Source organism: Carcharodon carcharias, chromosome 11, assembly GCF_017639515.1.
Source record: "Carcharodon carcharias isolate sCarCar2 chromosome 11, sCarCar2.pri, whole genome shotgun sequence".
Taxonomy (NCBI): domain Eukaryota; kingdom Metazoa; phylum Chordata; class Chondrichthyes; order Lamniformes; family Lamnidae; genus Carcharodon; species Carcharodon carcharias.
In genome coordinates this window covers 7031586-7175764 of record NC_054477.1, presented here as the reverse complement: position 1 = coordinate 7175764, position 144179 = coordinate 7031586, and the positions used below count along the sequence as shown (strand labels likewise).

Here is a 144179-nt window from a genome sequence, read left to right as displayed (position 1 = left end):
CCTCTGACAGTGCAGCACTCCCTCAGTACTGACCCTCTGACAATGCAGCACTCCCTCAGTACTGACCCTCTGACAGTGCAGAACTCCCTCAGTCCTGTTCATCTGACAGTGCAGCACTCTCTCACTACTGACCCTTCAACAGTGCAGCAATCCCTCAGAACTGACCCTTTGACAGTGCAGCACTCCCTCAATACTGACCCTCTGACAGTGCAGCACTCCCTCAGTGCTGATCCTCTGACAGTGCAGCACTCCCTCAGTACTCACCCTCTGACAGTGCAGCACTCCCTCAGTGCTGACCCTCTGACAGTGCAGCACTCCCTCAGTACTGACCCTCTGACAGTGCAGCACTCCCTCGGTACTGACCCTCCGACAGTATAGGACTCCCTCAGTACTGACCCTCCGACAGTGCAGCACCCCCTCATTACTGACCCTCTGACAGTGCAGCACTCCCTCAGTACTGACCCTCTGACATTGCAGCAATCCCTCAGTACTGACCCTCTGACATTGCAGCACTCCCTCAGTAGTAACCCTCTGACAGTGCTGCACTCCCTCAGTACTGACCCTCTGACAGTGCAGCACTCCCTCAGTACTGACCCTCTGACAGTGCAGCACTCCGTCAGTACTGACCCTCTAACAGTGCAGCACACCCTCAATACTGACCCTCTGACAATGCAGCACTCCCTCTGTCCTGTTCATCTGACAGCGCAGCATCCCCTCACTACTGACCCTCAGACAGTGCAGCAGTCCCTCAATACTAACCCTCTGACAATGCAGCACTCCCTCTGTCCTGTTCATCTGACAGCGCAGCACCCCCTCACTACTGACCCTCAGACAGAGCAGCACCCCCTCACTACTGACCCTCAGACAGTGCAGCAGTCCCTCAGTATTGTCCCTCTGACAGTGCAGCACTCGTTCAGTACTGAACCTGGGACCCAGCAGCACTCCCTCACTACGGACCCTCAGACAGTGCAGTACTCCCTCAGTACTGACGCTCTGACAGTGCAGCACTCGTTCAGTACTGACCCTCTGACAGTGCAGCACTCGTTCAGTACTGACCCTGTGACAGTGCAGCACTCCCTCAGTACTGACCCTCTGACAGTGCAGCAATCGTTCAGTACTGACCCTGTGACAGTGCAACACGCCCTTAGTACTGACCCTCTGACAGTGCAGCTCTCCCTCAGTACTGACCCTCTGACAGTGCAGCACTCCCTCATTACTGACTCTCTGACAGCGCAGCACTCCCTCAATACTAACCCTCTGACAATGCAGCACTCCCTCTGTCCTGTTCATCTGACAGTGCAGGACTCCCACATTTCTGACCCTCTGACAGTGCAGCACTCGTTCAGTACTGAACCTCGGACCCAGCAGCACTCCCTCAGTCCTGACCCTCTGACAGTGCAGCACTCCCTCATTACTGACTCTCTGACATTGCAATGTTGTGGGAGCTACACTCATCCAGGCAAGTGGAGAGTATTGTATCACACTCCTGACTTGTGCCTTGTGGATGGTGAACAGGCTTTGCGAAGTCAGGAGGTGAGTTACTCGTTGCATGATTCCTTGCCTCTGACCTGCTCTTGTGGCCACAGTATTTCTGATGGAAGGAAGGTCATTGATGAAGCAGCTGAAGATGGTTGGGCCGAGGACACTACCCTGAGGAACTCCTGCAGTGATGTCCTGGAGCTGAGATGACTGAACTCCAACAACCACAACCATCTTCCTTTGTGCTCGGTATTGACTCCAACCAGCAGAGAGTTTTCCCCCTGATTCCCATTGACTTATTTTTACAGAACATTTCCCCAGCAGGCCCTATACACAGGCAGCGCCCCCTCCCCCATACAAATCAGATCTCTTCCCCCACCCCTCAACTCCCACACTCACCCTCCCCTCCAGCCACTCACACAGAAACTCCCTCCTCCTCTCTTTCTCACGCTGGTGGTTGAGCACTTAGTTCACCATTATTTAAACCCGACTCCCTGCTGCTCAGCTCTTTTCTCTCCCACATCAGCACCTTATTTATCCTGCTCTTTCCACTGCTCTCCCCTGCCGTGCTATCAATTGTGCACTGAGACTTTGAGCCTTGAATGATGACGCAGGCCGTGTTTGAACCTCCAACCCCGAGAGTCTCAGTGATCGGAGCCTCTCGCAGTGCCCGATCTCACACTGTACTCTCATCATAACACTGCCGGTGATTCTCCCTCTGCCTCTGCGTCCACCCATTTCCTCTATCAGGGACCGGAACACTCTCGCCATTCTGCTCACCCACAAATGGAAACCGGGTGCATTCTAGCAATCTATACAAACATTTTCCATTTACTCCATTGTTCTCTTCTCACAGGAGGAGACCATTCGGCCCCTCAAGCATGTTCCTCCATTCAGTTCGGTCCTGGCTGCTCTGTATCTGGACACATTGGTTCTATAAACTCTCAACAACACTTACCCACCAAAAATCTATCAATCAATCAGGAAATTTCCAATTGAGCCCCAGTTTCTACAGTTGGGAGAGAGAGTTCCAGATTTCCACTCCCCTCTGGGTGGGGAAAGGCTTCCTGACATCACCCCTGAACGGCCTGGCTCAAATTTTAAGGTTCTGCCCCCTTGTCTTGGCTTCCCCCGACTAGAGGAAATAGTTTCTCTCTATCAACCCTATCAACTCCTTTAATCACCTTAAACACCTCGATTAGGTCATCCTTAATCTTCGAGATTTGAGAGAATATAAGTCAATTAGTTCAACCAAGGCATCAGCTGGGCAGAGTGTTGATAGAGCTCAGCAGCAGTGAAGGCCACCATAGCTGAAGCGGATTCGATCCATGTGGATCATCTGCAACAGGTGACAATGTGTAGAATCATTCCAGCTTTGCACTAAGTGTGGTAGCAGGCGGGTAAAATGATGGTTTACCCATTGGCCGCAATGGTGGGTTTTCACACTGTATCATCTCAAACTCACTGTATTAATTATGCATTCCTGGGAAACAGGCCATTTCCATTGTGGGCGGGCTCTGATTCGCCTGCCACACTGTCACCTCACCGCTTCATCACTCCAGGCACCACATTTAAAGTGCAGCCGCGCTCAGGGCTTCCAGCCCAAGGCTGCAATATTGAAGACATGGCCCCAAAAGGCAAGAAGATTGCAGCCCTCAAGCACCTTTCGGACACTGTGGAGGCTCCACTGAGATGTCCTGTATCCCCCACTCTGACCCCAGGAGGGGCAGTTACATTACCCCTCTGGCTTGCTAGGTGGTGGCAGTGGTGATCAGTGCCAATGCTGCACAGAAGAGGTTGGCCATCCGATGCAGATAGAGGATGGATGATCTCATCTGAGCTGTCAGAGTAAGGCAACCATCTCATCACCCTAAACTCACCCACTCACAAGCCCATCACACATTCACTGGCATCTCACTCACTGCCAGCTCAAGGGGCATCACCACTTACTCTCTCACACACACACACCCTCACATCTCCATCTGGCCTCATCTCCTCTGGAGACTGCCTCCTCAGCCCTCACCCTCTTGTACAGATCAACATGTGTCCCCCACACCCACCCTGGGATACCCTCCTTCCCCAGTACAGCCCTCACCCTGCAGCCTCTTCCCTTGCCTGAGACCACTTCTCCCCCTTCCCCAGACAAGCCCTAGTCCTGCAGCTGTACAAAGCCACCCCCACCTTACAGCTGGTCTGGTAGGTAGAGACCTGCCCGTGAGCCCCTCTAAAAGTGATGTGGTTCTGTCTGTGAATCCTGGCGCTGATGATCGCGAGTGCTGTCCGAAGCAAGGTGGGCAAACAGACCTCGAAGTCTCGAGCCAGTGCAGCTCACCAGGTGTACGTCGCTTCTGTGCTGTTGTGAAACATGTTGGTGTGTTTTCCCGGTAACATAGGCAGGTGATTTAGCGTGAGGGGACAATTCCGACGGAATTGATAATGATATACTGGTTTATTACAATGAGGTTCCTGGTGTCCAATGGTGGGAGACACAGCCCCCCATTAATGGGCTGAGGGGACGAACGCAAACTGGTTTCACGTCGTGGTGAAACTGATCGGTCCATATTGTCTGCTCAGGCCACCGAACATGCCCAATGCTGGCGGACACAGAAAACTCTGACCAATGGGTCTGATCCCAAAGTTCTGCAATCTCAAACTGCCCTTCTCCCAGTACAGTGTCCAGCTACACCTTAAACCAGTTCAGTTGTCCGGGCTTTAGCTGCCCAGTATTGTTGTTACTGTCAGCCTGATGTCTCACTCGGGGCTGTTAGTGAACTGCAGTTAGTTCCTGAGATGAATCTCATTACTGTCCATGGTTTTGGATCTCTATGTACTGCTGCTGTTAGTCCTGGTTGGTTATCAACAACAGTGCTGATTCACAATAACACCATTGGGTAGGCACTGAATGATGCCAATCCTATTCACTTGTTCAATTCCTCGAGCAGGAAATTGATACTTTACATGAAAGTGAAGTCTTCAAATTAGAAATGAGAGCAGAGGGTGTATAATTAGTGGAATGTGAAAGTCTGTTTACAATGAACTCATTACTGAGATGAACAGAGAGAGAGAATTAAATTCAGACGTCATATCAAAACTTTCACATCAGACATCTCTCTGCTGCCTCCCACACAGCGGGACACACTCGTGAGTCAGTCTGAAGCTTTTTCGGAATCAGTGCGAACACAGTCATTAATCAGTGTAAACACAGTCAGGAGTCAGAGTGAACACAGTCAGAAGTCAATGTGAACACAGTCAGGAGTCCGTGTGAACACAGTCATTAATCAGTGTGAACACAGTCAGGAGTCAGTGTGAACACAGTCATTAATCAGTGTGAATACAGTCAGGTGTCAGTGTGAACACAGTCAGGTGTCAGTGTGAACATAGTCAGGTGTCAGTGTGAACATAGTCATGAGTCAGTGTGAACACAGTCATTAATCAGTGTGAACACAGTCAGGAATCAGTGTAAACACAGTCGGGATTCAGTGTGAATACAATCAGGTGGCAGTGTGAACACAATCAGGTGTCAGTGTGAACACAGTCGTTAATCAGTGTGAGCACAGTCAGGTGCCAGTGTGAACACAATCAGGTGTCAGTGTGAACACAGGCGTTAATCAGTGTGAGCACAGTCATGAGTCAGTGTGAACACAGTCAGGATTCAGTGTGAACAGTCAGGTGTCAGTGTGAACACAGTTGTTAATCAGTGTGAACAGTCAGGAGTCAATGTGAACACAGTCATTAATCAATGTGAACAGAGTCAGGTGTCAGTGTGAACATAGTCGTTAATCAGTGTGAACACAGTCAGGTGTCAATGTGAACACAGTCATAAGTCAGTGTGAACACAGCTGTGAATCAGTGTGAACAGCATCAGGATTGAATGTGAACACAGTTGGGTGTCAGCATGAACACAGTCGTGAAACAGTGTGAACATAGTCGGGAGTCAATGTGAACACAGTCATTAATCAATGTGAACAGAGTCAGGTGTCAGTGTGAACACAGTCATTAATCAGTGTGAACACAGTCAGATGTTAGGGTGAACACAGTCATGAAACAGTGTGAACATAGTCGGGAGTCAATGTGAACATCTGCGTGAAAAGGTTGTTATGACGCGGCAGGTGATATGTGCCAGTGCACCAAATCCACAAGGGAAACTTGGCCAGGCCATTATAATGGTTTTGTAATTTGTATATATTACGAGAAGATTTGAGCACTGAATTCAGAAGTAATGAGTCCTTAACACCTTCAGAGATTTTAAAAAATAATTAAAACACTTATTAACAAAACAAAAGATTTCAAGCACATACATAAGATTACAATTACTCAATACTATGACAAATCACAAAATTCCTAATTAAACTGACTTCCAGCTACACACCTCCTTTAAGGCAACAGTCCCAAAATAGATTTAAATTAAATAGACAAGCCAGCAAGTTTACCATAGCACCCACTTGACAGTGGAATTCCAAAGGCTTTTTAAGACAACTTTAGTTACTGGACACAGCAGACTTCTGCAAAAGTGGCTGGATGCTTCCTATAAATCTGCCACATGGTGTACCTTTCAAGACTTTACATGGCCATCCTCCCACCCATACCCTCCCACCGCCCCCCACCACCACCCACCCCCCCCACCCCCCCACCAACCCACATAGTCTTCCACCTTTCTTTATGTATGTTTTTCTCTCTCCATAATCTGTAAATTCCATTGTTCCATATATCTTTGGAAATTTACTTTTCCCATAATATAAAAATCTTTCATGTTGCCAATATGGTCAGTACCTTTGGGAAAAACAAACATCCTGCTCTGCTTGCATATCTTGTTAGTTGTAAACATCCTATCAGCCCTTTGAAACCCAAACAACCTCTTCACTTATCTAAAAATGCAAATTTCCTTCACACCTTACATGCTGCGCTCATCCATATTTGCTCATTAGTATTTCTAATGCCTTTTACACCAAACTTCTTTTGATAATTTCGTCCTTGCAGTCAATCTGGCCCCAATTCTATTAAATCGCACAGACTGAACCACCAACACCCACTTTACAATAGACCACAATAATGTTATGAAAAATATGATAGTTTCATGACAAAGTGTGAACACAGTTGTGAGTCGATGTGAACACAGTCGGGAGAGAATGTGAACGCAGGTGTGAAACAGTGTGAACACAGTCGTGAGTCAGTGTGAACAAAACTGTAAAAGAGTGTGAACACAGGTGTGAAACAGTGTGAACACAGTCGTGAGTCAGTGTGAATGCAGCTATGCAGCTGGAATTAAGTGTGAATGCAACTGGGATTCAATGTGAACTCAGATGTGAAAAATTGTGAACACAATCACGAGTCAGTGTGAACACAGCCATTAATCAGTGTGAACACAGTCGGGATTCAGTGTGTACACAGTCATTAGTCAGTGTGAACACAGTCATTAATTAGTGTGAACCCAGTCATTAATCAGTGTGAACACAGTCGGTTTCAGTGTGCACACAGTCATTAGTCAGTGTGAACACAGTTGGGATTCAGTGTGTAAACAGTGATTAATCAGGGTGAACATAGTCAAGATTCAGTGTGAATGCAGCCAGGATTCAGGCTGAACACAGTCAATAATCAGTGTGAACACAGTTGGGATTCAAAGTGTACATAGTCATTAGTCAGTGTAAACACAGTCACGGGTCAGTGTGAGCACAGTCATTAATTAGTGTGAACACAGTCGGGATTCAGTGTGTACACAGTCATTAGTCAGTGTGAACACAGTCAGGATTCAGTGCATACACAGTCATTAGTCAGTGTGAACACAGTCGGGATTCAATGTGTACACAATCATTAATCAGTGTGAACACAGTCATGAGTCAGTGTGTACATAGTCATTAAAAACAAAAAAACTGCGGATGCTGGAAATCCAAAACAAAAACAGAATTACCTGGAAAAACTCAGCAGGTCTGGCAGCATCGGCGGAGAAGAAAAGAGTTGACGTTTCGAGTCCTCATGACCCTTCGACAGAACTTGAGTTCGAGTCCAGGAAAGAGCTGAAATATAAGCTGGTTTAAGGTGTGTGTGTGGGGGGCGGAGAGATAGAGAGACAGAGAGGTGGAGGGGGTTGGTGTGGTTGTAGCAACAAACAAGCAGTGATAGAAGCAGAATATCAAAAGATGTCAACAACAATAGTACAATAGAACACATAGGTGTTAAAGATAAAGTTGGTGATATTATCTAAACGAATGTGCTAATTAAGAATGGATGGTAGGGCACTCAAGGTATAGCTCTAGTGGGTTTTTTTTTATTTTATATAATGGAAATAGGTGGGAAAAGGAAAATCTTTATAATTTATTGGGAAAAAAAAAGAGAAGGGGGAAACAGAAAGGGGGTGGGGATGGGGGAGGGGACTCACGACCTAAAGTTGTTGAATTCAATATTCAGTCCGGAAGGCTGTAAAGTCCCTAGTCGGAAGATGAGGTGTTGTTCCTCCAGTTTGCGTTGGGCTTCACTGGAACAATGCAGCAAGCCAAGGACAGACATGTGGGCAAGAGAGCAGGGTGGAGTGTTAAAATGGCAAGCGACAGGGAGGTTTGGGTCATTCTTGCGGACAGACCGCAGGTGTTCTGCAAAGCGGTCGCCCAGTTTACGTTTGGTCTCTCCAATGTAGAGGAGACCACATTGGGAGCAACGAATGCAGTAGACTAAGTTGGGGGAAATGCAAGTGAAATGCTGCTTCACTTGAAAGGAGTGTTTGGGTCCTTGGACGGTGAGGAGAGAGGAAGTGAAGGGGCAGGTGTTGCATCTTTTGCGTGGGCAAGGGGTTGTGCCATAGGAGGGGGTTGAGGAGTAGGGGGTGATGGAGGAGTGGACCAGGGTGTCCCGGAGGGAGCGATCCCTACGGAATGCCGATAAGGGGGGTGAAGGGAAGATGTGTTTGGTAGTGGCATCATGCTGGAGTTGGCGGAAATGGCGGAGGATGATCCTTTGAATGCGGAGGCTCGTGGGGTGATAAGTGAGGACAAGGGGGACCCTATCATGTTTCTGGGAGGGAGGAGAAGGAGTGAGGGCGGATGCGCGGGAGATGGGCCGGACACGGTTGAGGGCCCTGTCAACGACCGTGGGTGGAAAACCTCGGTTAAGGAAGAAGGAGGACATGTCAGAGGAACTGTTTTTGAATGTAGCATCATCGGAACAGATGCGACGGAGGCGAAGGAACTGAGAGAATGGGATGGAGTCCTTACAGGAAGTGGGGTGTGAGGAGCTGTAGTCGAGATAGCTGTGGGTGTCGGTGGGTTTGTAATGGATATTGGTGGACAGTCTATCACCAGAGATTGAGACAGAGAGGTCAAGGAAGGGAAGGGAAGTGTCAGAGATGGACCACGTGAAAATGATGGAGGGGTGGAGATTGGAAGCAAAATTAATAAATTTTTCCAAGTCCTGACGAGAGCATGAAGCAGCACCGAAATAATCATCGATGTACCGGAGAAAGAGTTGTGGAAGGGGGCCGGAGTAGGACTGCAACAAGGAATGTTCCACATACCCCATAAAGAGACAGGCATAGCTGGGGCCCATGCGGGTACCCATAGCCACACCTTTTATTTGGAGGAAGTGAGAGGAGTTGAAGGAGAAATTGTTCAGCGTGAGAACAAGTTCAGCCAGACGGAGGAGAGTAGTGGTGGATGGGGATTGTTCGGGCCTCTGTTCGAGGAAGAAGCTAAGGGCCCTCAGACCATCCTGGTGGGGGATGGAGGTGTAGAGGGATTGGACGTCCATGGTGAAGAGGAAGCGGTAGGGGCCAGGGAACTGGAAATTGTTGATGTGACGTAAGGTGTCAGAGGAATCACGGATGTAGGTGGGAAGGGACTGGACAAGGGGAGAGAGAAGGGAGTCAAGATAACGAGAAATGAGTTCTGTGGGGCAGGAGCAAGCTGAGACGATCGGTCTACCGGGGCAGTTCTGTTTGTGGATTTTGGGTAGGAGATAGAAGCGGGCCGTCCGAGGTTGGGCAACTATCAGGTTGGAAGCTGTGGGAGGGAGATCCCCAGAGGAGATGAGGTCAGTGACAGTCCTGGAAACAATGGCTTGATGTTCAGTGGTGGGGTCATGGTCCAGGGAGAGGTAGGAGGAAGTGTCTGCGAGTTGACGCTCAGCCTCCGCGTGGTAGAGGTCAGTGCGCCAGACAACAACAGCACCACCCTTGTCAGCGGGTTTGATGACAATGTCAGGGTTGGACCTGAGAGAATGGAGTGCAGTAAGTTCAGAGAGAGACAGGTTAGAATGGGTGAGAGGAGCAGAGAAATTGAGACGACTAATGTCGCGCCGACAGTTCTCAATGAAAAGATCGAGAGAAGGTAAGAATCCAGAGGGAGGGGTCCAGGTGGAGGGAGAATATTGAAGATGGGTAAAAGGATCCGTTGAACTGGGAGAGGACTCCTGCCCAAAGAAGTGAGCCCGGAGACGAAGACGGCGGAAGAAGAGTTCAGTATCATGCCGAGCCCGAAATTCATTGAGGTGAGGGCGTAAGGGTATGAAACTAAGTCCTTTGCTGAGCACTGAACGTTCAGCATCGGAGAGGGGAAGGTCAGGGGGTATAGTGAATACACGGCTGGGGCTGGGATTGGAAGATGGGGTGGGGACGGAGGGACAGGCAGGGGTGGAGGGTCCTAGATGGGTGCTGGTGTCGATGAGTTGTTGTAGCTTGCGTTCCTTAGCACTTGAGAGAAAGAGAAAAAGTTTCTTGTTGAGGCGTCGGATGAGCCGAAGGATAAAATGAAACTGGGGGCACGCGCAGCTTTGAAAAAGGGTACGGCGGTGCTGCTGGAGGGAGAGGTCGAGTGTGTTCATATGGCGGCGCATGGCACTGAGAGTGGATTTCAGAATGTGACGGGAACAGCAGTCCGAGAAACGTTTTATGTCCCGGAGATACCTGTAATCCTGGGTGGGTTCGAAACATGAGGGGTGGAATTTCAGTTGAAATCCATGTGGGGTAAGTCGGAGACGGAGACAGTCACTGAGAAAGGAGATATGGCTGTGAAAGCGGGTTTTAGTAAACACCTTGTCAAACACTAGGAGAGAAATGGAAAGCAATGAAGGTGAACAAGGCAACAGAGAAATCCGGAAATCTTGTCGCAGAGAGGAACAGAACTTCTTCAAGGAGGTAGGCATTTCTTGAAGAGCAGTGGCAGTCAATTAAACACAGAGATAAAAACAAAAAAACTGCGGATGCTGGAAATCCAAAACAAAAACAGAATTACCTGGAAAAACTCAGCAGGTCTGGCAGCATCGGCGGAGAAGAAAAGAGTTGACGTTTCGAGTCCTCATGACCCTTCGACAGAACTTGAGTTCGAGTCCAGGAAAGAGCTGAAATATAAGCTGGTTTAAGGTGTGTGTGTGGGGGGCGGAGAGATAGAGAGACAGAGAGGTGGAGGGGGTTGGTGTGGTTGTAGCAACAAACAAGCAGTGATAGAAGCAGAATATCAAAAGATGTCAACAACAATAGTACAATAGAACACATAGGTGTTAAAGATAAAGTTGGTGATATTATCTAAACGAATGTGCTAATTAAGAATGGATGGTAGGGCACTCAAGGTATAGCTCTAGTGGGTTTTTTTTTTATTTTATAAAATGGAAATAGGTGGGAAAAGGAAAATCTTTATAATTTATTGGGAAAAAAAAAAAAAGAGAAGGGGGAAACAGAAAGGGGGTGGGGATGGGGGAGGGGACTCACGACCTAAAGTTGTTGAATTCAATATTCAGTCCGGAAGGCTGTAAAGTCCCTAGTCGGAAGATGAGGTGTTGTTCCTCCAGTTTGCGTTGGGCTTCACTGGAACAATGCAGCAAGCCAAGGACAGACATGTGGGCAAGAGAGCAGGGTGGAGTGTTAAAATGGCAAGCGACAGGGAGGTTTGGGTCATTCTTGCGGACAGACCGCAGGTGTTCTGCATAGCGGTCGCCCAGTTTACGTTTGGTCTCTCCAATGTAGAGGAGACCACATTGGGAGCAACGAATGCAGTAGACTAAGTTGGGGGAAATGCAAGTGAAATGCTGCTTCACTTGAAAGGAGTGTTTGGGTCCTTGGACGGTGAGGAGAGAGGAAGTGAAGGGGCAGGTGTTGCATCTTTTGCGTGGGCAAGGGGTTGTGCCATAGGAGGGGGTTGAGGAGTAGGGGGTGATGGAGGAGTGGACCAGGGTGTCCCGGAGGGAGCGATCCCTACGGAATGCCGATAAGGGGGGTGAAGGGAAGATGTGTTTGGTAGTGGCATCATGCTGGAGTTGGCGGAAATGGCGGAGGATGATCCTTTGAATGCGGAGGCTCGTGGGGTGATAAGTGAGGACAAGGGGGACCCTATCATGTTTCTGGGAGGGAGGAGAAGGAGTGAGGGCGGATGCGCGGGAGATGGGCCGGACACGGTTGAGGGCCCTGTCAACGACCGTGGGTGGAAAACCTCGGTTAAGGAAGAAGGAGGACATGTCAGAGGAACTGTTTTTGAATGTAGCATCATCGGAACAGATGCGACGGAGGCGAAGGAACTGAGAGAATGGGATGGAGTCCTTACAGGAAGTGGGGTGTGAGGAGCTGTAGTCGAGATAGCTGTGGGTGTCGGTGGGTTTGTAATGGATATTGGTGGACAGTCTATCACCAGAGATTGAGACAGAGAGGTCAAGGAAGGGAAGGGAAGTGTCAGAGATGGACCACGTGAAAATGATGGAGGGGTGGAGATTGGAAGCAAAATTAATAAATTTTTCCAAGTCCTGACGAGAGCATGAAGCAGCACCGAAATAATCATCGATGTACCGGAGAAAGAGTTGTGGAAGGGGGCCGGAGTAGGACTGCAACAAGGAATGTTCCACATACCCCATAAAGAGACAGGCATAGCTGGGGCCCATGCGGGTACCCATAGCCACACCTTTTATTTGGAGGAAGTGAGAGGAGTTGAAGGAGAAATTGTTCAGCGTGAGAACAAGTTCAGCCAGACGGAGGAGAGTAGTGGTGGATGGGGATTGTTCGGGCCTCTGTTCGAGGAAGAAGCTAAGGGCCCTCAGACCATCCTGGTGGGGGATGGAGGTGTAGAGGGATTGGACGTCCATGGTGAAGAGGAAGCGGTAGGGGCCAGGGAACTGGAAATTGTTGATGTGACGTAAGGTGTCAGAGGAATCACGGATGTAGGTGGGAAGGGACTGGACAAGGGGAGAGAGAAGGGAGTCAAGATAACGAGAAATGAGTTCTGTGGGGCAGGAGCAAGCTGAGACGATCGGTCTACCGGGGCAGTTCTGTTTGTGGATTTTGGGTAGGAGATAGAAGCGGGCCGTCCGAGGTTGGGCAACTATCAGGTTGGAAGCTGTGGGAGGGAGATCCCCAGAGGAGATGAGGTCAGTGACAGTCCTGGAAACAATGGCTTGATGTTCAGTGGTGGGGTCATGGTCCAGGGAGAGGTAGGAGGAAGTGTCTGCGAGTTGACGCTCAGCCTCCGCGTGGTAGAGGTCAGTGCGCCAGACAACAACAGCACCACCCTTGTCAGCGGGTTTGATGACAATGTCAGGGTTGGACCTGAGAGAATGGAGTGCAGTAAGTTCAGAGAGAGACAGGTTAGAATGGGTGAGAGGAGCAGAGAAATTGAGACGACTAATGTCGCGCCGACAGTTCTCAATGAAAAGATCGAGAGAAGGTAAGAATCCAGAGGGAGGGGTCCAGGTGGAGGGAGAATATTGAAGATGGGTAAAAGGATCCGTTGAACTGGGAGAGGACTCCTGCCCAAAGAAGTGAGCCCGGAGACGAAGACGGCGGAAGAAGAGTTCAGTATCATGCCGAGCCCGAAATTCATTGAGGTGAGGGCGTAAGGGTATGAAACTAAGTCCTTTGCTGAGCACTGAACGTTCAGCATCGGAGAGGGGAAGGTCAGGGGGTATAGTGAATACACGGCTGGGGCTGGGATTGGAAGATGGGGTGGGGACGGAGGGACAGGCAGGGGTGGAGGGTCCTAGATGGGTGCTGGTGTCGATGAGTTGTTGTAGCTTGCGTTCCTTAGCACTTGAGAGAAAGAGAAAAAGTTTCTTGTTGAGGCGTCGGATGAGCCGAAGGATAAAATGAAACTGGGGGCACGCGCAGCTTTGAAAAAGGGTACGGCGGTGCTGCTGGAGGGAGAGGTCGAGTGTGTTCATATGGCGGCGCATGGCACTGAGAGTGGATTTCAGAATGTGACGGGAACAGCAGTCCGAGAAACGTTTTATGTCCCGGAGATACCTGTAATCCTGGGTGGGTTCGAAACATGAGGGGTGGAATTTCAGTTGAAATCCATGTGGGGTAAGTCGGAGACGGAGACAGTCACTGAGAAAGGAGATATGGCTGTGAAAGCGGGTTTTAGTAAACACCTTGTCAAACACTAGGAGAGAAATGGAAAGCAATGAAGGTGAACAAGGCAACAGAGAAATCCGGAAATCTTGTCGCAGAGAGGAACAGAACTTCTTCAAGGAGGTAGGCATTTCTTGAAGAGCAGTGGCAGTCAATTAAACACAGAGATAAAAACAAAAAAACTGCGGATGCTGGAAATCCAAAACAAAAACAGAATTACCTGGAAAAACTCAGCAGGTCTGGCAGCATCGGCGGAGAAGAAAAGAGTTGACGTTTCGAGTCCTCATGACCCTTCGACAGAACTTGAGTTCGAGTCCAGGAAAGAGCTGAAATATAAGCTGGTTTAAGGTGTGTGTGTGGGGGGCGGAGAGATAGAGAGACAGAGAGGTGGAGGGGGTTGGTGTGGTTGTAGCAACAAACAAGCAGTGATAGAAGCAGAATATCAAAAGATGTCAACAACAATAGTACAATAGAACACATAGGTGTTAAAGATAAAGTTGGTGATATTATCTAAACGAATGTGCTAATTAAGAATGGATGGTAGGGCACTCAAGGTATAGCTCTAGTGGGTTTTTTTTTTTTATTTTATATAATGGAAATAGGTGGGAAAAGGAAAATCTTTATAATTTATTGGGAAAAAAAAAAAAGAGAAGGGGGAAACAGAAAGGGGGTGGGGATGGGGGAGGGGACTCACGACCTAAAGTTGTTGAATTCAATATTCAGTCCGGAAGGCTGTAAAGTCCCTAGTCGGAAGATGAGGTGTTGTTCCTCCAGTTTGCGTTGGGCTTCACTGGAACAATGCAGCAAGCCAAGGACAGACATGTGGGCAAGAGAGCAGGGTGGAGTGTTAAAATGGCAAGCGACAGGGAGGTTTGGGTCATTCTTGCGGACAGACCGCAGGTGTTCTGCAAAGCGGTCGCCCAGTTTACGTTTGGTCTCTCCAATGTAGAGGAGACCACATTGGGAGCAACGAATGCAGTAGACTAAGTTGGGGGAAATGCAAGTGAAATGCTGCTTCACTTGAAAGGAGTGTTTGGGTCCTTGGACGGTGAGGAGAGAGGAAGTGAAGGGGCAGGTGTTGCATCTTTTGCGTGGGCAAGGGGTTGTGCCATAGGAGGGGGTTGAGGAGTAGGGGGTGATGGAGGAGTGGACCAGGGTGTCCCGGAGGGAGCGATCCCTACGGAATGCCGATAAGGGGGGTGAAGGGAAGATGTGTTTGGTAGTGGCATCATGCTGGAGTTGGCGGAAATGGCGGAGGATGATCCTTTGAATGCGGAGGCTCGTGGGGTGATAAGTGAGGACAAGGGGGACCCTATCATGTTTCTGGGAGGGAGGAGAAGGAGTGAGGGCGGATGCGCGGGAGATGGGCCGGACACGGTTGAGGGCCCTGTCAACGACCGTGGGTGGAAAACCTCGGTTAAGGAAGAAGGAGGACATGTCAGAGGAACTGTTTTTGAATGTAGCATCATCGGAACAGATGCGACGGAGGCGAAGGAACTGAGAGAATGGGATGGAGTCCTTACAGGAAGTGGGGTGTGAGGAGCTGTAGTCGAGATAGCTGTGGGTGTCGGTGGGTTTGTAATGGATATTGGTGGACAGTCTATCACCAGAGATTGAGACAGAGAGGTCAAGGAAGGGAAGGGAAGTGTCAGAGATGGACCACGTGAAAATGATGGAGGGGTGGAGATTGGAAGCAAAATTAATAAATTTTTCCAAGTCCTGACGAGAGCATGAAGCAGCACCGAAATAATCATCGATGTACCGGAGAAAGAGTTGTGGAAGGGGGCCGGAGTAGGACTGCAACAAGGAATGTTCCACATACCCCATAAAGAGACAGGCATAGCTGGGGCCCATGCGGGTACCCATAGCCACACCTTTTATTTGGAGGAAGTGAGAGGAGTTGAAGGAGAAATTGTTCAGCGTGAGAACAAGTTCAGCCAGACGGAGGAGAGTAGTGGTGGATGGGGATTGTTCGGGCCTCTGTTCGAGGAAGAAGCTAAGGGCCCTCAGACCATCCTGGTGGGGGATGGAGGTGTAGAGGGATTGGACGTCCATGGTGAAGAGGAAGCGGTAGGGGCCAGGGAACTGGAAATTGTTGATGTGACGTAAGGTGTCAGAGGAATCACGGATGTAGGTGGGAAGGGACTGGACAAGGGGAGAGAGAAGGGAGTCAAGATAACGAGAAATGAGTTCTGTGGGGCAGGAGCAAGCTGAGACGATCGGTCTACCGGGGCAGTTCTGTTTGTGGATTTTGGGTAGGAGATAGAAGCGGGCCGTCCGAGGTTGGGCAACTATCAGGTTGGAAGCTGTGGGAGGGAGATCCCCAGAGGAGATGAGGTCAGTGACAGTCCTGGAAACAATGGCTTGATGTTCAGTGGTGGGGTCATGGTCCAGGGAGAGGTAGGAGGAAGTGTCTGCGAGTTGACGCTCAGCCTCCGCGTGGTAGAGGTCAGTGCGCCAGACAACAACAGCACCACCCTTGTCAGCGGGTTTGATGACAATGTCAGGGTTGGACCTGAGAGAATGGAGTGCAGTAAGTTCAGAGAGAGACAGGTTAGAATGGGTGAGAGGAGCAGAGAAATTGAGACGACTAATGTCGCGCCGACAGTTCTCAATGAAAAGATCGAGAGAAGGTAAGAATCCAGAGGGAGGGGTCCAGGTGGAGGGAGAATATTGAAGATGGGTAAAAGGATCCGTTGAACTGGGAGAGGACTCCTGCCCAAAGAAGTGAGCCCGGAGACGAAGACGGCGGAAGAAGAGTTCAGTATCATGCCGAGCCCGAAATTCATTGAGGTGAGGGCGTAAGGGTATGAAACTAAGTCCTTTGCTGAGCACTGAACGTTCAGCATCGGAGAGGGGAAGGTCAGGGGGTATAGTGAATACACGGCTGGGGCTGGGATTGGAAGATGGGGTGGGGACGGAGGGACAGGCAGGGGTGGAGGGTCCTAGATGGGTGCTGGTGTCGATGAGTTGTTGTAGCTTGCGTTCCTTAGCACTTGAGAGAAAGAGAAAAAGTTTCTTGTTGAGGCGTCGGATGAGCCGAAGGATAAAATGAAACTGGGGGCACGCGCAGCTTTGAAAAAGGGTACGGCGGTGCTGCTGGAGGGAGAGGTCGAGTGTGTTCATATGGCGGCGCATGGCACTGAGAGTGGATTTCAGAATGTGACGGGAACAGCAGTCCGAGAAACGTTTTATGTCCCGGAGATACCTGTAATCCTGGGTGGGTTCGAAACATGAGGGGTGGAATTTCAGTTGAAATCCATGTGGGGTAAGTCGGAGACGGAGACAGTCACTGAGAAAGGAGATATGGCTGTGAAAGCGGGTTTTAGTAAACACCTTGTCAAACACTAGGAGAGAAATGGAAAGCAATGAAGGTGAACAAGGCAACAGAGAAATCCGGAAATCTTGTCGCAGAGAGGAACAGAACTTCTTCAAGGAGGTAGGCATTTCTTGAAGAGCAGTGGCAGTCAATTAAACACAGAGATAAAAACAAAAAAACTGCGGATGCTGGAAATCCAAAACAAAAACAGAATTACCTGGAAAAACTCAGCAGGTCTGGCAGCATCGGCGGAGAAGAAAAGAGTTGACGTTTCGAGTCCTCATGACCCTTCGACAGAACTTGAGTTCGAGTCCAGGAAAGAGCTGAAATATAAGCTGGTTTAAGGTGTGTGTGTGGGGGGCGGAGAGATAGAGAGACAGAGAGGTGGAGGGGGTTGGTGTGGTTGTAGCAACAAACAAGCAGTGATAGAAGCAGAATATCAAAAGATGTCAACAACAATAGTACAATAGAACACATAGGTGTTAAAGATAAAGTTGGTGATATTATCTAAACGAATGTGCTAATTAAGAATGGATGGTAGGGCACTCAAGGTATAGCTCTAGTGGGTTTTTTTTTTTTATTTTATATAATGGAAATAGGTGGGAAAAGGAAAATCTTTATAATTTATTGGGAAAAAAAAAAAAAGAGAAGGGGGAAACAGAAAGGGGGTGGGGATGGGGGAGGGGACTCACGACCTAAAGTTGTTGAATTCAATATTCAGTCCGGAAGGCTGTAAAGTCCCTAGTCGGAAGATGAGGTGTTGTTCCTCCAGTTTGCGTTGGGCTTCACTGGAACAATGCAGCAAGCCAAGGACAGACATGTGGGCAAGAGAGCAGGGTGGAGTGTTAAAATGGCAAGCGACAGGGAGGTTTGGGTCATTCTTGCGGACAGACCGCAGGTGTTCTGCAAAGCGGTCGCCCAGTTTACGTTTGGTCTCTCCAATGTAGAGGAGACCACATTGGGAGCAACGAATGCAGTAGACTAAGTTGGGGGAAATGCAAGTGAAATGCTGCTTCACTTGAAAGGAGTGTTTGGGTCCTTGGACGGTGAGGAGAGAGGAAGTGAAGGGGCAGGTGTTGCATCTTTTGCGTGGGCAAGGGGTTGTGCCATAGGAGGGGGTTGAGGAGTAGGGGGTGATGGAGGAGTGGACCAGGGTGTCCCGGAGGGAGCGATCCCTACGGAATGCCGATAAGGGGGGTGAAGGGAAGATGTGTTTGGTAGTGGCATCATGCTGGAGTTGGCGGAAATGGCGGAGGATGATCCTTTGAATGCGGAGGCTCGTGGGGTGATAAGTGAGGACAAGGGGGACCCTATCATGTTTCTGGGAGGGAGGAGAAGGAGTGAGGGCGGATGCGCGGGAGATGGGCCGGACACGGTTGAGGGCCCTGTCAACGACCGTGGGTGGAAAACCTCGGTTAAGGAAGAAGGAGGACATGTCAGAGGAACTGTTTTTGAATGTAGCATCATCGGAACAGATGCGACGGAGGCGAAGGAACTGAGAGAATGGGATGGAGTCCTTACAGGAAGTGGGGTGTGAGGAGCTGTAGTCGAGATAGCTGTGGGTGTCGGTGGGTTTGTAATGGATATTGGTGGACAGTCTATCACCAGAGATTGAGACAGAGAGGTCAAGGAAGGGAAGGGAAGTGTCAGAGATGGACCACGTGAAAATGATGGAGGGGTGGAGATTGGAAGCAAAATTAATAAATTTTTCCAAGTCCTGACGAGAGCATGAAGCAGCACCGAAATAATCATCGATGTACCGGAGAAAGAGTTGTGGAAGGGGGCCGGAGTAGGACTGCAACAAGGAATGTTCCACATACCCCATAAAGAGACAGGCATAGCTGGGGCCCATGCGGGTACCCATAGCCACACCTTTTATTTGGAGGAAGTGAGAGGAGTTGAAGGAGAAATTGTTCAGCGTGAGAACAAGTTCAGCCAGACGGAGGAGAGTAGTGGTGGATGGGGATTGTTCGGGCCTCTGTTCGAGGAAGAAGCTAAGGGCCCTCAGACCATCCTGGTGGGGGATGGAGGTGTAGAGGGATTGGACGTCCATGGTGAAGAGGAAGCGGTAGGGGCCAGGGAACTGGAAATTGTTGATGTGACGTAAGGTGTCAGAGGAATCACGGATGTAGGTGGGAAGGGACTGGACAAGGGGAGAGAGAAGGGAGTCAAGATAACGAGAAATGAGTTCTGTGGGGCAGGAGCAAGCTGAGACGATCGGTCTACCGGGGCAGTTCTGTTTGTGGATTTTGGGTAGGAGATAGAAGCGGGCCGTCCGAGGTTGGGCAACTATCAGGTTGGAAGCTGTGGGAGGGAGATCCCCAGAGGAGATGAGGTCAGTGACAGTCCTGGAAACAATGGCTTGATGTTCAGTGGTGGGGTCATGGTCCAGGGAGAGGTAGGAGGAAGTGTCTGCGAGTTGACGCTCAGCCTCCGCGTGGTAGAGGTCAGTGCGCCAGACAACAACAGCACCACCCTTGTCAGCGGGTTTGATGACAATGTCAGGGTTGGACCTGAGAGAATGGAGTGCAGTAAGTTCAGAGAGAGACAGGTTAGAATGGGTGAGAGGAGCAGAGAAATTGAGACGACTAATGTCGCGCCGACAGTTCTCAATGAAAAGATCGAGAGAAGGTAAGAATCCAGAGGGAGGGGTCCAGGTGGAGGGAGAATATTGAAGATGGGTAAAAGGATCCGTTGAACTGGGAGAGGACTCCTGCCCAAAGAAGTGAGCCCGGAGACGAAGACGGCGGAAGAAGAGTTCAGTATCATGCCGAGCCCGAAATTCATTGAGGTGAGGGCGTAGGGGTATGAAACTAAGTCCTTTGCTGAGCACTGAACGTTCAGCATCGGAGAGGGGAAGGTCAGGGGGTATAGTGAATACACGGCTGGGGCTGGGATTGGAAGATGGGGTGGGGACGGAGGGACAGGCAGGGGTGGAGGGTCCTAGATGGGTGTTGGTGTCGATGAGTTGTTGGAGCTTGCGTTCCTTAGCACTTGAGAGAAAGAGAAAAAGTTTCTTGTTGAGGCGTCGGATGAGCCGAAGGATAAAATGAAACTGGGGGCACGCGCAGCTTTGAAAAAGGGTACGGCGGTGCTGCTGGAGGGAGAGGTCGAGTGTGTTCATATGGCGGCGCATGGCACTGAGAGTGGATTTCAGAATGTGACGGGAACAGCAGTCCGAGAAACGTTTTATGTCCCGGAGATACCTGTAATCCTGGGTGGGTTCAAAACATGAGGGGTGGAATTTCAGTTGAAATCCATGTGGGGTAAGTCGGAGACGGAGACAGTCACTGAGAAAGGAGATATGGCTGTGAAAGCGGGTTTTAGTAAACACCTTGTCAAACACTAGGAGAGAAATGGAAAGCAATGAAGGTGAACAAGGCAACAGAGAAATCCGGAAATCTTGTCGCAGAGAGGAACAGAACTTCTTCAAGGAGGTAGGCATTTCTTGAAGAGCAGTGGCAGTCAATTAAACACAGAGATAAAAACAAAAAAACTGCGGATGCTGGAAATCCAAAACAAAAACAGAATTACCTGGAAAAACTCAGCAGGTCTGGCAGCATCGGCGGAGAAGAAAAGAGTTTGACGTTTCGAGTCCTCATGACCCTTCGACAGAACTTGAGTTCGAGTCCAGGAAAGAGCTGAAATATAAGCTGGTTTAAGGTGTGTGTGTGGGGGGCGGAGAGATAGAGAGACAGAGAGGTGGAGGGGGTTGGTGTGGTTGTAGCAACAAACAAGCAGTGATAGAAGCAGAATATCAAAAGATGTCAACAACAATAGTACAATAGAACACATAGGTGTTAAAGATAAAGTTGGTGATATTATCTAAACGAATGTGCTAATTAAGAATGGATGGTAGGGCACTCAAGGTATAGCTCTAGTGGGTTTTTTTTTTTTTATTTTATATAATGGAAATAGGTGGGAAAAGGAAAATCTTTATAATTTATTGGGAAAAAAAAAAAAGAGAAGGGGGAAACAGAAAGGGGGTGGGGATGGGGGAGGGGACTCACGACCTAAAGTTGTTGAATTCAATATTCAGTCCGGAAGGCTGTAAAGTCCCTAGTCGGAAGATGAGGTGTTGTTCCTCCAGTTTGCGTTGGGCTTCACTGGAACAATGCAGCAAGCCAAGGACAGACATGTGGGCAAGAGAGCAGGGTGGAGTGTTAAAATGGCAAGCGACAGGGAGGTTTGGGTCATTCTTGCGGACAGACCGCAGGTGTTCTGCAAAGCGGTCGCCCAGTTTACGTTTGGTCTCTCCAATGTAGAGGAGACCACATTGGGAGCAACGAATGCAGTAGACTAAGTTGGGGGAAATGCAAGTGAAATGCTGCTTCACTTGAAAGGAGTGTTTGGGTCCTTGGACGGTGAGGAGAGAGGAAGTGAAGGGGCAGGTGTTGCATCTTTTGCGTGGGCAAGGGGTTGTGCCATAGGAGGGGGTTGAGGAGTAGGGGGTGATGGAGGAGTGGACCAGGGTGTCCCGGAGGGAGCGATCCCTACGGAATGCCGATAAGGGGGGTGAAGGGAAGATGTGTTTGGTAGTGGCATCATGCTGGAGTTGGCGGAAATGGCGGAGGATGATCCTTTGAATGCGGAGGCTCGTGGGGTGATAAGTGAGGACAAGGGGGACCCTATCATGTTTCTGGGAGGGAGGAGAAGGAGTGAGGGCGGATGCGCGGGAGATGGGCCGGACACGGTTGAGGGCCCTGTCAACGACCGTGGGTGGAAAACCTCGGTTAAGGAAGAAGGAGGACATGTCAGAGGAACTGTTTTTGAATGTAGCATCATCGGAACAGATGCGACGGAGGCGAAGGAACTGAGAGAATGGGATGGAGTCCTTACAGGAAGTGTTTGACAAGGTGTTTACTAAAACCCGCTTTCACAGCCATATCTCCTTTCTCAGTGACTGTCTCCGTCTCCGACTTACCCCACATGGATTTCAACTGAAATTCCACCCCTCATGTTTCGAACCCACCCAGGATTACAGGTATCTCCGGGACATAAAACGTTTCTCGGACTGCTGTTCCCGTCACATTCTGAAATCCACTCTCAGTGCCATGCGCCGCCATATGAACACACTCGACCTCTCCCTCCAGCAGCACCGCCGTACCCTTTTTCAAAGCTGCGCGTGCCCCCAGTTTCATTTTATCCTTCGGCTCATCCGACGCCTCAACAAGAAACTTTTTCTCTTTCTCTCAAGTGCTAAGGAACGCAAGCTACAACAACTCATCGACACCAACACCCATCTAGGACCCCCCACCCCTGCCTGTCCCTCCGTCCCCACCCCATCTTCCAATCCCAACCCCAGCCGTGTATTCACTATACCCCCTGACCTTCCCCTCTCCGATGCTGAACGTTCAGTGCTCAGCAAAGGACTTAGTTTCATACCCTTACGCCCTCACCTCAATGAATTTCGGGCTCGGCATGATACTGAACTCTTCTTCCGCCGTCTTCGTCTCCGGGCTCACTTCTTTGGGCAGGAGTCCTCTCCCAGTTCAACGGATCCTTTTACCCATCTTCAATATTCTCCCTCCACCTGGACCCCTCCCTCTGGATTCTTACCTTCTCTCGATCTTTTCATTGAGAACTGTCGGCGCGACATTAGTCGTCTCAATTTCTCTGCTCCTCTCACCCATTCTAACCTGTCTCTCTCTGAACTTACTGCACTCCATTCTCTCAGGTCCAACCCTGACATTGTCATCAAACCCGCTGACAAGGGTGGTGCTGTTGTTGTCTGGCGCACTGACCTCTACCACGCGGAGGCTGAGCGTCAACTCGCAGACACTTCCTCCTACCTCTCCCTGGACCATGACCCCACCACTGAACATCAAGCCGTTGTTTCCAGGACTGTCACTGACCTCATCTCCTCTGGGGATCTCCCTCCCACAGCTTCCAACCTGATAGTTGCCCAACCTCGGACGGCCCGCTTCTATCTCCTACCCAAAATCCACAAACAGAACTGCCCCGGTAGACCGATCGTCTCAGCTTGCTCCTGCCCCACAGAACTCATTTCTCGTTATCTTGACTCCCTTCTCTCTCCCCTTGTCCAGTCCCTTCCCACCTACATCCGTGATTCCTCTGACACCTTACGTCACATCAACAATTTCCAGTTCCCTGGCCCCTACCGCTTCCTCTTCACCATGGACGTCCAATCCCTCTACACCTCCATCCCCCACCAGGATGGTCTGAGGGCCCTTAGCTTCTTCCTCGAACAGAGGCCCGAACAATCCCCATCCACCACTACTCTCCTCCGTCTGGCTGAACTTGTTCTCACGCTGAACAATTTCTCCTTCAACTCCTCTCACTTCCTCCAAATAAAAGGTGTGGCTATGGGTACCCGCATGGGCCCCAGCTATGCCTGTCTCTTTATGGGGTATGTGGAACATTCCTTGTTGCAGTCCTACTCCGGCCCCCTTCCACAACTCTTTCTCCGGTACATCGATGATTATTTCGGTGCTGCTTCATGCTCTCGTCAGGACTTGGAAAAATTTATTAATTTTGCTTCCAATCTCCACCCCTCCATCATTTTCACGTGGTCCATCTCTGACACTTCCCTTCCCTTCCTTGACCTCTCTGTCTCAATCTCTGGTGATAGACTGTCCACCAATATCCATTACAAACCCACCGACACCCACAGCTATCTCGACTACAGCTCCTCACACCCCACTTCCTGTAAGGACTCCATCCCATTCTCTCAGTTCCTTCGCCTCCGTCGCATCTGTTCCGATGATGCTACATTCAAAAACAGTTCCTCTGACATGTCCTCCTTCTTCCTTAACCGAGGTTTTCCACCCACGGTCGTTGACAGGGCCCTCAACCGTGTCCGGCCCATCTCCCGCGCATCCGCCCTCACTCCTTCTCCTCCCTCCCAGAAACATGATAGGGTCCCCCTTGTCCTCACTTATCACCCCACGAGCCTCCGCATTCAAAGGATCATCCTCCGCCATTTCCGCCAACTCCAGCATGATGCCACTACCAAACACATCTTCCCTTCACCCCCCTTATCGGCATTCCGTAGGGATCGCTCCCTCCGGGACACCCTGGTCCACTCCTCCATCACCCCCTACTCCTCAACCCCCTCCTATGGCACAACCCCTTGCCCACGCAAAAGATGCAACACCTGCCCCTTCACTTCCTCTCTCCTCACCGTCCAAGGACCCAAACACTCCTTTCAAGTGAAGCAGCATTTCACTTGCATTTCCCCCAACTTAGTCTACTGCATTCGTTGCTCCCAATGTGGTCTCCTCTACATTGGAGAGACCAAACGTAAACTGGGCGACCGCTTTGCAGAACACCTGCGGTCTGTCCGCAAGAATGACCCAAACCTCCCTGTCGCTTGCCATTTTAACACTCCACCCTGCTCTCTTGCCCACATGTCTGTCCTTGGCTTGCTGCATTGTTCCAGTGAAGCCCAACGCAAACTGGAGGAACAACACCTCATCTTCCGACTAGGGACTTTACAGCCTTCCGGACTGAATATTGAATTCAACAACTTTAGGTCGTGAGTCCCCTCCCCCATCCCCACCCCCTTTCTGTTTCCCCCTTCTCTTTTTTTTTTCCCAATAAATTATAAAGATTTTCCTTTTCCCACCTATTTCCATTATATAAAATAAAAAAAAAAAACCCACTAGAGCTATACCTTGAGTGCCCTACCATCCATTCTTAATTAGCACATTCGTTTAGATAATATCACCAACTTTATCTTTAACACCTATGTGTTCTATTGTACTATTGTTGTTGACATCTTTTGATATTCTGCTTCTATCACTGCTTGTTTGTTGCTACAACCACACCAACCCCCTCCACCTCTCTGTCTCTCTATCTCTCCGCCCCCCACACACACACCTTAAACCAGCTTATATTTCAGCTCTTTCCTGGACTCGAACTCAAGTTCTGTCGAAGGGTCATGAGGACTCGAAACGTCAACTCTTTTCTTCTCCGCCGATGCTGCCAGACCTGCTGAGTTTTTCCAGGTAATTCTGTTTTTGTTTTGTACATAGTCATTACTCAGTGTGAACACAGTCGGTATTCAGTGTGCATACAGTCATTAGTCAGTGTGAACTTAGTCAGGATTCAGTGTGAACACAGTCATTAGTCAGTGTGAACACAGTCAATAGTCAGTGTGAACACAGTTGGGATTTAGCGTGTACACAGTGATTAATCAGTGTGAACATAGTCAGGATTCAGGGAGAACACAGTCATTAATCAGTGTGAACATAGTCAGGATTCAGTGTGAACACAGTCATTAATCAGTGTGAACATAGTCAGGATTCAGAGTGAACACAGTCATTAGTCAGTGTGAACACAATCGGTATTCAGCATGTACACAGTCATTAATCAGTGTGAACACAGTCGCGAGTTAGTGTGTACAGAGTCATTAGTCAGTGTGAACAAAGTCGGGATTCAGTGTGAATGCAGCCAGGATTCAGTGCAAACACAGTCATTAATCAGTGTGAACACAGTCAGGATTCAGTGTGTACACAGTCATTAATCAGTGTAAACACAGTCACGAGTCAGTGTGTACAGAGTCATTAGTCAGTGTGAACACTGTTGCGCTTCAGTTTGTACACAGTCATTAGTCAGTGTGAACAAAGTCGGGATTCAGTGTGAATGCAGCCAGGATTCAGGATGAACACAGTCATTAATCAGCGTGAACAGAGTTGGGATTCAGAGTGTACACCGTCATTAATCAGTGTGAACACAGACTTTAATCAGTGTGAACATAGTCAGGATTCAGGGTGAACACAGTCATTAATCAATGTAAACACAGTCAGGATTCAGTGTGTACACAGTCATTAATCAGGGTGAACACAGTCAGTATTCAGCATGTACACAGTCATTAATCAGTGTGAACACAGTCGCAAGTCAGTGTGTACACAGTCATTACTCAGTGTGAACACAGTCGGTATTCAGTGTGCACACAGTCATTAGTCAGTGTGAACTTAGTCAGGATTCAGTGTGAGCACAGTCATTAGTCAGTGTGAACACAGTTGGGATTTAGCGTGTACACAGTGATTAATTAGTGTGAACATCATCAAGGTTCAGTGTGAATGCAGCCAGGATTCAGTCTGTACACAGTCATTAGTCAATGTGAACACAGTCGTTAATCAGTGTGAACATAGTCAGGATTCAGTGTGAACACAGTCATTAATCGGTGTGAACACAGTCACGAGTCAGTGTCTACACAGTCATTAATCAGGGTGAACACAGTCTATAATCTGTGTGAACACAATCACGGGTCAGTGTGAACACAGTCATTAATCAGTGTAAACTTAGTCAGAATTCAGCATGTACACAGTCATTAATCAGTGTGAACATAGTCATGAGTCAGTGTGTACACAGTCATTAATCAGTGTGAACACAGTCAGGGTCAGTGTGAACACAGTCATTAATCAGTATAAACACAGTCAGGATTCAGTGTGAACATAGTCATTAATCGGTGTGAACACAATCACGAGTCAGTGTGTACACAGTCATTAGTCAATGTGAACACAATCATTAATCAGTGTAAACTTAGTCAGAATTCAGCATGTACACAGTCATTAATCAGTGTGAACACAATCACGGGTCAGTGTGAACACTGTCATTAATCAGTATAAACACAGTCAGGATTCAGTGTGAACACAGTCATTAATCGGTGTGAACACAATCACGAGTCAGTGTGTACACAGTCATTAGTCAATGTGAACACAGTCATTAATCAGTGTGAACACAGTCATTAGTCAATGTGAACACGGTCATTAGTCAGTGTGAACACAGTCAGAATTCAGCATGTACACAGTCATTAATCAGTGTGAACACAGTCATGAGTCAGTGTGTACACAGTCATTAATCGGTGTGAACAGTTGCAAGTCAGTGTGAACACAGTCAGGATTCAGTGTGAACAGTCAGGTGTCAGTGTGAACACAGTTGTTAATCAGTGTGAACAGTCAGGAGTCAATGTGAACACAATCATTAATCAATGTGAACAGAGTCAGGTGTCAGTGTGAACATAGTCGTTAATCAGTGTGAACACAGTCAGGTGTCAATGTGAACACAGTCATAAGTCAGTGTGAACACAGCTGTGAATCAGTGTGAACAGCATCAGGATTGAATGTGAACACAGTTGGGTGTCAGCATGAACACAGTCGTGAAACAGTGTGAACATAGTCGGGAGTCAATGTGAACACAGTCATTAATCAATGTGAACAGAGTCAGGTGTCAGTGTGAACACAGTCATTAATCAGTGTGAACACAGTCAGATGTTAGGGTGAACACAGTCATGAAACAGTGTGAACATAGTCGGGAGTCAATGTGAACATCTGCGTGAAAAGGTTGTTATGACGCGGCAGGTGATATGTGCCAGTGCACCAAATCCACAAGGGAAACTTGGCCAGGCCATTATAATGGTTTTGTAATTTGTATATATTACGAGAAGATTTGAGCACTGAATTCAGAAGTAATGAGTCCTTAACACCTTCAGAGATTTTAAAAAATAATTAAAACACTTATTAACAAAACAAAAGATTTCAAGCACATACATAAGATTACAATTACTCAATACTATGACAAATCACAAAATTCCTAATTAAACTGACTTCCAGCTACACACCTCCTTTAAGGCAACAGTCCCAAAATAGATTTAAATTAAATAGACAAGCCAGCAAGTTTACCATAGCACCCACTTGACAGTGGAATTCCAAAGGCTTTTTAAGACAACTTTAGTTACTGGACACAGCAGACTTCTGCAAAAGTGGCTGGATGCTTCCTATAAATCTGCCACATGGTGTACCTTTCAAGACTTTACATGGCCATCCTCCCACCCATACCCTCCCACCGCCCCCCACCACCACCCACCCCCCCACCCCCCCACCAACCCACATAGTCTTCCACCTTTCTTTATGTATGTTTTTCTCTCTCCATAATCTGTAAATTCCATTGTTCCATATATCTTTGGAAATTTACTTTTCCCATAATATAAAAATCTTTCATGTTGCCAATATGGTCAGTACCTTTGGGAAAAACAAACATCCTGCTCTGCTTGCATATCTTGTTAGTTGTAAACATCCTATCAGCCCTTTGAAACCCAAACAACCTCTTCACTTATCTAAAAATGCAAATTTCCTTCACACCTTACATGCTGCGCTCATCCATATTTGCTCATTAGTATTTCTAATGCCTTTTACACCAAACTTCTTTTGATAATTTCGTCCTTGCAGTCAATCTGGCCCCAATTCTATTAAATCGCACAGACTGAACCACCAACACCCACTTTACAATAGACCACAATAATGTTATGAAAAATATGATAGTTTCATGACAAAGTGTGAACACAGTTGTGAGTCGATGTGAACACAGTCGGGAGAGAATGTGAACGCAGGTGTGAAACAGTGTGAACACAGTCGTGAGTCAGTGTGAACAAAACTGTAAAAGAGTGTGAACACAGGTGTGAAACAGTGTGAACACAGTCGTGAGTCAGTGTGAATGCAGCTATGCAGCTGGAATTAAGTGTGAATGCAACTGGGATTCAATGTGAACTCAGATGTGAAAAATTGTGAACACAATCACGAGTCAGTGTGAACACAGCCATTAATCAGTGTGAACACAGTCGGGATTCAGTGTGTACACAGTCATTAGTCAGTGTGAACACAGTCATTAATTAGTGTGAACCCAGTCATTAATCAGTGTGAACACAGTCGGTTTCAGTGTGCACACAGTCATTAGTCAGTGTGAACACAGTTGGGATTCAGTGTGTAAACAGTGATTAATCAGGGTGAACATAGTCAAGATTCAGTGTGAATGCAGCCAGGATTCAGGCTGAACACAGTCAATAATCAGTGTGAACACAGTTGGGATTCAAAGTGTACATAGTCATTAGTCAGTGTAAACACAGTCACGGGTCAGTGTGAGCACAGTCATTAATTAGTGTGAACACAGTCGGGATTCAGTGTGTACACAGTCATTAGTCAGTGTGAACACAGTCAGGATTCAGTGCATACACAGTCATTAGTCAGTGTGAACACAGTCGGGATTCAATGTGTACACAATCATTAATCAGTGTGAACACAGTCATGAGTCAGTGTGTACATAGTCATTACTCAGTGTGAACACAGTCGGTATTCAGTGTGCATACAGTCATTAGTCAGTGTGAACTTAGTCAGGATTCAGTGTGAACACAGTCATTAGTCAGTGTGAACACAGTCAATAGTCAGTGTGAACACAGTTGGGATTTAGCGTGTACACAGTGATTAATCAGTGTGAACATAGTCAGGATTCAGGGAGAACACAGTCATTAATCAGTGTGAACATAGTCAGGATTCAGTGTGAACACAGTCATTAATCAGTGTGAACATAGTCAGGATTCAGAGTGAACACAGTCATTAATCAGTGTGAAGACAATCAGAATTCAGCGTGTACACAGTCATTAATCAGTGAGAAGTCAGTCATGAGTCAGTGTGTACACAGTCATTAGTCAGTGTGAACACAATCGGTATTCAGCATGTACACAGTCATTAATCAGTGTGAACACAGTCGCGAGTTAGTGTGTACAGAGTCATTAGTCAGTGTGAACAAAGTCGGGATTCAGTGTGAATGCAGCCAGGATTCAGTGCAAACACAGTCATTAATCAGTGTGAACACAGTCAGGATTCAGTGTGTACACAGTCATTAATCAGTGTAAACACAGTCACGAGTCAGTGTGTACAGAGTCATTAGTCAGTGTGAACACTGTTGCGCTTCAGTTTGTACACAGTCATTAGTCAGTGTGAACAAAGTCGGGATTCAGTGTGAATGCAGCCAGGATTCAGGATGAACACAGTCATTAATCAGCGTGAACAGAGTTGGGATTCAGAGTGTACACCGTCATTAATCAGTGTGAACACAGACTTTAATCAGTGTGAACATAGTCAGGATTCAGGGTGAACACAGTCATTAATCAATGTAAACACAGTCAGGATTCAGTGTGTACACAGTCATTAATCAGGGTGAACACAGTCAGTATTCAGCATGTACACAGTCATTAATCAGTGTGAACACAGTCGCAAGTCAGTGTGTACACAGTCATTACTCAGTGTGAACACAGTCGGTATTCAGTGTGCACACAGTCATTAGTCAGTGTGAACTTAGTCAGGATTCAGTGTGAGCACAGTCATTAGTCAGTGTGAACACAGTTGGGATTTAGCGTGTACACAGTGATTAATTAGTGTGAACATCATCAAGGTTCAGTGTGAATGCAGCCAGGATTCAGTCTGTACACAGTCATTAGTCAATGTGAACACAGTCGTTAATCAGTGTGAACATAGTCAGGATTCAGTGTGAACACAGTCATTAATCGGTGTGAACACAGTCACGAGTCAGTGTCTACACAGTCATTAATCAGGGTGAACACAGTCTATAATCTGTGTGAACACAATCACGGGTCAGTGTGAACACAGTCATTAATCAGTGTAAACTTAGTCAGAATTCAGCATGTACACAGTCATTAATCAGTGTGAACATAGTCATGAGTCAGTGTGTACACAGTCATTAATCAGTGTGAACACAGTCAGGGTCAGTGTGAACACAGTCATTAATCAGTATAAACACAGTCAGGATTCAGTGTGAACATAGTCATTAATCGGTGTGAACACAATCACGAGTCAGTGTGTACACAGTCATTAGTCAATGTGAACACAATCATTAATCAGTGTAAACTTAGTCAGAATTCAGCATGTACACAGTCATTAATCAGTGTGAACACAATCACGGGTCAGTGTGAACACTGTCATTAATCAGTATAAACACAGTCAGGATTCAGTGTGAACACAGTCATTAATCGGTGTGAACACAATCACGAGTCAGTGTGTACACAGTCATTAGTCAATGTGAACACAGTCATTAATCAGTGTGAACACAGTCATTAGTCAATGTGAACACGGTCATTAGTCAGTGTGAACACAGTCAGAATTCAGCATGTACACAGTCATTAATCAGTGTGAACACAGTCATGAGTCAGTGTGTACACAGTCATTAATCGGTGTGAACAGTTGCAAGTCAGTGTGTACACAGTCATTAATCGGTGTGAACAGTTTCAAGTCAGTGTGTTCACAGTCATTAGTCAGTGTGAACATAGTCGGGATTCAGCATGTACACAGTCATTAGTCAGTGTGAACAAAGTTGGGATTCAGTGTGAATGCAGCCAGGATTCAGTGTGAACACAGTCATTAATCAGTGTGAACACAGTCAGGATTCAGTGTGTACACAGTCATTAATCAGTGTGAACACAGTCATTAATCAGTGTAAACACAGTCGCGAGTCAGTGTGTACACAGTCATTAGTCAGTGTGAACACAGTCATTAATCAGTGTGAACACCATCAGTATTCAGCATGTACACAGTCATTAATCAGTGTGTTCACAGTCATGAGTCAGCGTGTACACAGTCATCAATCAGTGTAAACATAGTCAGGATTCAGTGTGAACACACTCATTAATGAGTGTGAACACAGTCACGAGTCAGTGTGAACACAGTCATTAGTCAATGTGAACACAGTCATTAAACAGTGTAAACATAGTCAGGATTCAGTGTGAACACAGTCATTAGTCAATGTGAACACGGTCATTAGTCAGTGTGAACACACAGTCAGAATTCAACGTGTACACAGTCCTTAATCAGTCTGAACACAGTCATGACTCAGTGTGTACCCAGTCATTAATCGGTGTGAACAGTTGCAGGTCACTGTGTACACAGTCATTCATCTGTGTGAACACAGTCATTAGTCAATGTGAACACGGTCATTAGTCAGTGTGAACACAGTCAGAATTCAGCATGTACACAGTCATTAATCGGTGTGAACAGTTGCAAGTCAGTGTATACACAGTCATTAGTCAGTGTGAACACAGTCGCAAGTCAGTGTGTACAGAATCATTAGTCAGTTTGAACATAGTCGGGATTCAGCATGTACACAGTCATTACTCAGTGTGAACACAGTCGCGAGTCAGTGTGTACAGAGTCATTAGTCAGTGTGAACAAAGTCGGGATTCAGTGTGAATGCAGCCAGGATTCAGGATGAACACAGTCATTAATCAGCGTGAACAGAGTTGGGATTCAGAGTGTACACCGTCATTAATCAGTGTGAACACAGACATTAATCAGTGTGAACATAGTCAGGATTCAGGGTGAACACAGTCATTAATCAATGTAAACACAGTCAGGATTCAGTGTGTACACAGTCATTAGTCAATGTGAACACAGTCATTAATCAGTGTGAAGACAGTCATTAATCAGTGTGAACACAGTCATGAGTCAGTGTGTACACAGTCATTAATCAGTGTGAACAGTCGCAAGTCAGTGTGTACACAGTCATTAATCAGTGTGAGCACAGTCATGAGTCAGTGTGTACAGAGTCATTAGTCAGTATGAACACAGTCGGTATTCAGCATGTACACAGTCATTAATCAGTGTGAAGACAGTCATGAGTCAGTGTGAACACAGTCAGGAGTCAATATGGACACAGGTGTGAAACATTATGAACACACTCCGGAGTCAATGCTAACACAGTCAGGATTCAGTGTGAACACAAACAGGATTCAGTGCGAACACAGTTGTTAATTAGTGTGAACACAGTCATGCATCAGTGTGAACACAGACAGGATTCTGTGGGAACACAGTCATGAATCAATGTGAACACAGTTGGGATTCAGTGTGAACACTGTCAGGAGTCAGTGTGAACACTGACAGGAGTCAGTGTAAACACAATCAGGAATCAGTGTGAACACAATTTTGAATCAGTGTGAACACAGTCATGAATCAGTATGAACACAAGCAGTATCCAGTGTGAACACAGCCATGAATTAGTGTGAACACAGTCAGGGGTCAGTGCAAACACAGGTGGGATTCAGTGTGAGTGCATTTATGAATCAATGTGAACACGATCAGGATTCAGTGTGAACACAGTCAGGAGTCAGTGTGAACACAATGAGGAGTCAGTGTGAACATAATTGTGAATCAGTGCAGACACAGTCATGAATCAGTTTGAACACAGGCAGTATTCGATGTGAACAGAGTCATGAATTAGTGTCAACACAGTCAGGGTTCAGTGCAAACACATTCGGGATTCAATGTGAACACAGTCAGGAGTCATTGTGAGCACAGTTCGGAATTACTATGAACACGGTTGGGATTCTGTGTGAACACAGTTGTGAATCTGTGTGAACACAGTTGTGAGTCAGTGTGGATTGATTCAAGATTCAGGGTGAATACAGTTCAGGAACACTGTGAACACAGTCGCGATTCAGTGTGAACATAGTTCGGAATCAGTGTGAACACATTCTGGAGTCAGTATAAACAGAGTTGGAAATCTGTGTGTACACGATCGAGTGTCAGTGTGAAACACTGTCTGAAATCAGTATGAACACAATCGAGAGTCAGTGTGAACACAGTCGGGCATCAGTGAGAGCACAGTTGGGCGTCAGTGTGAACACAGTCAGGCGTCAGTATGAGCACAGTCGGGTGCCAGTGTGAACACAGTCGGGCGTCAGTGTGAACACAGTCGGGTGTCAGTATGAGCACTATCGGGCGTCAGTATGAACACAGTCGGGCGTCAGTGTGAGCACAGTCGGGTGTCAGTGTGAACACAGTCAGGAGTCAGTGTGAACACAGTCGGGATTCGTTGTGAACACAGTCGGGATTCAGTGCGAACACAGTCGGGTGTCTGTGTGAACACAGTCAGGATTCGTTGTGAACACAGTCGGGAGTCAGTGTGAACACAGTCAGGATTGGTTGTGAACACAGTCAGGAGTCAGTGTGAACACAGTCGGGTGTCAGTGTGAACACAGTCGGGATTCATTGTGAACACAGTTGGAAGTCAGTGTGAACACAGTCGGGTGTCAGTGTGAACACAGTCGGGATTCATTGTGAACACAGTCGGGTGTCAGTGTGAACACAGTCAGGATTCGTTGTGAACACAGTCGGGTGTCAGTGTGAACACAGTCAGGAGTCAGTGTGAACACAGTCAGGATTCGTTGTGAACACGGTCGGGATTCAGTGCGAACACAGTCGGGTGTCAGTGTGAACACAGTCGGGATTGGTTGTGAACACAGTCAGGAGTCAGTGTGAACACAGTCGGGTGTCAGTGTGAACACAGTTGGGATTCGTTGTGAACACAGTTGGGAGTCAGTGTGAACACAGTCAGGTGTCAGTGTGAACACAGTTGGGTGTCAGTGTGAACGCAGTCGGGAGTCAGTGTGAACACAGTCGGGAGTCAGTGTGAACACAATGAGGAGTCAGTGTGAACACAATTGTGAATCAGTGCAGACACAGTCATGAATCAGTATGAACACAGTCGGGAGTCAGTGTGAACACAGTCGGGAGTCGGGCTCCTTTGATTGGTCGCAACAAGGGGCACTTTTTATTTATTTTCACCATTAATGCCTTTTCCAATCCAAATGAATTTACTTTTTAATGAGGAGCCAATCAAACCAGGTTTTCTTGAGTCAAAGAAAGAGCAAGTATATTAGTTACTAAACCTGAAAAAAATCATTAGAAATACGATGACACACACACAGATCTCAGAGGTAAGAAAAGTTAGAGTCCAAACAAAAGTTAAAAGATTATATGATTAGGTCTTTTGCTTGTCCTTGTAGATTGTTCAATGTTGTGGGCATTTGAAATTTGCCTGTTTCCTTTAAAATCCTGGCGGTGAATTAAAGTTCAGGCAAATGCACTTTGCTGGAGTCAATTTTAGCTACAGAGAGAGAGAGAAGTTCCTTACTCTTTAGCAGTTTTTCCAGATGATTTCACTTTGTTTCTTAAACCCAATCTGTATATTCCAAAAAGGAATTTGATTAATATATCTTGCAGTCATTGTTGTTGAACAACTAATCTCATTTTTGATCTTTCATCTCAGAAACGTTTGACACATTTCAGGATAGTAGAAACCAAGAAGAGGTGGGGTAATTTCACCCTTCACAGGGGGCTTTGCTTGTTTGTTGAATATCAGGTTAGCGGTTCCCATTTTCTTGACGAGATTACAATTGACTAAAGTCCAGCACTTTGCATCTTTAATGCACTCTTTTCAAGACACTGTTGTTGAAGTGGACCTTGACAGCTCCAGGTGTGAAATTCCATGCAACATGTCAGGGTAAGTCTGCAGTGCAATCCATATAGGAACTTTCCAGAAAACTGATCAACTTACAATACCAGGCATCAGGTGACTGGTAGTAGTAAAAATCAGGTCCTCTTTAAACAGTTCAAAATGTTTTTGGTTAGCTGGTTTTGGTAGTTATAGGTAGATCTCACTCAGTCACAATTTCCTGTCATTGTGACAGTATGAAGAAACTGATTCAGTGTGAACACAGTTGTGAATCAGTGTGAACATAGTCAGGAGTCAGTGTGAACACAGTTGTGAATCAGTGTGAACATAGTCAGGAGTCAGTGTGAACACAGTTGTGAATCAGTGTGGACACAGTCATGAGTCAGTGCAGACACAGTTCAGAATTACTGTGAACACGATCGGAATCAGTGTGAACATAGTTCGGAATCAGTGTGAACACATTCTGGAGTCAATGTGAACAGAGTTGGAATTCTGTGTGTACACGGACAAGAGTCAGTGTGAACACAGTCAGGTGTCAGTGTGAACACAGTTGTGAATCCATGTGGACACAGTCGTGAATCAGTATGAACACAGTCAGAAGTCAGTGTGAACGCAGTCGAGAGTCAGCGTGGATGCAGTTCGGAATTACTGTGAACATGTTCAGGATTCATAGTTCAGAATCAGTGTAAACATATTCTGGAGTCAATGTGAACAGAGTTGGAAATCTGTGTGTACACGGTTGAGAGTCAGTGTGAACACAGTCTGGAGTCAGTGTGAACCCAGTCAGGAGTCAGTGTGAACACAGCCAAAAGTCAGTGTGAACACAGTCGTGAATCAGTGTGAACACAGTCGTGAATCAGTGTGAACACAGTTGGGAGTCAGTGTGAACACAGTCTTTGGTGAGTGTATTTTCTTGTATTTTTGAAAAATCAGGTCCTCTTGAAACAGCTCAATATGTTTTTGGTTGGCTGGTGAAGTCATAGGTAGATCTCACTCAGTCACAATTTCGTGTCATTGTGAAGAAAGTCATGAGTCGATGTGAACACAGTGGTGAATCAGTGTGAACACAGTCATGAGTCGATGTGAACACAGTCATGAATCGGTGTGAATGCAGTAAGGAGTCAGTGTGAACACAGTCATGAATCAGCGTGAACACAGTCAGGAGTCAGTGTGAACACAGTTGTGAATCAGTGTGAACGCAGTCAGGAGTCAGTGTGAACACAGTCGTGAATCAGTGTGAACGCAGTCAGGAGTCAGTGTGACTACAGTTGTGAATCAGCGTGAACACAGTCAGGAGTCAGTGTGATCACAGTCGTAAATCAGCATGCACACAGTCAGGAGTCAGTGTGAACACAGTCATGAATCAGTGTGAACACAGTCAGGAGTCAGTGTGATCACAGTCGTAAATCAGCGTGAACACAGTCAGGAGTCAGTGTGAACACAGTCCTGAATCAGTGTGAACGCAGTCAGGAGTCAGTGTGAACACAGTCGTGAATTAGTGTGAACGCAGTCAGGAGTCAGTATGAACAGAGTCGTGAATCAGTGTGAACACAGTCAGGAGTCAGTGTGAACAAGGGCGTGAATCAATGTGAGTGTAGTCAGGAGTCAGTGTGAACACAGTCATGTGTCGATGTGAACAGTCGTGAATCAGTGTGAACGCAAACAGGAGTCAGTGTGAACACAGTCGTGAATCAGTGTGAACGCAGTCAGGAGTCAATGTGAACACTGTCATGAATCAGTGTGAACACAGTCAGGAGTCACTGTGAACACTTTCGTGAATCAGTGTGAACACAGTCAGGAGTCAGTGTGAACACAGTCGTGAATCAGTGTGAACACAGTCAGGAGTCAGTGTGAACACAGTCATGAATCAGTGTGAACACAGTCAGGAGTCAGTGTGAACACTCTCGGGGGAGGTGGTAGCGTAATGACAATATCACTGGCCTCATACCGCAGAGGCTGTGGCTGATGCCCTGGAGACATAGGATCAAATCTCACCGCAGCAGCTGGTGGGAATTAAATTCAATTAATTAATCTGGAATTAACAAAAAAGCTAGTCTCACTGATAGTGACCATGAATCCATGTCGATTGCCGTAAAAACCCATCTGAGTCAACAATGCCCTTTAGGGAAGGAAATCTGCCATCCTTACCTGGTGTTACCTCCAGAGCCACAGCAACGGCCTCTGAAATGGAGTCCCTGTGAAATGGTCTAGCAAACCACTCAGTTGTATCAAATTGGTAGAAAGTATATAAAAAGTAGTGAAACCAGACAGACCAATGGCATCGACCTAGGCACTGGAAACAACAACGGCAAACTCAGCCCTGTCAACCCTGCAAAGTCCTCCTTATTAACATCAGGGGGTTAGTGATAAGATTGGGAGAGCTGTCTCACAGACTAGTCAAGCAACAGCCTGACACAGTCATCCTCATGCAATCATATCTTACAGATAATGTCCCAGACTCCTCCATCACCATCCCTGGGTATGTCCTGTCCCACCAGCAGGACAGACCCAGCAGAGGTGGGGACACTGTGGTATACAGTTGGGAGGGAGTTGCCCTGGGAGTCCTCAACATCGACTTTGGAACCCATGAAGTCTCATGGCATCAGGTCAAACATGGACAAGGAAACCTCCTGCTGATTACTATGTACCGCCCTCCCTCAACTGATGAATCAGTGTCCCTCCATGTTGAACACCACTTGGAGGAAGCAGTGAGGGTGGCAAGATTGCAGAATGTACTCTGGGTGGGGGACTTCAATGTCCATCACCAAGAATGGCTCAGTAGCACCACTACTGACCGAGCTGGCCGAGTCCAAATGATTCACATTTGGGTCTGTGACAGGCGGTGAGAGAACCAACAAGAGGGAAAAACATACTTGACCTGATCCTCCCCAACCTGCCTGCTGCAGATGCATCTGTCCATGCCAGTATCAGTAGGAGTGACCACCACACAGTCGTTCTGGAGATAAAGACCTGCTTTCACACTGAGGATACCCTCCATCGTGTTGTGTGGCACTACCACCGTGCTAAATGGGATAGATTTCAAACAGATCTAGCAACTCAAGACTGGACATCCATGAGGTGCTGTGGGCCATCAGCAGCAGCAGAATTGTACTCGAACACAATCTGTAACCTCATGGCCTGGCATATCCCCCACTCTACCATTACCATCAAGCCAGGGGATCAACCCTGGTTCAATGAAGAGTGCAGGAGGGCATGTCAGGAGCAGCACCAGGTGTCAACCTTGTGAAACTATAACACTGGATTACTTGCGTGCCAAACAGCATAAGCAGCAAGTGATAGACAGAGCTAAGGAATCCACAACCAATGGATCAGATCTAAGCTCTGCAGTCCTGCCACATCCAGTTGTGAATGGTGGTGGACAATTAAACAAGTCACTGGAGGAGGAGGTTCCACAAATATCCCCATCCTCAATGATGGAGGAGCCCAGCACATCAATGCAAAAGATAAGGCTGAAGCATTTACTACAATCTGCAGCCAGAAGTGCCAAGTGGATGATCCATCTCAGCCTCCTCTGGAGGTCCCCAGCATCACAGATGCCAGTCTTCAGCCAATTCGATTCACTCCGCGTGATATCAAGAAGCAGCTGATGGCACTGGATACTGCAAAGGCTGAAGGCCCTGATAATATTCCGGCAATAGTACTGAAGACTTGTGCTCCAGAACTTGCCGGGCCCCTAGCCAAGCTGTTCCAGTACAGCTACAACACTGGCATCTACCCGGCTATGTGGAAAATTGCCCAGGTATGTCCTGTCCACAAAAAGCAGGACAAATCCAACCCGGCCAATTACCGCCCCATCAGTCTACTCTCGATCACCAGTAAAGTGATGGAAAGGGTCATCAACAGTGTTATCAAGCGGCACTTGCTTAGCAATAACCTGCTCACTGATGCCCAGTTTGGATTCCAGCAGGGTCACTCAGCTCCTGACCTCATTACAGCCTTGGTTCAAACATGGACAAAAGAGCTGAGCTCCCGAGGTGAGGTGAGAGTGACTGCCCTTGACATCAATACAGCATTTGACTGAGTGTGTCATCAAGGAGCCCTAGCAAAACTGGAGTCAATGGGAATCAGGGGGAAAACTCTCCACTGTTTGGAGTGATACCCAGCACAAAGGAAGATGGTTGTGGTTGTTGGAGATCAGTCATCTCAGCTCCAGGACATCACTGCAGGAGTTCCTCAGGGTAGTGTCCTCGGCCCAACCATCTTCAGCTGCTTCATCAATGATCTTCCTTCCATCATAAGGTCAGAAGTGGGATGTTCACTGATAATTGCACAATGTTCAGCACCATTCGCGACTCCTCAAATACTGAAGCAGTCCATGTCCAAATGCAGCAAGACCTGGACAATATCCAGGCTTGGGCTGACAAGTGGCAACTAACATTCACACCACACAAGTGCCAGGCAATGATCATCTCCAGAAAGAGAAAGTCGAACTGTTACAGACAGGGTAGAGAGACAAACTGAGCTCCTTTATTTTTTTTGCCATCTGTCCATAAGCAGAAGGGTTTTGATTTTTGAAATAGGCTGTGATGTAGTTCCTCAAACCCTCTGTTTGTGAAGCCAGTTTTGAAGTGACTCACAGCAAAATCTCCTTAGGGTTAAATCAGAAGTATTTTTTATTCATTCATTCAAACCCAGGAGAGGGTCTCACAACTACATACACACAAACACACAAGGGGCAGATAGGAAAGAAAAGTGTTTTGCAACTAGCAATGCTTAAAACAAAAAAAAAACACAAAGATGTGGGTATTAATTCACATGAATGTCGGAGTCCAGTCAAGGTTCCTTCATGTAGGAGTTAAATTTTAGCGGGGTTCAGATGGCTGAAAGCAAACTTGCCAAATTCCTTCAAAGTTGGTGATGACACAGCAAGATGAAGCTGGTCCACTCTACAGGCGATAGCAGAAATCTTCCAGAGAACAAGGCTTCGAGGAGGTTTAGACTTGAGGCAGGCTTTGTTGACAGCCTGCAGTGTAGTGTATCACGCTCCTGACTTGTGTGTGCCAGGCTGCATGTTAACAGCAGACTACCCTGGGAGTCCGCAATGTAAAATTAAAACTTCCCAAAGGCCAAAGGAGCAGAGTTCATGTGATGTTGTCCATTGATGAGCCAGTTTCAGGATAACAATCAGTTTCTGCCTCTGTTCAAAATCCATTGTTCGCCTTAGGAGATGGGGGTGGTTACTAACGCTTCCACAGGTATAACGAGTTTCAGTGGCTCCCTCTTTGTTATAAGCCCAGACTGGAGTGACAGACCATCTGCTGCTACCCTTGTTTCGTTGATTGTAATGTGTCCACACAATGATCAGTGTGACATTCCACAATGATGAGGGTTGACCTTTGTTCTGTAATTACTGTTAAAAGTTTCCAGAACTGTAGCCAACTTGCAAATCATGTGACCTGTAGCAGCCGTGTTTTTGGTCCACAAAGTCCCGTTTTTAAATAAGCAGAAAGTAACGTTTGATTTAAACATTTTATGATCTCTATCATGTCTTATGGACATGACATAACCATTTCCCCTTGACGTTCAATGGCATTGCCATCACTGAATCCCCCACTATCAATATCCTGGGGGTTACCATTGACCAGAAACTGAACTGGATTAGCCATATAAATACTGTGGCTACAAGAGCAGGTCAGAGTCTAGGAATCCTGTGGTGAGTAACTTACCCCCTGACTCCCCAAAGCCTGTCCACCATCTACAAGGCACAAGTCAGGAGTGTGATGGAATACTCCCCACTTGCCTGGATGAGTGCAGCTCCCACAACACTCAAGAAGCTCAACACCATCCAGGACAAAGCAGCTCCCTTAACCGGCATCCCCTCTACCACTTCTAATATTCACTCCCTCCAACACCGACGCACAGTAGCAGCAGTGTTTACCATCTACAAGAAGCACTGCAGGAACTCACCCAGTCCCCTTAGACAGCATTTTCCAAACACATGACCACTACCATTTAGAAGGACAAGGGCAGCAGATAGATGGGAACACCACCACCTGGAAGTTCCCCTCCAAGTCACTCACCATCCTGACTTGGAAATATATCGCCGTTCCTTCACTATCGCTGGGTCCAAATCCTGGAACTCCCTCCCTAACAGCACTGTGGGTGTACCTACACCACATGGACTGCAGCGGCTCAAGAAGGCAGCTCACCACCACCTTCTCAAGGGCAACTAGGGATGGGCAATAAATGCTGGCCCAGCCAGCGACACCCACATCCCATGAATGAATAAAAATAAGAGTCAGTGTGAGCACTCTCGTGTGTCAGTGATATTTCAGCCTGGCTTAGATGTTAACAACCACCCTCTGAGTCACTATTTTCTGGGTTAAAGACCCACTCCAGGGTTTGAGAGCAAAAGTTCAGACTGACACTCCAACACAGTACTGAGGGAGTGCTGCTCTGTTGGAGGTGCCATCTTTCAGATGAGACATTAAACTGAGGCCCTCTTAAGTGGATGTGAACTGTGTAGCACTATTTCAAAGTAGAGCCAGGGAGTTAATCCCAACGCCATGGCCAATATTTATCCCTCAATCAACATCACAAAGAACAGATTATCTGGGTTATTGTCTTCTTGCTGTTTGTGGGATCTTGCTGTGTGCAAATTGCCTGTCATGTTTCCTACATTACAGTAATGACTTCCAAAGCATTTGATTGGCTGTAAAACACTTTGGGATATCCCTTGGTCAGGAAAAACGCTATATAAATGCAAGTCTTTCACTTTTCACAGTCAGCAGTAATATTGGGAATATGTTATTGTGTTAATTAACACTAAGAATCAACTGCTCGGACCATCTTATCCCACTCCACTTAAAGTGTAAAACAGGGGCAGCCCAGCAGCTCTTTAAGAGCTGCTGGGGTAGGAAGTTCCAACGGTATCCCACCCCTCCCCTTTCCCCCTCCTCATTGAATTTGGTCTTGTCCCCAGCCCAGAACGTAAAGGGGAGGGCAGATCCCAGCACTGTGCAGCCAATTGAGTAGCCTCAGGGTAAGATTAGTTCGAATCGGCCAGAGATTCAGCAAATGCAGCGCACTCCTGCTTCCCATTCCTGGCCCTGGAGTCGAAACCAATCCAAACCGAAACACAATGTTCAGAGTCAGGGATGAAAAACAATTGTTCGCTGGTAATCAGAGCTTCAAACATTGAATTTTATGAGGCAAATTCTGTGTAGAATAGTTCTCACTATTATATTGAAGAATAATATTTAGCTTTAGGAAGTTTTATTGCAATGCTAAAGTTAAACAGGGTTTTATCACTGTTTGCGGTGTGAAAGGATCCAAGTGACTATAAAGCAAAACTGAAGGATGCAAGTCCCTGTTACCAGTGAGTAACTCAGAGAAACATTCACCTTTACTGAGGACCTCAAATCAAAACAATAGGAGAACTTGCAGCTGTTTAATTAAAGATTCCCTTACATTCAAAAGATATTCATTTAATTGTGAAAATATTGAGGTTATTTCAAGGATCAGAGTGAAGATTTGGAGTGATTGGTGTGTCAGGGCCATTAATGGCTTCTCTTCCTGTTCCTGCACCATCCCCTCTGCCCTCTCCCCCCAAGGGTCTATCCTTGGCCCCTTCCATCTACATGCCACCCCTTGGCGATGTCACCCGAAGGCACTGTGTAAGTTTTCATGTGTAGACTGACAACACCCAGCTTGACCTCACCACCACCTCTCTCCACTCCTCCAGTGTTGCTAAATTATCAGACATCCAGTACTGGATGAGCAGAAATTTCGTCCAATTAAATGCCGGGAAGACTGAAGCCATTGTTTCAGACCCACTCCAAACTCCATTCCTTAGCTAGTGACTCCGTCTCTCTTCCTGACAACTGTCTGAGATTAAGCCAGTCTATTTGCAACCTTGGTGTCCCATCTGGTGCTGAGATGAGTCTCTGACCTCATACTCGAATTATATGTAAGAGCTTCAATTCCCGCCTCCAGAACATCACTCAACTTCATCTGTCTCAGCTCATCTGCTGCTGAAACCCTCATCCAGGCCTTTGACTCGACTATTCCAATACTCTCCTGGCTGCTCTCCCACATTCTACCCTCCGTAAACTCCAGGTCATCCAAAACTCTGCTGCCCGTATCCTAGCTCACACCAAGTCCCCCCGGTTCCCCTATCACCCCTGTGTTCACTGACCTACACTTCTGGCTCCCGGTCTAGCAACATCTTTATTTTAAAATTCTCATCCTAGTTTTCAAATCTCTCCATGAACCACCGCACCACCACCCCCACTATCTCTGTAACCTCCTACAGACCCACAACCCTCTGAGATCTCTGTGCTCCTCAAATTCTGGCCTCATGAGTTTTCCCAGTTTTAACCACTCCACTATTGGCGGCTGTGCCTTCAGCTACCTGGGCCTCAAACTCTGGAACTCCTGCCCTAAACCTCCCCCCATCTCTACCTCACTGCTTAAAGCTGACCTGTTTGACCCCACCTTTGGTCACCTGAATATCTCTTCGCATGGCTTAGTGTCCAATTTTGTTTCATAAAGCTCCTGTGAAGCACCTTGGGACATTACATTAAAGGTGCCATATAAATAAAAGTTGTTGAGTGATGATGAGAGTCCCTGAGTGCTGAGACCCTGAGTGACACAGGAGCTGTTAGGAGGCTAGAGTCTAGTTAAAGGGCCTGAAAGCTGCACCTTCCAGCTCTCTCGGTTAAGGTCCTTGGTTCCTCCAAGTGATAGTTATAGGGAATCAGTAAAACCTCTCAGATACAGGAAGATTAACACCTCCCCTTATCCTCATTCTCAGACATGGGTGTAGAAGGTCAGGTTAGCATCTATCACCAATCTCTCGTTGACCAACGGACAATATGTCAAAAATTTGGAGTTTGCCTGGAGTGATGGGTAGGCCCAGGCTCCATACCGATTGGCAGCTTCCAATTTCCAAAGGACATTGGGAGCCCGTTGGATTTTTACAATAACCTGACAGGTTCACCAGTCCTGCAGATAGGAACACGAGGGATGCCCTTTAACCTATTTCCGGATTCGGTTAGATCATGGCTGATCTCTACCTCGATTCCAAATCTCTCAACACCCTTTACCCAACACATATCGAGCAATCGCAGTCTCGAAAGCTCCAGTTGGCCCCCAGCATCCACAGCTTTTTGGAGGAGAGAGTTCCAGATTTCCGCTCCCCTCTGTGTGGGGAAACCCTTCCTGACACCCCACCCCTGAACAAGCTGGCTTGAATTTTATGATTCTGCCCCTTTGTTCTGGGCTCTCCCACACCCCAAACCACCTCCCCCCCACCAGAGGAAACTGTTTCTCTCTATCAGCCCTAACGAATCCTTTAATCATCTTAAACACATCAATCAGGATGAAGGCCTTAATCTTCTATATTTAAGGGGATACCAAAGATGTCTATGCAATTGTCTTCATGATTTAACCTTTTGAGTCCCAGGATCATTCTGGTCAATCTGTGCTGCTCATCCTCTGAGGTCAAATGCAGCAAGACCTGAACAATATCCAAGCTTGGCAGATAAGTGGCAAGTAATATTCACACCACACAAGTGTCAGGCAATGACCATCTCCAACAAGAGAGAATCCAACCATCGCCCCTTGATGTTCAATGGCATTACCATCACTGAATCCCCCACTATCAACATCCTGGGGGTTACCATTGACCAGAAACTGAACTGGACTAGCCATATAAATACTGTGGCTACAAGAGCAGGTCAGAGGTTAGGAATCCTGCGGTGAGTAACTCACCTCCTGTCTCCCCAAAGCCTGTCCACCATCTACAAGGCACAAGTCAGGAGTGTGATGGAATATTCCCCACTTGCCTGGATGAGTGCAGCTCCCACAACACTCAAGAAGCTGGACACCATCCAGGACAAAGCAGCCCACTTGATTGGGACCCCATCCACAAACATTCACTCCCTCCACCACCGACACACAGTAGCAGCAGTGTGTACCATCTACAAGATGCACTGCAGGAACTCACCAAGGCTCCTTCGTCAGCATCTTCCAAGCCCACAATCACTAACATCTAGAAGGACAAGGGCAGCAGATAGATGGAACACCACCACCTGGAAGTTCCCCTCCAAGTCACTCACCATCCTGACTTGGAAATATATCGCCATTCCTTCACTGTCACTGGGTCAAAATCCTGGAACTCCCTCCCTAACAGCACTGTGGGTGTACCTACACCACAGGGACTGCAGCGATTCAAGAAGGCAGCTCACCACCACCTTCTCAAGGGCAACTAGGGATGGGCAATAAATGCTGGCCCAGCCAGCCACACCCACATCTTGTGAATAAAAAGAACAAATGTCCTTCCTGAGTAGGGCGGATTTTGTCCAGAACTGAACCCAGTTATTCCGGGTGGAGCCTCACCATTGCTGTGTATGACTGAAGCTCCAGTTCCACTTTTGTAATCCAGCCCGGTTAACGCAAAGACCAACATCCCTTTCGGTTCTCTGATTATTTTTTGTATCTGCCCCCACATCCCAGCCTTGCCCTCAGTGTGTGCAATCCACCTCCCTCGTCCCCATTACACCCATTGCTCTTGGGGAAGTCCAGCCTGGTGTCAGTGAGCCTAGCTCTCACTCTTGGCCTTTGCCATCACTGTGAGGCTGAATTCACCACCTGAAATGCATCCCAGAAAGATGAAGCCAGCAAGAGGCCCAGTCTGTTCTGCACATAAAAAAAATATTCGGGATTATTTTATGACTATCCTATTTCAAACAGAAATGTCCGTGCTGTTTGTACTGAACTAATCTGTCAGTTGTGGTTTAGTGATGGTGAATGAATGAGAACAGGTTTTAAATCGCCTGTTCAAGAGAAGATAATGTATTAATGTCATTTATTTCCAGCGAGCTGCTTTGTTATAAAGTGGAGTGGGTTAAGAGTTTAAATTTACATCCAGAGAATTCTGGCATCAGCTAAACAACTAGTGGGAATCTATCCTCGCAACATGTTAATCCCCTCTCATAATATATGGGTGGAAACCAACCAAAAGCTGCATTTCTATAGCGTTTTTAACATTGCGAAACGTCCACACACTTCATCGGTGTGACTATCAACTACAGTTTGACATTGGCAATGTGAGGGGATGAGGGCAGTTGGCCCAAAGCTCAGTCAAAGACCGAGGTTTTAATGAGTTTCTTAAAGGGGAAAAGCAAGGTTGAGAGGTGAAGAGGGACAGAATTCCCAGGAGTGGGGCCCAGGCAGCTGAGTGGTGGTGTGATTAAAATCGAGGATGCTCAAGAGGCCAGAATTAAAGGAGTGCAGAGATCTCGGAGGATTGCGGGACTAGAGTAGATGACAGAGATATAGGGAGGGATTTGAAAACAAGGATGAGAATTTTACATCGAGGTGTTGTTGGACTGGGGATCAGTGTAGCTCAACGATCACAGGGGGTGATAGGGCAATGGGACTGGATACAATGCTGATATGGAGGAATGAAGGTGGGAGAACAACCAGGAAAGCATTGGAATAGTCAATGTAAATCTTAACCCTTAAACACAGGATGAGTTATCAGAAACCAATTCGCAGCCAACAACATCCAGAACCAGGTCCCGATTCTACAATCCCCATGGGGTGGAGTTGGGGGTCGGGGGGGAGCGGTTGGGGGCAATGATGCAGGGAAGGGGAAATCGAACAGGGGAGGGAGATAGAGCAGAGGGAGATGGAGGATGGGTGGAGGAGGGGAGATGGGGTAGAGGGAGATGGAGGATGGGTGGGGGAGGGGAGATGGGGTAGAGGGAGATGGAGGATGGGTGGGGGTGGGGTGATGGGGTAGAGGGAGATGGAGGATGGGTGGGGGAGGGGTGATGGGGTAGAGGGAGATGGAGGATGGGTGGGGGTGGGGTGATGGGGTAGAGGGAGATGGAGGATGGGTGGGGGAGGGGTGATGTGTTAGAGGGAGATGGAGGATGGGTGGGGGTGGGGTGATGGGGTAGAGGGAGATGGAGGATGGGTGGGGGAGGGGTGATGGGGTAGAGGGAGATGGAGGATGGGTGGGGGAGGGGTGATGGGGTAGAGGGAGATGGTGTGGGGGAGGGGTGATGGGTTAGAGGGAGATGGAGGATGGGTGGGGGAGGGGTGATGTGTAGAGGGAGATGGGATGGGGGAGGGGTGATGGGGTAGAGGGAGATGGAGGATGGGTGGGGGAGGGGTGATGGGGTAGAGGAAGATGGGGTGGGGGAGGGGTGATGTGTAGAGGGAGATGGGGTGGGGGAAGGGTGATGGGGTAGAGGGAGATGGAGGATGGGTGGGGGTGGGGTGATGGGGTAGAGGGAGATGGGGTGGGGGAGGGGTGATGTGTAGAGGGAGATGGGGTGGGGGAAGGGTGATGGGGTAGAGGGAGATGGAGGATGGGTGGGGGTGGGGTGATGGGGTAGAGGGAGATGGAGGATGGGTGGGGGTGGGGTGATGGGGTAGAGGGAGATGGAGGATGGGTGGGGGAGGGGTGATGGGGTAGAGGGAGATGGTGTGGGGGAGGGGTGATGGGTTAGAGGGAGATGGAGGATGGGTGGGGGAGGGGTGATGTGTAGAGGGAGATGGGATGGGGGAGGGGTGATGGGGTAGAGGGAGATGGAGGATGGGTGAGGGAGGGGTGATGGGGTAGAGGAAGATGGGGTGGGGGAGGGGTGATGTGTAGAGGGAGATGGGGTGGGGGAAGGGTGATGGGGTAGAGGGAGATGGAGGATGGGTGGGGGTGGGGTGATGGGGTAGAGGGAGATGGGGTGGGGGAGGGGTGATGTGTAGAGGGAGATGGGGTGGGGGAAGGGTGATGGGGTAGAGGGAGATGGAGGATGGGTGGGGGTGGGGTGATGGGGTAGAGGGAGATGGGGTGGGGGAGGGGTGATGTGTAGAGGGAGATGGGGTGGGGGAGGGGTGATGGGGTAGAGGGAGATGTGGTGGGGGTGGGGTGATGGGGTAGAGGGAGATGGAGGATGGGTGGGGGAAGGGTGATGGGGTAGAGGGAGATGGAGGATGGGTGGGGGTGGGGTGATGGGGTAGAGGGAGATGGGGTGGGGGAGGGGTGATGTGTAGAGGGAGATGGGGTGGGGGAGGGGTGATGGGGTAGAGGGAGATGTGGTGGGGGTGGGGTGATGGGGTAGAGGGAGATGGAGGATGGGTGGGGGTGGGGTGATGGGGTAGAGGGAGATGGGGTGGGGGAGGGGTGATGTGTAGAGGGAGATGGGGTGGGGGAGGGGTGATGGGGTAGAGGGAGATGTGGTGGGGGTGGGGTGATGGGGTAGAGGGAGATGGAGGATGGGTGGGGGAGGGGTGATGGGGTAGAGGGAGATGGAGGATGGGTGGGGGTGGGGTGATGGGGTAGAGGGAGATGGGGTGGGGGAGGGGTGATGTGTAGAGGGAGATGGGGTGGGGGAGGGGTGATGGGGTAGAGGGAGATGGAGGATGGGTGGGGGTGGGGTGATGGGGTAGAGGGAGATGGGGTGGGGGAGGGGTGATGTGTAGAGGGAGATGGGGTGGGGGAGGGGTGATGGGGTAGAGGGAGATGGAGGATGGGTGGGGGAGGGGTGATGGGGTAGAGGGAGATGGAGGATGGGTGAGGTCGGGAGACGAAGGGAAGCGGAGATGGGGCCTGAGGAAAGGAGATGAAACACCCAAATTCTCCATCATGGACTCCTCTTCGGCTGAATATTTCATTTTTCACACAAGATAAATGTGTTCTATCGAAATTCAACTCCTGTACATTTTGGTCATTTCAATTTAATAGCTTAGCGCATTCACGGATCATTAAACACAGAACCTGAGGTGAAAAAGCTCTAAAATCAATTTGACATGAGGAGTTACACAATGTAAAGGAGTAATGGTGAGCTGATTTAAACCTGTCAGGCACCATTGGAGCATTGGGGACAATCCTGACCTCTGATATACTCAGCTAGGGGAGAGGTAAGAGCACACACAGGTTCACAGATTCATTAGGATCATTAAGGACGACAGGAAGATGTAACAAGGCTTGAAGAATTGGAACCTTTATCATTAGAATAACAGATTATGTGACGACAGATAGAAATGTTGAAGGTGAAGTGTGAATGACTGTTCTTGTACATCAAGGCCGCATTTGACCAAGTGTAGCAAATCTGGAATCAATGGTTGGAGTTATACCCAGCACAAAGGAAGATAGTTGTGGTTGTTGGAGGTCAGTCATCTCAGCTCCAGGACATCACTGCAGGAGTTCCTCAGGGTAGTGTCCTCGGCCCAACCATCTTCAGCTGCTTCACCAATGACCTTCCTTCCATCATAAGGTCAGAAGTGGGGATGTTTGCTGATGATTGCACAATGATCAGCACCATTCACTGCTCCTCAGATACTGAAGCCGTCCATGTCCAAATGTAGCAAGACCTGGACAATATCCAGGCTTGGGCTGACAAGTGGCAAGTAACGTTCACACCACACAAGTGTCAGGCAATGACCATCTCCAACAATAGAGAATCTAACCATCGCCCCTTGAAATTCAAAGACATTACAATCGCTGAATCCCCCACTATCAACATCCTGGGGGTGACCATCGACCAGAAACTGAACTGAACTAGCCATATAAATACTGTGGCTACAAGAGCAGGTCAGAGGCTAGGAATCGTGTGATGAGTAACTCACCTCCTGACTCCCCAAAGCCTGTCCACCATCTACAAGGCACAAGTCAGGAGTGTGATGGAATACTCCCCACTTGCCTGGATGAGTGCAGCTCCCACAACACTGAAGGAGTTTGACACCATCTAGGACAAAGCAGCCCCGCTTGATTGGCACCACATCCACAAACATTCACTCCCTCCAACACCGACGCACAGTGACAGCAGTGTGTACCATCTACAAGATGCACTGCAGGAATTCAGCAAGCCTAATGGAGCGGTGTGTTCGTGGAGAATCAATACTGAGGGAGTGCTGCACTGTCACAGGGTCAGTTCTGAGGGAGTGCTGCACTGTCACAGGGTCAGTACTGAGGGAGTGCTGCACTGTCAGAGGGTCAGTACTGAGGGAGTGCTGCACTGTCAGAGGGTCAGTACTGAGAGAGTGCTGCACTGTCACAGGGTCAGTTCTGAGGGAGTGCTGCACTGTCACAGGGTCAGTACTGAGGGAGTGCTGCACTGTCAGAGGGTCAGTACTGAGGGAGTGCTGCACTGTCAGAGGGTCAGTACGGAGGGAGTGCTGCACTGTTACAGGGTCAGTACTGAGGGAGTGCTGCAGTGCCAGAGGATCAGTACTGAGGGAGTGCTGCACTGTCTGAGGGTCAGTACTGTGGGAGTGCTGCACTGTCAAAGGGTCAGTACTGAGGGAGTGCTGCACTGTCAGAAGGTCAGTACTGAGGGAGTGCTGCACTGTCAGAGGGTCAGTACTGAGGGAGCACTGCGCTGTCAGAGGGTCAGTGCTGAGGGAGTGCTGCACTGTCACAGGGTCAGTACTGAGGGAGTGCTGCACTGTCAGAGGGTCAGTACTGAGGGAGTGCCGCACTTTCAGAGGGTCAGTACTGAGGGAGTGCTGCACTGTCAGAGGGTCAGTACTGAGGGAGGCTGCACAAAATACAATGTAACCAGGCATTAACTCATTGTTGTCAAGGCTTCATTATTAACCCAACGTTTCCAAAGATAAGGAAGCCAGCACTCGTCTTCACTTTGTAATCGTGGTTGGTGAAGGTTTGAACTCCTGTTGAAGCTGTTTAAAATGACAGCTGGTTTGGGACCTGGAGCATTTTCTCCATCCTGGATCAGTTTGGTTGCCGGTCTTTGCGGGGATGTTGTTGCTGCTGCTGGGGGATTCTGGGATTCTGAGCTGAGACCTGGTTTGCATTGGCTGATTGAAAGTTTGGCTGTCAGACTGAATCGAACAAACTGCTGCTTTCTTCAGTGATGGGAAGGTGTTGTTTAGAAGCAGGGCCCCATCCCACAATTGGGACAAGTAAAATGCACAATCCCTGAGAGCAAGAATTTTGGGAGTGACAATGGAGCTGAGCATCGGCCTGGAATGTGTCGATTAACGTCTTCAATAAATGTCTGGGATTAACACCTACTTTGTAAAAGCCTTGATGACTATCACAGTCTCAGCTGAGAGCTTTGGCTCGGAGTCAGAGCGTTCTGGGTTTAAACCTGTTGGATCCCGGTCACCAGTTTATTGGATCCTGTTCGGACGCTTGCTGTAAGTGGCGGTCAGTTCGCTGCTAATGATAGAGTTGGGTATCAGACACTTCATAGGAAGAAATTCTGTGTTTATATAAAAAGGTAACTCAGCAGCAACTAACCACGTGCTAACACTTCAAACTCTATCTCTACACTACTCTAACTACTAATTACTGACGGCAGACTACTAACTACAGAGGTAGCCTGAACTACTCTGCTATTGGATACTAAGGTCATGTGATCTTCCATTATAACATTCTTCTTAAAGGTACATTACACATCAGATTACCACATCCCTCCCCCTTTACTCAGAAATACATTTTATATTTACATTTACAATCTTCTTAAAATAGCAAAATATTTATTCTGATAAGTTACAAATTCAGTCTTTCTGGAGGTTTCCTTATGCATGTAGAGCGTCTCAGCTCCACAGCTTCAGCTGTCTAGTCAGGGACCTCCTTTCCCAGAGTTGCCTGAACATCAGGTTCTTTGGGGAGTTCCTGCAAGTTCTGTATCCTCCACTCCTGAAGGAACAACAGGTGTGTCTGAGCTGAGTTGAGTTCTTTCAACAGGAAACACTGACCTGGCCGTGGACGCTGGTGGGATTATTCCTTGGTGCGTAGTTCCTCACTTCCTTAGATGATCCACACGTCTCTGTAGGACTTGGCCTTCCACCTTCATGTGGTAAGTTGGAGGTCCAGACGCTGCACTTATTTCACCCGGTAACCACTTTGGTCCTCCTCCTAAGTCCTTCATATGCAGCGTTTCTCCCACAGTAAATTTCCTCTTGCAACTATGCTAGTTGGGTCTGGTTTTCTGACTTCTCTGATTCCTTTCCACCTTCCCCCCCTAAATTCGCCATTATTAAGCTCAATCCCATCCTGAGACCTTGTTTCAACAATCACTCTGCAGGTGCGACACATGTTGCTGTGTGAGGACCGGTCCCTATAATGGAAGAGAAAGCGCGCTAGCTCGGTAGTTAAGGAATCTCTAGTTAATTCCTTCATGCCTGACTTGAGAATTTGAACCACCCTTTCGACCAGTCCGTTTGAGTTGAAGTTTTCACATGAGTGACACAATTCAGGCTGATAAACCGCTGAAGCCCAGTGCTCATAAATGCTGTGCTGTTATCAGAAATAACCACTTCTGGTGGTCCATGATTGGCAAAGTAATTTCTCAATTGTAGCAGAAGATGTTGGTGACTTCACCTCATATATGTCCATCCATTTTGAGTGGGCATCAACAATGAGCAGAAACATAGTCAATGTGTAACTGCACCCATGGTCTTCCTTGCCAATAACATGGGTGTAATGGAGCCATTGAAGGTAACTTATGCAGTTGCTGACATTACAAACAATTCTTCACTAAACTCTCCATTTCACCACCAATCCCAGGCCACCATAGATAAATGTGAGCTATGGTCTTCATTCAGGATATTCCTGGATGTGCACTGTGTAGTTCAGTTAACAGTGGCTCTCTACCCTTTGGAAGAACTCTCACTCATGCTCCTCACAGTAAAATGCTATCCTGGCTGGTTATTTCATGCCTTCTGTTAAAGCACCATTTCATTTTGTCAGATAGAGGCTCTTGTGACCAACCATGAAGTACTTGTTCTCGTATTTGTGATAGGACTGGCTCCCTTTTTGTCCAGTCTCTGATCTGTCGAGCACATACTGGTGATGAATCTAAGAAATGTAAGTAAAAAATAATTTTTTGTGGAACTGGGGTTTCCACATCCTTTTCTTGTAAAGGCCAACGACTAAGTGCATAGGCGTTTGCAATTTGACTACCAGGCCTATGTATGAAAGTATACTGGCATGCTGCCAAGATTAAAGCCCATCACTGTACTCTTGCTGAGGCTATGGGTGGTCCTTGTCCTCACTGAACAGTCCTAGCAATGGCTTGCGGTCAGAAACAATTGGAAAATGATGGCGGTGTACATACTGGTGAAATTTCTTAACACCAGAGATGATAGACAGGCCCATCCTTTTCTTTCTGTGAGTAATTTTTCCCACTTTGGTGAGCGTTCTTGATACATAGCCAACAGGCTGTTCCACGCCATCGTCCGTCCGATGGGAGCGCACTGCTCCCACTCCATAGTGAGATGCATCACAAGTCAACACTAATTCTTTCCTCTGGTCATAATGAACTAATAGGGCTGGACAAGTGCAACAATTGTTTGACCTTCTTGAAAGCTTCTTTCTGGGGCACCTCCCAAAACAAACATTGGTTCTTTTTGAGTAGATAACGTAGGGGTATTAGCTCTGTAGACAAATTGAGTAAGAACCGTCCGTGATACTTGATCATTCCTAGGAATGGTTTGAGCTCTGAGACGTTCCTTGGTGCAGGTGCCTCTCTTATGGCTCTCGCTTTCTCCTCAATCGGGTGGAGGGCCTGTGGATCTACCCAGTGACCCAAGCAGATTACCTCCCTCACTTAGAACATTCACTTCTCGTTTTTTAAACGCACTCCAGCTTGTAAGAAACATTTTAAGACTTCTAAGTTCACCAAATGCTCTTTTTCAGCGAACCCTGTCGCCAGTACATCGTCTAAATAGACAACATCCTGGGGCAGTCCCTATAGTCAACTTTCCATTGTTGGCTGGAAGATGGCGCAAGCTGAGGAGATGATGAAAGGTAGCTGAGTATATTGGTACAACCCCTTGTGGGTATTAATTGTGACAAATTTCCGGGAGTCATTATCTAACTCTAATTGTTGATGAGTACAACTCAGATCAAGCTTCATGTAGGTGGTTCCACCAGCCAGCTTGGCATACAGGACTTCAATGTTTGGTATGGGGTGTCTGTCTGGCTTAGTTACTTTATTAATCGTCAATTTGTAGTCTCCACAAATACGGACACTCTGGTCGGGTTTAAGGATGGGGACTACTGGCGCTGCCCATTCTGAGAACTGCACAGGTTGTATGACACCCGGTTTTTCTAGTTTGTCCAGTTTGTTGTTGACCTTTTCTCTCAGTGCACAAGGTGCTGGTCTGGCCTTCATGAATTGAGGAGTGGCCTCTGGATCCACATGAACCTTTGGCTGCAGCCCCTGGATCTTCCCAAGTTCCTTCGTGAAGACCGTGACATACTTTTGGAAGTACTCTGGAAATCCACTTGCTCTCAATCGGCAAATTCCAGCCCACTCCAGCTAGATCTCTTTTAGCCGGTTTCACCCCAGGAGGTTTGGCCCCTCGCCTGCTGCTACCACCAAGAGTAGCTTCACAGCTTGACTCCCATCATTAACAATTACCCTATTTATGCCTTTGACTAGAATGTCTTCACCCGCGTGTGTTTTTAATTGGACAGCTGTTGCTTGTGAATTTATCTGATGTTGCCCATTGTTCAGATATCTAAAGGTATGTTCCCCAATTACTGTAGTGGAAACTCTTGTGTCCACTTCCATTCTAACTGGTCTACCATTCACTTTCACTGTTACATCGATTGGTTCTGTTCTTCCAGCCTTCAAGTTTTACAATGAATAAATACCTGAATCTGTTGCTTCAGGCTCTTCTACATTGTAAATCTCACAGAGTTTTTTCTTTTGTTTAAAAGTCCACCTGACTCTTTCCCTACACAGTCTTGTTATGTGACAATTTTCATGACAATAAAGACATTCTATTTATTTTAAAGTGCCAATCATTAAAAGATTGTTTGTTTTCACCTCTATTGATATTATTCCTTCTTGTCGCTGATTTATTGTTTTTCTCATTTTCCTGCTAGTGGGGGCTGTTTCCCACCTCTCGACAGAGTCTTGCAGTTTCACACCCTTTTTTGGCTGGGATTTCCTGCCCGGCATGGAGGCAGTGCCGTATTGTGTGTCCTGTATGGCTTTTAAATCTCTAACTGCGTGTCCCATGGCCAGTGCAATCTCTAGCGCCTTCTTAAAATTCAAAAGTTGTTTTGGGTAACAATCACTTCTGAATCGTGTCCTGGTCCACACTGCACACTAACCAATCCCTAAGCATGTTGTTTAGGGGTGTATAAACATGACAATGTTCCGTTAATTGCTTCAGACTTGTTTGTAACTGTCTCCCCTGGCGCTCTAATTCTTCAATTAAACTTGAATCTTTGCATCGTTACTGAGGCTTTGGTTGGTAATAGCCCTTCACCAGGCACTAATTCCTCAAAATTTCTCGAGTCTGGGGCACCGGGTGCTGTCAAACTCTGAATCAAGTCATAAGTCTTATTCCCACATGTGCTTAAGAGGATCGCCCGCCTCTTCTCTTCCCCGAAATCTCATTTGCTTGGAAAAAGGACAAGAGACGCTCAATGTAGTGGCACCAATCGTCCATTGCAGGGTTGATAGGATCCATTCTTCTGAATCGCAGCATGCTGTGAGGGAGTTACTTCAATGCTTTAAACAAACTTCTACTTACACTTGCTGTGCGAGGTACAGTGCCAATTTCACTCCCTTGCTTGCTTCTGTTGAACTTGTTTAATCCTCGTCGCCAGTTTGTTGGATCCTGTTCACACGCTTGTTGAAAGGGGTGGTCGATTTGATAGAGTTGAGTAGCAGACACTTCATAGGAAGGAATTCTGTGTTTATATACAAAGGTAACTCAGCAGCAACTAAACATGTGCTAACACTTCAAATTCTATCTCTACACTATTCTAACTACTAATTACTGACTACAGACTCCTAACTACAGAAGTATCCTGCACTACTCTGTTATAGGATACTAAGATCATGTGATCTTCCATTATAATATTCTTCTTAAAGGTACATTACACATCAGATTACCACTAAACCCTGCTGTTTATTCAGTGCAATGCTGAAGGTAGTGCTGCCTCGTCAGAGGTGCCCTGCTTTAGGGTAAGGGGATTAAGGGGTAAGGGATATTGAGCTAAACCAGGTCATTGGAGTGAGGAAACATCTGTCATGACCACATTGAGGGGCTGAATGGCCTCTTCCTGTTCCTATGAGTCTACATGAAATCGTGTTCCTGTTAACAGTTGCAATGGGGAACTGGTCTGGAAAGCAATGACAGAAGATTGAACTGATCTAATCCTTTCTGGAGAGTGATGCTGTGAGTACTTGCTGGGACCATGAATGGCAACTTTGGAATGTTACTGATCTGAGATGTGAGCCTGACTTTTCCATTTTCATTGGGAATTGTGAGGGAGGAAATGCCAGAGAACTTCCTGCCCTTGAAGAACACCAACCAATCAAGAAGGCTGTAACAAGCAAGGTGGATAAAGGGGAACCAGTAGATGTAGAGAATTTTGGATTTCCAAAAGGCATTCGACAAGTTGTCACATACATGGTTACTACACAAGAGAAGAGCTCATGGTGTTGGGGGTGATATGTCAGCGTGGATAGAGGATTGGGTAACTAACAGAGAACAGAGTGGGATTAAATGGGTCATGTACAGGCTGACAAACTGTACCTGAGGGAGGATTAACCACAGGGATCAACTCTTTACAATTTATATCAATGACTTGAATAAAGGGACCAAATGTATGGTGGCTAAATTGGCTGATGACACAAAGATAGGTAGGAAAGTGAGTTGTGGAGAGGACAAAAGGAGTAGATTAAAAGAGGGGGCAAAAATTTGGCAGATGGAGTACAATGTGGGAAAATGTGAATTGTCCACGTTGGCAGGAAGAGTAGAAAAGCAGTGTTTTATTTTAAATAGAGAGAGGTTGCAGAACTCTGAGGTACAGAGGAATCTGGGTGTCCTGGTACATGAATCACAAAAAGACAGCATGCAGGTACAGAGAGTGATTAGGAAAGCAAATGGAATGGTGGCCTTGTTGTAGGGGGATAGAGTATAAAAGTAGGGAAGTCTTGCTTCAACTGTACAGGGCATTGGTGAGACCAAACCTAGATACAGTGAACAGTTTTTGTCTCCTCATTTAAGGAGGGATAGACTCACATTGGAAGCAGTCCAGAGAAGGTTCACTAGGCTGATTCCTACAATAAAGGGGTTTGTTTTATGAGGAGAGGTTGAGTAGGTTGGGCCTGTACTCACTGGAGTTTTAGAAGAATGAGAGGTGACCTTATTGAAATATTTTACATTCTGAGAGGGTTTAACAGGGTAAATGCTGAGAGGATGTTTCTCCTTGTGGGGAATCTAGAACTAGGAGCACAATTTAAAAATAGGGAATCTTCCATTTAAGATGGAGATGAGGAGGAACTTCTTCAGTCAGAGGGTCTTAATCTTTGGAATTCTCTCTGACAGAGAGAGTGGAGGCTGGGTCTTTATATATATTCAAGGCTGAGTTAGACAGATTTTTGATTGATGAGGGAGTCGGGGGTTATGGGGATAGGCAGGAAAGTGGCGTGAAGACCACAATCAGATCAGCCACGACCTTATCGAATGGTGGAGCAGGCTGGAGGGGCCGAATGGCCTATCCTGCTCCTAGTTCTTATGTGTCATGACCGAGACGGGGGGATGCACTGTCTGTCTCTAGTTCCACTACTCGACGGGTCACTATATATATTTAAATATCCGGCCAGATCTGTGCTTTGCCCATGAATCTCAGAATGACCACTCAATGCCCAGGTTTCTGCAATAAACAACAACATTATTAGTTTATTATAAAACTGGACTTGTCAAGTAGAGGGCAAAACTTATTAACATACAGTATGAAATATATAAATATAATAATTAATCATTCTAAATACCCTAACTTACACACGCACAGACACACACACAGATACACGCACAGACACACACACAGACACACGCACACACATACATGCACACACACACAGACACATGCACACACATACATGTACACACATGCACAGACACACGCACACACATACACGCACACACGCACAGACACACACACAGACACACGCACACACATACACGCACATGCACAGACACAGACACACACACGCACACAGACACATGCACACAGACACACACACACGCACACATACAGACACATGCACAGACACACACACACACAGACACACACACTGACACACACGCACAGACACACGCACAGACATACATGCACACACACACACACACACGCACAGAGACACGCACACGCACAGACACACACACACGCACAGACACATACACAGACACACACACAGACACACACACACACACACACACACACACACAGACACACGCACACACATACAGACACATGCACAGACACACACACACACGCACAGACACACACACTGACACACACACACAGACACACGCACAGACACACGTGCACAGACACACACACAGACACACGCACACACACACAGATACACGTACAGACACACACATGCACAGACACACACACAGACACATGCACAGACATACGCACAGACACACACACAGACGTACAGACACACGCACAGACATACACACACACACGCACAGACATACACACACACACGCACACACAGACACAGGCACAGACACACGCACAGACATACACACACACACGCACAGACATACACACACACACACAGACACAGACACAGGCACAGACACATGCACAGACACACGCACAGACACACACACAGGCAAACGCACAGATACAAATTCTAATATAAGGTTAAAAGTTGACAGTACAAGGGATAAGGGTAGATGGTGGAATTCTTGAAATGGTGTCTGGATTATATGGCTGGTTCCTCAGCACTGGTCTGGGGAACAACCGATGACTCTTGCACTATTTCCAGGCTGATTTCGAGGAAAACTTGCAGTCAGTCAATTTCAGAAAGTAGGTCAACTTCGGACCAACTTCCATTCACTTCTTGCTTCAGACTGGGTCTGTAACGTCAGGAGCTGCTGTCTTCTTTACACAAGCAGTTGGTCCTTCTTATTCCCCCCCAAATCTGAACAGCTGACCAGCTTTTAAACACTTTTCAGGACATTGTTTTTTTCAAATCCATAAACCACCATGTGACCCTTTTGTAAACCGTCCACTTGGGGTCAAGAGGTTTCCAGCTCCTTTAAAACTGCTTAATTACCTTTTCCTGTAAAATGCCATCTTTTCCAGGAACAGCAGCAACCAGAGTCCTCGCATTAACCCTTTAAGGGATAGTGTCTTTTAAAAACCACAAACTCTTCCAGAATGTTCTTAGTCCGTGAAGATGACCCATTTTCCACAATTAAAGCATTTACTCCTGCTCCTAATTCTTATGTTATTATGCTAACTCACATTAAATGAATGTGGAGTTGATGGAGTGGGTGGTGGAGGTGGGAACATTTCTGAGTCCACATTAAATAATCTACTTGATCGGCCAGTCCCTGTCAACCACCCATTAAAATTCCTGTCTCCCAATCCCCCTGCCCTCCTCTTTCTCAACTCCTCTAACTCTCAATCTCCCTCCCTCTCCTCCTCAATCTCCCTCCCTCTCCTCCTCAATCTCCCTCCCTCTCCTCCACGATCTCACTCCTTCTCCTCCTCAATGTCCCTCCCTCTCCTCCTCGATATCCCTCCCTCTCCTCCTCAATGTCCCTCCCTCTCCTCCTCGATCTCCCTCACTCTCCTCCTCGATCTCCCTCCCTATCCTCCTCGATCTCCCTCCCTCTCCTCCTCGATCTCCCTCCCTCTCCTCCTCAATCTCCCTCCTCGATCTCCCTCCCTCTCCTCCTCGATATCCCTGCCCCTCCTCCTCGATCTCCCTCACTCTCCCCTCCATCTCCCTCTCCTCCTCAATATCCCTCCCTCTCCTCCTCGATGTCCCTCCCTCTCCTCTTCAATCTCCCTCCCTCTCCTCCTCGATCTCCCTCACTTTCCTCCTCAATCTCCCTCCCTATCCTCCTCAATTTCCCTCCCTCTCCTCCTCAATGTCACTCCCTCTCATCCTCGATATCCCTCCCTCTCCTCCTCGATGTCCCTCCCCCCTCCTCGATCTCCCTCACTGTCCCCCTCCATCTCCCTCTCCTCCTCAATGTCCCTCCCTCTCCTCCTCGATCTCACTCCCTCTCCTCCTCAATCTCCCTCCCTCTCCTCCTCGATCTCCCTCCCTCTCCTCCTCGATCTCCCTCCCTCTCCTCCTCGATCTCCCTCCCTCTCCTCCTTGATATCCCTGCCCCTCCTCCTCAATCTCCCTCACTCTCCCCTCCATCTCCCTCTCCTCCTCAATATCCCTCCCTCTCTTCCTCGATGTCCCTCCCTCTCCTCTTCAATCTCCCTCCCTCTCCTCTTCAATCTCCCTCCCTCTCCTCTTCAATCTCCCTCCCTCTCCTCCTCGATCTCCCTCACTCTCCTCCTCGATCTCCCTCCCTATCCTCCTCGATTTCCCTCCCTCTCCTCCTCAATGTCACTCCCTCTCCTCCTCGATATCCCTCTCTCTCCTCCTCGATCTCCCTCCCTCTCCTCCTCGATCTCCCTCCCTCTCCTCCTCGATCTCCCTCATTCTCCTCCTCGATCTCCCTCACTCTCCTCCTCGATCTCCCTCACTCTCCTCCTCGATCTCCCTCACTCTCCTCCTCGATCTCCCTCCCTGTCCTCCTCAATTTCCCTCCCGCTCCTCCTCGATGTCCCTCCCTCTCCTCCTCGATGTCCCTCCCTCTCCTCCTCGATGTCCCTGCCCCTCCTCCTCGATCTCCTTCACTCTCCCCCTCCATCTCCCTCTCCTCCTTGATCTCCCTCCCCTTCTCCCGTTTACTCCCAGTCTCCTTCCCATCCCCATTCTCAATCTTCCCCCCTCCTCCCCTATTGTTCTTTTTCCCCCTCCTCCACCCCCCCCCCGCAACACTCCCCCACCCTCTGACTCCTGGTCCCCCTCAGCTGTGGCTCCCCCACCTGACACTGACACCCCTTGTTGTGTCCCACCACTGCTCCTTCCAAGTGGAAACTTGGAACCATTTATCTGTGGGCCACTGTGGGGTGACTCCTGCCCAGAATTCTCTTCAATCCTCATCTCGTGACGGGTCTTAAGCAGGTTCGAAGACCCTGATGAAGGTCAAGTGTCCATCTGGAGCTGGGTTTGACCTCCCAGTGCCAGGGGGTGAAAGGCCACCCTAACTTGGCACAAACCTGTCAGAATCGCAAACCAAAACATGAGAAACAGGAAAGAGCCATTCCAGCGGGAGCCATGGTCTATTTTTACATCAATTTATTTAATAAACATCTCGCTGATATTTGTACAGGCACAGGGCAATGCCACAATTTTCACACATGCCAACACATCCCACAACTTCATGGTGTCAAAACATCAATCTCAGGAATAACAAATAAACAAGGGTTTAACCAGGTTCGACAAGAGCCAAACATTGCACATTGCACCTTGGAAACAGATCCTGTCCCCACACGAGAGCCAGTTTGAAAAGCACCAGGTCTCCATCTCACCCACTGCACCCACCTAACCCACTGCAACCTCACCCACCTAACCCACCACACCCACCTAACCCATCTCACCCACCTCACCCACCTCACCCTCCTCACCCACCACACCCACCTCACTCACCTCACCCACCTCACCCACCTCACCCACCTCACCCACCCAACCCACCTCACCCCCCTAACCCACCACACCCAACTAACCCACCTCACCCACCTCACCCACCTCACCCCCCTAACCCACCACACCCAACTAACCCACCTCACCCACCTTACCCACCTCACCCACCTCACCCACCTCACCCAACTCACCCACCTAACCCACCTCACCCACCTCACCCACCTCACCCCCCTAACCCACCACACCCAACTAACCCACCTCACCCACCTTACCCACCTCACCCACCTCACCCACCTCACCCAACTCACCCACCTCACCCACTGCAACCTCACCCACCTAACCCACCACACCCACCTAACCCATCTCACCCACCTCACCCACCTCACCCTCCTCACCCACCACACCCACCTCACTCACCTCACCCACCTCACCCACCTCACCCACCTCACCCACCACACCCACCTCACCCCCCTAACCCACCACACCCAACTAACCCACCTCACCCACCTCACCCACCTCACCCCCCTAACCCACCACACCCAACTAACCCACCTCACCCACCTTACCCACCTCACCCACCTCACCCACCTCACCCAACTCACCCACCTAACCCACCTCACCCACCTCACCCACCTCACCCCCCTAACCCACCACACCCAACTAACCCACCTCACCCACCTTACCCACCTCACCCACCTCACCCACCTCACCCAACTCACCCACCTAACCCACCTCACCCACCCAACCCACCTCACCCACCTAACCCCCCTAACCCACCACACCCAACTAACCCACCTCACCCACCTCACCCACCCAACCCACCTCACCCACCTAACCCACCTCACCCACCTAACCCCCCTAACCCACCTCACCCACCTCACCCACCTAACCCACCTCACCCCCCAACCCACCTCACCCACCACACCCAACTAACCCACCTCACCCACCTCACCCACCTAACCCACCTCACCCACCTCACCCACTTAACCCACCCAACCCACCTCACCCACCTAACCCCCCTAACCCACCACACCCAACTAACCCACCTCACCCACCTAACCCACCTCACCCACCTAACCCACCTCACCCACCTAACCCACTTAACCCACCTCACCCACCTAACCCACTTAACCCACCCAACCCACCTAACCCACCACACCCAACTAACCCACCTCACCCACCTCACCCACCTAACCCACCTCACCCACCTAACCCACCTCACCCCCCTAACCCCCCTAACCCACCTCACCCACCTCACCCACCTAACCCACCGCACCCACCTCACCCACCTCACCCACCTCACCCACCTCACCCACCTAACCCCCCTAACCCACCTCACCCACCTCACCCACCTAACCCACCGCACCCACCTCACCCACCTCACCCAGCTCACCCACCTCACCCACCTAACCCCCCTAACCCACCTCACCCACCTAACCCACCTCACCCCCCTAACCCACCTCACCCACCTCACCCACCTCACCCACCTCACCCACCTCACCCACCTAACCCACCTCACCCACCTAACCCACTTAACCCACCTCACCCACCTAACCCACTTAACCCACCCAACCCACCTAACCCACCACACCCAACTAACCCACCTCACCCACCTCACCCACCTCACCCACCTCACCCACCTAACCCACCTCACCCACCTCACCCACCTCACCCACCTAACCCACCTCACCCCCCTCACCCACCGCACCCACCTCACCCACCTCACCCACCTCACCCACCTCACCCACCTCACCCACCTCACCCACCTCACCCACCTAACCCCCCTAACCCACCTCACCCACCTCACCCCCCTAACCCACCTCACCCACCTCACCCACCTCACCCACCTAACCCACCTCACCCACCTCACCCACCTCACCCACCTCACCCCCCAACCCCCCTAACCCACCTCACCCACCTCACCCACCTCACCCACCTCACCCACCTAACCCACTTAACCCACCCAACCCACCTAACCCACCACACCCAACTAACCCACCTCACCCACCTCACCCACCTAACCCACCTCACCCACCTAACCCACCTCACCCCCCTAACCCCCCTAACCCACCTCACCCACCTCACCCACCTAACCCACCGCACCCACCTCACCCACCTCACCCACCTCACCCACCTCACCCACCTAACCCCCCTAACCCACCTCACCCACCTCACCCACCGCACCCACCTCACCCACCTCACCCACCTCACCCACCTCACCCACCTCACCCACCTCACCCACCTCACCCACCTCACCCACCTCACCCCCCTCACCCACCGCACCCACCTCACCCACCTCACCCACCTCACCCACCTCACCCACCTCACCCACCTCACCCACCGCAGCTGCCAATGCCCGTTCCAGTTCTTTCTTGGTGCTCTTGTTGGGTCTGTATCTGAGAGTCTCAATAAGGAAGGACTGTTTTGACACAGATATCACAAGCCTACAACTCTCCCCTTCTCAGGACTGTGCAGAAAGAGCAGGGGGAGTGGGATTAATCGGAAAGCTCTTTCAAAGAGCCAGCACAGACACAATGGGCTGAATGACCTCCTTTTGTACTGTATGATTCTGTGGTGCTTGTCTAACCATTGCCGCTATATGACAGTTTGGTGTTAAGTCTATCAACAGATCCCAAATTACTAAACTGAATTAATGAAAACACAGCATCAGCAAATCCCATCTTAATTCACAATGAACGTTATAGGGCCCATCCTCCCTTAGCCTGAATCAGGAGTCAATATACATCACCCAGTGCCCATCACCCAGCACCCAACACCCAGTGTCCAACACCCAGTGCCCAACATCCAGTGCCCAACACCCAGTGTCCAACACCCTGTGTCAATGCCCAGTGTCCAACACCCAGTGTCAATACCCAGTGTCCAAAACCCAGTGTCAATACCCAGTGTCAATACCCAGTGTCCAACACCCAGTGTCAATACCCAGTGTCCAACACCCAGTGTCCAACACCCAGTGTCAATACCCAGTGTCAATACCCAGTGTCCAACACCCAGTGTCCAACATCCAGTGCCCAACACCCAGTGTCCAACACCCTGTGTCAATGCCCAGTGTCCAACACCCAGTGTCCATGCCCAGTGTCCAACACCCAGTGTCAATACCCAGTGTCAATACCCAGTGTCCAACACCCAGCGCCCAACACCTAGTGTCAATGCCCAGTGTCCAACACCCAGTGTCAATACCCAGTGTCCAACACCCAGCGCCCAACACCCAGTGCCCAACACCTAGTGTCAATGCCCAGTGTCCAACACCCAGTGTCAATGCCCAGTGTCCAACACCCAGTGTCAATGCCCAGTGTCCAACACCCAGTGTCCAACATCTAGCACCCAACACCCAGTATCCATGCCCAGTGCCCAACACCCAGTGTCCAACACCCAGTGTCCAACACCTAGTGTCAATGCCCAGTGTCCAACACCCAGCACCCAACACCCAGTGTCCAACACCCAGTGTCCAACACCCAGTGTCCAACACCCAAAGTCAATGCCCAGTGTCCAACACCCAGTGTCCAACACCTAGCACCCAACACCCAGTATCCATGCCCAGTGCCCAACACCCAGTGTCCAACACCCAGTATCCATGCCCAGTGCCCAACACCCAGTGTCCAACACCCAGTGTCCAACACCTAGTGTCAATGCCCAGTGTCCAACACCCAGTGTCCAAAACCCAGTGTCCAACACCTAGTGTCAATGCCCAGTGTCCAACACCCAGTGTCCAACACCCAGTGTCCAACACCTAGTGTCAATGCCCAGTGTCCAACACCCAGTGTCAATACCCAGTGTCCAACACCCAGTGTCAATGCCCAGTGTCCAACACCCAGTGTCCAACATCTAGCACCCAACACCTAGTGTCAATGCCCAGTGTCCAACACCCAGTGTCCAACACCCAGTGTCCAACATCTAGCACCCAACACCCAGTATCCATGCCCAGTGCCCAACGCCCAGTGTCCAACACCCAGTGTCCAACACCTAGTGTCAATGCCCAGTGTCCAACACCCAGTGTCAATGCCCAGTGTCCAACACCCAGTGTCCAACATCTAGCACCCAACACCTAGTGTCAATGCCCAGTGTCCAACACCCAGTGTCCAACACCCAGTGTCCAACACCCAGTGTCCAACATCTAGCACCCAACACCCAGTATCCATGCCCACTGCCCAACACCCAGTGTCCAACACCCAGTATCCATGCCCAGTGCCCAACACCCAGTGTCCAACACCCAGTGTCCAACACCTAGTGTCAATGCCCAGTGTCCAACACCCAGCGCCCAACATCTAGCACCCAACACCCAGTATCCATGCCCAGTGCCCAACACCCAGTGTCAATGCCCAGTGTCCAACATCCAGTGTCAATGCCCAGTGTCCAACATCCAGTGTCAATACCCAGTGCCCAACACCCAGTGTCCAACATCTAGCACCCAACACCCAGTGTCCAACACCCAGTGTCCATACCCAGTGTCCAACATCCAGTGTCAATACCCAGTGTCCAACACCCAGTGTCCAACATCTAGCACCCAACACCTAGTATCCATGCCCAGTGTCCAACACCCAGTGTCCAACACCCAGTGTCAATACCCAGTGTCCAACACCCAGTGTCAATACCCAGTGTCCAACACCCAGTGCCAATACCCAGTGCCCAACACCCAGTGTCCAACATCCAGTGTCAATACCCAGTGTCCAACACCCAGTGTCAATACCCAGTGTCCAACACCCAGTATCCATGCCCAGTGTCCAACACCCAGCGCCCAACATCTAGCACCCAACACCTAGTGTCCAACACCCAGTGTCCAACATCTAGCACCCAACACCTAGTGTCCAACACCCAGTGTCCAACATCTAGCACCCAACACCTAGTGTCCATGCCCAGTGTCCAACACCCAGTGTCAATACCCAGTGTCCAACACCCAGTGTCAATACCCAGTGTCCAACACCCAGTGTCAATACCCAGTGCCCAACATCCAGTGTCAATGCCCAGTGTCCAACACCCAGCACCCAACATCTAGCACCCAACATCTAGCACCCAACACCCAGCGCCCAAAACCCAGAATCCATGCCCAGTGCCCAACACCCAGTGTCCAACACCCAGCGCCCAAAACCCAGAATCCATGCCCAGTGCCCAACACCCAGTGTCCAACACCCAGCACCCAAAACCCAGAATCCATGCCCAGTGCCCAACACCCAGTGTCCAACACGCAGCGCCCAACACCCAGTGTCCGTGCCCAGTGTCCAACACCCAGTGTCCAAAACCCAGAATCCATGCCCAGCATCCAACACCCAGCATCCAACACCCAGTATCCAACACCCAGTGTCCAGTGTCCATGCCCAGTGTCCAACACCCAGTGTCCAACACCCAGTATCCAACACCCAGCGCCCAACACCCAGTGTCCATGCCCAGCATCCAACACCCAGCATCCAACACCCAGCGCCCAACACCCAGTGTCCATGCCCAGCATCCAACACCCAGCGTCCAACACCCAGCGCCCAACACCCAGCGTCCAACACCCAGCGTCCAGTGTCCATGCCCAGTGTCCAACACCCAGCGCCCAACACCCAGCGCCCAACACCCAGCGCCCAACACCCAGCGTCCAACACCCAGTGCCCAACACCCAGCGCCCAACACCCAGTGTCCAACACCCAGCACCCAACACCCAGCGCCCAACACCCAGCGTCCAGTGTCCATGCCCAGTGTCCAACACCCAGTGTCCAACACCCAGCACCCAACACCCAGTGCCCAACACCCAGCGTCCAACACCCAGCGTCCAACACCCAGTGCCCAACACCCAGCACCCAACACCCAGCGCCCAACACCCAGCACCCAACACCCAGTGTCCAACACCCAGCGCCCAACACCCAGTGTCCATGCCCAGTGTCCAACATCCAGCGCCCAACACCCAGTGTCAATACCCAGTGCCCAACACCCAGCGTCCAACACCCAGCGTCCAACACCCAGTGCCCAACACCCAGCGCCCAACACCCAGTGTCCAACACCCAGCACCCAACACCCAGTGCCCAACACCCAGCGCCCAACACCCAGCGTCCAACACCCAGTGCCCAACACCCAGCGCCCAACACCCAGTGTCCATGCCCAGTGTCCAACATCCAGCGCCCAACACCCAGTGTCAACATCCAGTGCCCAACACCCAGTGTCCATGCCCAGTGTCCAACATCCAGCGCCCAACACCCAGTGTCAATACCCAGTGCCCAACACCCAGCGTCCAACACCCAGCGTCCAACACCCAGCGCCCAACACCCAGAGCCCAACACCCAGCGTCCAACACCCAGCGTCCAACACCCAGTGCCCAACACCCAGCACCCAACACCCAGTGTCCAACACCCAGCACCCAACACCCAGTGTCCATGCCCAGTGTCCAACATCCAGCGCCCAACACCCAGTGTCCATGCCCAGTGTCCAACATCCAGCGCCCAACACCCAGTGTCAACACCCAGCGCCCAACACCCAGCGTCCAACACCCAGCGCCCAACACCCAGTGTCCATGCCCAGTGTCCAACATCCAGCGCCCAACACCCAGTGTCCAACACCCAGTGTCAATACCCAGTGCCCAACACCCAGCGTCCAACACCCAGCGTCCAACACCCAGCGTCCAACACCCAGCGCCCAACACCCAGTGTCCATGCCCAGTGTCCAACATCCAGCGCCCAACACCCAGTGTCAACACCCAGCACCCAACACCCAGTGTCCAACACCCAGCGTCCATGCCCAGTGTCCAACATCCAGCGCCCAACACCCAGTGTCAATACCCAGTGCCCAACACCCAGCGTCCAACACCCAGCGTCCAACACCCAGTGTCCAACACCCAGCGCCCAACACCCAGTGTCCATGCCCAGTGTCCAACATCCAGCGCCCAACACCCAGTGTCCATGCCCAGTGTCCAACATCCAGCGCCCAACACCCAGTGTCCATGCCCAGTGTCCAACATCCAGCGCCCAACACACAGCGTCCAACACCCAGCGTCCAGTGTCCATGCCCAGTGTCCAACACCCAGTGTCCAACACCCAGTGCCCAACACCCAGCGCCCAACACCCAGTGTCCAACACCCAGCACCCAACACCCAGCGCCCAACACCCAGCGTCCAACACCCAGCGTCCAGTGTCCATGCCCAGTGTCCAACACCCAGTGTCCAACATCCAGCGCCCAACACCCAGTGTCAACATCCAGCACCCAACACCCAGTGTCCAACACCCAGCACCCAACACCCAGTGTCCATGCCCAGCGCCCAACATCCAGCGCCCAACACCCAGTGTCCAACACCCAGTGTCAACATCCAGCACCCAACACCCAGCGTCCAACACCCAGCGCCCAACATCCAGCACCCATGCCCAGTGTCCAACATCCAGCGCCCAACACCCAGTGTCAATACCCAGTGCCCAACACCCAGCGTCCAACACCCAGCGTCCAACACCCAGCGCCCAACACCCAGCGTCCAACACCCAGCGTCCAACACCCAGCACCCAACATCCAGTGTCCATGCCCAGTGTCCAACATCCAGTGCCCAACACCCAGCGCCCAACACCCAGCGCCCAACACCCAGCGTCCAACACCCAGCGTCCAGTGTCCAACGCCCAGTGTCCAACACCCAGTATCCAACACCCAGCACCCAACACCCAGTGCCCAACACCCAGCATCCAACACCCAGTGTCAACACCCAGCGCCCAACACCCAGTATCCAACACCCAGCACCCAACACCCAGTGCCCAACACCCAGCGTCCAACACCCAGCGTCCAACACCCAGTGCCCAACACCCAGCGCCCAACACCCAGTGTCCAACACCCAGCACCCAACACCCAGTGTCCATGCCCAGTGTACAACACCCAGCACCCAACACCCAGTGTCCAACACCCAGCGCCCAACACCCAGTGTCCATGCCCAGTGTCCAACATCCAGCGCCCAACACCCAGTGTCAATGCCCAGCGCCCAACACCCTGTGTCCAACACCAAGTGCCCAACACTCGGCGTCCATGACCAGCGCCCAACACCCAGTGACCAACACCCAGCATCCATGTCCAATGTCCAACACCCAATGACCAACACCCAGCATCCATGCCCAGTGCCCAACACCCAGTGCCCAACACCCAGTGACCAACACCCAGCACCCAACACCCAGTGTCCATGTCCAGTGTCCAACACCCAGTGTCCAACACCCAGCACCCAACACCCAGTGTCCATGTCCAGTGTCCAACACCCAGTGTCCAACACCCAGCACCCAACACCCAGTGTCCATGCCCAGTGACCAACACCCAGTGACCAACACCCAGCGTCCATGCCCAGTGTTCAACACCCAGTGACCAACACCCAGTGTTCATGCCCAGTCCCAACATCCAGTGTCCAACACCCAGTGTCAACACCCAGCGCCCAACACCCATTGTCCATGCCCAGTGTCCAACACCCAGTGTCCAACACCCAGTGTCCAACACCCAGCGCCCAACACCCAGTGTCCATGTCCAGTGTCCAACACCCAGTGTCCAACACCCAGTGTCCATGCCCAGTGTCCAACACCCAGTGTCCAACATCCAGTGTCCATGCCCAGTGTCCAACACCCAGCGCCCAACACCCAGTGTCCATGCCCAGTGTCCAACACCCAGTGTCCAACACCCAGTGTCCATGCCCAGTGTCCAACACCCAGTGTCCAACATCCAGTGTCCATGCCCAGTGTCCATGCCCAGAGTCAAACACCCAGTGTCCAACACCCAGTGTCCATGCCCAGTGTCCATGCCCAGTGTCCAACACCCAGTGTCCAACACCCAGTGACCAACACCCAGTGTCCAACACCCAGTGACCAACACCCAGTGTCCATGCCCAGTGTCCAACACCCAGCACCCAACACCCAGTGTCAATGCCCAGTGCCCAACACCCAGTGTCAATGCCCAGTGCCCAACGCCCAGCGCCCAACACCCAGTGTCCATGCCCAGCGCCATCGCCCAATTTCCATTACCCAATAATCAGTATCTAATGCCCATTAACAAATAACTTTATTCAATAACCAGCACTTCCTACACAAAATCAACTATACAACAGCAATGCCATCAGTTCTTGATCACTGTTTATTCACATTGACCAGTCTCAGTTGGCGGACACTGGCTCAGTCTGTCAGATTCAATTTTTTTGTATTTTTCTTTTTAACTTGGTGCCCAGTGCCAATGGTCAATACAACTGCCCGGTACCCAGTGTGCAGCACCAATACCTGGTTCCCACTGTCCAACATCTGGTGTCATCTGACCCATCGGTTGGTTATTAGTGTAACAAGTTAGTGCCTCTTCCTGTCTCCACTCTTCCATTTGTTTAGAGATTCTTCCTCAACAGGACAGCACAGACAGCGATGCCAATTCACAAAGTGCAAACTGGCAAGAGCAGTCTGCCAGTGTGAGGCAGGGAGTGCCCACCCAGTGTTCACCCAGTTACTGGGCTAAGACCCGATTACCTTGACGGAGTGGCGGCTGGTCGGTCGGTCTGAGTGAGCGGGCGGCCTCTGTGTCTATAGGAGCTGGTTCGTGCTTGAGAGTCATGCAGGTGCGATTTACAGATCCCGGTGTGGCCAATATCTCAGTTTGAAGACGCGGCTCAGGCTGTGTATTATACAAACCTATCGCTGCTTAATCCCAGAGACTGTCCAATCCAAACAGTGGCAACTCCCAGGAAAGACCAGGCATTCCCATAGACGTCTACAGCCCATCGTGTCTGTGCCAGTCAACAAAGATCTGACTACACTGATCCCATTTTCCAGCACTTGGCCCACAGCCCTGGAGGCTATGGCAACACAAGTGAATTTCTAAATACTTCTTTAATGTTATGAGAGTTTCTAACTCAACCACCCTTTCAGGCAGTGAGTTCCAGACTCCCACCACCCTCTGCGTGAAAATATTTCTCCTCAACTCCCCTCTTAGCCTTCTACTTCTTACCTTAAATCTATGTCCCCTGGTTACTGACCCCTCTACTAATGGAAAAAGTACCTTCCTATCTACCCTATCTATGCCCTTCAAAATCTTACACACCTTGATCAGGTCCCCTCTCAACCTTCGCTGTCCAAGGAAACCACCCCCCCCCCCCCCACCCCCTGCAGTGTTACAGCAGGACTGACCAATGGCACATTCCAGGACAATGTCATACAATATTTAACAGCCCATAATAAGCATAAAAACCATCACAAGAGCAACAGGTCGGCGGTATCCATAGAAACACAATAGCAATCAGCATAGGCAGACTAAAGCACCAATCACAGCGTACTCTGCACTGTAACTATGACGACAATGCATGAACTTGGCAAGGTGGAATATTTCCCAGTGATGTCAGCAAGCAGGAGGAGTGTGACGACACTAATTACCCTCAACCCAGCCGGCACAACCTGCCCTCTCCCTGTTCAACACGGAGGGCATCAGAAAGATTCTTACTCCCCCTCCGGGGTTAGGCTTTGACCCCAGGAGCCAGGGGGTGAGAGGTCACTGCCCCCATCCAGTGTTCCCTCCGTGCGGCTCCACTGTGAGCTGTGTTTGGGGGGTGGGGTCTGCGCCCTCCCCCCCCCCTGTGTCATTCTGCCAGGCGCTGACTCCCGATCCACCTTCAAACATGGGATAAGTCCGGCAATCCTGCTCTGCCGATAGGGAGCCAGGGCAGGGGGGAGGGAAAGGGTTGGGGGTGGGTAAATGGGTGAGGAGGGGTGGGGTTGGAGAATTGAGCACTCGTGCCATCTCCGGTTGGGGGTCCCATGGATTTCTGAAAATCACAAGAACCCTCACCTCCCCCCACCCCTCGCTCACCCTGGCTCTGATGTGGTTACCAGCCCAAAGTGCTAGGGTGGGGGTGGGGGGGGGGGGGGGTCTTCCATTATAATCGTCTGAATACAACAAGCAGGGGAGGGGGGGGGTGTCCATCCTGAGCCCCTGGTGTGAATATTGTGGAGGGGAGTCACTGTCAGTCACTGGTTCCTATTGAGAATTGAAGTTAAAACAAATCCAGTCTCGTCTTCTCACAATCCATCGCAATATTTGAAATTATCTTAGTTGTTCCTCTTATCACAGGAACAGGAGGAGGCCATTCATCCCCTCGAACCTGTTCCATAATTCAATCGGATCATGGCTGATGTGTGACCTAACTCCACGTACCCACCGTGACCCCCGAACTCTCCAAATCTTTACCCAACCAAACTTTCCAATTGACCCTCTGCTCTCAGATGCCATTCGGTGGGGGGGGGGGGGGGGGGGGGAGGGTAGAGTTTCAGGTTTCTGCCCCCCTCTGTGTGACGAGGCTCTTCCTGACATCACCCCTGAGCGACCGGCCTGGCTTCAGGTTGAGGGTATTGCCTCCCTTGTTGTGAAGCTGGGCTCCTCCTCCCCCGGTCGGCAGAGGGAAGAGTTTCTCTCGATCGACCCTATGGAATCCATTCATCACCTTGAACTTGTTCCCTTGTTTTGATTATTCCCGGGAAAAGTGGCTCCTGCTCCGACTCCTTATCCCTGAATCTGTCAACTCTGCCACTCGCCATCCTCCTCAAACTCTTCTCTCTCCTACAAGTGTTTAAAAGACAACCAAATATTACCTTCCCTCCAAAACCCCCTGCAGCCTTCCCAGGGGCAACGTCAAAGTACCATGAGTTGGAGATGGAGAATCAGCCTGGGTGATAACTGCTCCAGCTCAGTGAACAACAGTCCCAACCCACAGTCATAGGCCAGGCTTCAAGCCCTGATCCAGGGGTTTGAGGCCAAATGTCTAGATTGGCATTACAGTACTGAGGGAGTGCAGCACTGTCAGAGGGTCAGGGATTGCAGCACTGTCAGAGGGTCAGTACTGAGGGAGTGCTGCACCGTCAGAGGGTCAGTACTGAGGGAGTGCTGCACCGTCAGAGGGTCAGTACTGAGGGAGTGCTGCACTGTCAGAGGGTCAGTACTGAGGGAGTGCTGCACTGTCAGAGGGTCAGTACTGAGGGAGTGCTGCACTGTCAGAGGGTCAGTACTGAGGGAGTGCTGCACTGTCGGAGGGTCAGTACTGAGGGAGTGCAGCACTGTCAGAGGGCCAGTACTGAGGGAGTGCTGCACTGTCGGAGGGTCAGTACTGAGGGAGTGCTGCACTGTTGGGGATGCTGTTTTTCAGATGAGAGTTAAACTGAGGCCCCCTTTGCCCTCTCAGGTGAACTCCAGAGCTCCCACTGCCACTATTAGTTGGTGAGGGGGGACCTCCCTTTGGTGTCCAGGTTAATGTTTGACCACGACCAGCATCAGTGGAACAGGTCACCCTGATCACTGTGACATTGTTGTTAGTGGGATCTGGCTGTGTATAAATTGGTTGCCAAGTTTCCTACATTACAACAGTGACCACACTTCAAAGATACTTCATTGGTTGTAAAGCTCTTTGGAATGTCCTGAGGATGTGATAGGCGCTACAGAAATGCAAGTCCTGCTTTCAAACACCCCCACACGCCCTTATGGAATACCCTGACCTTTGACCTCATTGCTGGCTGAATCCAACTTCTGTTCCATTCAGCCGGGTGGAGCCTCACCCCCTCCCCCACTCCCTCTAATGGGTCATTCAACCGGGTGCAGCCTCACCACCTCCCCCACTCCCTCTAATGGGTCATTCAACCGGGTGCAGCCTCACCACCTTCCGCACTCCCTCTAATGGGCCATTCAACCGGGTGCAGCCTCACCACCTCCCCCACTCCCTCTAATGGGCCATTCAACCGGGTGCAGCCTCACCACCTCCCCCACTCCCTCTAATGGGCCATTCAACCGGGTGCAGCCTCACCCCCTGCCCCACTCACTCCAGTGGGTCATTCAACCGGGTGCAGCCTCACTACCTCCGCACTCCCTCTAATGGGTCATTCAACCGGGTGCAGCCTCACCACCTCCCCCACTCCCTCTAATGGGTCATTCAACCGGGTGCAGCCTCACCACCTCCCCCACTCACTCCAGTGGGTCATTCAACCGGGTGCAGCCTCACTACCTTCCGCACTCCCTCTAATGGGTCATTCAACCGGGTGCAGCCTCACCACCTCCCCCACTCCCTCTAATGGGCCATTCAACCGGGTGCAGCCTCACCACCTCCCCCACTCCCTCTAATGGGCCATTCAACCGGGTGCAGCCTCACCCCCTGCCCCACTCACTCCAGTGGGTCATTCAATGGCCGACATCACACTCTGTCGAGTGTCCCATTGGCAGTTTACTGACTCTAAGCCCTGGTGCCTGGTGTGATCCCCACATCCCCCTCAGCCTGTGTGTGGTTCCAGTGAGGAGCCAAAGCCAGATAAAGGGTGAAGTGGAGCCTGTGAATTGTTGAATTCCTTCCTCAGTAACCTGGGCCAGCTGTTCGACCTTGGAAGGCATGAAAGTGGACCTCTACCCAAAGGGTCCGTCGACGCTGATTGACCCGCAGTTCAGTTCGGGCCCCTCCCATCAGCCTCTTCTTGCTCTGGGACACAAATGTCCAGTGTTTCTCCACGCACCCCCCCCCCCCTCCCCCACACCCACCACCCCACCCCTACTGCCAACACTCTCTGTAACCAGGGAGTGGAACCCCAGGGATCTCTGGCCCATTGTTGGGAGCGGGGGAGGGGTGCTGGCCAATGGATCCGATCTCGGATTCTGGCTAGAGCTGGGGTCAAAGGTTAGGGTGCTCAGTAAGGGTGAGTGAGGTCAAGCACCCAACCCAACCCACCAAAGCCCATTGTATCCCTTCACCTTTCAGCTGAAGGGTCTCCATCCTCCCTGCTGATGATGTGTCAGAGTTTAAAGGTCGAGGCAGAATTGGAAACACACAGAAAGGCGAGAGTTCAGAGGTCAGCCCAAAGAGCTGGGGGGGTGGGGGGGGGGAGGGCAGCAGGAGGGGCTGTGGGTGTGGGGAGGGTGGGGTTGTGGGGAGGGGGGGGGGGGCCGCAGGCCTGTGTTTAGGGGGGTCCCACGGTGCTCACAGTGGTGTAGCTGAACTTGGACATCGAGGTCCCAGTGGTCCCGGCCTCCTCCTCCAGGTCTTTGAAGACCCTCAGCGGACGGAGGCAGCGGGAGAAGGTGCTGAGGAAGGCCTTGCGAAACCTCTTGTTCATGAAGCAGTAAACCAGGGGGTTAACACAGCACGAGGTGTAGGACAGGAGGTGGATGAAGGAGATGGGGGCACCCGAGAGGCGACGGATGGCATTCAGGTCATCGAAGGCACGCCAGGTGTTGACGGTGTAGACGGGCATCCAGCAGACGAAGAACATCACCACGATGACGATCAGCATTCGTATCACCCGCTTCTTGGCCACCAGCTTGGACTCGGAGGCGTTGCTGCGGACACGGTCCAGTTTGGCGCTGGTGCTAGGGGTCAGCGTGGCCATCTCCATGGTGTTCCTCCGCTTGCCGACTTGCAGGTAGCAGCCATCACTGTCCTCAGAGTGCTGAACGCTGGAGGTTGAGGCTCCATTGGTGTGCACTAGAGATCAAACATTTTAACTGGTTAACAGAGCAGAGAATGCTGCAGGAGTCAAATTATCTCACTGCTTTTCAACCAGAATTCAGCACCGTCTGCGAGTGCAGCACTCCCTCAGTACTGACCCTCTGACAGTGCAGCACTCCCTCAGTACTGATCCTCTGACAGTGCAGCACTCCCTCAGTACTGATCCTCTGACAATGCAGCACTCCCTCGGTACTGACCCTCTGACAGTGCAGCACTCCCTCAGTACTGACCCTCTGACAGTGCAGCACTCTCTCAGTTCTGACCCTCTGACAGTGCAGCACTCCTTCAGTACTAACCCTCTGACAGTGCAGCACTCCCTCAGTACTGACCCTCTGACAGTGCAGCACTCTCTCAGTACTGACCCTCTGACAGTGCAGCACTCCCTCAGTACTGACCCTCTGACAGTGCAGCACTCTCTCAGTTCTGACCCTCTGACAGTGCAGCACTCCCTCAGTACTGACCCTCTGACAGTGCAGCATTCCCTCAGTACTGACCCTCTGATGTCACATTATGGGGAGGTCTGCACGTTGAACAGGTGAGATATTAGATGAGATATTAAACTCCATTTGTCCCTCCTTAGAGATCATACCTCAGAGGGCACTTAAAACTCACCCACATTGCTGTGGGTCTGGGGTCACATGTAGGCCAGACCAGCTAAGGAGGGCAGATTTCCTTCCCTGAAGGGCATGAGTGACCCAGATGGGTTTTTATGACAATCCAACAGCTTCCTGGTCCCTTTAACAGGTGCCAACCCAGAAACTCGGGGTGCGGGGGGGTAGAGGTGGTAGCGTAGTGTTAATGTCACCTGGCTATTAATCCAGAGGCTCGGGGTCAATGCTCTGGGGCCGTGGGTTCAAATCCCATCATGGCAGCTGGTGGAATTTAAATTTGATTAATAACCTTGAACTGAAAAGCTAGTCTCAGCGATGGTGACCATGAAACTATTGTTAACTGTTGTAAAATCCCATCATGTTCACTAACGCCCTTTAGGAAAGGAAATCTGCTGTCCTTACCCGGTCTGGCCTACATGTGACTCCAGACCCCATAGCAACGGGGCTGACTCTTAACTGCCCTCTGAAATGGCCCAGCACACGATTCAGTTCAGGGGCAATTAGGGATGGGTAACAAATGCCAGTCTCACCAACGACACCCACATCCCATGAATGAATTAAAAAAAGCCTCAGGAAATGAACACCCAACTTCTGCCTCATGGCCGGATATTTACTCCCGGGTTTTGCTTCCAGCAAAGTCCCAGTCATTAATCTTTAACCTCCAAAGACCCCAGGGCAGCCTTGGCTGGTGCTGGGGGGAGGGGGGGGTCGGAGTGGGGGTTGAGGGGGGTTGGTAACCATGAACCCGAGCAGCCATTGGCCTGACTCCTTCCCTTCAGACTCGGTCCGTATGAACTCTAGGCTGAGTCCGTGTGACACGCCAATCTGTGGATCACGCACACAGCCAAAACATCACCCGTCCAATCTTCACCCAGCCTCTGAAAGACATGAGAAATCTTACGACAACAACAACCTGCATTTAAGTGGCATCCTTAGCATCCCAAGGCGCTTCTCAGGAGCACTAGAAAACGAACTTGGCACCAACTCAGATAATGGGCCGGATAAGGAAACGTTTGGTCAAGGAGGTTAGTTTTAAAGAAGGTCTTCATGGAGGAGGGGGTGGGGGTGGGGGTGGGGGTCCGGTGGGGAGGGTGGGGGTGGGTCGGTGGGAATAGGAGGGGATTCCAGGGCTTGGGGCCCAGGCAGCAATGCTGGACATTTAAAACCGGGAGGGTGCAAGAGACCAGAATTTGAGGAGCGCGGGGGTCTGGGAGGGTTGTGGGGCATGGAGGGGGTTACAGAGATAGGGAGGGGGGATGGGGGGAGGGGAGGCTGTGGAGGGATTTGTAAACAAGGGTGGGAATTTTAACACGGAGGGATGGTTGGGACTGGAGCCAGTGGTGGGGGGGTGGGGGGTGGGGGTCAGCGAGCACAGCAGGGTGATGGGTGAATGAGTCCAGATACAGGCAGCAGAGGGTTAGATGAGCACAAATTCATGAATTGTGGAAACACAGAAAGAGCCCACAAATGCTTAACCATGTTCGGATTGAATGACAGGCCAAGATCAAGGGGCTGACTGGCCTCTTCCTGTTGCGGGGCCCATCATGTCTGTGCCAGCCCTTCGTAAGATCCATCCAATTAGTCCCAATCCTGGAAAAACTCAGCAGGTCTGGCAGCATCGGCGGAGAAGAGCACAGTTGACGTTTCGAGTCCTCATGACCCTTCAACGGAACTAACATTAGTTAGTTAGTTAGTTAGCTCTGTTGAAGGGTCATGAGGACTCGAAACGTCAACTGTGCTCTTCTCCGCCGATGCTGCCAGACCTGCTGAGTTTTTCCAGGTAATTCTGTTTTTGTTTTGGATTTCCAGCATCCGCAGTTTTCAGTTTTTAGTTCCAATCCCTGTGCTCTTTCCCGCAGCCCCACGAATCTCCCCCTCTCCATTTGAAATCAAATTCACTTTCGGGAGCTCCTGTTAAACCTGCTTCCACTGTCCTGTCAGGTACACGTGAGGAGTGAACAAGGAGACAGGAGGTAGACGCTGATCCTGGCTAACGTTGTCAACACAGGCAATTCATATCTCTCCCCATTTTTATTTCTCTGAAAGTCAGGCAGGCTCCTGACTTGTTTTTTAGGGAAATGGAGATTCGAACCTTTGTTTTCTTTTCTCTGTTTCATCTCGAACTGGATCCCTCTGTAGAGTTCCCTGGAGATCAACCCATAAGCAATGATCATCACCACGCCAGGCAGGAAGAAGAGGATAAAGAGCAGGAAAACGTACCTGAAGGAGGGAGATGGAGAACAGGACAATCACCCGAGACCCACTCAAGCTCAGCACAATAACTTGCATTTAGATAGCACCTTCAACACAGTAAAACATCCCATGAGCCCTCTCCGAGCACAACTTCACACCTACTCTCAGGAGGAGATATGAGGCCCAGCAAACCAAAAAATTGGATAAAGAGGTAATTTTTAAGGAGAGTCTTAAAGGAGGAAAGGGGGAGAGAGAGAGAGAGAGAGAGGGGGGACAGAGAATGAGAAAGAGAGAGAGAGAAAGAGAAAGAGAGAAGGGGAGAGAGAGAGGGAGAGAGAGAGAGGAAGAGAGAAAGAGAGGGGGAGAGAGATATAAGGAGAGAAAGAGAGAGATGAGAAGGAAATAGAAAGAGAGGGGGGAGAGAGAGGGAAAGAGAGAGAGAAAAGAGGGAGGGAGAGAGAGAGATATAAAGAGAGAAAGAGAAAGAGAGAGATGAGGAGAGAGAGAGGAAGAGAGAAAGAGAGGGGGAGAGAGAGGGAGAGAGGGGGATATGAAGAAAGAAAGAGAAAGAGGGAGATGAGAAAGAGGGAGAAAGAGAGAGAGAAAAGAGAAAGAGCAAGAGATAAAGAGGGAGATAAAGAGAGAGATAGAAGAGGAAGAGAGCAAGAGAGAGATAGAGAGAGAGTTAAAAACAGAAAGAGAAAGAGAGAAGAGAGGGAGTGAAAAAAAAAGAGAAAGGGAGAGGGAGAGGTGAGAAAGAGAGAGAGATGGAGACGTGTGTAGGGGGGTGGAATTCCAGAGTTTGGGGCCCAGGCAGCTGAAGGCACGGCCACTAATAGTGAACAATTAAAATCGAGGATGCTCAAAAGGCCAGAGTTAGAGGAGTGTAGAGATCTGGGAGGGTTGTGGGGCTGGAGGAGATTACAGAGATAGGGAGGGGGTGAGGCCATGGAGAGAGTTGAAAACAAAGGTGAGAATTTTTAAATTGAGGCTTGAAATTAACTGGGAACCAATGTGGGTCAGCAAGCACAGGGGAGATAGACGAACAGGATTTGGTGCTAGGTAGGACATGGGCAGCAGAGTTTTGGATGGGTTGAGGTTTACAGAGGGTAGAAAGTGGGGAGACCCGCCGGGAGTGTGTTTGGATAGTAAAGAGCACTTCCACGTTCTGTCACCGTTCACTCAGAGTCCTTACCACGCTTGCTGCACATTCTTGCTGGGCCAGGTGAGTCTACAGTTGTGAGCTGTGCTCTTGTCCGCTCTCTGGAAGGGGTGAAGCAGATTGTAGACGGGATACGGTATCATGATTACTAAGGACAGGAGCCAGGTGGCTGCAATGACTCGGTAAGCGTGTGATCGGGTCTGCCAGGCACGTGACTTTAACGGGTTGCAGATCGCACTGTAACGTTCAATCGCGATGGCCACCAAGCTGAATGTGGACACACTGACCGAGATTCCTGCAAACAAGGCAGTCTGTTAGTTCCAGGTAATACACTGCTCAGGAACAACACCCAGAGCTGGGTCCAGCAGTGAGACCCACTCACAGAATCACAGAATTCGAATGGCACAGCAGGAGGCCATTCCACCCATCCAAAACAAACTGTCATGCAAACTCTCCCCTCCACTACACCCCCGACCTTCCCCAGAATCTGCACTCATTGGGATGCAATTATGATTCTCCAATGATCAGAAAACTGGCGAGAGTTTTACTCCAGTTTAGATTCAGCAACAAGGAAACATTATCACACATTCTGTGGATTCCAGCCAGGTACAGATTTCTCCTGATTCACAATCCACCTCAACCAACGTGAAACCCAGACTGATTTACCAACGTTACACAGTGAACCCCAACATTACACAGTGTGAACCCCACATTACACAGTGTGAACCCCAACATTACACAGTGTGAACCTCAACATTACAGTGTGAACCCCAACATTACCCAAAGTGAACCCCAATATTACACAGTGCGAACCCCAACATTAAACAGTGAGAACCTCAACATTACAGTGTGAACCCCAACATTAAACAGTGTGAACCTCAACATTACACAGTGTGAACCTCAACATTACCCAAAGTGAACCCCAATATTACACAGTGTGAACCCCAACATTAAACAGTGTGAACCTCAACATTACACAGTTAACCCTAACATTACAGTGAACCCCAGCATTACACAGAGTGAACCCCAACATTACAGTGTACACCAGTTTAATTTGATGCTTTAAGTCCCTGTGTTGTTCATAAGAACAGGAGGAGGCCGTTCAGCCCATCACTCTTCCATCATTCAATAAGATGATGGCTGATTGGTGCTCTAACTCCATGGACACACATTTGCCTCATATCTCTCAATATCTATGGCTAAAACATATCACTGTTAAACTTAAAATTAACAACGAACCCAGCATCAATTCTCAATTGTTGAAGTCAGTTCCAAACTCGTACCAGCCTCATTTCCCACTCTGTCTTCTGGGCCTAGGGCAGAATTGGCCGGTCCTGTTGGTATCGGGTGTCATGGTGGGCAGAGGGGACAATATGGCCAGAAGGCCAAAAATCGCTTTCAGCCATCGTGAAGCCAGTTTGCAATCGTCCGCTCCACCCGGTCAATGGTGGGTCTGTGTTTCCCAAGACCACACACGTCAGGAACCTCATTTCAATACTTTCTCATTCTAAACCCTGCAGGCCAGAACCATCCCCTCACACTGCAGCATCCCAGTACATCTGTGCGATTGCACAACCACGAATTTCACACCTGTACACACCTGGCGAGCTGCACTGCGAAGGGAACTCGGAGGTGAGTGCACACAACCTTGCACAGTGCTCGCAGACAGACACACACTCGGAGAGTCTTGTCAATAGCGAGTATTCTTCCACAGCTGAGACTGTTCAGCAGCAGCTCCATTGAGAGGCTTGGAGTTGGGCCTCTGGATCTTTTCTGTCCATTCAAGAAGTGCAAAAGCATGAAAGGGCCCCAAACACTCCAGAACCTTTTACCCCTCGGGTGCAGACTGCAAATTAATGTGTGTTTTAGGGGGTAACAGAGTAATTGGTGACTGGGTAAGTTGTAGAATCTCCTTGTAAAAGGGACCATGGTGCAGTCACTGGTGGAGGTGCTCACAGCCCCTGCAATATCTTTATTCAGGTTTGGACCAGTCTCCCTCATGGTTGAAGCTAACAGTGCAGCCTTGCAGTGTGGGTTAGGAGAATGTCTGTGTCTGAGCTGAGGGCACAGCCTGCAGTCCAATGGGCAAAGCTGCTGCCAATCGGTCAGGTGGAGTGGGGCAGAGGTGGGTGGGGTTTCAGTCGGCCAATGAGCACACTACACACTGGCCACCCATGTGGTGACCAGCACCCTCCTACATAGGTGAAGGGGCCTTCAGACTTATCCAAGAGAGGTTCTTAGGACACATGTGCTAATCCAGGCGTCTCTCTCTTTGATTCTGTTGGAGGAGAACATCAGGATCATGGAGTCTGGTGATTTATGATCTGCCTCATGGCTGACAGGGAGCAGAGAAGAAGAGGAAGAGAGCGGCAGAGGCTCCTGGCTCGGCACAAGGAGGAGAATCTCCCTCAAGATGAAGGGGCAGCAGGATCTACTGCACACGCAGCTGGGGATCCACAGAGAGCCGTCGCCCGTAGACACTTCGCTAGACCCGGGTCTATAGACGGCGTCTGTCATTCCTGTCCTACCTCAAAGGTGTTGAGAGCGCACAGAGAGAGTGATGGAGCTCTGTGAGACCTACCCACAACATTCTGGCAGCAAAGACCAGCACCATCGAGTTTATTTACAGTATTGAACATGAACAGCACCTTCCAAACCCACTACCATCTAGAAGGACAAGGGCAGCAGATAGATGGGAACACCACCACCTGGAAGTTCCCCTCCAAGTCACTCACCATCCTGACTTGGAAATATATCGCTGTTCCTTCACTGTCGCTGGGTCAAAATCCTGAAACTCCCTCCCTAACAGCACTGTGGGTGTACCTACACCACATGGACTGCAGCAGTTCAAAAAGGCAGCTCACCACCACCTTCTCAAGGGGCAATTAGGGATGGGCAATAAATGCTGGCCTAGCCAGTGACACCCACACCCTGTGAATGAATAAAAAAAAGGCATCAGTAATGTGTCCAGGGAGTGTGAGGCTGGACCATCACTGTGGTCTGAAGGCAGCACAGACACAGGGAAGAGGCCCTGGACTGAGACACCTGCCTTTATCTTGTGCAGGAACCAAGGTTTCACATCTGAGTGACACAAACACTGCTCATCAGAACAAGGAACCACAGGCAGGGAGACATCCTTGGGAGTTTATTGACAATAGTGAACATTATGTACAAGTGATTAACACCCATACCCAGGCTTTGCAACTACAGCATCCTAACACCCGGTGTGGAAGGGGGTCGGGAAGGAGGAGGACCTCCTCGTGAACCTGCTCCTGGGCCTGGCCAAGTTGGCCCGATTGTTTGTCCCTCTTCCGCGGCTACGTTCGCAGCCGGATGTCCCTGGAGAGGGAGCACACGGTGTCTGCTGGCACTCTCGAGGCCTTCCGTGCTCGGTGGGCACCGCGGGGACTGGGGTGTTTTATTGACCCCCTTAATCACATTTTGGTTTAAAGTTTGTAAGTTTCCTTTAAACTTTGTCCTTAGTTTTACAGCTGACCTGAATTAGGGGCTGTGCTTGATTTGTCCTTCATTTTGTTAATTTAGTTTAATTGTTTTAACTCCAAAAGAGTTACATCTTCTTGACCTTCCTAACCCTGCCGCTATGTCCTGCTGCTCCCCAGTCATCCACAGAGGAGGTGGAGGCAGCTTCCTGACTGCTACACCCTGTCTGCGATGGCCTTGGCAGGCGTCCTCTGGAGGGCCGAGAGCTGGAGGTCCCCAGCCTGCTTTCGGGATTCTGCTGTGTGGCAGTGGCTCCCTCCTCGGCCTGTGGAGCTGGAGCTGCTGGGGTCACAGGAAGAGGGGATTAGGTTGGGCTGGAGTCACCTGGGTGGATGGCCCCATGTTGTGCACCTGCTGATCCTCCTCCCTATGGGTGCCCGAGGGCCCCAGGCTGACTCCATGAGGAGCAGGGTAGCTGCAGTGAGATCGAACTGCCCAGTACCCCTCTCGTGTACACACTGTTGGATGACAATTATGGCATCAGTGATGGAATTGAGCCCGTGCAGCAGGGCAGGAGCAACGTCCTGGACCAAGGTCTCCATGGCAGCCGCCATCCTGCCAGTGTTGACCTCGGTGCGTTGGCAATGCCGGCGCTATCACCTCAGCCTGATGGTGGACGGACTCCTCCATTGTGCCTCGCAATCTGAGGAGTGCAGCGGACATCCCTTCCTGATGTTCCTGAGTTTGCCTTTGCAGCTCCAGCAACTGTGACATGACAGAGTCCAGAGGCTCTTCAACTGTCTCGGATTCAGCAATGTTCTGGCCTCCAGCATCCTCCGAGTGCCGGGGGCCTGGGAAGTCCTTGCCTCCGCCTACTGTGGATCAGACAGTGCGATGTGCTCACCAGATTGTGACCCGAGGCTACTCTAGAACTAGGCCCCACCGAGATGTGTCTCAGTGCTGGTGGAGGGTGTGGGTGAGCGCTGTGACGGGTCTTTAATGAGGTTGTCATCAGATTCTTCTCTGAGGTGTCTTCAGGGTTAGAGTCGAGGACCCGGTTCATGGACCCTCTCGGCTGCTTCCCAGATGTCCCTGTGAAAGCAAGGAGAGAGAATTAGTGGCTGGCAGGGGTCTGCGGAACAGGAGAACTCACTCCCAGCATGGGGTGTCTGATGGATGCTTCACTGCTGGATCCTCACTTGGTTAAGCCCCGCCGACCTCACCATCAGCACAGGAACGGTCCAGATTGTCACCGGCCATCTGGATGGCTCTATTTTCAAAGTCTGTGAGGACCTTGATGTCGGACATTCCTCCACCAGCCTGCGACCTCTTCCTCTTGTTGTGAGCTGGCTTGTCCTGCATGAATACAGATGGAGAGAGTGTGAGCAGGAAGCCTGCCAGGCCAGATGAGAACGATGCCTGGCATGTGTAGGTGGTGAGTGGTGCCATGGATGGGATGAGGACACGATCCACAGGGCAGATGAAGGTGTGTGTGAGAGAGTGAATGGTGATGTCTCTTTAACTGGCAGTGAGTGGGATCCCTGTGGATGTGTGATGGGTTTGTGAGTTGGGAGTGATGAGAAGAGTGACTTACCCTGGTGGAACGGAGGAGATCATTCATCCTCTTTCAGCACTGGGTGGCTGTCCTCTTCTGCAGGGTGTTGGCACTGACCACCACTGCCACCACCTCCCATGCTGGATCGGTGACCTTGCTTGCTGGTCTTTGCCCAGAGCTGGGGTAGAGAATTTCACAGCCGGCCCCCCATTGCATCCAGTAGGCGCTGGAGGGAGACGTCACTAAATTTGGGGGCAGCAGGTTTCCTCTCTTTGGCAGCCATGACTTTGCAGCAGCTTCTGGTCCCTTAGAGAGAGTCAGCTCTGTGCAGGGAAGGCCTTTAAACATAGTGCCCGGGTTACTGAGGGCCTGGGGTGATGGTGGGACGGGCGGATCAGAGGCTGCTCACTGGTGATCCGGAGTGTTTCCCAGGAATGCATTATTAATGAGGCGGGAATGGGAGGGTACACTGCTAAACCCCACCACCACAGCCTGCGGGTAAAACAACCTCTTTCATGGCCGCTCCCACACTTTGTGCAGATCTGGGAGGTTTCTCTGCCCTTCGACACCAGAAGCAGCAGAAATAGTTTCTCTCTATCCACATTATCCACTCCCCTTCATATCCTGAAAACTTTGACCTGATCACCCCATAACCTAAATTGCAGGAATACGCTCTGAGTTTGTGTAATCCCCCCCTTGTAATTTAACCTTGGAGTCCAGGGTATCATTCTGCTAAACCTACACTGCACTCCCTCCAAGACCCTGCAGACCACCCTTGTCCACTCCTCCATCACCTCCTACACCTCAACCCCTCCCACGGCACCTTCCCATGCATCCGCAGAAGGTGCAACACCTGCCCCTTTACTTCCCCTCTCCTCACTGTCCAAGGGCCCAAACACTCCTTTGAAATGAAGCAGCACTTCACTTGCTTTTCCCCCAACTTAGTCTACTGCATTCGCTGCTCCCAATGCGGTTTCCTCTACACTGGAGAGACTAAACGCAGACTGGGTGACCGCTTTGCAGAAATCCTTTGGTCTGTCCGCAAGCACGACCCAGACCTCCCTGTCGCTTGCCATTTCAACACTTCACCCTGCTCTCATGCCCACATGTCTGTCCTTGGCCTGCTGCATTGTTCCAGTGAAGCTAAACGCAAACTGGAGGAACAGCACCTCATCTTCCGACTAGGCACTTTACAGCCTTCCGGACTGAATATTGAGTTCAACAACTTTAGATCATGAACTCTCTCCTCCATCCCCACCCCCTTTCCGATCCCCCTTTTTCCAATAATTTATATAGATTTTTCTTTTCCCACCTATTTCCATTATTTTTAAATGTATTTCCATCCATTGTTTTATCTCTACCTTTTAGCCTATTTCAATCCCTTCCCCCCACCCCAGCCCCACTAGGGCTATCTGTACCTTGCTTGTCCTGCTTTCTACCCTTAATTAGCACATTCCTTAGATAATATCACCACCTTCAACACCTCTTTGTCCTTTTGTCTGTGACATCTTTTGGTTATCTCCACCTATCACTGGCCCTCTATCCAGCTCTATCTGTCCCACCGCCCCCCCTTAAACCAGCTTATATTTCATCTCTTTTCTATTTTTCATTAGTTCTGTTGAAGAGTCATACGGACTCGAAACGTTAACTGTGTTCCTCTCTGCAGATGCTGCCAGACCTGCTGAGTTTTTCCAGGTATTTTTATCTTTGTTTTACCATTACTCCTAACATGGTCTAACCATCAATATCTAACACCCTGCTGTACCTGTCCTGGGAATGGGGACAGTGTAAAGGGAGTTTTACTCTGTATCTAACCCCGTGCTGTACCTGTCCTGGGAGTGTTTGATGGGGACAGTGTAGAGGGAGCTTTACTCTGTATCTAACCCCGTGCTGTACCTGTCCTGGGGGTGTTTGATGGGGACAGTGTAGAGGGAGTTTTACTCTGTATCTAACCCCGTGCTGTACCTGTCCTGGGAGTGTTTGATGGGGACGGTGTAGAGGGAGATTTACTCTGTATCTAACCCCGTGCTGTACCTGTCCTGGGAGTGTGTGATGGGGACAGTGTAGAGCGAGCTTTAATCTGTATCTAACCCCGTGCTGTACCTGTCCTGGGAGTGTGTGATGTGGACGGTGTAGAGGGAGCGTTACTCTGTATCTAACCCCGTGCTGTACCTGTCCTGGGAGTGTGTGATGGGGACAGTGTAGAGGGAGATTTACTCTGTATCTAACCCCGTGCTGTACCTGTCCTGGGAGTGTTTGATGGGGACAGTGTAGAGGGAGATTTACTCTGTATCTAACCCCGTGCTGTACCTGTCCTGGGAGTGTTTGATGGGGACAGTGTAGAGGGAGATTTACTCTGTATCTAACCCCGTGCTGTACCTGTCCTGGGAGTGTTTGATGGGGACAGTGTAGAGCGAGCTTTACTCTGTATCTAACCCCGTGCTGTACCTGTCCTGGGAGTGTTTGATGGGGACAGTGTAGAGGGAGCTTTACTCTGTATCTAACCCCGTGCTGTACCTGTCCTGGGAGTGTTTGATGGGGACAGTGTAGAGCGAGCTTTACTCTGTATCTAACCCCGTGCTGTACCTGTCCTGGGAGTGTTTGATGGGGACAGTGTAGAGGGTGATTTACTCTGTATCTAACCCCGTGCTGTACCTGTCCTGGGAGTGTTTGATGGGGACAGTGTAGAGGGAGCTTTACTCTGTATCTAACCCCGTGCTGTACCTGTCCTGGGAGTGTTTGATGGGGACAGTGTAGAGGGAGCTTTACTCTGTATCTAACCCCGTGCTGTACCTGTCCTGGGAGTGTTTGATGGGGACGGTGTAGAGGGAGCTTTACTCTGTATCTTACCTTGTGCTGTACCTGTCCTGGGAGTGTTTGATGGGGACAGTGTAGAGGGAGCTTTACTCTGTATCTAACCCCGTGCTGTACCTGTCCTGGGAGTGTTTGATGGGGACAGTGTAGAGGAAGCTTTACTCTGTATCTAACCCCGTGCTGTACCTGTCCTGGGAGTGTTTGATGGGGACAGTGTAGAGGGAGCTTTACTCTGTATCTAACCCCGTGCTGTACCTGTCCTGGGAGTGTTTGATGGGGACAGTATAGAGGGAGCTTTACTCTGTATCTAACCCCGTGCTGTACCTGTCCTGGGAGTGTTTGATGGGGACAGTGTAGAGGGAGATTTACTCTGTATCTAACCCTGTGCTGTACCTGTCCTGGGAGTGTTTGATGGGGTCAGTGTAGAGCGAGCTTTACTCTGTATCTAACCCCGTGCTGTACCTGTCCTGGGAGTGTTTGATGGGGACAGTGTAGAGGGGGCGTTACTCTGTATCTAACCCCGTGCTGTACCTGTCCTGGGAGTGTTTGATGGGGTCAGTGTAGAGCGAGCTTTACTCTGTATCTAACCCCGTGCTGTACCTGTCCTGGGAGTGTTTGATGGGGACAGAGTAGAGGGAGCTTTACTCTGTATCTAACCCTGTGCTGTACCTGTCCTGGGAGTGTTTGATGGGGACGGTGTAGAGGGAGATTTACTCTGTATCTAACCCCGTGCTGTACCTGTCCTGGGAGTGTTTGATGGGGACAGAGTAGAGGGGGCTTTACTCTGTATCTAACCCCATGCTGTACCTGTCCTGGGAGTGTTTGATGGGGTCAGTGTAGAGCGAGCTTTACTCTGTATCTAACCCCGTGCTGTACCTGTCCTGGGAGTGTTTGATGGGGACAGTGTAGAGGGTGATTTACTCTGTATCTAACCCCGTGCTGTACCTGTCCTGGGAGTGTTTGATGGGGACAGTGTAGAGGGAGCTTTACTCTGTATCTAACCCCGTGCTGTACCTGTCCTGGGAGTGTTTGATGGGGACAGTGTAGAGGGAGCTTTACTCTGTATCTAACCCCGTGCTGTACCTGTCCTGGGAGTGTTTGATGGGGACAGTGTAGAGGGTGATTTACTCTGTATCTAACCCCGTGCTGTACCTGTCCTGGGAGTGTTTGATGGGGACAGTGTAGAGGGAGCTTTACTCTGTATCTAACCCCGTGCTGTACCTGTCCTGGGAGTGTTTGATGGGGACAGTGTAGAGGGAGCTTTACTCTGTATCTAACCCCGTGCTGTACCTGTCCTGGGAGTGTGTGATGGGGACAGTGTAGAGGGAGCTTTACTCTGTATCTAACCCCGTGCTGTACCTGCCCTGGGAGTGTTTGATGGGGACAGTATAGAGGGAGCTTTACTCTGTATCTAACCCCGTGCTGTACCTGTCCTGGGAGTGTTTGATGGGGACAGTGTGGAGGGAGCTTTACTCTGTATCTAACCCCGTGCTGTACCTGCCCTGGGAGTGTTTGATGGGGACGGTGTAGAGGGAGCTTTACTCTGTATCTTACCTTGTGCTGTACCTGTCCTGGGAGTGTTTGATGGGGACAGTGTAGAGGGAGCTTTACTCTGTACCTAACCCCGTGCTGTACCTGTCCTGGGAGTGTTTGATGGGGACAGTGTAGAGGGAGCTTTACTCTGTATCTAACCCCGTGCTGTACCTGTCCTGGGAGTGTTTGATGGGGACAGTGTAGAGGGAGATTTACTCTGTATCTAACCCGGTGCTGTACCTGTCCTGGGAGTGTTTGATGGGGACAGTGTAGAGGGAGCTTTACTCTGTATCTAACCCCGTGCTGTACCTGTCCTGGGAGTGTTTGATGGGGACAGTGTAGAGGGAGCTTTACTCTGTACCTAACCCCGTGCTGTACCTGTCCTGGGAGTGTTTGATGGGGACAGTGTAGAGGGAGCTTTACTCTGTATCTAACCCCGTGCTGTACCTGTCCTGGGAGTGTTTGATGGGGACAGTATAGAGGGAGCTTTACTCTGTATCTAACCCCGTGCTGTACCTGTCCTGGGAGTGTTTGATGGGGACAGTGTAGAGGGAGATTTACTCTGTATCTAACCCTGTGCTGTACCTGTCCTGGGAGTGTTTGATGGGGTCAGTGTAGAGTGAGCTTTACTCTGTATCTAACCCCGTGCTGTACCTGTCCTGGGAGTGTTTGATGGGGACAGTGTAGAGGGGGCGTTACTCTGTATCTAACCCCGTGCTGTACCTGTCCTGGGAGTGTTTGATGGGGTCAGTGTAGAGCGAGCTTTACTCTGTATCTAATCCCGTGCTGTACCTGTCCTCGGAGTGTTTGATGGGGGCAGAGTAGAGGGAGCTTTACTCTGTATCTAACCCTGTGCTGTACCTGTCCTGGGAGTGTTTGATGGGGACGGTGTAGAGGGAGATTTACTCTGTATCTAACCCCGTGCTGTACCTGTCCTGGGAGTGTTTGATGGGGACAGAGTAGAGGGGGCTTTACTCTGTATCTAACCCCATGCTGTACCTGTCCTGGGAGTGTTTGATGGGGTCAGTGTAGAGCGAGCTTTACTCTGTATCTAACCCCGTGCTGTACCTGTCCTGGGAGTGTTTGATGGGGACAGTGTAGAGGGTGATTTACTCTGTATCTAACCCCGTGCTGTACCTGTCCTGGGAGTGTTTGATGGGGACAGTGTAGAGGGAGCTTTACTCTGTATCTAACCCCGTGCTGTACCTGTCCTGGGAGTGTTTGATGGGGACAGTGTAGAGGGAGCTTTACTCTGTATCTAACCCCGTGCTGTACCTGTCCTGGGAGTGTTTGATGGGGACAGTGTAGAGGGAGCTTTACTCTGTATCTAACCCCGTGCTGTACTGTCCTGGGAGTGTTTGATGGGGATGGTGTAGAGCGAGCTTTACTCTGTATCTAACCCCGTGCTGTACCTGTCCTGGGAGTGTTTGATGGGGACAGTGTAGAGGGAGCTTTACTCTGTATCTAACCCCGTGCTGTACCTATCCTGGGAGTGTTTGATGGGGACGGTGTAGAGGGAGCGTTACTCTGTATCTAACCCCGTGCTGTACCTGTCCTGGGAGTGTTTGATGGGGACAGTGTAGAGGGAGTTTTACTCTGTATCTAACCCTGTGCTGTACCTGTCCTGGGAGTGTTTGATGGGGACAGTGTAGAGGAAGCTTTACTCTGTATCTAACCCCGTGCTGTACCTGTCCTGGGACTGTTTGATGGGGACAGTGTAGAGGGAGCTTTACTCTGTATCTAACCCCGTGCTGTACCTGTCCTGGGAGTGTTTGATGGGGACAGTGTAGAGGAAGCTTTACCTCAACCAACAAGGTGTAATGTTATTAATATATTAATATATTCTTGTGGGTCTATTCAGGGTCTAGAAGTTCAGATTTTGGAGAATGGTTCAGGTTGGAGAAGGGCACATTGTGAAATTGAAACCAATTATTTTAGTAAATATATTGATTGTTGCAAGGAAATTTCCATGACATCTTTGAATTGTCAAAAGCCAAGAGACTCGCTGAGATCTTTCAGAGGTGGAACTGTGCTGTCCTTACATGTGGCCTCTATGTGACTCCAGACGCACACTAGCTGATTGATTTCCAACTGGCTTCAGGGCATCTCTGGATGTGAGCTTCAGCACTTTGCAAGTACAAATTCTAAAAAGGAAGTTCAAATTCCGACAGAAACACCAACTCTCAGGATGGGTTTTTAGAAAGTGGAAAAGGGAAAACACTGAGTCACTGATAAACACAGTCATATACACGTAGAAACACACACACTGAGACTAACACACACACACACAGACTGAGACTAACACACACACACACAGACTAACACACACACACACACTGATAATAACACACACACACAGACTAACACACACACACTGAGACTAACACACACACACACTGAGACTAACACACACACACACACTGAGACTAACACACACACACAGACTAACACACACACACACACTGAAACTAACACACACACACACAGACTAACACACATACACACACACTGAGACTAACACACACACTGGCACACACACACACATACAGTGAGACTAACACAGACACACACACACACACACACACTGAGACTAACACACACACTGACACACACACACACACACACCCATACAGTGAGACTAACACAGGCACACACACACACACAAACACACACCCTCACTGACAGACACAGATGTGCACAGATATATATACACACACACTTCCCCACAGGGTCCATGGATTATGATCAGATTGTGCTCCCAGTCAATTCTGGCCAGCTCCAGACCACATACTCAGGCTGACCTGGCTTCTTCCCTTACCCATGAAATAGGCAGTGATTTTACACATCGCCTGGCCAAAGATGAAGTCTCCCAGGAGGTTGGGGATGAGGGTGAATGGCATACAGAAAATGGCCACCATCAGGTCACTAAGAGCCAGTGAGAGCAGGAAGGAGTTTGTCACAGTCCGCAATCTCTTGTTCAGAATCAGCACCAGAATAATCATCGTGTTCCCAAAAACACTTAGGAGGAAAATTATGGAGTAGAGCAGGATTCGCACTGTGTAATCGAGATCTGCAAAGAGAGAGGAGAGCCAGAAATCAAACTGCTTTTAATCAAAGGATAATACACTCTGTTTCAAAATACAGAGCGACCAAGTATGACAGGGAAAAACTAGCAATTACATTCAGCCAAACAGCACAACATACTTCACCATCATTCACTGCTCCCCACAACCCCTAAACCCTGCCACCTCTCCCCCTGCCACTAACAGAAAGACTTTCATTTCTATAGCGCCTTTCATGACCTTATGACATCCCAAAACACTTTGCAACCAACTAAGTCTTTTTGAAGTGAAAGTCACTGCTGTCATTTGGCCAACACAGCAGCTAAACAGGTGCAAAGCAAGGTTCCACAAACAGCAGCGATTAACTGTTTTAGTGTTGTTGGGTTGAGGGACAAATGTGGCCAAGGCCGTAACTCACTCGCTCTTCCACCATTACTGGCTGTGGGATCTGTTACATCCACCAGATGGGGAACAACTTACGTGAACGAATGCACCAGAGACACAACATAGCAAACAGGATCAGGAGTAGGCCATTCAGCCCCTTGAACCTCCTCCTCCACCATTCAACAAGATCAGGACTGGTCTTCTATATCAACCTGACCTTCCTGCCCTAGCCCCATATCCCATGTTCCTCTTTAGTGTCTAAAAATCTATTGACCAGTCTTGAATATGTTCAATGATGGAGCATCCACAACTCCCTGGGGTAGAGAATTCCAAAGATTTACAATGCTTTGGCAGTACAGAACTTGAGTATTGCTCAGAAAAGACATTTTGTCAAAGTTTTTTGTCCTGCATATCAGGACAATCGCAAGAAAATACCGACGTCATGGAAGCAACAGCTTTATACTGTATGAGAAGAGAGTGCTGATTGGTTGGCAAGTGGACTCTCATTGGTAGAGGCATTGCCATGGAGAATGCGCAGTTAATGGTGACTGACAGTTAACTGCCAAGCATTGTTTGAAATTTAAACCAGGCAGCTTGGCTCTGATTGGTCAAGGCATTGCCCTGAGGAATGAACCAGTGAATGGCTGTCATTTATTTTGTTTAGCTGAAACAGGTGATAAGAACACGGCCCTGTGTACTAATATATGTAGCAACACAAGTAGTGATCACCACTAACAGGATGCTGCCTTCAAGCCAAAAAGACATTCTGTCTATCTCACAGATGAGTAATGGCGGATATGAATTTCAGTGCCAGTGTGATGCTGGGTATGTTGGCCGTACACCCCAAAGACTGGCGGATTGTACCAGACAGCGTGTCCCAGCCACTGCTCGCAACAGACAGCATACAGATCGTACCCAACCAATCCGTGCTTGCAAAACTCAAAACACAGTGTCCAAAATTAAATGTGATTCTGCGATTGGACATCACTTGCTAAATAATCCTCAATGTGCAAGAATTACGCTGACGACCAATTTAAGATTGTCAGTCGGACTTGCAATTTGGTGCATCCTGTTACTGACAAATATCACTTGTGTATGACTGCAATTGCTACACAGTTAATGACGCCATTAAACACGTAACAAATCTCTCTGACCATGTACTCTCAGAAAGCGAGGGGTTTGTTCTTGCACATGGTTTCAATTTTGGTGTGCCTTCATTCCAAATCAGACAGGAAGAGGGATTTGCTGAGCTGGAACTCATCTACTCCTAACTATCCCACCACAAACCAGCATCCACTGAAGGCGCTGATGAAAGCCTAGTTCATCCAACGCACGCATGTTACGGGATTCCGAACCACTTGTCTGATTTTCTCATGCAATGCGAATGTCCTACAGTGTTGTGAGGCCTTAAGACCAACCCGGACATACAAATCAGTAAACCTGACAAAGGGACGGGAATAGTCATCCTTAACAAGCGTAATTATATCAACAAAATCCACACCATTCTTAATGCTGCGACCAAATCCATATCAATTGGCCCTTCTGCTCAATATGACCAGACAGCCTTGCTTGAAAGTAAGATAAAAAAACGCTTGCAGGACTTGTGTAAGAGAGATGAGCTACTGCGTGATATATATATGACAGGGTTCATCCTCACGGTTCACTACATCCCCGTATGTATGGGCTGCCCAAGATACCCAAAAGTGATGTCCTTCTATGCCCCATCTTACCTGTGACCGGCTCTGTACATGAATTGGTCAAATGTTTGGGCGAATTGTTACAACCAGTTTTGAGCAAGTTTTACACATATACATTTGCGAAGGCTGGACAGGACTTGCACATCGATAGCAATGCTGTGTCCATGTGCTCATTTGACATTGCTAGCATATTCACCAATGTTCCACTTCAGGAAGTCATAGATATTTGCGCTGCAGCGCTATATCATGGCGATGTAGACCTACCACATTGCGTCAATCAGTATTCATTGAACTTGGCAACTCGTGCAGTTGAGATCAGTTTCAATAGCACCATGTGTGTTCAAATAGATGGTGTTGCCGTGGGATCCCCTCCAGGCCCAGCTCTCGCTAACATCTTTGTTGGGTTCCATGAGAAACGTGTCTTCGATAGAATGACACCCAACCTCCTACCCCTCGCATATTTCCAATGTGTGGATGATATGTTTGCTATGTTTAAATCCTCAGCTGCGTGTAATAATTTCCCTACATGTCTTAATGGGCTCCATCTAGTGCTGAAATTCACCTTTAAACTGGTGTAGTCAAATGAACTCCCCTTCCCTGACGTACTAGTGGAGAAATCTGACAGGGGATTCTCTACCACAATCTACCACAAGCCGACCTTCACTGGTCAATATAGCTGTTGGGATTCTTACAGTTCCACGTGCTATAAGATTGGTCTTGTTGGCAATCTTGTGAATAGGGCCTGAGCCATTTTCTCACCAGGCAATCTTGGTGCTGAAAGAGGAGCATCAAAGGCATCCTATAGGATGCTTTTTCATTTCACGCTGTGTATCACGCAAACCCATGAACGGGCCTAAGGCTGTCACTTTCTGCCCTGAAAAGTGCCCAGTCCACCTCAGATTACCCTGGAAAGGCATCTCAAAGCAAAGTGAAGCTAGCTGTTTCACGCTGCCACTATGCAGCAGTAACACGAGTGGTGTTCATCACTAACAGGGTGCTGCTGACAAGCCTAAAAGACATTCTGTCTATCTCACAGATGAGTAATGGCGGATATGAATTTCAGTGCCAGTGTGATGCTGGGTATGTCGGCCGTACACCCCAAAGACTGGCGGATTGTACCAGACAGCGTGTCCCAGCCACTGTTCGCAACAGAGAACGTACAGATCGTACCCAACCTGTCCGTGCTTGCAAAACTCAAAACACAGTGTCCAAAATTAAATGTGATTCTGCGATTGGACAATCCAAAATTAAATGTGATTCTGCGATTGGACAACGTTTGCTAAATAATCCTCAACATGCAAGAATTACGCTGACGACCAATTTAAGATTATCAGTCGGGCTCACAATGTGGTGCATTTATGTGTACTGGAAACTACATATATTAATACACAGGGTCCTGTTCTTTGCAGACAGAAAGAACATGTACACACACTGCGCCTGTTTCAGCTAAACAAAATAAATGACAGCCATTCGCTGGTTCATTCTCAGGGAAATACCTCGACCAATCAAGGTCAAGCTGCCGGGTTGAAATTTCAAACAATGCTTGGCAGTTAACTGTCAGTTCCTATTAACTGGTTCATTCTCCACAGCAACACCTCTACCAATCAGAGTCCACTTGCCAACCAATCAGCACTTTCTTCTCACATGGTAGAAAGCTATTGCTTCCCCTGACATTGGTATTCTTGTGATTGTCCTGATGAGTGCAGGACAAAAAGCTTTGAAAATAAGTCTTTTCTGAGCAATACTCACAAACACCAGAGCAAAGGAATTTCTCCACATCTCAGTCCCAAATGGTCGACTCCTTATCCCGATAGCGTGCCCACATGTTCCGGACTGTCCAGCTGGGAGCAAACAGCTTTTCACCTTTGACCTGCCAGCCCCTTTAAGAATTTTCAATATTGCACTGAGATGACCTCTCAGTTTTCTCAACCCTAGAGATTATAGGCCCAATTTATTCATAGCATAGCCCTCTCATCCCAAAAGTCAATACACCACTCCCTCAGTACTAACCCTCTGACAGTGCAGCACTCCCTCGGTACTGACCTTCCAACAATGCAGCACTCCCTCAGTACTGATCCTCCAACAATGCAGCACTCCTTCAGTACTGATCCTCCAACAGTGCAGCACTCCCTCAGTACTGACCCGCCAATAATGCAGCACTCCCTCGGTAATGATCCTCCAACAGTGCAGCACTCCCTCAGTACTGACCCTCTGACAGTGCAGCACTCCCTCAATACTGACCCTCTGACAGTGCAGCACTCCCTCAGTACTGACCCTCTGACAGTGCAGCATTCCCTCGGTACTGACCCTCCAACAGTGCAGCACTCCCTTAGTGCTGACCTTCCAACAATGCAGCACTCCCTCAGTACTGATCCTCCAACAGTGCAGCACTCCCTCAGTACTGATCCTCCAACAGTGCAGCACTCCCTCGGTACTGATCCTCCAACAGTGCAGCACATCCTTGTACTGATCCTCCGACAGTGCAGCACTCCCTCAGTACTGACCCTCTGACAGTGCAGCACTCCCTCAGAACTGACCCTCTGACAGTGCAGCACTCTCTCGGTACTGATCCTCCAACAGTGCAGCACTGCCTCAGTACTGACCCTCTGACAGTGCAGCACTCCCTCAGAACTGACCCTCTGACAGTGCAGCACTCCCTCGGTACTGATCCTCCAACAGTGCAGCACTGCCTCAGTACTGACCCTCTGAAAGTGCAGCACTCCCTCAGTACTGACCCTCCAACAATGCAGCACTCCTTCAGTACTGATCCTCCAACAATGCAGCACTCCTTCAGTACTGATCCTCCAACAGTGCAGCACTCTCTCAGTACTGACCCTCCAATAATGCAGCACTCCCTCAGTACTGATCCTCCAACAGTGCAGCACTCCCTCAGTACTGACTCTCCAATAATGCAGCACTCCCTCAGTACTGATCCTCCAACAGTGCAGCACTCCCTCGGTACTGATCCTCCAACAGTGCAGCACTCCCTCAGTACTGATCCTCTGACAGTGCAGCACTCCCTCAATACTGACCCTCTGACAGTGCAGCACTCCCTCAGTACTGACCCTCTGACAGTGCAGCATTCCCTCGGTACTGACCCTCCAACAGTGCAGCACTCCCTTAGTACTGACCCGCCAATAATGCAGCACTCCCTCGGTACTGACCCTCCAACAGTGCAGCACTCCCTTAGTACTGACCTTCCAACAATGCAGCACTCCCTCAGTACTGATCCTCCAACAGTGCAGCACTCCCTCAGTACTGATCCTCCAACAGTGCAGCACTCCCTCGGTACTGATCCTCCAACAGTGCAGCACATCCTTGGTACTGATCCTCCGACAGTGCAGCATTCCCTCAGTACTGACCCTCTGACAGTGCAGCACTCCCTCAGTACTGACCCTCTGACAGTGCAGCACTCCCTCGGTACTGATCCTCCAACAGTGCAGCACTGCCTCAGTACTGACCCTCTGACAGTGCAGCACTCCCTCAGTAATGACCCTCCAACAATGCAGCACTCCTTCAGTACTGATCCTCCAACAATGCAGCACTCCTTCAGTACTGATCCTCCAACAGTGCAGCACTCCCTCAGTACTGACCCTCCAATAATGCAGCACTCCCTCAGTACTGATCCTCCAACAGTGCAGCACTCCCTCAGTACTGACTCTCCAATAATGCAGCACTCCCTCAGTACTGATCCTCCAACAGTGCAGCACTCCCTTGGTACTGATCCTCCAACAGTGCAGCACTCCCTCAGTACTGATCCTCCAACAGTGCAGCACTCCCTCAGTACTGATCCTCTGACAGTGCAGCACTCCCTCAATACTGACCCTCTGACAGTGCAGCACTCCCTCAGTACTGACCCTCTGACAGTGCAGCATTCCCTCGGTACTGACCCTCCAACACTGCAACACTCCCTTAGTACTGACCTTCCAACAATGCAGCACTCCCTCAGTACTGATCCTCCAACAGTGCAGCACTCCCTCAATACTGATCCTCCAACAGTGCAGCACTCCCTCGGTACTGATCCTCCAACAGTGCAGCACATCCTTGGTACTGATCCTCCGACAGTGCAGCACTCCCTCAGTACTGACCCTCTGACAGTGCAGCACTCCCTGAGTACTGACCCTCTGACAGTGCAGCACTCCCTCGGTACTGATCCTCCAACAGTGCAGCACTCCCTCAGTACTGACCCTCCAACAATGCAGCACTCCTTCAGTACTGATCCTCCAACAATGCAGCACTCCTTCAGTACTGATCCTCCAACAGTGCAGCACTCCCTCAGTACTGACCCTCCAATAATGCAGCACTCCCTCAGTACTGATCCTCCAACAGTGCAGCACTCCCTCAGTACTGATCCTCTGACAGTGCAGCACTCCCTCAATACTGACCCTCTGACAGTGCAGCACTCCCTCAGTACTGACCCTCTGACAGTGCAGCATTCCCTCGGTACTGACCCTCCAACAGTGCAACACTCCCTTAGTACTGACCTTCCAACAATGCAGCACTCCCTCAGTACTGTTCCTCCAACAGTGCAGCACTCCCGCAGTACTGATCCTCCAACAGTGCAGCCCTCCCTCAGTACTGATCCTCCAACAGTGTAGCACTCCCTCAGTACTGATCCTCCAACAGTGCAGCACTCCCTCGGTACCCATCCTCCAACAGTGCAGCACTCCCTCGGTACTGATCCTCCAACAGTGCAGCACTCCCTCAGTACTGACCCTCCAACAATGCAGCACTCCTTCAGTACTGATCCTCCAACAATGCAGCACTCCTTCAGTACTGATCCTCCAACAGTGCAGCACTCCCTCAGTACTGACCCTCCAATAATGCAGCACTCCCTCAGTACTGATCCTCCAACAGTGCAGCACTCCCTCAGTACTGATCCTCTGACAGTGCAGCACTCCCTCAATACTGACCCTCTGACAGTGCAGCACTCCCTCAGTACTGACCCTCTGACAGTGCAGCATTCCCTCGGTACTGACCCTCCAACAGGGCAACACTCCCTTAGTACTGACCTTCCAACAATGCAGCACTCCCTCAGTACTGTTCCTCCAACAGTGCAGCACTCCCGCAGTACTGATCCTCCAACAGTGCAGCCCTCCCTCAGTACTGATCCTCCAACAGTGCAGCACTCCCTCAGTACTGATCCTCCAACAGTGCAGCACTCCCTCGGTACCCATCCTCCAACAGTGCAGCACTCCCTCAGTACGGATCCTCCAACAGTGCAGCACTCCCTCGGTACTGATCCTCCAACAGTGCAGCACATCCTTGGTACTGATCCTCCGACAGTGCAGCACTCCCTCAGTACTGACCCTCTGACAGTGCAGCACTCCCTCAGTACTGACCCTCTGACAGTGCAGCACTCCCTCGGTACTGATCCTCCAACAGTGCAGCACTGCCTCAGTACTGACCCTCTGACAGTGCAGCACTCCCTCAATACTGACCCTCTGACAGTGCAGCACTCCCTCAGTACTGACCCTCCCACAGTGCAGCACTCCCTTAGTACTGACCTTCCAACAATGCAGCACTCCCTCAGTACTGATCCTCCAACAATGCAGCACTCCCTCAGTACTGATCCTCCAACAATGCAGCACTCCCTCAGTACTGATCCTCCAACAGTGCAGCACTCCCTCGGTACTGATGCTCCAACAGTGCAGCACTCCCTCGGTACTGATCCTCCAACAGTGCAGCACTCCCTTGGTACTGATCCTCTGACAGTGCAGCACTCCCTCAGTACTGACCCTCCAACAGTGCAGCACTCCCTCAGTACTGACCCTCTGACAGTACAGCACACCCTCGGTATTGATCCTCCAACAGTGCAGCACTCCCTCAGTACTGACCCTCTGACAGTGCAGCACTCCCTCAGTACTGACCCTCTGACAGTGCAGCACTCCCTCGGTTCTGACCCTCTGACAGTGCAGCACTCCTTCATACTGACCCTCTGACAGTGCAGCACTCCCTCAGTACTGACCCTCTGACAGTGCAGCACTCCCTCAGTACTGACCCTCTGACAATGCAGCACTCCCTTGGTACTGATCCTCCAACAGAGCAGCACTCCCTCAGTACTGACCCTCTGACAGTACAGCACTCCCTCAGTACTGACCCTCCGACAGTGCAGTACTCCCTCAGTACTGACCCTCTGACAGTGCAGCACTCCCTCAGTACTGACCCTCTGACAGTGCAGCACTCCCTCAGTACTGACCCTCTGACAGTGCAGCACTCCCTCAGTACTGATCCTCTGACAGTGCAGCACTCCCTCAGTACTGACCCTCTGACAGTGCAGCACTCCCTCAGTACTGACCCTCTGACAGTGCAGCACTCTCTCAGTACTGACCCTCTGACAGTGCAGCACTCCCTCGGTATTGATCCTCCAACAGTGCAGCACTCCCTCAGTACTGACCCTCTGACAGTGCAGCACTCCCTCATTACTGACCCTCTGACAGTGCAGCACTCCCTCACTACTGACCCTCTGACAGTGCAGCACTCCCTCAGTACTGACCCTCCGACAGTGCAGCACTCCCTCAGTACTGACCCTCTGACAGTGCAGCACTCCCTCAGTACTAACCCTCTGACAGTGCAGCACTCCCTCAGTACTGATCCTCTGACAGTGCAGCACTCCCTCAGTACTGATCCTCCAACAGTGCAGCACTCCCTCAGTACTGACCCTCTGACAGTGCAGCACTCCCTCAGTACTGACCCTCTGACAGTGCAGCACTCCCTCAGTACTGACCCTCTGACAGTGCAGCACTCCCTCAGTACTGACCCCCTGACAGTGCAGCACTCCCTCAGTACTGACCCTCTGACAGTGCAGCACTCCCTCAGTTCCTGCTCGTAAATGGATGGTGAACGAGAGAGCACAAATTTAAAGTGATTTGCAAAAGAAGCAGTGGTGATGTGGGGAGAAATTTTTTCACACAGCGAGTGGTTAAGGTCTGGAATTGTGTGTGTGAGTGTGTGGTGGAGACAGGTTTAATCAGAACTTTCAAAAGGGAATTAGACGGTGATCTGAAGGGTTACAGGGAGCAGGAGGGAGTATAGCACTAGGTGAGCTGCTCATTCAGAGAGCTAGTACAGACACGATGGGCCCAATGGCCTCCTCCTGTGCTGTAACAACTCTGTGAATCTGTGAAAATTGTGCATTCCTGACAACGTTCTCATAAATCTCCTCTGCACCCCCTCTAATGTGACCATACCTTTCCTGTAATGCGGTGACCAGAACCGTACACAGGCTCTAGCTGTGGCCTAACCAGTGTTTTATACAGCACTTGCACAACCTGCCTGCTCTTATATTCTGTGCCTCTGCTAATATAGGAAAGGATTCCATCTCCCTTCCTAACCACCTTATCGACCTGTGCTGCTGCCTTCAGGGACCTGTGGACATTCACTCCAAGGTCCCTCACTTCCTCTACACCTCTCAGATTCTTCCCATTTATTGTGTGTTCCTTTGCCTTGTTTGACCTCCCTAAATGCATCACCTCACACTTCTCTGGGTTGAATTCCATTTGTCACTTATCTGCCCACCTGACCGGTCCACTCATACCTTCCTGCAGACTACAGCTTCCCTCCTCACTATCAACCACCCGGCCAAATTTTGTGCCCTCTGCAAACATCTTCATAATGCCCCCAGTATTTAAGTCTAGATCATTGGTGTATGGCCCTAGCAACAGCGAAGCCAGTTCTGAGTCTTGCGGACCCCCAATGGAAACCAGCTCCTCGTCACAAAAATAAACACCCATCGCATCAGCGGTAGGGCCAATATTTATGAGACATTCCGCAGAAATAAACTCACATAAAAATCCCACAGCTTCACTGAGGGGTGACCCAGGTCCAAAGCTGATCTCACCATTCAGGTTTGACACCTAATTCTCTGTTACGAGCAATTAGAGAAATGGAAAGAACTTGTGAACATTTAGCTGATTTACAGAAAACGATAGAGTGCTGACATCATTGATGGTTGCCTTAATAGTTTAGAATATCTCCTGGGCTTCATCCATCCCTTTGCAGACAGCTTAATTACATACCGAGTGCTTATACTAACTGGATGAATCACAACTAAAAGCAGGTCTCCAAATAGCCAAGAGGAGTCTGTGACAGAGAGGGATGTTGTTTTTTAAATTCATTCTAGTGAGGTGAGCAAGGTTGTAATAAAAACAGAAAATGCTGGAAATACTCAGCAAGTCTGACAGTTTCTTTAAGAGAGGGTTAATGTTTCAGGTTTACATTCCTGAATTGCGATGACTGGTCACTGACCTGAAATGTTCACTCTGTAATGAGGTCAGGAGCTGAGTGGCCCTGGCGGAACCCAAACTGAGTGTCAGAGAGCAGGTTATTGCTAAGCAAGTGCTGCTTGATAGCACTGTTGATGAATCCTTCCATTACTTTACTGGTGATGGAGAGTAGACTGATGGGGCGGTAATTGGCCGGGTTGGATTTGTCCTGCTTTTTGTGTACAGGACATACCTGGGCAATTTTCCACATAGCCGGGTAGATGCCAGTGTTGTAGCTGTACTGGACCAGCTTGGCTAGGGGCGCGGCAAGTTCTGGAGCACAAGTCTTCAGTAATATTGCCAGAATATTATCAGGGTCCATAGCCTTTGCAGTATCCAGTGCCTTCAGCTGTTTCTTGATATCACATGGGGTGAATCGAATTGGCTGAAGACTGGCATCTGTGATGCTGGGGACCTCCAGAGGAGGCCGAGATGGATCATCCACTCAGCACTTCTGGCTGAAGATTGTTACAGAGATATAGTGAAGGTAGTTCCATTTCACGGGATCACAGAATCACAGAATCACACAGTGCAGAAGAGGCCCTTCAGCCCATCGAGTCTGCACCAACACGTGAGAAACACCTGACCTACCTACCTAATCCCATTTACCAGCACTTGGCCCATAGCCTTGAATGTTATGATGTGCCAAGTGCTCATCCAGGTACTTCTTAAAGGATGTGAGGCAACCCGCCTCCCCACCCTCCCAGGCAGCGCATTCCAGACCGTGACTATCCTCTGGGTAAAAAACCTTTTCCTCACATCCCCCCTAAACCTCCTGCCCCTCACCTTGAACTTATGCCCCCTTGTGACTGACCCTTCAACTAAGGGGAACAGCTGCTCCCTATCCACCCTGTCCATGCCCCTCAGAATCTTGTACACCTCGATCAGATCGCCCCTCAGCCTTCTCTGCTCCAACGAAAACAACCCAAGTCTATCCAACCTCTCTTCATAACTTAAATGTTTCATCCCAGGCAACATCCTGGTGAATCTCCTCTGCGCCCCCTCCAGTGCAATCACATCCTTCCTATAATGTGGTGACCAGAACTGCACACAGTACTCCAGCTGTGGCCTCACCAAGGTTCTATACAACTCCAACATGACCTCCCTACTTTTGTAATCTATGCCTCGATTGATAAAGGCAAGTGTCCCATATGCCTTTTTCACCACCCCACTAACATGCTCCTCTGCCTTCAGAGATCTATGGACACACACACCAAGGTCCCTTTGTTCCTCAGAACTTCTTAGTGTCATGCTGTTCATTGAATACTTCCTTGTCAAATTATTCCTTCCAAAGTGTATCACCTCACACTTTTCAGGGCTAAATTCCATCTGCCACTTATCTGCCCATTTGACCATCCTGTCTATATCTTCCTGTAGCCCAAGACACTCAACCTCACTGTTAACCACCCGGCCAATTTTTGTGTCATCTGCAAACTTACTAATCCTCCCCCGCCCATAGTCATCTATGTCATTTATATAAATGACAAATAATAGGGGACCCAGCACAGATCCCTGTGGTACGCCACTGGACACTGGCTTCCAGTCACTGAAGCATCCTTCTGTCACCACCCTCTGTCTCCTACAACTAAGCCAATTTTGAATCCACCTTATCAAATTACCCTGTAACCCATGTACATTTACCTTCTTTATAAGTCTCCCATGTGTGACCTTGTCAAAGGCTTTGCTGAAATCCATATAAACTACATCAACTACACTACCCTCATCTACACCCCTGGTCACCCCCTCAAAACATTCAATCAAATTTGTTAGGCATGACCTCCCTCTGACAAAGCCATGCTGTCTATCCCTGATCAAACCTTGTCTCTCCAAGTGGAGCTAGATTCTCTCCTTCAGAATTTTCTCCAATAGTTTCCCTACCACTGACGTGAGACTCACTGGCCTGTAGTTCCCTGGCTTATCTCTACAACCCTTCTTAAATAGCGGAACCACATTAGCTGTTCTCCAGTCCTCTGGCACCTCGTGGCCAGAGAGGAATTAAAAATTTGGGTCAGAGCCCCTGTGATCCCCTCCCTTGCCTCCCTCAGCAGTCTGGGACACAAATCATCTGGACCTAGAGATTTGTCCACGTTTAAGCCTGCCAACACCTCCAATACCTTGTCACTCCCTATATCAATTTGCTCAAGAACCTCGCAGTCTCTCTCCCCAAGTTCGATACCTTCATCCTCATTCTCTTGGGTGAAGACGGATGTGAAGTATTCATTCAACACTCTAGCGATGTCCCCTGGCTCTACCCATAGATTGCCCCCTTGGTCCCTAATGGGCCCTACTCTTTCCCTGGTTATCCTCTTCCCATTCATATACTTATAGAATATCTTGGGATTTTCCCTACTTTTACCAGCCAGGGCTTTCTCATATCCCCTCTTTGCTCTCCTAATTGCTTTCTTATGCTCCACCCTGCACTTTCTGTTTTCCACTAACGTCTCTGCTGATTTGCTCCCCTTGTACCTGCTAAAAGCCTCTCTTTTCCTTCTCATCGTAACCTGAATATCTCTGGTCATCCATGGTTCTCTGGGCTTGTTACTCCTTCCTATCACCCTAGAGGGAACATGTTGAGCCTGTACCCTCCCCATTTCCTTTTTGTAGATTTCCTGTAGCTGTTCCCAGTCTACATTGGCCAGATCCTGCCTTATTTTACTAAAATCCACTCTCCCCCCAATCCAAAACATTTTCTTGCAACTTGTCTATTTCTTTGTCCATAACAAATTGTCAACTGTCAGGGAGATCAGTACTAGAGGCTCACCAATATAAGATAGTCACTAATAAACCAAATTCAGAAGAAACTTCTTTGGGTAAAGAGGTTTGGGTAAAGAGTGGTGAGAACGTGAAACTCGGTCCCACAGGGAGTGGTTGAGGTGAATAATGTTTAAGGGGGAAGCTAGATAAACACATTACGGGGGAAGGAATAGGAAGACCTGCTGATAGGGTGAGATGAAGAGAGGGTGGGAGGAGGCTCCAGTGGAAGATAAATACTAGTATGGACCAGTTGGGCCAAATGGCCTGTTTCTGTGTTTTTTCTGGATTGTATATTTGATGTGATGGCTAGACAGAATTACGTTAAACACCTTCCAAAATTCACCCATTCATCTGATGTGAGGTCATTGAGCTGAAACGTTAACTCTGTTTCTCTCTCCACAGACGCTGCCGACCCACTGAGTCTTTCTGGAATTTTCCGTTTTTATTGTGTGCCACCATGTCCTCTGTGCTACTGAAAGCAGATTCGCTTTTCAAGCCTTTTATCACATGAGGTATTTCCCAATCACAGACAGCACCTTTGACCTCAGTCCAATGGGTGGGATTGCAACAGCCAAGTCAAGGCTGCTGGTCCAGCGGTGTGACCATTACACTGCCAGACTGGGATAGACAGGAGCGACGGAGGGTGAGGGGGAGAGAGAGAGAAAGTCAGAGTCCCACCAGCAGACTACAGCAACAACCTGTGCCCATACAGCACCTTCAGCATAATAAACTGTCCCAAGGTGTTTCACAGGAGCAATTTATCATCAAACCAAATTCAGAACCACAATACTCCGAGATCTCCACACTCCTCCTCCAATTCTGGCCTCTCTCTCATCCCCAGTATTAAACACTCCACCACTGGCGGCCGTGCCTTCAGCTACAGAGGCCTTAATCTCTGGAATTCCCTCCCTAAACCTCTCCACCTCTCCCTCCTCCTTGATGAAGTTTTGGGCTATATAGCGTCCCTTTATCTGACTCAGTGACTCTGTTTCAAATGTTATTCCATAATGTCCCCCGTGAAGCAACTTGGGATGTTCTTCATGTTAAGGGTACCGGGGCTCACAGCGGTAATGTTACTGGACCTCAGTGATCCCAATGCACCCCCAGAGACAAGAGTTCAAATCCCATCACGGAGGCTTCACACAGCTGGGGCGACGAGGAGCTCACTCTGTCGACCAATCAGGTTCAGAGGAAAATCAATGTGATGTCACAGGAAACACATAAGTGATTGGTTGGTGAATATTTTGCATGCTTATCTTTCAAAATCATATAACTTATTAATAATATTAAGGCTTTATTAGTAGTACTTAGGTTTACCAGCAATGGTAAAGCCTATTGTAAGTTGTAGGGTTCATTAATTATAAATTAAGAAAAAAGCAATAAATTAGTTAACACATAATAAAGATGACAGGGCGGGTGTTGTGACTGCAGAATGTGGGAGCTCCTGATCACTGGTGCGACCCAGGACAAACACGTCTGCAGTAAGTGTTTGCGGCTTGAAGAGCTTCAGCTCAGAGCCTTTGAACTGGAGGCCGAGCTGCAGACACTGCGATGCATCAGGGAGGAGGAAAGTTACCTGGACATTTTGTTCCAGGAAGTTCTCACACCCCTTAGGCTAGGCAGAACCTTACAGTTGGTCAATGATCAGGGACAGGAGGGTGTGACTGTGAATCAGGCAGGTTTTGAGGCCCAATAGGTAGTGATGAAGGAACCTCAGCCCCTGACTTTATCCAACAGGTACGAGGGGCTTGCTACCTATGTGAATGAGGGGAAGGACTGCAAGGTGGATGAGGGGACTGACCATGGCACCACGGTGAAGGGTTCCATTCAAGTGGGGGCGAGTGAGGAGGAAGGTGGTGACGACAGGAGACAGTATCGTCAGGGGGATAGATACTGTTCTCTGCAGCTGTGACCAGAAGCTCTGAAGATTGTGTTGCCTGCCCAGTGCACATCTCCTCCTGGCTGGAGAGGAACTCGGAGTGGGAGGGGAAGGATCCAGTTGCTGTGGTCCAAGCGGGAACAAATGATATAGGTAGAACCAGGAATGATGTTCTTCTCAGAGAATTTGAGGAGTTAGGAAGTAAATTTAAATGTAGAATATCAAAGGTAATCATCTCAGGATTGTAACCTGAGCTACACACCAGTTAGCATAGGGTCAAGCAGATTAGAGAATTAACCACATGGCTCAGAGTGATGTGGGAACAAGGGGGTTAGATTCATGGTACATTTCATCAGTACTGAGGGAAGAGTGAGCTAATCCATCGGGATGGGCTCCACCTGAACTAGCCTGGGACCAGTGTCCTAGCCAATCATCTCACTGGGGCTATGGAGAGGGCTTTAAGCTAACGGGGAGAGTGAGAGGGGGGTTTAGGGGGTTCGGATGAATGGAGCTTTAGAAATCCAAAGAGAAAGGTCGAGATATCGGAACAGGATAAAGGTACAACGAACAAAGAAAAGTACAGCACAGGAACAGGCCCTTCAGCCCTCCAAGCCTACGCCGATCATATTGCCGTCAACTAAAACATTTTGCACTTCCAGGGTCCATATCCCTCTATTCCCATCCTATTCATGTATTTGTCAAGCTGCCTCTTAAACACCACTATCGTACCTGCTTCCACTACCTCCTCTGGCAGCGAATTCCAGACACTCACTACCCTCTGCATAAAAAACTTGCCCCGCACATCTCCTCTATAGTTTTCTCCTCTCACCTTAAATCTATGTCCCCCAGTAATTGACTCTTCTACCCTGGGAAAAAGCTTCTGACTATCTACTCTGTCCATGCCACTCATAATTTTGTAAACTTCTATCAAGTCGCCCCTCAATCTCCGTCGCTCTACTGAGAGCAATCCGAGTTTCTCCAACCTCTCCTCATAGCTAATAACCTCCAGACCAGGCAGCATCCTGGTAAACCTCCTCTACACCCTCTCCAATGCCTCCATATCCTACTGGTAATGTGGTGACCAGAATTGCACGCAATATTCCAAATATGGTCTAACCAAGGTTCTATACAGCTACAGCATGACTTCCCAGCTTTTATACTCAATACCCCTGCCAATGAAGGTAAGCCTGCCATATGCCTTCCTGACTACCTTATCCACCTGCGTTGCCACTTTCAGTGACCTGTGGACCTGTACACCCAGATCCCTCTGCCCATCGATGCACTTAAGGGTTCTGCCATTTACTGTATAATTCCTGCCTGTATTAGACCTTCCAAAATGCATTACCTTGCATTTGTCCAGATTAAACTCCATCTGCCATTTCTCCGCCCAAGTCTCCAACCGATCTATATCCCATTGTATCCTATGACAATCCTCTTCACTATCTGCAACTCCTCCAACCTTAGTGTCATCTGCAAACTTACTAATTAGCCCAGTTACATTTTCCTCCAAATCATTTATGTATACTACAAACAGCAAAGGTCCCAGCACTGATCCCTGCGGAACTCCACTAGTCACAGCTCTCCATTCAGAAAAGCACCCTTCCACTGCTACCCTCTGTCTTCTATGACCAACCCAATTCTGTATCCATCTTGCCAGCTCACCTCTGATCCCGTGCGACTTTACCTTCTGTACCAGTCTGCCATAAGGGACCTTGTCAAAGGCCTTACTGAAATCCATGTATATAACATCCACTGCCCTTCCATCGTCGATCATCTTTGTCACTTCCTCGAAAAAATGGATCAAGTTAGTGAGACACGACCTTCTCTTCACAAAACCATGCTGCCTCTCACTAATACACCAATTTGCTTCCAAATGGTGGTAAATCCTGTCACGAAGAATCTTCCCCAATAATTTCCCTACCACTGACGTAAGGCTCACCAGCCTGTAATTTCCTGGATTATCCCTGCTACTCTTCTTAAACAATGGAACAACATTGGCCATTCTCCAGTCCTCTGGGACCTCACCCGTAGCCAGTGAGGATACAAAGATTTCTGTCAAGGCCCCAGCAATCTCCTCCCTTGCCTCCCTCAGTACTCTGGGGTAGATCCCATCTGGCCCTGGGGACTTATTCACCTTAATATTCTTCAAGACACCTAACACCTCTTTTTTGACCTCAACATGATCCAGGCTATCTACACACTCTTCCCTAGACAAATAGACCTTTAAGTCCTTCTCTTTGGTGAATACTGATGAGAAGTATTCATTTAGTATCTCTCCCATTTCTTCTGGCTCCACACACAGATTCCCACCTCTGTCCCTGAGTGGACCTACCCTTTCCCTGGCTACACTCTTGCTTTTTACATATTTATCAAAGGCCTTGGGATTTTCCTTAACCCTGGTTGCCAATGACTTTTAATCTCACAATACCCTTCGTTATCCAAGGTTCCTGAAACTAGCCATGCTTATCCTTCATCCTAGCAGGAACATGCCGATCCTGAATTCTTATCAACTGATGTTTGAAAGCCCCCCACATGTCAGTTGTTGATTTGCCCTCAAACATCCGCCTCCAGTCTAGATTCCTTAGTTCCTGCCTAATATTGTTATAATTATCCTTCCCCCAATTAAGCAAGGATGTGGGTAAAGAGAAGCAGAGTGGGACAGGGAGGGACTGAAATGGTGATCTGGACCCACCACCAGTGCCTGAATCTGTATTAATTGAACTTATAAACTCAGCAACTCATGCGGATGAATTCAGTTTCAATGACACCATTTGCACCCAAACAGATGATGCTTCCATGGGATCCCTCTCTCTCCAACATCTGCGTTGGTTCCCACAACAAATGTGCTTTCAATGGAATGAGACCTAACCTCCTCCCCCCTCGCACATTTCCAATCTGTAGTTGAAACCTTTGCTATATTTGAATCCACAGCGGCGTGTAAGAATTTCCTTACACACCTTAATGGACTCCATTCTGCACTCAAATGCACCTCTGGAAATGGAGCAGTCAAATAAAGTCCCCTCCCCTAGTGGAGAAACCTGCCAGGGGATTCTCTACCACGGTCTACCACAAGCCGACCTTCACTGGCCAATATAGGCGTTGGGATTCTTACAGTTCCACACACTATAAGATTGGTCTCATCAGTAACCTTGTAAATAGTGCCCGAGCCATTTGCTCACCAAGCAAGCTTGATGTTGAAATAGGGGCATCAAAGGCATCAGGTAACAGCTACCCAGAGCACATCATTTCACGCTGTATATAATGTAAACTGATAAACGGGCCTAAGGCCGTCACCTTTGGCCCTGAAAGGTGACCAGTGTACCTCAGATTACCCTCGCAGGGTAAGATATCTCAAAAATTTGACCAACAGGTGAAGCTAGCTGTTTCACGCTGCTACTATGCAGCAGTAACACGAGTGTATTCGCCACTAATGGGATGCGATTCTGTGATTGGACAACATTTGCTGAATAATCCTCAATGTGCTAAAAATTATGCTGACAACCAATTTAAAGTTATCAGTCAGGCTTACAGTGAGGCTCACTTACCCATGCTACAAGCTGTATATATTCACACACAGGGCCCTGCCCTTTGCAGACAGAAGGAGCATGTCCACACATTATGCCTTTTTCAACTAAACAAAAGCTTGGGAGAACAGCCATTCCCTGATTCATTCCCCATGGCAATACCTTGACCAATCAGGTTTAACTTTCCTGGTATGAATTTAAACAAAAGCTTGGCAGTTAACTGCTCCCTGGTGTATTCTCCATTGACAATGCTTCTACAAATCAGAATCCACTTGCCAACCATTCAGCTCTCTCTTCTCATGCAGTATAAATCGTTGTTCCCTTTACAATTGGTATTCTTGTATCTGTCCTGATGAGTGCAAGATGGAAAGCTTTGATAAAATGTCTCTTTTTCCAGCAATACTCAAGTTCTGTACTACCAAACAACTTAAAAGGAGAGAAAGTTTAACAAAAATGTTACATTGTGAATAAGGTCATTGCAGGGAATAGAATTAAAAAGAATAAATTAAAGGTTCTTTATCTGAATGCATGAAGCATCTGCAATAAGATGGATGAATTAGCGGCGCAAATAGAGGTAAATGATTTCGATCTAATCGCTATTACAGAAACATGGTTACAAGGTGATCAAGGTTGGGAAATAAATATTCCAGGGTACACAATATTCTAGAAACACAGACAGAATAGCAAAGGAGGAGGGGTGGCCCTGGTAGTAAAGGACGATATAAAAACATCAGTGATGGAGGACCTGGCCTCTGAAGATCATGAAGTAGAATCAGTATGGGTGGAGATTCAGAATCGCAGAGTCAGAAAACACTGATGGGAGAAGACTCCTTCACTGTAGTTATACTGTTGGGCAGAGCATTAAACTAGAAATTATTAGAGCCTGTGACAAAGGAAATTTAATAATTGCGGGGAACACTAATCTTCATATAGACAGTCAAATTGACAAGAATGGTCTAGAAGATGAGTTTGTAGAATGTTTTCATGACAGTTTCTTGGAGCAGTGCGCAGCAGAACTGACTAGGGATAAAACTATCTTGGATCTAGTGTAATGGAGCAGGGTTAATTAGTAATGTCATTGTGAAAGATCCACTGGCAAATAATCATCATAAAACCATTCAATCCCATGTTAAGTTTGAAAGTGGCATTACACCAATCACAATCAAGAATCTTTAACTTAAACAAAGCCAATGACATAGGTGAGGGGAGAGCGGGCTAAGGTTAATTGAGCAAATAGTCTAAAAGGTATGAAGGTAAAGCTACAGTGGGGAGCATTTAAAGAAACGATTCAAAATGTTCATCAAAAATACATTCCATTGAAGGACAAAAACTCAGCCCGAAGGACCCATCCGAGTCTCACTCAGGAAGTTAAGTATAGTTTTAGATTAAAAGAGGTTTAAAATGTTGCAAAAAAAGCAGCAAATCTGAGAATTGGGAGTGCTTTAGAAACCAGCAGAGGGCCACCAAAAAGTTGATAAAAAAGGAAAAAAGAGAATATGAGAGTAAACTAACCAGAAATGTAAAAACAGATTATTACAATTTTTATAAGTATATAAAAAGGAAGAGAGTAGCTAAAGTAAACCTTGATCCAGTAAAGCAGAGACAGGAGAAATTATCATGGGGAATGAGGAAACGGGAGAGGCTTTGTACAAATATTTTGTGTCTGTTTCACAGTAGAAGACACAAGTTCCATGTCAGAAATAGACAGCAATCTAGCTGCTAAAAGGGATGAGGAAATTAAGGAAATTAATATCGGCAGAGAAAAAGTTTTGGTGAAACTTGAGGGACTAAAATCTGACAAATCCCTGGGATCTGATGGCCTACACAATAGGTTCTAAAAGAGATAGCTGCAGAGATAGAGGACGTGCTTGTTATGATTTTCCAAAATTCCTTAGATTCAGGAACGGTCCCACTAGCTGGAAATCGGCAAATGTTACAGCATTTTTCAAGAAAGGAAGGAGAGAGAAAGCAGTGAACTGCAGGCCAGTTAGTCTAACATCTATTGCTGGGAAAAAGCTGGAATCTGTTATTAGGGAAACCTTAACAATGCACTTAGAAAAGCATAGTATTTTTAGAACAAGTCAACATGGTTTTACTAAAGGGGAATCCTGTTTGACAAATTTATTAGAGTTTTTTGATGATGTAACTAGGAGGGTAGACAAAGGGGAAGCAGTAGATGTAGGTTTTTTTTATTTATTCATGGGATAGAGGTGTCGCTGGCTAGACCAGCATTTATTGCCCATCCCTAACTGCCCTTGTAAAGGAAATATTTTTTTTTCGAATATTACTGTGGGATACTGAAGTAGGTTTATGGGGACTGTGTGTATGTATGTCTGTGTGTGTGTGTGTAATTTAACTGAAGTGCAAACAGTCAGACTGCAAGGTTTGAATCATCAAAAGGGGTTAGGTGTAAAACAGGCGTTTGAAATGGAGATGGGTAAGTTAGGATGAAGTCTCAGCAGATGCAGTGTGGATGGAATTTGCAGTTTAGATAAGTTGAGAGGTTGTTTGATTTTCAAAGGGACAATGATAAGATGCTTACAACTGGCATGATAAATAAGGCAAAGTTATCAAGTTTACTTTTCCCCAAAGTGCTGGTCATAATGACTACATGAAAGATTTTTATATTCTGGGAAAACTAACTTCCAGAGAAAGGTTGAAACAACACAGATCAAAGGGAGCAAATATATTTAAAGGAAGGTGGAAAGCTGTAGCAGGTGAGGCCGTGTGAGATCCAGAAAGGTGCATTGTGTGAAACAGACTTGGGACAACCCTCTAACCACCCTGGGGAAGTTTGCTGTTCCAGTAACCAAAGTTTTTTTTAAAGGAATTGGAGTTCCATTGGCAAGTGAGAGGGAGCGAAAAGCAGTGAAATACCTCCCTTATAGCAACAGTGGGTGCTTGAGGTAATATTGTTGGATGTTTTGTCAATGAAGAATGTATTTGGACTGTTGTCTGAAAGGGGTGTGTAGTTGGGAGTCTAGTTAAGTAGAAATTTTGTGAGATAAAAGCAAAATACTACAGATGCCACACCTTTTATTTGGACCTTCCTGCTGCTTGCCATTTCAACACTCCACCCTGCTCTCTTGCCCACATGTCCGTCCTTGGCTTGCTGCATTGTTCCAGTGAAGCTCAATGACTAGGCACTTTACAGCCTTCCAGACTGAATATTGAGTTCAGATCATGAACTCTCTCCTCCATCCCCACCCCCTTTTTTATCCATTTTTCAATGTTCATTTTTAGTTTTTTATTTTTATCCACTTATTTTTATTTATTTTCACTTTTATTAATTATTTTATCCCCACCTTTTATCCTATTTTTGATATTTTTTTCCCTACCACTGTCCCCTCCCCCACCCCCACAAGGACCATCTGTCACTTGTTCATGTTGTTCTTTTCAGAGTGCTTACCCTTGTCCTGCTATTATCACATCCTACTTTCTTATCTTAATGCCACTATCAACACCTCCTTTAGCCCTCACCACCACCATTAACACCTCCGTTGTCCTTTTGTTCATGATATCTTTGTACATCTCTCCTTTGCCCCCACCTATCGCTGGCCTTCTATCCAGCCTCACCTGCTCCAACCCCCCTTAAACAGGATACATTTCATCACATCTTTACTTCTCTTTAGCTCTGAAGAAGAGTCATACAGACTCAAAACGTTAACTCTGTTTCTCTTTCCACAGACGATTTTAGACCTGCTGAGTTGTTCCAGAATTTTCTGTTTTTGTTTCAGAAATCTTGTACCGCCCTCCCTCAGCTGATGAATCAGTGCTCCTCCATGTTGAACACCACTTGGAGGAAGCACTGAGGGTGGCAAAGCAGCAGAATGTACTCTGGGTGGGAGACTTCAATGTCCATCGCCAAGAGTGGCTCGGTAGCACCACCACTGACTGAGCTGGCAGAGTCTTAAAGAATGTAGCTGCTAGACTGGGTCTGTGACAGGCGGTGAGGGAACCAACAAGAGGGAAAAACATACTTGGCCTCATCCTCACCAACCTGCCTGTCACAGATGCATCTGTCCATGACAGTATCAGTAGGAGTGACCACCACACAGTCGTTGTGGAGACGAAGTCCCACCTTCACATTGAGGATACCCTCCATTATGCTGTGTGGCACTACCACCGTGCTAACTGGGATGGATTTCAAACAGATCTAGCAACTCATGACTGGACATCCATGAGGTGCTGTGGGCCATCAGCAGCAGCAGAGTTGTACTCAAACACAATCTGTAACCTCATGGCCCAGCATATCCCCCACTCTACCATTACCATCAAGCCAGGGGATCAACCCTAGTTCAATGAAGAGTGCAGGAGGGCATGTCAGGAGCAGCAGCAGGCATACCTAAAAATGAGGTGTCAACCTGGTGAAGCTATAAATCAGGACTAATTGCATATCAAACAGCATAAGCAACAAGTGATAGACAGGGCTAAGTGATCCCAAAACCAACGGATCAGATCTAAGCTTTGCAGTCCTGCCACATCCAGTTGTGAATGGTGGTGGACAATTAAACAACTCACATGAGGAGGAGGCTCCATAAATATCCCCATCCTCAATGATGGGGGAGCCCAGCACATCAGCGCAAAAGATAAGGCTGAAGCATTTGCTACAATCTTCAGACAGAAGTGCTGAGTGGATGATCCATCTCAGCCTCCTTCGGAGGTCCCCAGCATCACAGATGCCTGTCTTCAGCCAATTCAATATACTCTGCATGATATCCAGAAATGACTCAAGACACTGGATACTGCAAAGGCTATGGGCCCTGACAATATTCCAGCAATAGCACTGAAGGCTTGTGCTCCAGAACTTGTTACGCCCCTAGCCAAGCTGTTCCAGTACAGCTACAACACTGGCATCTACCCGGCTATGTGGAAAATTGTCCAGGTTTGTCCTGTACACAAAAAGCAGGACAAATCTAACCTGGCTAATTACCTCCCCATCAGTCTACTCTCGATCAGCAGTTAAGTATTGGAAGGGGTGATCAACAGTGCTATCAAGCAGCACTTACGTAGCAATAACCTGCTCTCTAGTGCCCAATTTGGGTTCCGCTAGGGCCACTCAGCTCCTGACCTCATTACAGCCTTGGTTCAAGCATGGACAAAAGAGCTGAGATCCCGAGGTGAGGTGAGAGTGACTGCCCTTGACATCAAGGCAGCATTTGACCGAGTGTGACATCAAGGATCCCTAGCAAAACTGGAGTCAATGGGAATCAGGGGGAAAACTCTCCGCTGGTTGGAATCATACCCAGCACAAAGGAGGATGGTTGTGGTTGTTGGAGGTCAGTCATCTCAGCTCCAGGACATCACTGCAGGAGTTCCTCAGGGAAGTGTCCTCGGCCCAACCATCTTCAGCTGCTTCATCAATGACCTTCCTTCCATCATAAGGTCAGAAGTGGGGATGTTCACTGATGATTGCACAATGTTCAGCACCATTCACAACTCCTCAGATACTGAAGCAGTCCATGTCCAAATGACAATATCCAGGCTTGTGCTGACAAGTGGCAACTAACATTCACACCACACAAGTGTCAGGCAATGACCATCTCCAATAAGAGAGAATCTAACCATCGCCTGTTGATGTTCAATGGCATTACCATCACTGAATCCCGCACTATCAACATGCTGGGGGTTATCATTGACCAGAAACTGAACTGGGCTAGCCATATAAATATTGTGGCTACAAGAACAAGTCAGAGGCTAGGAATCCTGCAGTGAGTAACTCACCTTCTGACTCCCCAAAGCCTGTCCACCATCTACAAGGCACAAGTCAGGAGTGTGATGGAACACTCCCCACTTGCCTGGATGAGTGCAGCTCCCACAACACTCAAGAAGCTTGACACCACCCAGGACAAAGCAGCCCACTTGATTGGCACCCCATCCACAAACATTCACTCCCTCCACCACCGACGCACAGTAGCAGCAGTGTGTACCATCTACAAGATGCACTGCAGGAATTCACCAAGGCTCCTTCAACAACACCTTCCAAACCCACGATTCAACTGAAAACAACTCTATTGTTCTTCAACAGTGCTGCACTCCCTCAGTACTGACCCTCCGACAGTGCAGCACTCCCTCAGTACTGACCCTCCGACAGTGCAGCACTCCCTCAGTACTGACCCTCTGACAGTGCGGCACTCCCTCAGTACTGACCCTCTGACAGTGCGGCACTCCCTCAGTACTGACCCTCTGACAGTGCGGCACTCCCTCAGTACTTCACTGGAGTGTCAGTCTTGCCTTCTGTGCTCAAATCCTGAAGGGGGACCCCAACCCACAACTTTTGGACTCTGAGATGTCGGTACCACCAGCTGAGCCACATTGGCACCAAATTCGGACATTAATCTCTCTCCACTGTTCATGCCTGTAGTCCTGTAGATTTTTCCGTTTTAAGTATTTACAGGAATCTCTTTGGAAAGTTTCTATTGAAACTATTTTGTTCTATCAGGCTGTACATTCCAGACTGTACCATCTTAACTTTTATATTCTAAACATGAATTGTCACGGTCTCATAAATCTCCAACAGTTTCTGTGCAAAACGTTCTGGCCAACCTTGAGGATTTATTCATCTTTGTCCCTTTCATCTCGTCTTGAATCCCCCCTGTTATATTTCACCTACATTTTACTCGGCCTTGCTTACTTGCACGTGTGTCGTGTTCATTCTGTCACTGGTGAATTCTGAGAGAAGGATAATCAATCCAGTTGTTCAGTATCGGTTATTCAATCCTCCAGCCAGATCACTGATATCTGTTCTATCTCTGAGTTTTGACATGGACCTTGCCATCACCTCCTGACTGCTGCTTTGCCTCAGTCTCTGGGGAGGCGACTTTAGCCTGGTTGGTGGGAAGAGTGCGTGAGAGGACAGTACAGAGATGCACCAGGACCCCAAACCGCAGGGCATGTGCCACTCGTCTCCCAGTCCCCACAGACCCTGTGGCTGTGTGTGGCTGGGGAACAGGCTGTCCCACGGCTCCATTTTGACTGGCAGGGTGAGAAACTCGCTGCTCAACCATGGCTGGGTGCAGCAGGGAGCTCAAGGTCAGTTTGTGCCTTCCCCACAATCTTTGAGCATGATCATTCCTGAGGCAACCAGGAGTTCTCCCCTTGGCCCTGGGTAGGGAGGGGGTTGGGGGGAGAGGCATCTGTGGATTTCACCACACCACCCCCCCCCACCCCCGCACTCCCCTCCTCCCCTTCCATCAGCATCTCGTTGAAACTCCCTCCCCCCACCCCAACCCCCCTCACTCCATTATGACAGAGATCTTTCTCAAACAGCTCCTCACTCCAGTCCCCACTCCATCCATTCTCACCTCCCCCGTTCTGTCAGGAGACAGTGAGCGGTAACTATCCCAGCGAGGACTCTGTGTCCCTCTGTCAGCCCAGAAATCAAACTGGCCCCTCACCTCACTCTCTGACCCTATCCCAGTAAACACACCCTGATCACCCCACAGGATTTGTAGAGTTTATTCATTCCCCGTTATTTTACTTTGAATTCGTGCCTCGTTTGCTTATCCCGAGCATCTTGTCACCCAACCTGTGTAGCACCGTTCTTTTCAACGCATTCCACTATGTTCACATAATGACAGAATGGTTACAGCACAGAAGGAGGCCATCCTGCCTGTTGTTAGGAACAATGTGTAGCTTTAAGCTTAATTTATATGTTGTATTTGAGTGTTAAGAAAGGTGAAACTTGGTTTTAGTTTCATCTGGAGATTTTTGCCAGCCTTTGTTTACATACATTTTTAATGAGCTTTTAAACTCTCAAAGTGAAGCGATGGATTACCAAGGGGTTAGGAGTTTAGTGAAGTCATTAAAAAAAAACATGAAGTAGGGGGGGAAAAAACTGTGCTGTTGCCTAGCAACAGGGCCAAGAGACACACAGCGAGACAGGGGAACACAGAAGGACAATCAGTTAGTGTGTGTGTGTGTGTGTGTACCAGAGAGGGCAGGAGGAAGATCTCATCTCGCAAATAAGAAATCCTGCAAGCCTGCAGAGGACCTGAGTTTTGGGAATTCACGTCTGCTCTGAAGTTGAGGTAGTTAGTGAGCTCAGATTGTGGTTTTTGGGTGTCTCACAGAGAGGTAGCAGCTGAAGAAAAGCATCGAGTGAATGCTCAGCAGTCCTCTGGAAGGAAACTGTTTGAAACTGAGCTAACCCAATCAGGAAAGCTCAGTGTTGGGGCAGTGGAAATCGTTCATTTTGGCAGGAAGAATAAAAAAGAAGCTTATTATCTAAATGGGGGGTGGTTACAGAGCTCTGAGGTGCAGAGGGATCTGGGTGTCCTAGTGCATGAATCACAAAAGGTTAGTATGCAGGTACAGCAGGTAATTAGGAAAGCTAATAGAATGTTATTGTTTATTGTGAGGGAAACTGAATACAACAGTAGGGAAGTTATGTTTCAGTTGTACAGGGCACTGGTGAGACCACATCTGGAGTACTGTGTATAGTACTGGTCTCCTTATTTAAGGAAAGATGCAAATGCATTAGAAACAGTTCAGAGAGGGTTTACCAGACTAATACCAGGAATGGACAGGTTGTCTTATGAGGAAAGGTTGGACAGGTTAGGCTTGTATCCACTGGAGTTTAGAAGAGTTAAGAGGTAATTTGATTGAAACATATAAGATCCTGAGAGGTCTGGACAGGGTGGATGTGGAGAAGATGTTTCCTCTTGTGGGAGAATCTAGAACTAGGGGGTCACTGTTTAAAAATAAGGGGTCACTTATTTAAGACAGAGATGAGGAGAAATTTTTCCTCTCACACGGTCGTAAGTCTTTGGAAATCTCTTCCTCAAAAGGCGGTGGAAGCAGAGTCTTTGAACATTTTCAAGGCAGAGCTAGATGGATTCTTGATTAACAAGGGGGTGAAAGGTTATCAGGGGTAGGCAGGAATGTGGGGTTGAGGTTACACTCAGATCAGCCATGATCTTATTGAATGGGGGAGCAGGTTCAAGGGGCCGAGTGGCCTACTCCTGATCCTAATTCATATGTTCGCATGGTAAATCTTCACTGGGTTTTGTGTCTGTAAGGGTTGCTGGGATAAAAGGAATAGTGTGAGTTTGAATCATTCTCTGGTGTCTGTATTGAAATCTTTCCAAACTTTTTGTCCAGTGCAATATAGTTTAGTTTCCCTTGTTTAATAAATGTTTTATTCTTTGTGTTAACGGTGTACTGGCCGACTCTTGTGAATGTGTTCAGTAACTTACCTCCACTGTTTCTAAAAAAAAACCAAAGTTAGGATGTACAAAGCCAGGTTTCACTCTGAGATCTGACTTATCCAGTGTTAACATCAGCTGGGATCCCTGCTAGCTCTCTATAGGAGCAGTTCACCTAGTCCCGCTCCCCCACCCTTTCTCCACCACACTCTCAGGCAGAACATTCCAGATCCTGGCCACTCGCTGTGTGAAAAGTTTCTCCTCCTGTCACCATTGCTTCTTTCACCAGTCGCCTTAAATCTGCGCCCTCTGGTTCTCGATCCTTCCACCAAGGGGAGCAGTTTCTCCCTCCCTACTCTGCCCAGATGCATCACGATTTTGAACATCTTTATCAAATATCCTAAAAAAAACCTACTCTTCCCCCAAGGAGAACGGTCCGAATTTCTCCAATCTATCTTCATAACTGAAGTTCCTGCACAATTCCTTCTGATAACTCCATTAAACAATTGATACTCAGTGGCAGCCTCCAGCCGGTTGGGATCTCGTCTTGTTTAAACTCCCTGTGGTGATTTGCACTGACTGGCTTCAATCCCATTCTCAGGACTGTGTCCGTGGAGAGCAGTCTAGAGTCAGTCCTGCCTCCTCCACAAGACACTGCCACTGATTATCAATTTGCTGATGAGCAGTGCAGTGGGGAGGAGTGAATTGCTGCACTATCCACCCACTATCAATAACAACTAACTTCGCCACAAGCAGAATCGAATGCTTTCTGTATCAGCCTCAGAATCAATGCCAGGCAGTTTAACACCTAAACACCACATGCAAAATTTCACCCACTGGCCACAAAGGAATAACGTTGTACAGCCAGTGAAGTACTTTAGAAGTGTACTCAGTGTTCTGATCTAGGAAACGTGCCAGCAGTTTACACCCAGCAAGATCCCATAAACAACAATGTGATAATGACCAGGTGATCGGTTAGTGATGTTGATTGAGGGATGGCTATTATTCATAGACACCAGGTGAACAACCCCACGCTCAGCACTCTTCTTGGGAACAATACAATGACCTCACACTATCCTCTTGAAAAGTCATATGAGGCCGATGCTTAGTGTCACATTTGAAAGACTGTACCTCCAACAATTCAGCACTCCCTCAGTAGTGACCCTCTGACAGTGCAGCACTCCCTCGGTAATGACCCTCTGACAGTGCAGCACTCCCTCAGTACTGACCCTCTGACAGTGCTGCACTCCCTCAGTGCTGACGTTCTGACAGTGCAGCACTCCCTCAGTACTGACCTTCTGACAGTGCAGCACTCCCTCAGTACTGACCTTCTGACAGTGCAGCACTCCCTCAGTACTGACCCTCTGACAGTGCAGCACTCCCTCAGTACTGACCCTCTGACAGTGCAGCACTCCCTCAGTAATGTCACTCTGACAGTGCAGCACTCCCTCAGTACTGACCCTGTGACAGTGCAGCACTCCCTCAGTGCTGACCCTCTGACAGTGCAGCGCTCCCTCAGTACTGACCCTCTGACAGTGCAGCACTCCCTCAGTACTGACCCTCCGACAGTGCAGCACTCCCTCAGTACTGACCCTCTGACAGTGCGGCACTCCCTCAGTACTGACCCCCTGACAGTGCAGCACTCCCTCAGTACTGACCCTCTGACTGTGCAGCACTCCCTCAGTACTGACCCTCTGACTGTGCAGCGCTCCCTCAGTACTGACTCTCTGACAGTGCAGCACCCCCTCAGTACTGACCCTCTGACAGTGCAGCACTCCCTCAGTACTGACCGTGTGACAGTGCAGCACTCCCTCAGTACTGACCCTCTGACAGTGCAGCACTCCCTCAGTACTGACACTCTGACAGTGCAGCACTCCCTCAGTACTGACCCTCTGACAGTGCAGCACTCCCTCAGTACTGACCCTCTGACAGTGCAGCACTCCCTCAGTACTGACTCTCTGACAGTGCAGCACTCCCTCAGTACTGACCCTCTGACAGTGCAGCAATCCCTCAGTACTGACCCTCTGACTGTGCAGCACTCCCTCAGTACTGACCCTCTGACAGTGCAGCACCCCCTCAGTACTGACCCTCTGACAGTGCAGCACCCCCTCAGTACTGACCCTCTGACAGTGCAGCACTCCCTCAGTACTGACCCTCTCACAGTGCAGCACTCCCTCAGTACTGACCCTCTGACAGTGCAGCACTCCCTCAGTACTGACCCTCTGACAGTGCAGCAATCCCTCAGTACTGACCCTCCAACAGTGCTGCACTCCCTCAGTACTGACCCTCTGACAGTGAGGCACTCCCTCAGTACTGACCTTCTGACAGTGCAGCACTCTCTCAGTACTGTACCTTGGTTTTTGTCTTGGATCTTGGAAAAAGAGTAAATTTCAAAATTTATCGATGTTACCAAACTTGGAGGAATAACAAACAATGAGGATGATACAAATCAACGGGAGCAGGACATGGGTAGGCAGATAAATGGCAAATGGAATTTAATACAGAAAAGTGTGAGGTGATGCATTTTGGCAGAAAGGGTAGGGAGAGGCAAAATAGATTTAATGGGACAGTCCTAAAGAGTGTAAAGGGTCAGAGAGACCTGTGGATTCATGTACATCGATCTTTGGAAGTGGCAGGACATATTGAGAGAGTGGTTAGCAGAGACTTTGGAATCTTGGGCTCAATAAATAGAGGTATTGAGTACAAAAGCAGGGAGGTAATGCTGAATCTTTATAAAGCTTTAATTAAACCCCAGCTGAGTACTATGTCCAGTTCTGGTTACCGTGCTTTCGGAAGGATGTGAGGGTCCCTGAGAGGATGCAGAGTAGATTTATCAGGTCGGTTCCAGGGATGAGGGATTTTAGCTACAGGGTTAGGTTGGAGAAACTGGGGTTGTTCTTGGAGCAAAGGCAGTTGAGGGGAGATTTGATAGAGGGAGACAGGATGATAAGATTTGCTGAGGTGAGGAGAAATTACTTCACTCAGAGGGTTGTGAATCTTTGGAATGGTCTGCCCCAGAGGGTTGTGGATGCTCCATTGCTGAATACACCTAGGGCTGGGATAGACAGAATGTTGGTCTCTCAGGGAATTAAAGTATATGGGGAGTGGGCAGAGGTAGGCTTGGTGTGCTGAATGGGCTGCCCCTGCTCCTATTCCTTGTGTTCTCGTGTGTTCTAATGTGAAAGGTTTAGATCAGGTAGCCAAAAAAAGCTGTTCCCATTGGCTGATGGCACAAGGTCTGGTGGGGGGGGGACACAGATTAAAAGTTTTGGACGAGAGATGCAGGTGGATATGACGAAGAGCTTTTTTACCCAGCGAGTGCTAATGACCTGGAATTTAAGACGGAGATAGATAGATTCCTGATCGGTGAGGGGATCAAAGGTTACGGGGAGAAGGCAGGAGAAGGGGGTTGAGAAACTTATCAGCCATGATTGAATGGCGGAGCAGACTCGATGGGCCGAATGGCCTAATTTCTGCTCCTACGTCTTATGGTCTCATGGAACTCGCTGTCCACGAGGATGGTGGGAGTGGAGATGATCAATAATTTCAACATGAAATTGGACAGACAGTTGAGGAAAATAAACTTGCAGGGTTACGGGGATAAAGCGGCAGAGAGCCAGCTATGGGCTGTGTGGCCTCCTTCTGTGCCACAATGACTCAATGATTCTAAGAGTGTACACTGTGCAACTGACACCTCTCACGGGTCTCAACGCAACATAAGTAGCTGCATCCCCTCTCTGTGTGTCCAGCCTGTACAGAATGGGCTGGGAGAGAGCAGAAGGGGCAAAACTAGAGGGCAGAGGGGACAATGAGAGGGCAGAGGGGGCAATGAGAGGACAGAGGGGACAATGAGCGGGCAGAGGGGGCAATGAGAGGGCAGAGGGGGCAATGAGAGGGCAGAGGGGACAATGAGAGGGCAGAGGGGGCAATGAGAGGACAGAGGGGACAATGAGCGGGCAGAGGGGGCAATGAGAGGGCAGAGGGGGCAATGAGCGGGCAGAGGGGGCAATGAGAGGGCAGAGGGGGCAATGAGAGGGCAGAGGGGGCAATGAGAGGGCAGAGGGGGCAATGAGAGGGCAGAGGGGGCAATGAGAGGGCAGAGGGGACAATGAGAGGGCAGAGGGGGCAATGAGAGGGCAGAGGGGGCAATGAGAGGGCAGAGGGGGCAATGAGAGGGCAGAGGGGGCAATGAGAGGACAGAGGGGACAATGAGAGGGCAGAGGGGGCAATGAGAGGACAGAGGGGACAATGAGCGGGCAGAGGGGGCAATGAGAGGGCAGAGGGGGCAATGAGAGGGCAGAGGGGTCAATGAGAGGGCAGAGGGGGGGCATTAAGTTACTCTGGGTGTGAATAGCCTCCCCAATTGTGTCCTTGTCACAAGTCACACATTCACAGAGAGTAACATCAGTTGGAGGGATTTTCACTCAATCTGAAGACACTTCCTCTTTCCTTCCTGAAGCTGGTTGGTAGGAGCATGTGTTCCCTAGAGGGGAGTGTCTGAATTCCCCCCTCATCCCCAGTGTCTGCGATTGCCTGTGGTTCTGGTGTGGTGAGCAGTATTATCCCTAAACACACTCCAGATTGTACCTGTTCACTGTGCACAGTGTCCAGAGTGATCTTAAATTCCTCCCTATTCTCTCACCATCTCTCTCCAACTCCCCACTACACAGCCATTGAGGATGATGGGATGGTTTGGGGAGTGACACTGCCTCCCAGCTCTCAGGAGACTGTGATAAAAGATCCCACAGACATTTTTCCCAGGACATGTAAGGGGATTTCTCCTGGTTTTATATATTTACACTTGGATACAGATGGAGGAATGTATAAAACAGTGTCAAGGGTAGCAAGAAACATCAGGATGAAATAGTCTGGTGAAACAGACCAGTATATGACAGATGGAATTTAACACAGAGAAATGTGAAGTGATTCATTTTGATAGGAAGAACATGGAGAGACAATATAAAATAAAGGGTACAATTCTAAAGGGGGTGCAAGAGCAGAGGGAGCTGAGGGTATTTGTATATAAATCAGTGAAGGTGTCAGGACAGGTGGAGAGAGTGGTTAATAAAGCAGACAGTATCCTGGGCACAGGGTGTTGCTGTGATCGGGAACGCACTGTGTGTAAGGGCGGCGCTAGCAGATTCATAAAATCATAATAAGAGTTACCGAATCACAGTGCAGATCAGGAGGCCATTTGGCCCATCATGCCTGCACCAGCTCTCCGAACAAGCAACTCACCTAGCGCCATTCTCCTCGCTGCTCCCCAGAACCCTGCACACTCTCCCAGTTCAGATAACCGGCTTATTCACTTTTCAATGCTTCGATTGAACCTGCCTCTCCCCACTCTCAGGGGGCTGGATTTTACCCGCACCCAGCGGGTGTGTTTCCCACAGAGGTGGGGGGGTGGTGGTGGGGGGGGAGCATGTGAATTGGGGTGGGCACCCATCCCACCACCTTCCTGCCCGCCCCCAAGGTCTCCCCGCTAACACGGGGGTGGGGGGCAGACAGGCACTGACTGCCGGCCATACTAAAATGACCAGTTAAGGATCAGTTCAGGTTGTTATGAAGCCAGGTGACCGGGATTCCGGATCATCCCCTGCCCAGTGCCAGAGTATGTCTGGTGGGACCGGGAAGCCCAGTTTTTAACCTCAAATGGTTAAACGGCTGGAAAGAAGGAGGGGGTCACTCTTTGGGGGCTGCCCCTTACCAGAAGACTTAGACTGAAACCCCACCCCCCTTCCTCCCCACCCACTCTATCTCTTAATCCCACCCTGTCCTCCCCATTGCCCCCCATCCCTAATGCACCCAAACCCTCCCAGCCCAAGACCCCAGACTTACCTTCTCCAGGGATCTGAGGCTCTGGGCTCCTCTGACACCCAAGGGAGCTGCTGCCAATCCGATTGGCCGGCAGCTCCAGAGGATGGGGCTTCTGCCCCAATAAGGGGTGGCAGACCCACTTGACCCTGGTTAATCAGCCCTGAGGCGCTTTATTGCTGCTCTGCAAGGAATCAGTCGGCTCTGCTCCGGTTAATAAAGCCCAGGATACTGTCTGCTTTATTAACTACTCTCTCAACCTGTGCTGACACCTTCAATGATTTATGCACAGATTCAATAGTGACTTCAAAAGGGAATTGGATAAATATTTGATGGTGGAAATTCTTGCCAGGCTGTCTGAAATGGGAGGAGTGGGGGGGAGTGGGAACAGTCAGAGAGCATCCTTCAAAGGCCCAGCACCAGTTGCATAGGCTGAATGCCCCTCGATGTGCTGTAGGATTCTGTCATTGTAGAATCATCAGAACAGGTCGTCTGGGTCATTGTTGCTTATGGGAGGTTGCTGTGCGCAAATTGGGCTGCTGCGCCTCCTACATTCCAGCAGTGACTACAATTCGAAAAGGACTTCACTGGCTGTAAAGCGTATTGCAAAACCCTGAGGATGTGAAAGGCGATATAGAAATGCAAGTCTGCTTTACACCCAGTCCCTCGCTCTTCAATGGAACATTTACCTAATTTAAATCATGTCATTGACAAAATGTTTATTCACAGGGGGGTTTTGCTAATGTTTCCAGCTCTGCCTGATCTGGTCTCTGATCCAAAGGCAGCAGTGAGGGGGCTCTGGGTTCTGATTGGATGTTATGAGGACAGAGACTGTGCGGAGACAGGGGACTGAGTGCTCACTGTGTTCCTGCAGAGTCTGAGTGAGCAGCAAACTCTGTGTGTTTAAGGAGATGGAGAGTCTGGATCCAAAAGAGGTTCATTAATGTTCAGCAGAGGGATCGCACGGCTGGTTCTCACTGGGTGAACCTACTGGAGTCTCTGCACTTAGTGCAGGAGAAATTCAAATAATGGAGAGCAGCGGAGGTGGGGGGGCACGGGGAAGGAGGGGGGGTCACAGCGAGAGGGGGTCACAGTGAGAGGGGGGTCACAGCGAGAGGGGGTCACAGCGAGAGGGGGTCACAGTGAGGGGGGGTCACAATGAGGGGGGTTCACAGTGAGGGGGGGGTCACAGCGAGGGGGGGGTCACAGCGAGGGGGGTGTCACAGTGAGGGAGGGGGGGGTAGATTCTATGTTCTGATCAAAGCTCTGCTCTGTGTTCCACTTCTCATCTCATCTCATCTCAGTCTCTGTGTCTGTGTCTCTGTCACACTCTGTCTGTCTCTCTCTCTGTCTCTGTCTCCCTCCTTCCCCCTCTCTCATTGTCTCTCTCTCTCTTTCTCTCTCTCTGTGTCTGTGTCTCTCTCTGCCCCACCCACCCCACCCCCCCCACCCTCTCTGTCTGTCTTTTAGATTTTTTTACTCCCTGGGTTACAGACAAATTATTTTCCTGTGGAGCTGATTTAATCCTTTATTACACAGTCTCTGTGTGTGTGTGTGGTGTGTCTCTCTCTATCTCTCTCCCTGTATCTCTCTCTCTCTATCTCTCTCCCTGTGTCTCTCTCTATCTCTCTCCCTGTGTGTGTGTGTGGTGTGTGTGTCTCTCTCTCTCTGTCTCTCTCTCTCTATCTATCTCCCTGTGTCTATCTCTCTCCCTGTGTCTCTCTCTATCTCCCTGTGTCTCTCTCTATCTCCCTGTGTCCCTCTCTATCTCTCTCCCTGTGTGTGTGTGGTGTCTCTCTCTCTGTCTCTCTCTCTCTGTCTCTCTCTCTGTCTCTCTCCCTGTCTCTCTCTCTGTCTCTCTCTGTCTCTCTCTGTCTCTCTCTCTCTGTCTCTCTCTCTCTGTCTCTCTCTCTCTGTCTCTCTCCCTGTGTCTCTCTCTATCTTCCTGTGTGTCTCTCTCTATCTCTCTCCCTGTGTCTCTCTCCATCTCCCTGTGTCCCTCTCTATCTCTCTCCCTGTGTGTGTGTGGGTGTCTCTCTCTCTGTGTCTCTCTCTGTCTCTCTGTCTCTCAGTCTCTCTCTCTCTGTCTCTCTCTCTCTGTCTCTCTCTCTGTCTCTCTCTCTCTGTCTCTCTCTCTGTCTCTCTCTCTCTCTCTCTCTCCCTGTCTCTCTCTCTGTCTCTCTCCCTGTCTCTCTCTCTCTATCCCTCTCCCTGTGTGTGTGTGGTGTCTCTCTCTCTGTGTCTCTCTGTCTCTCTCTCTCTCTATCTCTCTCTCTGTGTCTCTCTCTATCTCTCTCCCTGTGTCTCTCTCTATCTCTCTATCTCAGCTTCCACACTCACCTTTTCTCCCTGTTCCACTTCTCCCTCTCCGACCTTCCTCACACGTTCCGTTCAGCAGAAGCGACTGATTCTGACAGACCATCTGTAACAATCGGCTCCCATTGACATCCATCCCTGAGCCGATCCCAATGCTGCTCTGCCCGGGGACTCCGGCTCCGGCTCCGGCTCCGGGAAGCTGCACAATCAGCTCCACTGAACAGAACAGGAGAGAGAGGGAGGGGAGGGAGAGAGGGAGGGAGGAGGAGAGAGAGGGAGGGGAGAGAGGGAGGGAGAGAGGGAGGGAGGCGGAGAGAGAGGGAGGGGAGAGAGAGGGAGGGAGGTAGGCAGGGAGAGAGGGAGGGAGGGGAGAGGGAGGGAGGGGAGAGAGGGAGGGGAGGGAGAGAGGGAGGGGAGAGAGGGAGGGAGGAGGAGAGAGAGGGAGGGGAGGGAGAGAGGGAGGGGAGAGAGGGAGGGAGGAGGAGAGAGAGGGAGGGAGAGAGGGAGGGGAGGGAGAGAGGGAGGGGAGAGAGGGAGGGAGGAGGAGAGAGAGGGAGGGGAGGGAGGGAGGGAGGAGGAGAGAGAGGGAGGGGAGGGAGAGAGGGAGGGGAGAGAGAGGGAGGGGAGAGAGGGAGGGAGGAGGAGAGAGAGGGAGGGAGAGAGGGAGGGAGGGAGAGAGGAGAGAGAGGGAGGGAGAGAGGGAGGGAGGGAGAGAGAGGGAGGGAGAGAGGGAGGGAGAGAGGGAGGGAGGAGGAGAGAGAGGGAGGGGAGGGAGAGAGGGAGGGAGAGAGGGAGGGAGGAGGAGAGAGAGGGAGGGGAGGGAGAGAGGGAGGGAGAGAGGGAGGGAGAGAGGGAGGGAGAGAGGGAGGGAGGAGGAGAGAGAGGGAGGGGAGGGAGAGAGGGAGGGAGAGAGGGAGGGAGAGAGGGAGGGAGAGAGGGAGGGAGAGAGGGAGGGAGGAGGAGAGAGAGGGAGGGGAGGGAGAGAGGGAGGGAGAGAGGGAGGGAGGAGGAGAGAGAGGGAGAGAGAGGGGAGGGGAGGGAGGGGAGAGGGTGAGGGAGGGGGGAGGGGGGAGGGTGAGGGAGGGGGGAGGGTGAGGGAGGGGGGAGGGGAGAGGGTGAGGGAGGGGGGAGGGTGAGGGAGGGGGGAGGGGGGAGGGTGAGGGAGGGGAGAGGGTGAGGGAGGGGGGAGGGGGGAGGGTGAGGGAGGGGGGAGGGGGGAGGGTGAGGGAGGGGAGAGGGTGAGGGAGGGGGGAGGGTGAGGGAGGGGGGAGGGGGGAGGGTGAGGGAGGGGGGAGGGTGAGGGAGGGGGGAGGGGGGAGGGTGAGGGAGGGGAGAGGGTGAGGGAGGGGGGAGGGTGAGGGAGGGGGGAGGGTGAGGGAGGGGAGAGGGTGAGGGAGGGGGGAGGGTGAGGGAGGGGAGAGGGTGAGGGAGGGGGGAGGGTGAGGGAGGGGAGAGGGTGAGGGAGGGGGGGAGGGTGAGGGAGGGGGGAGGGTGAGGGAGGGGAAGGGTGAGGGAGGGGGGAGGGTGAGGGGGGGGAGGGTGAGGGAGGGGGGAGGGGGGAGGGTGAGGGAGGGGGGAGGGTGAGGGAGGGGGGAGGGGGGAGGGTGAGGGAGGGGGGAGGGGGGAGGGGGGAGGGGGAGGGTGAGGGAGGGGAGAGGGTGAGGGAGGGGGGAGGGGGGAGGGTGAGGGAGGGGAGAGGGTGAGGGAGGGGGGAGGGGGGAGGGTGAGGGAGGGGTGAGGGAGGGGGGAGGGGGGAGGGTGAGGGAGGGGAGAGGGTGAGGGAGGGGGGAGGGGGGAGGGTGAGGGAGGGGAGAGGGTGAGGGAGGGGGAGGGTGGGGGAGGGGGGAGGGTGAGGGAGGGGAGAGGGTGAGGGAGGGGGGAGGGGGGAGGGTGAGGGAGGGGAGAGGGTAAGGGAGGGGGGAGGGTGAGGGAGGGGAGAGGGTGAGGGAGGGGGAGGGTGAGGGAGGGGGGAGGGTGAGGGAGGGGAGAGGGTGAGGGAGGGGGGAGGGTGAGGGAGGGGGGAGGAAAGAGGGTGAGGGAGGGGGGAGGGTGAGGGGGGGGGAGGGTGAGGGAGGGGGGAGGGGGGAGGGTGAGGGAGGGGAGAGGGTGAGGGAGGGGGGAGGGTGAGGGAGGGGAGAGGGTGAGGGAGGGGGGAGGGGGGAGGGTGAGGGAGGGGAGAGGGTGAGGGAGGGGGGAGGGTGAGGGAGGGGGGAGGGTGAGGGAGGGGGGAGGGAGGGAGAGATGGAGTGTGGGGAGGGTGGGAGAGGGGAGGAGAGAGTAAGGAGGTCGGGAGGGGAAGAGGGGTGGGAGGGGCTGGTGGGAGGAGAATGGGGAAGAGGAGAAGGGGTAGGGATGAGGGAAGGGAGTGAGGGAAGTTAGGGTGGGTGACACTGAGGGAGGGAAGAGAGAGGGGGAGTGGAGGGGAGTGTGGAAAGGGAGAGTGCGAGTGGTGAGAGTAAAGGGAGGGAGAGAAAGAGGGAGGGAGAGAGGGGACAGGAAGGGGTATGGGGGCAGGAGGGGGAGAGGGGAAGGAAAAAAGGGCAGGGGAGAGGGAAGGACAGGGGAGAGGGAAGGACAGGGGAGAGGGAAGGACAGGGGAGAGGGAAGGACAGGGGAGAGGGAAGAGGTGGGGGAGAGGGAAGGACAGGGGAGAGGGAAGGACAGGGGAGAGGGAAGGACAGGGGAGAGGGAAGAGGTGGGGGAGAGGGAAGGACAGGGGAGAGGGAAGGACAGGGGAGAGGGAAGAGGTGGGGGAGAGGGAAGGACAGGGGAGAGGGAAGGACAGGGGAGAGGGAAGGACAGGGGAGAGGGAAGAGGTGGGGGAGAGGGAAGAGGTGGGGGAGAGGGAAGGACAGGGGAGAGGGAAGGACAGGGGAGAGGGAAGAGGTGGGGGAGAGGGAAGAGGTGGGGGAGAGGGAAGGACAGGGGAGAGGAAGGACAGGGGAGAGGGAAGAGGTGGGGGAGAGGGAAGGACAGGGGAGAGGGAAGGACAGGGGAGAGGGAAGAGGTGGGGGCGAGGGAAGAGGTGGGGGAGAGGGAAGGACAGGGGAGAGGGAAGGACAGGGGAGAGGGAAGAGGTGGGGGAGAGGGAAGGACAGGGGAGAGGGAAGGACAGGGGAGAGGGAAGGACAGGGGAGAGGGAAGGACAGGGGAGAGGGAAGAGGTGGGGGAGAGGGAAGGACAGGGGAGAGGGAAGGACAGGGGAGAGGGAAGGACAGGGGAGAGGGAAGAGGTGGGGGAGAGGGAAGGACAGGGGAGAGGGAAGGACAGGGGAGACGGAAGAGGTGGGGGAGAGGGAAGGACAGGGGAGAGGGAAGGACAGGGGAGAGAGAAGGACAGGGGAGAGGGAAGGACAGGGGAGAGGGAAGAGGTGGGGGAGAGGGAAGGACAGGGGAGAGGGAAGGACAGGGGAGAGGGAAGAGGTGGGGGAGAGGGAAGGACAGGGGAGAGGGAAGGACAGGGGAGAGGGAAGAGGTGGGGGAGAGGGAAGGACAGGGGAGAGGGAAGGACAGGGGAGAGGGAAGAGGTGGGGGAGAGGGAAGGACAGGGGAGAGGGAAGGACAGGGGAGAGGGAAGAGGTGGGGGAGAGGGAAGGACAGGGGAGAGGGAAGGACAGGGGAGAGGGAAGAGGTGGGGGAGAGGGAAGGACAGGGGAGAGGGAAGGACAGGGGAGAGGGAAGGACAGGGGAGAGGCAGGGGAGTGAGGGGGATACGGAGAGAGTTGGGGACAGAGAGGCCAACCCCAAACTGGATCCATCCCCAGCCCAGCCCATCCCCATAAGACCAAAAGACCATAAGACATAGGAGCAGAAATTGGGCCAATCAGCCCATCGAGTCTGCTCCGCCATTCAATCATGGCTGATAAGTTTCTCAACCCCATTCTCCTGCCTTCTCCCCGTAACCTTTGATCCCCTTACCAATCAAGAACCTATCTATCTCAGTCTTAAATACACTCAATGACCTGGCCTCCACAGCCTTCTGTGGCAATGAATTCCATAGATTCACCACTCTCTGGCTAAAGAAGTTTCTCCTCATCTCTGTTCTAAAAGGTCTTCCCTTTACTCTGAGGCTGTGCCCTCGGGTCCTAGTCTCTCCTACTAATGGAAACATCTTCCCCACGTCCACTCTATCTAGGCCTTTCAGTATTCTGTAAATTTCAATCAGATCCCCCCTCATCCTTCTAAACTCCATCGAGTATAGACCCAGAGTCCTCAAACGTTCCTCATATGTTAAGACTTTCATTCCTGGGATCGTTCTCGTGAACCTCCTCTGGACCCTCTCCAGGGCCAGCACATCCTCCCTGAGATACGGGGCCCAAAATTGCTCACAATATTCTAAATGTGGTCTGACCAGAGCCTTATAAAGCCTCAGCAGCACATCCCTGCTTTTATATTCTAGTCCTCTCGAAATAACTGCCAACATTGCATTTGCCTTCCTAACTACTGACTCAACCTGCAAGTTAACCTTACGAGAATCCTGGACTAGGACTCCCAAGTACCTTTGCACTCCACATTTCTGAATTCTCTCCCCATTTAGAAAATAGTCTATGCCTCTATTCTTCCTACCAAAGTGCATGACCTCACACTTCCCCACGTTGTATTCCATCTGTTACTTCTTTGCCCATTCTCCTAACCTGTCCAAATCCTTCTGCAGCCTCCCCGCCTCAATACTACCTGTCCCTCCACCTATCTTTGTATCATCTGCAAACTTAGCCAGGATGCCCTCAGTTCCTTCATCTAGATCATTAATGTATAAAGTGAAAAGTTGTGGCCCCAACACTGACCCCTGCGGAACTCCACTAGTCACCGGCCGCCATCCTGAGAATGACCCCCTTATCCCAATTCTCTGCCTCCTGCCAGACAGCCAATCTTCTATCCATGCTAGTACCTTGCCTCTAACACCATGGGCTCTTATCTTACTGAGCAGCCTCCTGTGCGGCACCTTGTCAAAGGCCTTCTGGAAGTCCAAGTAGATAACATCCATTGGCTCTCCTTTGTCTAACCTACTCGTTACCTCCTCAAAGAATTCTAACAGATTTGTCAGGCATGACCTCCCCTTGATGAAACCATGCTGACTTTGCCCTATTTTACCATGCACTTCCAAGTATTCTGAAATCTCATCCTTAATAATGGACTCTAAAATCTTACCAATGACCTAGGTCAGGCTAATTGGCCTATAATTTCCCGTCTTTTGCCTCATTCCCTTCTTAAACAGGGGGGGTTACATTAGCGATTTTCCAGTCCCCAGGGACCCTCCCTGACTCCAGTGATTCCTGAAAGATCACCACTAACGCCTCCACTATCACTTCAGCTATCTCCTTCAGAACTCTGTGGTGTAATCCATCTGGTCCAGGTGATTTATCCACCTTCAGACCTTTCAGTTTTCCTAGCACCTTCTCCTTGGTAATGGCCCCCATACTCACCTCTGCCCCCCGACTCTCTTGAACTTTGGGGATGTTCCTCGTGTCTTCCACCGTGAAGACTGACGCAAAGTACCTATTCAGTTCCTCCGCCATTTCTTTGTTCCTCACTACAACTTCTCCAGCGTCATTTTCCAGCGGCCCAATGTCTACTTTTGCCTCTCTCTTACCCTTTATATATCTAAAAAAACTCTTACAATCCTCTTTTATATTACTGGCTAGTTTACCCTCATATTTAATCTTCTCCCTCGTTATTTCTTTTTTAGTTGTCCTCTGTTGGTCTTTGTAGGCTTCCCAATCCCTTGGTTTCCCACTGCTCTTCGCTGCATTGTATGTTTCTCTTTAGCTTTTAAGCTGTCCCTGACTTCCCTTGTCAGCCATGGTTGCCTCGCCCTCCCTTTAGAATGCTTCTTCTTCCTAGGGATGAATTTTTGCTGTGTCTCCCAAATTACTCCCAGAAATTCCTGCCATTGCTGTTCCACTGTCTTTCCTGCTAGGCTCATCTCCCAGTCAATTCTGGCCAGCTCCTCCCTCATGCCTCTATAGTTGCCTTTATTCAACTGTAACGTACATCTGATTCCAGCTTTTTCCTCTCAAATTGCAGGGTAAATTCTATCATATTATGGTCACTTCCTCCTAAGGGTTCCTTCACCTTAAGCTCCCTTATCAAATCTGCCTCATTACACATCACTAAATCTAGAATTGCCTGTTCCCTAGTGGCTCCACCACAAGCTGCTCCAAAAAGCCATCTCGTAGACATTCTACAAATTCCTTTTCTTGGGATCCACTACCAACCTGATTTTCCCAGTCTACCTGCATATTGAAACCCCCCATGATTACTGTAACCTTGCCTTTCTTACACACCTTTTCTATCTCCTGGTGAATCTTGTGCCCCACATCCTGACTACTGTTCGGAGGCCTGTACATAACTCCCATTATGGTTTTTTACCTTTGCGGTTCCTCAACTCTACCCACACAGATTCTACATCATCTGACCCTACGTCATTTCTTGCTATCGATTTGATTTCATTTCTTACTAACAAAGCAACTCTGCCGACCTGCCTATCTTTTCGATAGGATGTATATCCTTGGATATTTAGCTCCCAGTCCTGATCCCCTTGCAGCCATGTCTCCGTGATGCCCACCACATCATAGCTGCCAATTTCAATCTGCGCCACGAGCTCATTTACCTTATTTCGTATACTGCGTGCATTCAGTCCTGTATTTCCTGTCCCCTTTCTCATTGTCGTATACTGCGTGCTGCCCAGCCCAGTCCAGCCCAGTCCAGCCCAGTCCAGTCCAGCCCAGCCCAGCCCAGCCCAGTCCAGCCCAGTCCAGCCCAGTCCAGTCCAGCCCAGCTCAGCCCAGCCCAGTCCAGCCCAGCTGAGCCCAGCTCAGCCCAGCTCAGCTCAGCCCAGCTCAGCCCAGCTCAGCCCAGCTCAGCTCAGCCCAGCTCAGCCCAGCTCAGCCCAGCTCAGCCCAGCTCAGCCCAGCCCAGCTCAGCCCAGCTCAGCCCAGCTCAGCCCAGCTCAGCCCAGCCCAGCTCAGCCCAGCTCAGCCCAGCTCAGCCCAGCCCAGCTCAGCCCAGCTCAGCCCAGCTCAGCCCAGCCCAGTCCAGCCCAGCTCAGCTCAGCCCAGCCCAGCTCAGCCCAGCCCAGCTCAGCCCAGCTCAGCCCAGCTCAGCCCAGCTCAGCCCAGCTCAGCCCAGCCCAGTCCAGCCCAGCTCAGCTCAGCCCAGCCCAGCTCAGCCCAGCCCAGCTCAGCCCAGCTCAGCTCAGCCCAGCCCAGCTCAGCCCAGCCCAGCTCAGCCCAGCTCAGCCCAGCTCAGCCCAGCTCAGCCCAGCCCAGCCCAGCTCAGCTCAGCCCAGCCCAGCCCAGCCCAGCCCAGCTCAGCCCAGCTCAGCTCAGCCCAGCCCAGCTCAGCCCAGCCCAGCTCAGCCCAGCTCAGCCCAGCTCAGCCCAGCCCAGTCCAGCCCAGCTCAGCTCAGCCCAGCCCAGCTCAGCCCAGCCCAGCTCAGCCCAGCTCAGCCCAGCTCAGCCCAGCTCAGCCCAGCTCAGCCCAGCCCAGTCCAGCCCAGCTCAGCTCAGCCCAGCCCAGCTCAGCCCAGCCCAGCTCAGCCCAGCTCAGCTCAGCCCAGCCCAGCTCAGCCCAGCCCAGCTCAGCCCAGCGCAGCCCAGCACAGCCCAGCGCAGCCCAGCCCAGCCCAGCTCAGCTCAGCCCAGCCCAGCCCAGCCCAGCCCAGCTCAGCCCAGCTCAGCTCAGCCCAGCCCAGCTCAGCCCAGCCCAGCTCAGCCCAGCTCAGCCCAGCTCAGCCCAGCTCAGCCCAGCCCAGTCCAGCCCAGCTCAGCTCAGCCCAGCCCAGCTCAGCCCAGCTCAGCTCAGCCCAGTCCAGCCCAGCCCAGCTCAGCCCAGCTCAGCCCAGCCCAGTCCAGCCCAGCCCAGTCCAGCCCAGCTCAGCCCAGCCCAGCCCAGCCCACCTCAGCCCAGCCCAGCCCAGCCCAGCCCACCTCAGCCCAGCCCAGCTCAGCTCAGCCCAGCCCAGCCCAGTCCAGCCCAGTTCAGCCCAGTCCAGCCCAGTCCAGCCCAGCCCAGCCCAGTCCAGCCCAGTCCAGCCCAGCCCAGCCCAGCCCAGCCCAGCCCAGTCCAGTCCAGCCCAGCCCAGCCCAGCCCAGTTCAGCCCAGCCCAGCCCAGCCCAGCCCAGCCCAGTTCAGCCCAGCCCAGCCCAGCCCAGTTCAGCCCAGCCCAGCCCAGCCCAGCCCAGTTCAGCCCAGCCCAGCCCAGCCCAGTTCAGCCCAGCCCAGCCCAGCTCAGCCCAGCTCAGTTCAGCCCAGTCCACCCCAGCCCAGCCCAGCCCAGTTCAGCCCAGTCTAGCCCAGCCCAGCCCAGCCCAGTCCAGCCCAGTCCAGCCCAGCCCAGTCCAGCCCAGTCCAGCCCAGCCCAGCCCAGCCCAGCCCAGTCCAGACCAGCCCAGCCCAGCCCAGTCTAGCCCAGCCCAGTCCAGCCCAGCCCAGCCCAGTCTAGCCCAGCCCAGTTCAGCCCAGTCCAGTCCAGCCCAGCCCAGCCCAGTCCACCTCAGCCCAGCCCAGCCCAGTCCAGCCCAGCCCAGTCCAGCCCAGTCCAGCCCAGTCCACCTCAGCCCAGCCCAGGCCAGTCCAGCCCAGCCCAGCCCAGCCCAGCCCAGCCCAGTCCAGTCCAGTCCAGCCCAGTCCAGCCCTAGATTTAATTTTCATCAAATCACAGAATCCTGCAGCAGAGAAGGATCAGGCCAGTCAGCCCATCGAGCTGATGCTAGCTCTTTGCAAGAGCGATCTGATTGGTCCACTTCCCCTGCTCTTTCCCCAAATTCTGCATTAATTTTCTTTTTCAAATATTTATCCAACTCCTTTTTGAAAGCTCCTATTGAATCTGCTTCCTCCGCCCTTTCAGGCAGCGCCTTCCAGATCACATTAAACTCGCTGTGTAAAAATAAAATTCTCCTCATCTCTCTCTCTCGCTGGTTCTTTTACCGATTCCCTTCAACCTGTGTCCCTCTGCTTACCGACCCTCCTGCCCTGGAAACAGTTCATAGTATTTGTCCCATCAAAACACTCCCTAATTTAGATAGAGTAAATGATGATAAACAGTTTGTAGTGGCACGAGAGTCATTAACCAGAACGTGTCCACATTAATTTATAAACTTGAGATTATCTTTTACTGTATCCACGTTTTCTATCACTATTATCCTAAAGCGAGAAAAGTGCAAATTCTCACCGATCTGGTGGTTCCTGAAGGTTTCGGTTGACATCAGCAGTCTCTCTGTGGCAGGTTTGAGTTACAGAGCTTTGGACTGTCGATGTTGGATCCCTGTCAGCTATCTGTTTATATCTTTACAAAACCACTTCCCTTTCACATGTGGAGAACCACATGACTTCCGTGTGTTGCCTTGTTTTCGTTTGTTTATTTTCTCTTTGCCTCATTGCTTGGAATGTGACATGTCATTGGACGGATTGTGGTGGTGACTCACTGCTCTGTCACTGTCAACAGGTAATTGTATCAGTCATTGACCTTGGTCTATACCCACATTCTGATCCCATTTTCCTCATTTCCAATCCATAATTCAATCCACTTCCCAGCTCTGATTCTACGGTTGAGCGGGATTCTACCCTTGGCTGACATCCACAAACATGGTGAAGTTTGGAACAAAAACAGAATTACCTGGAAAAACTCAGCAGGTCTGGCAGCATCGGCAGAGAAGAAAAGAGTTGACGTTTCGAGTCCTCATGGCCCTTCCACAGAATTGATTGAATATTAGGAGAGGGGTGAAATATAAGCTGGTTTAAGGTGGGACTGAATATTGAATTCAACAACTTTAGATCTTGACCTCCCTCCTCCATCCCCACCCCCTTTCCGTTTCTTCCCCCTCCCTTTTTTTTTTCCAATAATTTATATAGATTTTTCTTTTCCCACCTATTCCTATTATTTTTAAATCTTTTATGCCCTCTAACCTTTCCACCCCACCCCCACTAGAGCTGTACCTTGAGTGTTCTGCCATCCATTCTTAATTAGCACATTCATTTAGATAATAACCTTCAACACCTCTTTGTTCCTTTGTCTGTGACATCTTTTGATTATCTGCTCCTATCACTGCTTGCTTGTCCCTACAACACTCCTCCCAACTTCTCTCTACCCACCCCCCCACCTTAAACCAGCTTATATTTCACCCCTTTCCTAATATTCACTCAGTTCTGTTGAAGGGTCATGAGGACTTGAAACGTCAACTCTTTTCTTCTCCGCCGACGCTGCCAGACCTGCTGAGATTTTCCAGGTAATTCTGTTTTTGTTTTGGATTTCCAGCATCCGCAGTTTTTTTGTTTTTATCTTGGTGAAGTTTAGGTCCTAATGCGAGTGCTGTTGGGAGGAGTTTAAACTAATTCAGCAGGGGGAGAGGACACAGAATGTTAGCAGAATAGGGACACATCATAATACAGTAAAACAATCAAGTCAGAGGGAGTACAGCTGTATTAAGCTTCAAGGGAGTAAGGCAAGGCTGGATGGCCTCTACTTTAATGTCAGGAGTATTACAGGTAAAATGAATGAGTTAAGGGTGAGGATTGACACGTGGAATTGTGATATAGTAGCCATCACTGAGACGTGGTTGAGGGAGGGGCAGGATTGGCAGTTCAACATTCTGGGATATAGAATCTTCGACCTGGACATGGGGTAAAAAGAGGAGGAGGCATTATTAGTTAAGGAGTCAGTTACTGCAGTAAGGAGAGATGATATCTTGGAGGGGGCATCGAATGAAGCTTTGTGGGTAGAGTTTAGGAATAAAAAAGGGGCAACCACATTGTTACATTTTTTTATTATAGACCCCCAGATAGTCAGCAGGAAATTGAGGAACAAATATGTGCACAATTTGTAAAACAATAATAGTAGCGTAATTATATTAGGTGATTTCAACTTTCCTAACATTAATTGGGATAGACATAGTGTTAAGGGCTTGAATGGAGTGGATTTCTTGAAATGTGTACAGGAGAACTTTTTAGGTCAATATGTAGAGGGTCCAACAAGGGACAGCGCAGTGCTGGACCTAATTCTGGGGAATGAAGCTGGACAGGTGGCTGAGGTGGTGGTGGGAGAGCATTTCAGTGATAGCGACCACAACGTGGTTTAAGTTTGTTATGGACAAAGAAATAGACAAGTTGCAAAAAATGGTTTGGATTGGGGGAGAGTGGATTTTAGTAAAATAAGGCAGGATCTGGCCAAGGTAGACTGGGAACAGCTACTTGTGGGGAAATCGACAGAGGAGCAGTGGGGGGTGTTCAAAAAGGAAATGGGGAGGGTACAGGCTCAACTTGTTCCTTCTAGGGTGATAGGAAGGAATAACAAGCTCAGAGAACCATGGATGACCAGAGGTATTCAGGTTACGATGAGAAGGAAAAGAGAAGCTTTTAGCAGGTACAAGGGAAGCAAATCAGTGGAGGCATTAGTAGAGAACAGAAAGTGCAGGGTGGAGCTTAAGAAAGCAATTAGGAGAGCAAAGAGGGGATATGAGAAAGCCCTGGCTGGTAAAAGTAGGGAAAATCCCAAAGATATTCCATAAGTATATCAATGGGAAGAGGATAACCAGGGAAAGAGTAGGGCACATTAGGGACCAAGGGGGCAATCTATGGGTGGAGCCAGAGGACATCGCTAGAGTGTTGAATGAATACTTCACATCCATCTTCACCCAAGAGAATGAGGATGAAGGTATCGAACTCGGGGAGAGAGACTGCGAGGTTCTTAAGCAAATTGATATAGGGAGTGACAAGGTATTGGAGGTGTTGGTAGGCTTAAAAGTGGACAAATCTCCAGGTCCGGATGTTTTGTGTCCCAGACTGCTGAGGGAGACAAGGGAGGAGATCACAGGGGCTCTGACCCAAATTTTTAATTCCTTTCTGGCCACGGGGGAGGTGCCAGAGGACTGGAGAACAGCTAATGTGGTTCCGCTATTTAAGAACGGTTGTAGAGATAAGCCAGGGAACTACAGGCCAGAGAGTCTCATGTCAGTGGTAGGGAAACTATTGGAGAAAATTCTGAAGGAGAGAATCTATCTCCACTTGGAGAGGCAAGGTTTGATCAGGGATAGTCAGCATGGCTTTGTCAGAGGGAGGTCATGCCTAACAAACTTGATTGAATTTTTTGAGGAGGTGACCAGGTGTGTAGATGAAGATAGTGCAGTTGATGTCGTTTATATGGATTTCAGCAAAGCCTTTGACAAGGTTCCACATGGGAGACTTATAAAGAAGGCAAATGCACATGGGATACAGGGTAATTTGATAAGGTGGATTCAAAATTGGCTTAGTTGTAGGAGACAGAGGGTGATGACAGAAGGATGCTTTAGTGACTGGAAGCCAGTGTCCAGTGGCGTACCACAGGGATCTGTGCTGGGTGCCCTATTATTCATCATTTATATAAATGACATAGATGACTATGTGGGGGGGAGGATTAGTAAGTTTGCAGATGACACAAAGATTAGCTGGGTGGTTAACAGTGAGGTTGAGTGTCTTGGGCTACAGAAGATATAGACAGGATGGTCAAACGGGCAGATAAGTGGGAGATGGAATTTAGCCCTGAAAAGTGTGAGGTGATACACTTTAGAAGGAGTAATTTGACAAGGAAGTATTCAATGAACAGCATGACACTAGGAAGTTCTGAGGAACAAAGGGACCTTGGCATGTGTGTCCATAGCTCTCTGAAGACAGAGGAGCATGTTAGTGGGGTGTTGAAAAAGGCATATGGGACACTTGCCTTTATCAATCGAGGCATAGATTACAAAAGTAGGGAGGTCATATTGGAGTTGTATATAACCTTGGTGAGGCCACAGCTGGAGTACTGTGTGCAGTTCTGGTCGCCACATTATAGGAAGGATGTGATTGCACTGGAGCGGGTGCAGAGGAGATTCACCAGGATGTTGCCTGGGATGAAACATTTAAGTTATGTAGAGAGGTTGGATAGACTTGGGTTGTTTTCGTTGGAGCAGAGAAAGCTGAGGGGCGACCTGATCGAGGTGTACAAGATTATGAGGGGCATGGACAGGGTATTGGGAGCAACTGTACCCCTTAGTTGAAGTCACAAGGGGGCATAAGTTCAAGGTGTGGGGCAGGAGGTTTAGGGGGGATGTGAGGGAAAAACATTTTTACCCAGAGGGTGGTGACGGTCTGGAATGCGCTGCCTGGGAGGGTGGTGGAGGCGGGTTGCCTCACATCCTTTAAAAAGTACCTGGATGATCACTTGGCATGTCATAACATTCAAGGCTATGGGCCAAGTGCTGGTAAATGGGATTAGGTAGGTAAGTCAGGTGTTTCTCACATGTTGGTGCAGACTCGATGGGCCGAAGGGCCTCTTCTACACTGTGTGATTCTGTGATTCTTTGAAATTTCAGCATCTGCCATGGTGGATTTTAAACCCCAGAGCATTACTCTGGGTCTCTGGAATACTAGCCCAGTGACAGTTCCATTATGCCACCACCTCCCCCATCCTCAATGATGGAGGAGCCCAGCACATCAGTGCAAAAGATAAGGCTGAAGCATTTGCTACAATCTTCAGACAGAAGTGCCGAGTGGATGATCCATCTCAGCCTCCTCCGGAGGTCTCCAGCATCACAGAGGCCAGTCTTCAGCCAATTTGATTTACTCCACGTGATATCAAGAAATGGTTGAAGACACTGGATACTGCAAAGACTATGGGCCCTGACAATATTCTGGCAATAGTACTGAAGACTTGTGCTCCAGAACTTGCCATGCCCCTAGCCAAGCTGTTCCAGTACAGCTACAACACTGGCATCTACCCGGCTATCTGAAAAATTGCCCAGGTATGTGTTGTACACAAAATGCAGGACAAATCCAACCTGGCCAATTACCGCCCCATCAGTCTACTCTCCATCATCAGTAAAGTAGTGGAAGGTGTCATCAACAGTGTTATCAAGCAGCACTTGCTTAGCAATAACCTGCTCACTGATGTCCAGTTTGGGTTCCGCCAGGGTCACTCAGTTCCTGACCTCATTACAGCCTTGGTTCAAACATGGACAAAAGAGCTGAACTCCCGAGGTGAGGTGAGAGTGACTGCCCTCGACATCAAGGCAGCTTTTGACCGAGTGTGGCATCAAGGAGCCCTAGAAAACTGGAGTTAATGGGAATCAGGGGGAAAACTCCACTGGATGGTGTCATACCTAGCACAAAGGAAGATGGTTGTGGTTGTTGGAGGTCAATCATCTCAGTTCCAGGACATCACTGCAGGAGTTCCTCAGGGTAGTGTCCTCGGCCCAACCATCTTCAGCTGCTTCATCAATGAACTTCCTTCCATCATAAGGTCAGAAGTGAGGATGTTCCCTGATGATTGCACAGTGTTCAGCACCATTTGTGACTCCTCAGATACTGAAGCAGTCCATGTCCAAATGCAGCAAGACCTGGACAATATCCAGGCTTGGGCTGACAAGTGGCAACTAACATTCGTGGCACACAAGTGTCAGGCAATGACCATCTCCAACAAGAGAGAATCTAACCATCGTCCCTTGACATTCAATGGCATTACCATCACTGAATTCCCCACTGTCAACATCCTGGGGGTTACCATTCACCAGAAACTGAACTGGACTAGCCATATAAATATGAAGAAGGGTCATATGATTGAAACATTAGTTCTGATCCTCTCTTCACAGATGCTGTCAGATCTGCTGAGTTTTTCCAGCAATTTTCTGTTTCTGTGCCAGCCATATAAATACTGTGGCTACAAGAGCAGGTCAGAGGCTAGGAATCCTGCGATGAGTAACTCACCTCCTGACTCCCCAAAGCCTGTCCACCATCTACAAGGCACAAGTCAGGAGTGTGATGGAAAACTCCCCACTTGCCTGGATGAGTGCAGCTCCCACAACACTCAATAAGCTCAACACCATCCAGGACAAAGCAGCCCCGCTTGATTGGCACCACATCCACAAACATTCACTCCCTCCACCACCGACGCACAGTAGCAGCAGTGTGTACCATCTACAAGATGCACTGCAGGAATTCACCAAGGGTCCTTGGGCAGCACCTTCCAAACCCACATCCACTACCATCTAGAAGTGTTTCGATGGGGCAGGACTTTTAGGCTGGTGTTGCCAGCTCCATCGGTGAGTCCGGGAGCAGCCAGGGAACGGACTGCAGCCAGTGATCACCCCCTGACCGCAGGTTCACACTGACCGGCCAATTAACAGCCAGCGTGAAGCATGCGGTGAAATGCTCAATGCTCCCGGGGTGGTGGGGGGGGGAGAGAATGATGAAGACAGTGGGGGTGGGGGCGGGGGTGGGGGGGGGGGTGGGGGCGGGGGCGGGGCGGGGGTGGGGCGGGGGGGGGGGGGTGGGGGTGGTGGGAGAGGGGAGGGGGGAAGAGAGTGGGGGTGGGGGTGGGGGCGGGGGTGGGGGTGAGGGCGGAGGTGGGGGCGGGGAGCGGGGGCGGGGGCGGGGCTGGGGTGGGGTTGGGGGTGGGGGTGGGGGTGGGGGCGGGGGTGGGGGTGGGGGCGGGGGCGGGAGCGGGGGTGGGGGGCGTGGGGGTGGGGCGGAGGTGGGGGTGGGGGGGGGGGGGCGGGGGGGGGGGGGGGGGGGGCGGGGGGGGGGGGGGGGGGGGGGGGGGGGGGGGGGGGGGGGGGGGGGGGGGGGGGGGGGCGGGGGGGGGGGGGGGGGGGGGGGGCGGGGGGGGGGGGGGGGGGGGGGGGGGCGGGGGGGGGGGGGGGGGGGGGGGGGGGGGGGGGGGGGGGGGGGTGGGGGGGGGGGGGGGGGGGGGGGGGGGGGGGGGGGGGGGGCGGGGGGGGGGGGGGGGGGGGGGGGGGGGGGGGGGGGGGGGGGGGCGGGGGGGGGGGGGGGGGGGGGGGGGGGGGGGGGGGGGGGCGGGGGGGGGGGGGGGGGGGGGGGGGGGGGGGGCGGGGGGGGGGGGGGGGGGGGGGGGGGGGGGGGGGGGGGGGGGGGGCGGGGGGGGGGGGGGGGGGGGGGGGGGGGGGGCGGGGGGGGGCGGGGGGGGGGGGGG

The 144179-nt window shown here is 50.1% G+C and overlaps 1 protein-coding gene across 1 annotated transcript; it reads right to left on the bottom strand.

Annotated features, from left to right (window-relative positions):
* Window positions 1-75543: 75543 nt before the first annotated feature.
* LOC121284327 (cholecystokinin receptor-like) lies at window positions 75544-137507 on the bottom strand. The gene is made up of 5 exons (XM_041199724.1): window positions 137412-137507; window positions 92219-92470; window positions 80091-80352; window positions 78795-78922; window positions 75544-76067 (listed from the first exon to the last, which is right to left on the bottom strand). Exons 1-5 carry the CDS (start codon window positions 137443-137445, stop codon window positions 75544-75546), a joined length of 1200 nt encoding a protein of 399 aa, XP_041055658.1. The 5' UTR covers window positions 137446-137507.
* Window positions 137508-144179: the final 6672 nt, after the last annotated feature.

Excerpts from the sequence above, each read along its gene's own strand:
- LOC121284327 (XM_041199724.1), bottom strand. The coding sequence starts at position 137,445 with ATGTCAACCGAAACCTTCAGGAACCACCAGATCG. Across the intron at positions 80,353-92,218 it reads AATCACTGCCTATTTCATGG|GAATCTCGGTCAGTGTGTCC; the intron begins GTAAGGGAAGAA and ends CCTTGTTTGCAG. Across the intron at positions 76,068-78,794 it reads ACAGAGAAAAGAAAACAAAG|TGCACACCAATGGAGCCTCA; the intron begins GTTCGAATCTCC and ends TTTGATCTCTAG.